This window comes from Onychomys torridus, chromosome 5 (assembly GCF_903995425.1).
Source record: "Onychomys torridus chromosome 5, mOncTor1.1, whole genome shotgun sequence".
Lineage (NCBI taxonomy): Eukaryota > Metazoa > Chordata > Mammalia > Rodentia > Cricetidae > Onychomys > Onychomys torridus.
Genome location: NC_050447.1, coordinates 72,455,619 through 72,599,797, shown reverse-complemented (window position 1 = coordinate 72,599,797; position 144,179 = coordinate 72,455,619).

The following is a 144,179-nucleotide window of genomic DNA, read 5'->3' as shown; positions in this document are numbered from 1 at the left end:
CTGTGCAGTAAAACCTAAAGTCTCCATGGAAGTTCAGCAGCAAGTTCCCTGCTACACTTAGAGATGAGAAAATGTTACAACCTGCTGAGCTTGCATCTGAGCAGGGAATCACTTCAATTGTATACAAGGCTTGGATTTGTTGCTCCTCAATTGCCCATCCACGGTCTGATTGGATGTTCCATGACATACTTATGTATAGTTTCTACATATTTTTTACTTGGGCACTCAGATATTGATGGCAAGGGTACTCCCCTTCTTGATCAGTCATAAGCTCTTTTGTTCATATAAATATAGTACACAATTGTTAGTGGGATCAATGAATGTCTATTTTTGGTTTTTATGGAACTTATGATCAAAGCACATCAGATAAGAGGAACCTATATATTACTTAATAACATACAACTTTATAGATATGCAGAACTAGATGTAACACATATACTTGTATACATATATAGAACTTCATCCATAATGTAGAACTTTCTAAGTTCTAAAATTAATGAGTTGTGAGAGACTTAAGATATGTGAGTTTTTGTGTAGATCGGTTATTCCTGTTCATCTGGTTTTACTGAACACTGATATTGATGTATTTTCATCTCTGACAGAAAAAAAGTGGGTGATATGACTTATTCTGCTTAAATTATGTTTAAATAGAAGACTTTCCTAAAGTGTGTTTCTGCTGCTGGCAGAACATTAAGATATGCCTTGCTCTCTGGAGTGATCTCATCTTGAAACTGAGCGGGCAAAATGACTTCTTTAAAACACACCAAATACCAAATGGCAGTGCCATTGGCCAGTCATTTGGAGATGTGCGTGGCCTGTAACTCATCTATATCTGTTCTCACTACAAAGAAGCTTTCGCACCGGGCAGTGGTAGCACACACCTTTAATCAAAGCACTCAGGAGGCAGAGGCAGGCAGATCTTTGTGAGTTCGAGGCCAGTCTGGTCTACTGAGCAGGATCCAGGAAAGGCGCAAAGCTACACAGAGAAACCCTGTTTCAAAAACCAAAAAAAAAATGATGGGGAAACCCACAGAGACAGCTGACCGGTACTAGTTGGAGCTCACTGACTCTGGACTGACAGCCTGAGAACCTGCATGGGACTGAACTAGACCCACTGAATGTGGGTGACAGTTGTGTGGCTTGATCTGTTTGTGGGGTCCCTGGCAGCAGGACCAGGACTTATCCCAGATGCATGAACTGACTTTTTAGAGCCCATTCCCTGTGGTGGGATACCTTGCTCAGCCTTGATACAATGGGGAGGGGCTAGGCTCTCCTTCAACTTAGTATGCCAGACTTCGTTGACTACCATGGGAGACCTTACCCACTTTGAGGAGTGGATGGGGGTAGAGTGGGAGGGAGGTGAGGAGGCGGGAGAAGGGGAGGGAGGGGGAACTGGGGTTGGTATGTAAAATGAAAAAAATTTTAATAAATAATTATATTTAATTAAAAAAATCAAAAAAGAAGCTTTCATACTTATCTGTACACTAATTGAACATGCTTTTTTAAAGACAATTTTTTAATAGCCAAGGAAAAAGCCTCATGAAATTAAATATATTAAGTATTGCTATTTATTCCACTGACTTTAGAGTTGAAAATCTATCTAGTATTATAGTAATTATTTTGTGACACTTACAGGTTAGCTACAAGACATTTGAGCTGATTTTCTCTTGGTAGATTTCTAAGCATTTGCATTAGAAATTTGTTTCCTTATTTCACACATACACACACACACACACACATATACACACACACATACACACACACATACACACACATACATACATACACACACACATACACACATACATACACACATACATACACACACACATACACACACATACACATGCACACACATACACACACAGACACACACATACATACATACACACACATACACACACAGACACACACATACATACATACACACACACTCACACATACACACACATACACACACATCCATACACACACGGGCACACACACAGAGACACACACATACATACACACGCGCACACACACACACACGCACACACACACATACATACACACATGCACACACACATGCACACACACACACACACACGCACACACACACACTTTTAGAAGCCTTAATGTATGAAATTTCCAAGTTGATGCCAGAATATAAAGGTTATAGGCTTATCCTGACTTTAATGTCCTAATAACACGGGTGTCTACCCATAAGAATTTGCTGTTTTAAAGTTGTGTGTAACAAATTAACAGTTACCGTGCTTTGGAACTGGTTTAATTAAATTTCTCAGTCAAAGGATAAAACATCAGACATAAATAAAAGGGGTCACATGCTCGATCCGTTCTATGCAAGTAAAAACAGAAGTTGTCTCCAAATTAGCATGTATTTTGTTTAGATAAATTGCAGTATTTTTTTAGTTTCTCAGAATTCAAAATATTAATGAAACAAAGTATTTGGAATTATTTGTAAATTTTCAAAGAAAAGAGGACTGAAAAGAGAATAATTCAAGCAGATATTATTAAAATTTGCTCTAAGGTTGTGATAATTAAAGTGTGATATTAATTCAATCACAGCCCAAGGATCTTCCTGTTAAACCCTAGTCTATTGACTCAGGCCTGTCCCTCTTCTCATTCCCACGTCTCCTGCTTTCGTGCCCCGATTCCCGACTCTCTCTAGTCTTTGTCCTCACCAACAAGTTATACTACATGCAGTCTGTCTTCTGTCATCCTTTCCTTCCCTTAAAGGCACAAATAAAATATTCCTTGTTTCTAATTTATAGGCTGAATCTAATTTTTTATGTATATTCCCCTTTTTATCTCAGTACAGGCTTTTAAGTCGTTGGTAGTGCGGATAGTTTTTTTTTTAATTTCACAAACTCTGTCTTTCTCCTATTTGCTAAACTTTAGTGGGAGAAGGTGAGCTTCATCGTATTCTGCCCAAGCTCCCTCTTACTGCTGGATCCTCCCCTAACACTTGATACTTGATGACTTACTAAAGCAGATTTCAGTTGTAAAAGGGAAGCTGGGGGTGGGGGCAGAGTCGGAGGCATGAGAATGCTGTGGGAGGATGGGATGTGGAGAGCTTGCTCTATTTATTACTGGAAATCTTCTTTTCTTGATCAATGTTCAGTCTACTTCCCAACCAGGTGTGAAATATGACCAGCTGAGTACTGTTGTAAATCCGTTCAAACCCCTGAAATGCTTTATCCTGCAGACAATTTGTATTTTATTTCCAAAGAAAAGCATGATTACTACATTAATTTCAGAGCTAAGGAGATATCACCTAACAATTACTTTTATTTTCTATTTTTAAAAAATTTTGCTTGTATTTACTTTAAGTAAACACACACACACACACACACACACACACACACACACACACAAATTCAGATGCCTACAGAGCCCAGAATAGACAGATTCCCCTAGAGCTGGAGTTACAGGCAGTTGTGTGTTACCTGGGGTAGGAGCTGGGAATTGCAGAGATCTTATTATGTAAGAACACTATGTGCTCTTAATCACAAATCTTTCTAGCCCTTATTTTATTTTATTATAGTTTTCATTTAATTTGAATTATTATTTAAAACTTTTATTGGGAGTCCATTTTTCCCTCCATTGTGGGTACCAGGAATGGAGCTCAGATTTTCGGGCTTTTCCAGCAAGTGTTTTTACTCATGATGTTGCCTCACTGTCAAGTCACACTTACTGATAAGGGGTGACTCTCCAGTAAGCACGTTCCCTTTGGTGCATTTAACACCAGGAAGAAGACAATCTATTCCTATTGTGTGATAAAGAAAATGAATTGTCAAGAAGGGAAGACAGTAAGCCGCTATGCTATTTTACCTGGAGTTGACCTGTAAAAGCAGAGATGACTTTTCCATGACAAGACTATAATTACAGACATTCTCATTTAGATCGTCTGATTTTACCACAGCCCAAATCTCCTTCACATCATCCTGGCAAGCAGTCATTTTGCCTATATGCAAAGTTTCCCACTGCCAGGGTGTGTTTTTATCTTCTGTGAAACCCTCCTCATCCATGAAGTGCCTGGAATCAGAGTTCTTAGTTGTATGGTATTCAAGTTCCACTTTCATAGATGCTGGAAGTCAAGGCCAACTCTCAATTTTCCTGAGATTATTCATCTAAATAATTACGTCTCTTTCATCTCCAGAAACCCATCCCCTAAAGCTGTTTTGTGAATGTGGCGAGGTCACAAAGGATGAAGGAAAGTTGCTGACAGTTTAGAGAGACCATGACACAGTGACTCCTAGAATCTCATAGCGATCACAGTTTCTCCTTGGAAAACCTCTGAAGGTTGTGGAGAGGAACACTGAGGGATACAGCTCTTCTGGTGTGGGATTCCTCAGAGCCCTGTCACTACGATTACAGACTCTCCTACTCTATCCTAGGTCCTAGGACTTATTACTATGGGCTTTGTATATACTCATCTGTCTTCTTCATCACTCCGATATGCAGTTGAGGGAGTTTCCTTTAACCCTTACGTTTTTCTCAATAGCATCTTATTTAGATACACTTCATCTATTCCTTTTTAAAAAAATTTTATTTTATTTATTTATTTATCTATCTATCTATCTATTTATTTATTTATTTATTTATTTATTTATTTATTTATTTTTGTCGGAGCTGAGGACCGAACACAGGGCCTTGTGCTTGATAGGCAAGCACTCTACCACTGAGCTAAATCCCTAGCTCCCATCTATTCCTTTTTAATACTCAGTGATTTTTATTTAGAGACTCACAATACATTAGTGAAATTAAATTTGCTGCAGTGAACTTCCTCTGTCTTAAGGTTTTTTTTTTTTTTTCAAGACAGGGTTTCTCTGTGCAGCTTTGTGCCTTTCCTGGAACTCGCTTTGGAGACCAGGCTGGCCTCGAACTCACAGAGATCCACCTGGTTCTGCCTCCTGAGTGCTGGGATTAAAGGTGTGCGCCACCACCACCTGGCTAAATATTTTAACATACATAAAACACATTAAACAAAAACTCAGGATGCTTGTATGAATAAAATTTAAGTATCAGACCTTTTAGAGAGATCACATTTGATCTATGACTTAATAATTTCTAAAGAAGTAGGCAGTTACTTGAGGTTTGATGTCACGTCTGATAACTCTTGTTCCCAAAGTTAGAGATAGTTCTGTGATACAGCAAAACATGTTATTAAAATCAGGAAGAATGTTCTAGTCTATTATGTGTAATAGTATTTGAACTACAGCTGGGGGGTTGATTTTACTGAGGCGATAAATGAAAAATTTGTTCTTGTAAACACTAGTGAAATGAATAGTTGACAGGAAAAAGAGGGAAAAAAATGGATGCATCTTGAGATGGGGATGGCTTAGAATGTAGGATGACAGTAGAGAGTTAACTAGGAGCAGGAATAAAGGATTTATAAGACTTGATATTAAGATATCAAATAGAACTGACTGGCAATGGAAAGTGCAAAGAAGAATGTGGCAGCAGCCATGTGTGTGGGGTGGGGACACTGATAGAAAGACAAGAACAAGGAGAGGGTATTGAAATGAGACAATTAATAGAATATAGAAGTGGGCCGGGCAGTGGTGGCGCATGCATTTAATCCCAGCACTCGGGAGGCAGAGGCAGGCAGATCTCTGTGAGTTCGAGGCCAGAGTGAGATCCAGGAAAGGCGCAAAGCTACACAGAGAAACCCTGTCTCAAAAGACCAAAGAAACAAAACAAAACAAAAAGAATATAGAAGTGGGAGAAATATTGTGTGGCGTGAAAGGGTGTGGCTTAAGATACAGGAAACACCCTTCAAATAAATACCTATTAAAAAACAAGGAATTGGGGACTGGGGAGATGGCTTGGTAAGTAAGATAGCTTGCTGCACAAAGATGAGGACTTGAGTTCTAATCTCAGCAACTATGTAAAGGGTAGATTTGGGTGCATGTGCTTGTAAGGCCAGGCTTCTGTGGGTAGAGACAGAAGGGCCACTGGGACCTGCTGGTTGTTAGCCTAGCTCCAGGTTCAGTGAGAGACCCTGCCTCAAAGGAATAAGATGGAGAATGACAGAGAAGGGTATCAGTGGGGGCCTCTATGTTTGCATAGGCACCTGCACACACAGTTAAACATGCACACATACTAATAAACTTATACACATATTTACACACACACACACACACACACACACACACACACACACATACATATATATACATAGAGAGATAGGAAAAGGAGAATGTCTTAGGTGAATGACAAAGTACAAAAGAGAAGTGAACAGTGTTCATTAATAAAGAGATACATAACAAGCAACATCATGTAGACTGATCAACCTATATTTAGGAATATGTATGTATGTACATACACATGTATGCATTTAAAAACAATTAATGAAAAAGAAGGCCATGAGTTTGAAAGAGAGCATATATGGGGGTGTTTGGTGGAGAAAAGGGGAGAGGGAAAATGATGTAATTATATTATAATCTCAAAAATAATATAAATTAAAAAGAAAATTTTGGAGAGAAATGCACAACATAAAGATGACTATAGAAAAGAAAAATTGGAACTACATCTAGAAGTGAAGAAAATACAGAAGCCCATCGATAATTGGTAAAGAATGACTACCTCTATCTAGAAATCATCTAAATGTGATTTTGAAAAATTCAGTTGCTTTGGAGCAAAAATTAAGGTCTTGGGGGAGGATCTGGAAGGACTTGGGGGAGGAGAGGAATATGTTCAAAATATATTTAAAGTTAAAAATAGTTTAAAAAAAATAAATGTATAATAAAATAAAAGTGGATAGCTCTATGGAAATAGCATTTTTTTTTTTAAAGAACAAAACTCAGGAAATTTCAAGTCAGCAGACAAATTTTCTAGAGACAGAAAATGGCAACACTATGGAAGAATGGTCTTCTTTCCAACCAGGCCTCTAAAGCCCAGCTGACTCTTCCTCACACCCACCACACATTCTCACAGGATCTCTGGTGGAGTTTATTGGCAGCTAGCTCATTGCCTGGGCCTTGGAAATCAACCAAAGAAGGTTTTGTTTAAGATTATCTAGACTGAGCAGAAGGATGAAGCTTGGTAGTAGGACACTTGGCTGGCTTCAATCTCTATTATCAGAGAAGGGGAAAAAAGAGACTATCTAGATATGAAAAGCCTTGTGTGGTTTTTAAAAATGTTTTAAATTGAAATAGAATTACATCACCCCTTTCTTCTTCCAGCCCCTCTCAGTTATCCTCCCTCAAGTGTAGACGAATTTCTAAACAAACACAGAGCCAAATACAGAGGTAATAGCCAAAGGGATCAAAGAGTCACGACTACCTTATCTTACCACCTTGCCACTGTTGCTTACCCAGAAAGAGAGTTTTTCCCTGTGTAACTTGTGTTTTTATTGCTTTCCTGTTCTGCCTTCTCATTGGCTCTAAGCTCAGTCACATGACTTCCTTGTCACTGCCTGTCTATACAGACCTCCAGGTCTCTATGGTTGGTACTGGGATTAAAGGCTCATGTCACCATGTTTGGCTGTGTCCTTGATCACACAGAGACTCTGTCTGCCATGTGATCGGATTAAGGGCATGAGCTACTACCGCCTGACTTCTGTTCCTGCCTCTCTATGAACTCTGATCTCCTGGCAAACTTTATTTATTAACATACAAATAAAATCACATTTCAGCACAATTAAAATATCACCACACTCAAGCCCCTCTTATACACCCCACTCTAAAGCTGAGTTTTTTTCTAATTATTATTGTTACACAATCCATTCACATATGTATATATGTGTGTTTGTGAAACTATATAAAACCATAACTTGTTGAGTTGTTTTTACTGTTTACATATATATGGTTTCAGGGTTGACAGCTTTGCACTGGACAACCAATATGAGGCCTCTTCCCTGAGAAAGGCTAATTCTCCTCCCAGCAGTCATTAGTTGCCTGTTGTTCTTTGTCTAGGATGGGGTTCCACAAAATTCTCCCCCTTCCACATTAACATGTCCATCAACATTGCCACTGCTCTGGTTTTGTTTATGCAGCCATTTCAAGGAGAGATAGTTTCACAGCAGACTTCTTGGTATTCTGACTCTTTTTTGTTTTGTTTTGTTTGAGACAGGATTTCTCTGGTATTCTGACTCTTATAATTTTTCTGTCTCCACTTCCATGATATCCCCTGAGCCATCCATGCAGGAGCTGTGATGTAGATGCATCTGCTGAGACTGGTCTTCCCAGTCTGCTAATCTCTGTACTGAGTCCAGTTTGTGATTTTCTATGGTGGTCTTCATTTGCTGCAAGGAGAAGCTTCTTTGATGATGGTTGCCAGCCACATTTACCAATAGTTTTGGGTTGTGATTTAGAATGTAGTTAGGAGTGATGATGGTCTAGCAAAGTGGTGGTAATAGATTCTTTTCAGAAAAATCTTTTCAAAGGTAAGCACTCACACCTACCATCTAAACCTATAACTTCATCTCTCAGCCATGTTTGTTTTATGATCCTTTTCTTGCTTTTAATAGCCCTGTCTTTACAGAAGAATTTTCTTGAAGCATCTTTTCCAATATGTGAATTTCTTCCCATATTCTGTGAACTCTAGATGCTCTCCAATCTCATCACCATGAGCAGTGGAGTAGTACTTCGTCCTCAGTTTTCCTTCTATTCTGTACATACAAGTGTACCACAGTCCAGGGAGTTCCGTTTTCTCACTATCTACCAGTGACATTTTAACTGTACAGAAATTAGGAAAATTAACATTCCACCAATAAAATCATAGAATGTTGGAGCCAAGAGGGAATTTTAGAGATCATCTAGTATAGCTCACAATGAGTCATTTGTTAACAGCTCCAAGGGACTCATTCACAACAGGGAGCATAAACAATTAGGGCCTCTTAAAACCATTTCATAGTAAGAAAAATTATAGGATTCCCCCAAGGAAGGAAATGAAGCTAAGTGCACTAATTTGGACAGCTGCTTGAGTAGCATCTCCTGCACATAGTGGTGCAAAGGCAGGCCTCTGCTGACTCAATAGAGGAGATGAGACTTCAAATCAAACATGAAAGTTTATTAAGTGTGCTATCATAATTAAGATATACCCAAGGTACAAGAAAGCCAAATATGTTTCAGAAATACAAGAAGCACTCACTGCAGCTAACCCTGACAGCCAAAGCTGTTTCTCTTCTGAATTTATGGCTTAATAGATTTGGTGTTCAAAAAATATTGAGAAACTACATCGCTGAATAGGCTTATTCTTAAAGACTGGAAAAAAAGCAAACAATTGATGTGAGGCATACAGAGTTCCGGGATAGGATGCTCCCTACTGAGGTTTGTTCAAGTCAAGTATGGTTATGTTCAACCACCATACTTTTCTTACACAAACTGGGCATTATTTTGGGATCTTCTGTTGTACTCCAGATCTGCATTGATGAGGTTAGAAGTGTAACAAGGCCTGTCTGAAAGGACCCCAAGCAGTGGAGATGGAAAAATCTTTGATTCAGAAGACTCACCTTACATTTCCTTCACTGGGAAAACTTTTTTAACCCGGATCACCAGACAGATCATGTCACTTTAAAATCCTTCTCCTTTCTCTCAGAACTCTCCAGTGCCAAGAGGACAAATGGCCCCTAAAACTACTGTTGCTCCTTCTATGGAACTTTCGGAAATACATGCTATAACTTGTTAGAATGGTAACAGGCACTGCAGGGATTCGATGGGGAAGAGACAGTTTAGTCAATTGTATTCTGTTTCCAGCATCTTCACACTGTTTTCTTTAATGTATAGTGACTTTCTGGAAGTTCAGTTAAGATCTGATTGAATATTGGCTTTTGGAGTATAACCAGCAGTCCATGACTGTGGAACCTGTGTATCTGAGCCACCAGTACCTGCTTCCTGAAGCTCTGTATAGATCACAGTTGTGGCGAGTCTGTGTGTAAAGGCCAGTGTTTGCTTCATTATATCTTCTGTTGTTGTCAGATCTGAGTACTCCTGTGTATATTATATCATTATGAGTTGATTTTCTTTTATTTCTTAATTATTTTACAGTTAGGACTCCTGTATTGATTTTTTCTCAGAACATATATATCCAAGCATACATTATTAGTGAATTGATTTCAGGACAGAGAAGGGGATATAAAAATATTTATTCTAGAAAGAAAGCACACAGTCTGATAGGAATGAGGTGGAAAGAACATGAGCTTTAGAGACGAGGACGAGATTCCAGATTCATCTGTGTCATTTGACACTTGTCAAACCATCTTTCAGTGTGTGTAAAATAGAAATAATAGCAACTGCCAATAGCCACTGTGATTTATGAAAGCTCTTGATACATAGCGGGTTTTTCACACTTATTACACCTTCATTCATTCATTTGGCAATTATTCATTGATGACCTTCTTTAAGCAAGCAGCAAACATTAATTGATTTAGAATCCAGTACACAAGTCAGTGAAGTGAAATAACAATCATAAAGTTTGGCTACTAGGAAGTTGCCTTCAGGTAGAGAGATATCCCATCACATCTATTGTTTTTAATCACTTTCTATGATAGCCGGTTAAAGGCATGTGACAGTCTGTCTGTCAGACCATAGGCTTCTGAAGCAAGTGCAGTCCTCAGGAATTGAATCTCATAGGGTCAGAAGGTACTATGCAAGCTACCAAGGGAGGAGGGTCAGCTGGTAGTCTTACCGAGCTGTAAAGCCTACACACCACAACAGTGACTGGACTGGAACAATACCCCTAGTGGTACAATAGTGGCACTTTCATCTTGGAGGTAACCAACAGCTGTCTAACTGGACTGAAGGGCTGCTCAGGAGGAGGGAACTCATGCCTGGTACTGTCAATCTAGCCAACTCTCCTTGGCTGGTGAGGTCACGAACCCTAAAGGAGAACCACTACTGCCAGTTTCTAAACTAATATAATTTCTAGCTGTATTCTCCATACTTATCTTTATACTCACAGATAAGTACATTTCTCACTCCTTATCAGAGAAGTTTCTTTTTATGCAACAGCAAGAGACTCTTACAGAGATCCACACCAGACCAAAATGCAAAGACGAAGGGACTGTGTGGTACCCAACCCCAAGTGATACATCTATAGAGCAATCCTTACAACCAAGGAGTAAAATCATGGAAGAAGGGGCAGAAAGACGGTATGGGCCAAGTGTTGTTCGAATCTCAGATGGTCTTTTAATAAACAACACCCAGGGTAAAGCTGAAAGATCAGAGAAGCAGAACAGCCAGCCACTAGTTCTTACCTCTACAAAGTCCTCAGCCTAAAGAGAGTGAGTTCATGTTTCCTCACATCTTATATACCTTTCTGTGTCCTGCCATATTATTTCCTGGGATTAAAGGATTGTGTGCTTCCCGAGCAAAGGCAGGAGATCTCAAGTGCTAGGACTAAAGGTGTGTGCCATTGCTGCCTGACCTTTATGTCTAATCTAGTAGCTGGCTCTGCCCTCTGATCCTCAGGCAACTTTATTAAGGTACACAATATATCAACACAGCCAGAGGCCCAAGATGCCTATTAGAAAGTGTCCTTTAGATGCAACATAGAAAATGCATCATGAAATCTCAACAATATGGATTCCTGGACAAGACCAGCAAAATTTTCCCCAGACCTACAAATTTTAGAGATGGCTCCAGTTTTATTTTCTTCTCATTAAGACTTTGTGGTGTGTGTGTGTGTGTGTGTGTGTGTGTGTGTGTGTGTGTGTGTGTGTGTGTCTGTGTGCATATCAGTGTATACATGCTCATTTTTATGATGATTCTTTCAGAATTTCTGAGATTGTAGGCATCCTAAAGTAAATATTTTACACACACACACACACACACACACACACACACACACACACATGTTTTATTTCCTTTTTTGCCATCAGTATAGAAATTTGTTCTCCATGAGGTTGTATGCAGGAGTCCACATTTCAGTAATGCTGCCACATTGCTTTCTTCTTTGTATATTGCTATAGAATGTCAATTTAAGCTATGTTACATTTGTTTATGCTGTGGAATATTTGTTTAATGATGCAAAGATGTGTTGCATCCTTTTATGATGCATTTGTTTAACTCTGGGAAACTGTGTTACTTTGTCTGTCTAAATTACCTGATTGGTCTAATAAAGAGGTGAATAGCCAATAGCTAGGTAAAGAGGGGTATATTGGTGAAATTATTAAGGCCACTCCACATAGTTAAAAGGGAGGTTTATTTTGTGGGGTAACTTACAAATGAAGGGATAGGTTGCAGGGTCTGGGAAAGGTATGGTGCAGTCCGGCAGTGTTCTCTGGAGAACTCTGCTCAGTCTACCTCCAGCATCCAGGGTCCTGGAACCAAGAGAAGCCTCTCCTCTCAATCCTAGTTCTTCAGCTTCCTCCCTCAGCCCTGCCTTGTAGGTGTGACCATTATCAAAACCTTAATGGGGGTTGGAACTTCCAGGCCAAGGCTGGGATGGCTACCCACTACAGTGGTAGGCAGGGCTGCTGTGGATGTTTGATTGATAAATAAAACACTGATTGGCCAGTAGCCAGGCAGGAAGTATAAGCAGGACAAAGAGAGAGAAGAAGTCTGGGAAGTGGAAGTCTGAGGCAGAGGATGCTGCCAGCTACCACCATGAGGAGCAGGATGTAAGCCATGATTCTATTAGATTTGTATTCTAATTAATGGAAATGGGTTAATTTAAGATATAAGAACAGCTAGCAAGAAGCCTGAGCCATTAGGCCAAACAGTTTAAATAATATATGTCTGTGTGTTTATTTTATAAGTGGGCTATGGGACTTCAAGGGCTTGGTGGGAGCTGGAGAGAAACTCTCAAGCTACACAGGGATGCTAGGTATAAAGAATAAATAGAAGGAGAAAAGGAGAAGAAAGTAGGATTGAGAAAAAGGAGGAGAAGAGGACACCAGGGGCCAGTCACCCAGCCACACCAACAGCTATGGAGTAAGACAGGAAGAAAGATATATAGTGTAAAGAAAGGTAAAAAGCCCAGAGGCATGTAGAAGAAGAGAAATGGGATAATTTAAGTTTAAAAGATGGCTAAAAATGTCAAGCTAGGGCTGGGTATTCATAAGTAAGAGTAAGTCTCCATGTTCTTATTTGGGAGCTGGGTGGCAGGTCCCCATGCTGGAAGCCATGGGAATATACAGCACCTAACAATTGATAGTTAAGATATTGACCCACCACATGAATAATTCTCTGATGGGGAGCCCCACTTGGCAAAGATCATGGGGTTATAAACTGAATGATTGGTTGCTTCTGCCTGTAATCTTTCTCATTTGCCACTATATTTCTTGACTAAAACCAGCTTTGGGTATTTTCCCCACTGCTTGTATGTTTATTTCATGAATGTATTCTACCTAATAGGCACACATGTAGCTGTGGATAGTCAGGAAGATGATTTCTGCTTAAGCTGTATAAATTTGATTAATAGAAATAATACTAGTATATTTTTCATAACTCAGACTGACATAGGAAAATGACAGTATTCTCAGCTACAAAGACAGATTTTTCAAATTCAAATTAGACTAGTTGCCCCTGCAAAATATGCACAAGGGCAAGTTCCCAGGTGTCTGTTGAACCAAAGTCAGGCTGATAACATTAAGACATTAACTCCCTGCAGCAACTGAGTTTCTGCACGTACTTCTATTCTCAAGGTTCAGCCAACTAACTGTTTATTGTTTTCACTGTCACTCTCTGAATTTCAATGTCACTCTCTTTCTAGGAACCCTGACCACTTAGAGCTACGTGCCTGTTTTACTCACTATACCTAGTCAGCGCGACCTCCCTAGCCTGAGAGAAACTGGGTGACTTATCATGTGTTATTGGAATGGGTCAGACCCTGAAAATGTAACTCATTTGTCCAGACTTTTGCTGTTGAAGGTGGTGTGGTGTGAGATCTATGTAGAGGAGATATATGTGTGTGTAGGTGAGAGATGTGGGTAAATAGAGATGTGTGGAGAGAAGGGGTGTAGCTGTTGAAGGAGGTCTGTGTGGAAAAAGCTATGTAGAGAGAGCTATGTAAAGAGCTGTGTAGATCTATGTAAAAAGAGTTATGTAAAGAGCTGTGTGGAGCTGTGTGTGGAAGGCATGTGTGTGCAGAGAGAGCTGTGCAGTGAGATTAGTAGCTATGTAGAAGAGAGAGCTATGCAGAGAGATGGAGCAGTGGCTGTGCAAAGATGTAAGAAGAGATGTGTAGAAAAAAGAAGTATGTAGAAGAGAGATGTGTAGAAGAGAGATATATGTAGAGAGAGATGTTTGAGCTATGTAAAAAAGAGACATAACTGTGTGTAGAGATGTGTGGCTGTGTAGATGTAGCTGAAGAGAGAGATGTAACTGTGTGAAATAAAAGATGTAATTGTCTGTAGAGATATGTGTGGCTGTGATATAGAGAGATGTATGTATGTAAAGAGAGATATGTAGCTGTATGCAAAGAGATGTAGCTGTGTGGAGAAGGAGAGATTCTCAGATTTTTTTAAGATGAAGTAAAAAACAGAGTTACTAAAGAAAGCACATGTTTCTTTATTACCCCTCAGATATAAAAAGTCTAGTCCTCAGTGCATTTGTGGATTTTTTTTTTTTTTTGCATACCCTGGGTGTGGTCTTAGAGTAGGCTCTTGCAGAGGCCACTGATACACCCCAAAGTTAAAAGTAAAAACAAAACAAAACAAAACAAAACTATGACTACAGTTTATTTTTCTGAATTCTCATGTGTATTAGTAACCCTATCTTGGATCTATTATGGCAATGTATGTTGGGCCTTAAAACAGCCTTAGAATTATTATATTTCTGTTTAATTTTCCTTGGGTGGAACATCATAACAGCTCTTTTAAGAGAGTCATGCATTTGTTTGAAATTTTCCTGTTTTAGAATGTTCTCCATTTTGCATGAAAGCTATGAAACAAAGATTCTCCTTAAACTTTTGCAGTGTTTATGATTTTACAGGCAGCTATAATGACAAACATAAAATTACAATTATGTAAGTAAATACATACATGCATCTATAGGTCTGGTTTGTGTGGGTCTTTATATATTTATTTTTCATACTTATCTTCTCTCTTTTAATACGTGTTCATAGTTTTAAGATGTTGTTTTACTGTATGATCTCATTTATACATGGGGTATTAAAAGACCAAACATATACAAATACAGTAGAGTGGTGCTTCTCAGAATCTGCATGAGTAAGGATGGTGAAGAAAGAGTAGACACTGGTAAAAGCTCAAAATGTTTCAGGTAAACAGTAGGCAAAAATTTTAGTGATCTCTTGCACAGATATTGATTAGGATTAATAGTAATGAAGTGTGTGTTTCAAAAAACTGCTCAAATAACAGAATTTAATTGTTCTCAACATATGCAAAAACAAGTATGTGAGATTATAACTGTGTTCATTGTCTTGATTTAATCTCTTCATAGTATAAATATATATGAAGACATTACTTTGTAACTATATGCAATTATTAGTCAATTAAAATTAAGTAAAAAGTATACATGATCACATGTATTTTGTATACTGTATATTATGCAATATTATTGGCAATATGTATCCTGAGGATGCAATCACTAGTACTTTGTAATTTTCTTTTTTAAATAAGTTGGTTTGTCTGTTCTAATAACTTTCTGTCAATTCATTAATTATATGAATGTAATCAGAAAACTAGACATGATTGTCAACTTAAAGGCCTTTTGTCTTTGAACTTATGTTGATTCTTAGCTAGTTAATGTCAAACATATTTAATCTTTCATATGAGTTCAATCGATACCTGACTGTTCTCTGCCTAATGTTATCAAACTTACCCTTTAAGATACTAAGTAATAATACAGCTCATGTGCTACTTCTATTATAACTGATATTCATTCATTTATTTGTTCAATAATTCAACAAAACCCATTGTGATGGCTAGTCTTGGTTGTCAACTTGACTACATCTGTAATTAACTAAAACTCAATGGCTGGACATGCCTATGAGGATTTTTTCTCAATTAAATCATTTACAGTGTGAAGACCAATTTGTAATCCAGATCTTTGAGGTGGGAAAATACATCTTTAATCTGGGATGAACCTTTATAAGGACATGGAAGAAGAAAACTTGCTTTCTCCTTGTCTGCTTGTTCTTGCCTCACTAGCAAGTCCATTCCTTCACTGACAGTAGAGCCTCTTCTTGGGGATTCTGGAGTATATTGAAGACCGCTGAGACATCCAGCCTTGTGAACTAAACAACTACTGGATTCTTGGACCTTCCATGGGTAGACAGCTATTGTTGGATCATAGCTTGTAAGACATTCTAATAAATCTCCTTTCTATATTTCTGTCTGTCTGTCTTCTATAAATTCTGTTCCCCCAGAAAACCATGACTAATACAACCATCTAGGGGCTATAAATTACATGAAGGGTATTCAAAGCTCTACACAGTTCTCAGCGTCTCAACATTGAAGAGAAACAGACTCCGTTCTCTGTTCCCATGGAGTAAAGATAGCAATTTAGTAATCACACTGCACCAGATTTCTTTGAACTCTGTTTTTTATTCATCTACTAACTCAAGAACACAAAAATTCCAAACTGTCCAAACTCAAGTCACATGGTTTTTCCATTTCCTAAACCAGGAACCAATGTTTAATTATGAAAGCTAAATCTGCCATTGTTAGTAATTCCTTTCCTTTTTTTTCTCTCAAATACATAATCACTTCTCTACCTCCTGTCTTAAATACTCTCAAATCAGTCTACTTCTTCATCTGTCCACTGTCACTGTCCTATCAGTTTCTTTCTTTATGTTCCTGGATTCCCTGTAGATTTCAAATAAATCTCAAACTACCTCTTTTCTCCATTTTGCAGACAGAGTGTTTCAAAAATATAGACTTAATCTTATCTAAATAAACCCTGATAGCATCAATCAAAAAAAAAAAAAAAAACACTTGAATCTCTATCCCCATCAATTAAAAAATACCTTTTCCAAGTACCTCTGCAGATTGCTCTGTCTGACTTAGCCACTGTCCTCCATCTAGTCTCAGTGTCTGATGTCTGCAAGAGGCCAGGGTTTTGTGCACTGCTGTCGATGCATGAGACATTTGTATTAGGATCTCCTCCTCAACACTGTTGTGTCCAAATGCCTTCCTTTTTGTATATTTGAGATCATTTGCTATTCTTTGGTGAAATGTTCTCTGATCTCTGTCTCTTCCATGTTAATCACTGGCCCTTTGTCTTGTAATTGAATACAGTGAGTTATGTCTTTTCTGTATCTGTGGTGTTAGATTTAAAAGTACGACTCATAGATCATCAGTCCTCCACATGGCAACCCCCCAAACAAAATGGTTTTGGTAGCCACTGTATTACAAGACTTGAACACTGTTCTCAGATACAGAAGCTGTCAACATATTTTTTTATTTTATTTAAATAACATTTTTTTTCATTTATTTTACATACCGACTGTAGTTTCATCTTCCTCCTCTCCTCCTCCTGTCCCCCTCTTCTGTCATCTACCCTCTCCCCATCCACTCCTCCTCCCTCTCCATTCAGAAAGAGGCAGGCTTCCCATGGGCTTGAACAAAACATGGCACATCAAGCTGAGGCAGGACTGAGTGAGGTAATCCAGCATGGGAAACAGGTTCCCAAAAGCCAGCTAAGCACCAGGGACGGGTCCTGATCTCAACATATTTTTTATTGAATGCAGAGAATATATACGACCAGTATATTAGGAAAAAGAAATAAGACTCATACAGAAGTTAGCTATAGCTGGCAACAGCAATGGGAACAAAATTGTGACTGAAATTACCAGCCACAGGAAGCATGGGTTGTTGCTGGTTATTGAGAGCGAATATGGAAAAGAGGAAAGACAACATAAACCTGAGTGGAACAATATCTTCCCACCACATGGTTTCAAATAATACTTTTAAAATCAGGTCAGGCAACTACGGGGGACGTCATTGAAGTTCTAATGTTGCTTTTTTATTTAGAACATTGAGCCAGCTGACTTTCAGAAACTAGTTTTAAAAGTTAATCCTGAATTGCATTTGGTATTACATTTTATGCATTGGTTCTCAGAGGATGAAGAGAAGACAAAATCCAGGAAAGAATATTTGACATTTTTTTTCCATGTGATATTGTTCAGGAAAAGTAGAGTCAACAGAGGAAAGAAGCTTAGAACAGGAGGCCCCGGGAGAAGAGCGAAAGAAATACCAGCAATAGGAAGGGTTGGAAGAAGAGGTGTAAGCCGATGACAATTTCATTGAAATTTTAAGTGCTTTGGAAGAAAGAATGGATTTCCTACTTTACATCAACCTCTAAGACCTTTCTCAATGAAAATTCTAAAAGAATGAAAGAAAGACATTTGTGAGAAGTGGTCTGAGATGCTGTTAAAAATTAAAATGGTACAGTTTACAAAATACTACATGACTATGTACACAAAGCAGTTTATTTGTGACTGTGGAGAACCCACAGTGTAGGTGTGTTTGCTAAATGTCACTGACATGGTGCAAAGGTGATCAATCACTCACCAAGAAATACCTGGACTATCTAGGTTAGGTTAGCAGGGGGAGCCTTAGGCAGCTGTGGTCTAGGTTTGAGGAGGTTACCCTCCCTTCTATACAGGAGACTTTGTGACAGTTTTGAAGCTAGGATGTTGAAAGTGGGAAGGCTTGAGCAATAGGATATGAAAGAATCCTTGCTTTACACTTCTCAGGAAGTGGGAAGAGAAGTCCTACAGAGATAGTTGGCTGCAGCTGGGAAAGAAGGCAAGAAAATCCCTAGTCAGGCAACTGGGCACTAAAGTCAATGTCTTCAATGCTCAAAACATTTGTTTAAGGGCTGGCCAGGGGGCCCAAGTCTCACAGCTACTCTACAGAGCACTAAAGGTTCCTATTTCCACCAGGACTCCTCTTGTCCCTCCTTTTCTCTATAGCCTCTTTACAAGCCTCTCACTCTTCTCAGCTGCTACAGTATCTACTCAGCAGGTGTTCATCCCAAAGCCCAGAACCTTCTCTCACCTTCCTCTCTGCCAACCCTCCAATACCAACACTTTCTGCAAGCTGCCTGTTTTCTAGTTCCCAGGCCTCCTTCCTCCCCACAACCCCACCTCTTTGTTCAATTCCGTGGATTCTGCTCTTGTGTTTGAGTCTTGGGCCAGGAAGCCACAGTATCTCTCCAGAAGACAGGAGAGGGTGGGAAGGCCAACCACTAGTGCACTACCTGGTTTATTCATCTCTTTATTCTCTAGGAAGATGTGTGTGTGTGTGTGTGTGTGTGGTGTGTGTGTGTGTGTGTGTGTGTGTGTGTGTGTCTCATCTCACAACATTTAGTCAGTCTTTTCAATATCACCTATTAAATGTTTGTTTGCTTGTTAGTTTACTTACTTGTTTATTTAATTGTCTGTTTATATGCATTCAGGAATGCACATACCATAGCATTCACATAGAGGTCAGAGGGCTACTCTTAGGACTTGGTTCTCTCCTGTCAACTTGTGGCATCTGGGTATCTAATTCAGGCCATCAGGTCTGAATGCAAGCTCCTCTACCCACTGAGCATCCTTTCAATGTTAGCTATACAATCAACTTAATTTCTGGGAATAAACTAATAAGCAAACTAGTTATATTTTCTTTCTTTGGAAAGTTTATAGGTCAGTGTGAGTGAGACAGACAAAGAACAGGGTGAAAAATGAGACCATGACAAGGTGTTACAAACGGAAGGAATGCATTAGAAATCTGTCTTTATTGCCATACCTTCCTCTGAGCCTAAAGGAAATTGGCCTTGTATTTGAGATCCAGATAGCAAAAAGACCTTGAGGCTGCCAAATTGACCTTTACACAGCCGTGGGCTCTGAAAAACTCTTCAAGATCATAAACTGATATGAAAACTGAGGAATATTGGGACTCCACTGAGGTTTCCTAAATGTTAAAAAAACACTTCATGAATAGGGTGTTGCTCATAAACAGGTACAGACCTGTTATTCTGTACATCTGTAGGCATCTATGCATACACATATACTTTACAATGCATTTATTAATAACATGTCCCTCTTATTTTGTCTTCTTGATACCATATTTTCAAGGAATCTAGAAAGTTTGGGAAATAAGTTAGACACTGGAACTTAAGACCCCTTATTAATTCTCAGCTAAGAAAATAATGAAAAAGAAGAGGAAAGAAAGTCAGAAAGCATGTAAATTCAGACTGAACTCCCACCAGCACTCAAATCCACTTGACTTTGCCACTCAGAGTCCATGGCTCTTGAAGAGCTCTCATGTAACTTTTGACACTGTTAAGTCTTGCTGAATTCTGAGCTTGGTCATGGCTTTCAGCAGCCAGCAACATTGTAGAGTGAGAACAACACCTTGCAGGTCAACAGTGTCAGGGGCATCAGCACCTTTTACTGAGTACAGCCTAACAGTTTCCCCCAAGGTCACAATGATGTGGAAGGCAAACTGATACATGGAACGCCCTGCATCACATCATCACTCCCACATGTTTGGTAAGCCCTTCCTCATAATGAAAAGGATGTTGGAAAGGTGGACCGGTCCCGTGGTATTAGAGTTGCAGTATGCTTTTCATAATTTCCTCACTGTGCCTTGCAATCAAATCAACCTGCTGCTCATTTTGAGACTACGGATGTAATGTTCTGGGAGACAGTGTTCTCAGTCCTGCTCCTGGTGGATGTGTCTCCAAAGATCACAAATAGCACAGCCTATGTTAACAGTTGCTTAGTGTCCTGCAGCTTCTCAGACGCTCTGCAGAGTTGGCAGGCGAGCTCTTGGGCATGGAAGCATAGGCTACATGTTAAATTGTATTAAAGCTCTAAGGTCATATGCTATGCAGGTTTCAGGTTTGTTTGTGTACCTTGGCTTTCTGAAAGTGAATGGAGTGGAGGGGGTTAGAATTCTATCAAATGCTGGCATGTGCAATCCTGCTAAGTGGACTAGTTACAAAAATAGACAGATATAACATATGAGCTCTGGAAAATCACAGCCCACATGGCCATGAGCATAAAGGAGGTGAGCCTGGCTGCTTTCCAGGGTTCTTGTGAACTTTAATTCACTTCTTTCTTTACTTGGTTGTTACCATTTGACGTCAGACTAATGATAATATGCACCAAACCCTAAATTTATTGAAATAGACGATAAATAGAGGAAGTCTACATATACATCACTCACATCTTTTTCTTTCTGTGAATCAACCATAGCTTGTTTTTTTTTTTTTTTTTTTTTTTTTTTTTTTTTTTTTTGTTTGTTTGTTTGTTTGTTTGTTTGTTTTTTTCCGCCCTCTTGCAGGATCTCACCACATGTTTCTTCGAACAGGGCTTTCAGGAACCATAGCTGTTAGGTCAAGTATTCGTTAATTCGTCAAAGTGACCTCCAGAGAAATTATAGAGCAGATTAAATTGGATTTTTTTCCTGTTGTTCTTAAAGCATACCAAAGATCCAAATGTTTCACTAATTAAGCCAATCACAAGAATTAATGGAAAATTCTCAACCCTTCTGAAGATTCTCATTTTTCCAAGAAGTTCCCAGAGTCACAGCTGCCATTAGCAACCTGTTTTCCCAATAGCTTACTCGATGATTACTAATCTTTTGACAAAACTCCAGTCTTTGAAAAACAAATATACTAAATGACACTATCCTCATTTTTAATTCTTCTTTCCCCCTCCTTCTTTTGAAAGAACCACCCCTCAAAGTTATAGTACTTCTCAAGAGACAGTTTGCAAATCATAGAATGGTTTTCAATTTTTCATGCTGCTGTTTATACTCAATTCAGTATTCAGACAGTATTCAGACTCACAGGACAATGTACTAATTTGATAAGTAAACAACAGCACAAGGTCTAATTGACACCAGTTCTTAGACTTAAGATTCGTGAAAACTCTGCTCTTTCCCCATCACTAGCATCTATTTCCCACACTGCCTAATAGTATATACTATTAGTATATACTGCCTAATAGTAGTACTAGTATAAAGATTCTATACATAACAATTATGATTAAGAGAGCCAAGTTCCACTCAATTTTCACTACATTCTAGGTGATCTCCTTTGTTACAGAGTGTTTGTTTAACTATGTAAATATGTGTTACATTTGTTTATGTTACATTTGTTTAACTGTGTGAAACTATATTGCATTTGTTTCATCTTGCTTGCCTGTGCCATCTGATTTGTCTAATATAAATCTGAACGGCCAATAGCTAGGCAGTAGAGGGACAGGAAGGTCTGGCAGACACAGAGGATAAGTAGGAGGATGAATCTAGGCTTGAGAGAGAAGAGAGAATGAGGGAGAGAGAGAGGGAGATGCCTGGGGCCAGCCAGCCAGGCAGCTGCCAGTCAGCCAGACACAGAGGAAGCAGCAAAGTAGGACATACAGAATGAAAGAAAGGTAAAAAGCCCCAAGACAAAATGCAGATGAAGAGATACAGGTTAAATTAAATTATAAGAGTTAGTGCGACATGTAAGATGAGGCAGAGCATTCATAACTAATAATAAGTCTTCGTGTCATGATTTGGGGGCTGGCAGTCCAAGAAAGCTTACTGCATTCCTAAGTCATTGACACACATGAGCCTTTAATTTGTATAACCACCACCAAAATCAGAACTTTTATTGTCTATATTCATGAAGAAGAGAGTCCAGACACTATGAGGCCAACAGATAGTATGAATGACAGCAAGGGGCAAAGCAATGTAACTTCCAACCATGCTACCTCAACTGTCATAAGAGCTAGCATATCAGGTTGGAAAGTATTGGCACATGTTTTATTTAATCTCAGCTCATGTGCCTAACATTTCCATCTTTGCTAGAGCTCCTGTACATTTTACTCCACAATAAAGTTTTCAAGTGGCCACGTTCTAAATAACTATAAATGTTTTCATTTCTCCAAAGACTCTTGTTTGGCATTACCCATAACTCAGACCTCATGCTTACATCTCTTGGTAGAGTTAATGCTCATGACTGACAGAGTGAAGGCTGTATTCACCACCATATTGTATAGATTTCCACCTGGGCTATCTCTACTTCCCCAAGCTTTCCACTTCAGTGAACAACTAGTATGACCACTTGTAATTGCTTTTTGAAAACATTCCTGGTCTTGTAATCTACAACTGTTAGAGCTGATGTTTATTAAAAACAAAACAAACAGACAAACAAAAATGAATACACGAAAACACAAACCTTAGTTCTAGATCCTCTCAGAAATGAGCTATACCCCAGAAACTCAAGGGCCTTCACTATTTCCTCTCAAGAATCTTCTTTCCCCTTCACTGTGAGGATTTCTCTGTCTACTTTCTTATCCAACAATAATACAAAGTACTAGGAGAGATCAAAAATATGAAGTGGGTCACAAGTCAATTCACACTATAATTCTGATGTTAAAAAAACACAGCTTCTGGGGACCTCTCCAGCACTCTGCCTATTCCTGTTCTCATGTGGTCTTTATTTATCATGGTCTGTTATTCCTTGTTTTCCCTTTCTGTTCTTGATCCAGCTGGGATCTCCTGATCCCCTAGGCTTTCTTTCCCTCAAACCTTGCCCTTCATTACTCCCACTGTCATCCACGTTGTTCATGTAGATCTCATCCATTTATCTGTCATTGGGCGATCCCTGTGTCTTTCCTAGGGTTCCATTTTCTAGGTAGCATCCCTAGAGTTGTATAGCAGTCTAGTATCCTACTATGAGTGAGTACATACCATGTTTGTCCTTCTGAGTCTGGGTTACCTCACTCAGGATGATTTTTTCTAGATCCATCCATTTGCCTGCAAACCTCATGATGTCATTGTTTTTCTCTGCTCAGTAGTACTCCATTGTATATATGTACCATATTTTCTTTATCCATTCTTAAGTTGAAGGGCATGTAGGTTGTTCCCAGGTTCTGGCTATTACAAACAAAGCTGATATGAACATAGCTGAGCAAATGCTCTTGTGGTATGATTGAGCATTCCTTGGGTATATGCCCAAGAGTGCTACAGCTGGGTCTTGGGGGAGATGGGTTCCCCATTTTCTAAGGAAGCGCCATATTGATTTCCAAAGTGGCTGTACAAGCTTGCATCCCCACCAGCAGTGGAGGAGAGTTCCCCTTGTTCCACATCCTCTCCAGCATAAGCTGTCTTCTGTGTTTTTGATCTTAGCCATTCTGACAGGTGTAAGGTGGTATCTCAGAGTCATTTTGATTTGCATTTCCCAGATAATTAGGGATGTTGAGCAATTCCTTAAATGTCTTTATGCCATTTGAACTTCCTCTGTTGAGAATTCTCTGTTTGGTTCTATAGCCCATTTCTTAATTGGACTGTTGGGCATTTTGATGTCTAATTTTTTGAGTTCTTTATATATTCTGGATATCAGCCCTCTGTTAGATGTGGGGTTGGTGAAGACCTTTTCCCATTCTGTAGGCTGTCGCTTTGTCTTGTTGACCGTGTCCTTTGCTTTACAAAAGCTTCTCAGTTTCAGCAGGTTCCATTGATTGATTGTTTCTCTCAGTGTCTGTTCTACAGAAATCCACAATGTATATCCTCTGTAGACTGCTGGCAATGGTCAAGAGAAAGCCTGATCTAACCTAGTCTGGTGATCAGATGGCCAAACACCCTAAAGGTCATGCTTGAACTCTCATCCAATAACTGATGGAAGTGGATGCAGAGATCCTCAGGCAGGCCCCAGGATGAGCTCCTGGAGTCCAATTGTTGAGAAAGAGGAGGGAGTGTAAGAGCATGAATTGTTGAGACCAAGATTGGAGAGGCACAGGGACAAATAGCCAAATGAATGGAAGCACATGAATTATGAACCAAAGGCTGTGGAGCCCCCAGCTGGATCAGGCCCTCTGGATAAGTGAGACAATTGAATAGCTTGAACTGTTTGGGGGGCATCCAGGCTGTGGGACCGGGACTGTCCTTAGTGCATGAGCTGGCTGTTTGGAACCTTGGGCTTACACAGGGATACTTTGTTCATCCTGGAAGGAGGGGACTGGACCTGTCTGTACTGAATCCACCAGGTTTAAATGAATCCCCAGGGGAGTCTTGGCCCTGGAGGAGAGGGGCTGGGGGAAGGTGGGGTCGTGGGCGGAAGGGGGAAGGACAGGGGAACCCATGGCTGATGTGTGAAATTAAAACACAAATATAATAATAAAAAAGCTTCCATATTTCTCGATAATTGAGCCATATTTCTTAACAAATACTTACCTGTTAGAGAGGAAACAACAACAGATGATAGTTTAGTCCACTGGTTTAAACCAAAATGTGGTGAAATAGTTTAGTGTATTTATTTAGGTTTATGGCTGATTCTTTGGACAGTTGTTCAGTGTTTCAGAAGACCCTGCTTCTTCTGATTTGTGTACAAGATGGGTTTGGGAAGGGACCACAGGTGTTTTGGAGTTGAGGAACAGTTGCGTGATGACTATCATGATCTAAGCATCACTATGGTTTGGTTTATTCCCTTCTGATTCCAGAACCTGCTATTATCTGATCTTGATATCTGTGGTTGATAAACTCGAACTAGGCCAAACTATGTCAAAGTTCATCTTAATGAGGGCATCAGTTTTCATCCTCATGAGATTTGAGGGCTCTTCTGAGTCACTGTCACACCTACTACATGCCTAATTCATGCTCACTACCCTTACTCTTCTGCTGGTCGTTTGCTGAGGGTAGTCTATTTACCTGCAAGGCTCTTAAATCTACCACTTCCACTCATCAAGCTGGTTTTCTAAAAATTAGAAAAAAAATGATAAACTAATACATCGAAAACAGAAGCTCTTATTGCTCTGTTTTATTTGTTTTGCTTATTATTAATCAAGAATATATTAAGAGAATGCTTTCATTTTACTGAAATATATAGGAAGACAGAAAATGGTGAAAAACCATACACAAACAATGGCTCTTTAAATCTTTGTGTTGGTAAAGTTGTAGATGTCAGAACAAAACAAGATATTATTGGTAGTTCTTGCCATGCTGTAGCCCTGGAGGTCTTTCTAACATGTTTAGTTGGAATACTTTATACCTGTGACAACATAGTTTGATATCACCTCAGCAGTTTAGAATGAAGTTTTGACATATCTCTATCATAAAGAATACATCATAAGCCTCCTCCCTCCATCCCTAAGTACTCCTTCTCCTAATCACATCTGAGTCAACCATGCTGAGTTGTATACTATTCCCTAAATCTCCTAAGCCCCTTTATGTCCTTGTGCTTCTGATATTATCCATTTATTTATTTTTAAACTTATCTTTCAGACAAATTATTGGAAGTCTTCCCTGAGTCTGGATGACTCCTCACTATCCCAGTTGACTCCAGTACTGACTTCTACTAAAGATCTTGCCTTGGCTGGGTGGTGGTGGCACACATTAATCCCAGCACTTGGGAGGCAGAGGCAAGTGGATCTCTGTGAGTTTGAGGCCAGCCTGGTCTACAGAGCAAGATCCAGGAAAAGCGCAAAGCTACACAGAGAAACCCTGTCTTGAACCCCCCCCCCCACCAAAAAAAAAAGATCATGCCTTGAAATCAAATGAAAATGGCAATGGTTTCCAACTTGAGTTTTCCAAAAGGTGGCTCCCAGTGATGAAGACAGCAGCACTGTTTGCTCAGCAATGCCCTCACTATCTATCCTACACTGTCACAGAAAAAAAATCATTCTCTAAACCATTATCTTCCCTTTAAAATAGACTCACTGGAGAGTTTCCAAGAGTGGGCTGATGATCATGAGAGGCAGTTACTGAAAACTGATAACCATGACCCAGACATGCCAATGTCTACTTATTTATTAAACTCTGTGACCTACTGTGGACAGTCAGTGGCCATTATGCAGCTCCTGTGTGTTTATATTTATTCTGTGCTACATATTGTTTATTTTCCACCCATAATAGGCTTTGATTAATTTTGTAAAGACAAGAAAATCTGATTCTGAAATGCAATTAATAATGAGATGTGAACCTACTAACTAACTCATCTCTACACAAACTCATAAGAGCTGTTAATCATGCTAATGATTAAGTACCGTATGTCAAACTTCAATATGAATCCACTTCAAACCACAATGTTACTAAGAAGTCACTCTGATGACTATTTCCAATTTACTTTTGTACTTACTGAAAGCGAAGACTGCCCCCCTCACAATATGTTATTTACAGGAATGCGCTTGTAAACAGGAGTCTGAAATCTGTTGATATTTTGAAGTCCCAAATGCAAAAATACCAAATATCAAATGGTGAAATATTTTATAAAATAGTGTTTAATAAGTTGTTAAAATTTAATGTACATTTTAATATATATTTAATCCTTAAACCAAACATCCTATGGTTAATTTTCTGTGTTGATAGAACATATTTCTCTTATGAGATTTAGAAGTAAAATGAATCACCCACAACTTGCATTAAATGGGAAAAAAGTCAAAATTTATCTGTACTTATTTTGAATATTATTAATGCTCTTCCCCTCCACATCTTCATGATTCATAGAATCATTTACTTTTGGCCTTCACCCAAAAATCACATTCTCAGCATAGCTCTTCCTGATCAACTAATATTAAAAAAAACAGAAATATTCTAACATCATTACAACTTCTCTTCTTTCTATGGTTTAGTTTTTTAGCATTCTTTCTTCTCTTGTGCTCAGTGGATCATACTTTTAGAGATTTTATTCATTATCACAACAAAAACAGATTGTCTGCTTAAATGCTATTAATTTAACATTATTTAAGATAGTGCCTAAACTTTAGTAGAGGTTCAATTAAACATTATTGAGAAAGAATAAGATAATATTATAATAAATATTTCAATTATCCTGACCTAGAAGGTGACATTTTATAATCAAATACATTCATGTATTCATACATCACATATATCATCATGAATTTGTCTTACCTTTAACAGTGTAATACTGTGAAATGAGGCATTATTTTCATAGTATATAAATCATAGAAAAGAGCTATATTTTTTATTGTACATTTAAAATTCCTTTCTCTGATTTTTTCTTTGTGAAGTTAGCATACAGCTCAAATGAGTAATTGAATGAGAAAATGAAAAAATTCAGAGGGAAGTTGACACAAGATGGTGTGACAATGAATTCTCAGGACATATAGATTCATTTGTTACAAATATATTCTGTACAAAGTAACTGGTAGAAAAAGAGATGACCTAGAAGACATAGAACTTCATTGAAGTGGTAAATTTATTAAATAGAACTTAAAATATACTTGTAGATTACTTGTTGCTACAGGTAGTGACCAGTCACCAGTCATTCCCTCAGTATTTTTCTCTATACTCATTCATTGTGACATGATAATCATTTTTTCATTTTTCTTTATTAAGAAATTTTCTGCTCACCCCACATGTAATCCACACCCCTCCTTCTTTCTCCCTCCTCCCCCCCCCAGCCCTCTTTCCCAAGCCACCCTGCATCCCCACATCCCCCAAATCAAGGTCTCCATGGGGAGTCAGCCGAGTCCAGCACACTGAGCCTAGGCAGATCCAAGCCCCTTCCCACTGCATCAAGGCTGTGCAAGGTGCATTGTGACATGATAATCTTAATGCTGGTTAGAGATGGAAAGATTTTCCCATTGTAAAGAGTGGAAGAAGAAATGAAATGGAAAATGAGAATTGAAACAGCTTCTCATATACTGGGGCATGTGCATAGGGGCATATACATAGGGGCATTGCATAGGGGCATGTACATAGGGGCATGTAAATAGGGGCATGTACATAGAGGCATGTGTATAGGGGCATGTACATAGGGGCATGTAAATAGGGGCTTGTGCACAGGCACATGTACATAGGGGTGTGTGTATAGGGGCATGTGTATAGGGACATATGCATAGGGGCATGTGCATAGGGGCGTGTGAATAGGAACATGTGTATAGGGGCATGTGCATAGGAGCATGTGAATAGGGGCGTATGCATAGGGGCATGTGCATAGGGGCATGTACATAGGGGTATGTGTATAGGGGCATGTACATAGGGGCATGTAAATAGGGGCATGTGCATAGGGGCGTGTGAATAGGGACATGTGTATAGGGGCATGTGCATAGGAGCATGTGAATAGGGGCGTATGCATAGGGGCATGTGCATAGGGGCATATGCATAGGGGTGTGCGCATAGGTGCATGTGAATCGGGGCATGTGCATAGGGGTATATGCATAGGGGCATGTGCATGGGGGCATGTGCATAGGGGCATGTACATAGGGGTATGTAAATAGGGGCATGTACATAGGGGCATGTAAATAGGGGCATGTGCATAGGGGCATATACATAGGGGCATGTACATAGGGGCATGTAAATAGGGGCGTGTACATAGGTGTATGTGTATAGGGGCATGTACATAGGGGCATGTAAATAGAGGCATGTGCATAGGGGCATGTACATAGGGGTATGTGTATAGGGGCATGTACATAGGGGCATGTAAATAGAGGCATGTACATAGGGGTATGTGTATAGGGGCATGTAAATAGGGGCATGTGCATAGGGGTGTGTGAATAGGGACATGTGTATAGGGGCATGTGCATAGGAGCATGTGAATAGGGGCGTATGCATAGGGGCATGTGCATAGGGGCATATGCATAGGGGTGTGTGCATAGGTGCATGTGAATCGGGGCATGTGCATAGGGGTATATGCATAGGGGCATGTGCATGGGGGCATGTGCATAGGGGCATGTACATAGGGGTATGTAAATAGGGGCATGTACATAGGGGCATGTAAATAGGGGCATGTGCATAGGGGCATATACATAGGGGCATGTACATAGGGGCATGTAAATAGGGGCGTGTACATAGGTGTATGTGTATAGGGGCATGTACATAGGGGCATGTAAATAGAGGCATGTGCATAGGGGCATGTACATAGGGGTATGTGTATAGGGGCCTGTGTATAGGGGCATGTGCATAGGGGCATGTGCATAGGGGCATGTACATAGGGGCATGTGCATAGGGGCATGTGCATAGGGGCATGTACATAGAGGCATGTGCATAGGGGCATATGCATAGGGACATGTGCATAGAGGCATGTGAATAGGGGGCATATGCATAGGGGCATGTGCATAGGGACATGTGCATAGTGGCATGTGCATAGGGGCATGTGCGTAGGGTCATGTGCATAGGGGCATGTGTTTAGGGACATGTGTATAGGGGCATGCACAGACATCTACAGATTCTGACATGAGGGGAGGTAAGTAATATTCCTCTTGAGCCACAGAAGTTGACATTGATGAGGATGATGCGAGACATTACTGTATCTTTGTTATCTGTTTTAAGCTGTCCAGAATATAATCCATATTGCTCTCAAAGAAGGGGAAAGGTTTTGACTCCCTTGACCCCACGAGGACACCTAAGCCAGAGGTTGCAATCAACTGCAACCTGGTCTCCATTGAAGAACTGAAAGAAGAAAGGATGAGAGTTGGGAGTCAATGACTGTTCCATCAGGAGATGACAGGCATATTAACATTGTTTCATACTCCTGCAGCCTCTTCTTTGTTCCAGAAAAACTATAGCTCAATTGAAAAATAAATGACAGACTATAGTCAATGACCAGATTGTGTATTTGCTGAACAAAACAAATCCATTGTTTCAAATTTTAAGAAGATTTCTCCCACAATCTGATCATTCTACTCTATCCACTCCCATCTGAAATTGTTGAAATTCTGAGGGTGTGTGTGAACCCTCTTTGTTGGTGGTGTTGTTGTTTACCCAAACCCCAGCTCTGGCTACCTCAGTATAAACAAATTGCATGCACTAAGTTTTCTTCTGACTTCTCCAGGAGCATTGTGAGAGGGTAATTAAAACAGTCTGTTTCTCCAGCACGTTCTGTCTGTTTTTTCTTTTCATTATTAGATGTGATGACACGTTTGCCTGTGTGGCTTCCCACAGATGGCAGAAATTTTGTGATCAAATGGTAAGAGTGAACCAGCTGTCGTCTCCGATCACAGCTTTCCACACTCTTCCCCCTGTGCAGGAATCTCACTTTAATAAAATGTTGGCGTCTTTGAAAGAATCATTTTGTGCTACCCAGAAGACTTTAGAATAAGCTGGAAAATCCTGAAAAGGCAACCAACATGTCACTTTCTAGCTAGTTTTATGCCTGCTCTGCTTTGACTTTGATACAAAAGAAAATTGCTTAAATAAGTCCAGCATGGAACAATGAATGATTAAGACATAATTTAACTCAGCAAATTTGTTCATAAGAGAGGTAGAAGAAATAAAGGATGAGAATTTAGGGCTTCCTTGAGCTTTGTGAAATGACAAGGCAATTCTATAAACTGTCGTTGGTGGTTTTTACATCGATTCTAAACATATTTCTATTGTTCTAATTCCTACACACTAAAGACAGATGTGTGTCTCTGTGTGTGTTCCCAAAGCAATTAACGAAAATAAGATTCCTAGAGGACAGACAACTCACTAACATGGCAAGCTTCATATTTATTTAAAAAAAAAAACTTAAAAATGAATTTTGACCTACAGAGCTAAAAGCAAGAACTTTTCCCATGACTCCTATGGAAGACACAAATGGCCAGAAAGAACCCTGTGCCATATCTGATGATGCTCTGACTTTTATTTTGGTCAAGACCTGATTTAGAGAGATGAGGTGCAGTAAGTAGTTCAGGTTGGAATATGTTGGGCTTGAAAAAAAATAGAAGACAAATTTTTTTCAAAAAGTAGCAAATAAGAAGCTATGAAATGCACACCATTACTCCTTAGGTAAATGTAAATCAAAACCACAGTGAGATGTCACTCATGCCATTAGGATACATATGATAAAAGTGCAGATAATAATAAATGCTGGCAAGAAACCACAACTCTATAAACCACTGATTGGAAAATAAAATAATGTATCCACTTTGGGAAACATCATAACAATTTCTCAAAAGGTTAAAAATACTTGGTGATCTAGCTGTTCCAGTGCATACCAACTGGAAATGAAGACATATGCCCAATTTTAACAATTTGTACATAAACAGAATTCCTGGTAGCACCACTCATCATAACCCAAATATGAAGACAATTTAAGTGTTAAACTACTGAAGAGTGGGTGAATGAAATACATGCTTTGGTTGTTCTTCAGGTTCAATGGAATCTGGCCATAGTTATAAAAAGTAATACATTAAGAGAGATGAAGAGGTGGCTCAATGGTTAAGAGCACCCATATGGTGGCTCATAGCTATTCATAACTCCACATTCAGGGGATTCTGTGCCTTCTTTTGGCCTTTGAAGGCAACAAGAACACACATGGTGCACATACAATCATTCAGGCAAAACACATAAATAAAATCAATGAATCTTTTAAAATTACATTTATAATAGTAATAATAAATTTACATTGTTGTAAGCCACTAGATTCGTGGTAATTCATAGTTTCTGGGGGAAGCCAGTAAAACACTCCCATTAGCTCCCAAGAGTTTGTAATAGTTAAGCTTGACTGAAGAAGAGCTATGTGTGCAAGAAGTCTTCCTTCCCTATTGTACATATGCACATGCATACAGACACTTCTGTGGATTTCCAGGCTGATTCAAGAATTCCTTCAAGCCACCATTTATTTTAAATATGGGATACTTTTCTAAGTTAGGAGGACTTTATAGATAGTGTTTATCTTGACAGAAACTGAAATTTTTTTGATGCTTTCCGTGGTGATATATTGTGTCCCCCAATATATTGTGCACCCTAAGAAAGCTTATCTGAGGATCAGAGGAAAAAGCCAGCCACTGTAGTAAACATAGAAGTCAGGCAATGGTAGCACATACCTTTAATCTTAGTATTTAGGATGCAGAGATCCATCCAGATCTCTGTGAGTTCAAGGCTACATTGGGAACAGAGCCAGGCATGATGGCACATGCCTTAAATTCCAACACTAGCTAACCATGGAGGTCTGGAGGTCTGTACAGACAGACAGGAAGTGACAGAGCTGGGCAGAGAGAGGAAGGGTGGGGACAGAAAGGCAGATAGGTGTCAGAATACAGGACGTAGGTCTCTTTGGAAGCTGAGGAGTTGGTGAGGAGAGGTTGGCTGTGTCTTGTCCTATTCCCTGATCTCTTGGCTTTTACCCTAATATCTGGCTCAGGGTTTTTATTAATAAAACATTTTGCAATTCATCTTACAGCTTTCAAGATGTGTAAGTAAACATTTCTCCAAGCCTTCACAATGCCCCCACCAGTTGCATTGGTTTGCCCTTTGAATTTTAAGTCTAAAAGCTTTGCCTAATGATATCTGTGTGATACAAACTTCTTGTGACTGTCACATGGTGGGGCTCATGAGGAAGAAGGGAAAAGTTTCTATAGGTGGATAGATGAGGGACACATGAGAATCATCAAAGAGATTCTTTAGTCCAGAAGCAAAATATCAGTCTTGTCAGTCTCATATTTTCAGAAATAGAAGAAGACAAGAGTGAAAGGGGAATGCATGAAAACAGACTGGATGGGAATTTCTTTGGAAAAAAATACATAGGAGACCTTGAAAGAATTTATCAATGGTTATAGATAACTAACAGAGCCCTGACAATAAGAAGCAAGGGGAAGATTATGAGATGCAAAAATTCTTTGTACTGAGTCTAAAGAATATCTTTCAGGGTCCCCTATTAAAAACAACAAAATAATCCTTTTTTTATCTGCCCTACTCAGGACATTTTCTCAACAAAACCTGCTTAAAATATCAAGCAAAATTAGATGGTGCTTAGCAAAACTTTCACTAATAGGAAGTTACTTGTGAGTGGGATATAGTTAATTGAAAAGAGGTCAATATAATTGCTTCACTAAAATACCTCTTCTTGATATCATGAAATAATAGTGGTTTTCACAATTTTACCTAAAGGAAATTTTATAGGAGAGACAGTGAATCTTACGAGTTTTTACTTTACTTGCTCAGGATATGACTTAGCTCTTTCCTTTCACTACAGTCAGACACTTCCTTATGAGTATCTAGAAGAATACAGTCCCCCTCCAATGAAAGTTAACAGAACCTTCACATCACCAATCACATTGAAAGCCCATTCAAATCAGCCATCACACACAAAGCCCAACATCAAAATCTTAGGTACCACACTTTGTATTGTATTTTTCCATTCACTTTGCTAGGCCATAAAAACCAAGGAAAATTACTTGCAGGGATGTAGAAAATAATGTTTATAAAAGCATACAAGATTATTTGCAATAGGTTTAGATTTTTTAAGATGATATGCTTTTTTGCTTTGAGATACTGTCTCCCTGTATTGTCTGGGCTGGTCTCTGTGTCCTGGATTTTAGACATCCTCCTACTTCAACTTCCCAAATGGAGGGATGTTATAGACATATATTACCTTGCTTGGAATAAAAAAAAAAAAAACCTTATTTTTAAAGTAGAAATCATCACATTCTTTTCTAATTTTAAATTTTGCAATTTCCTATGTGTAGGATTTTTGTTTGCCTTACCAATGGCAAACATGATTTGTGCTGAGTGATTATGACGTCCTCATGACTTTTTTTCTTGGCTAGTGCACTGATATTCTATTATTTTTCTCCTTTTTCAAGTTTTGTTCATATCTACTCAAGCATTCTCTTTTTTGATCATTTTAAAAATCACAAAAGATACTAATATTCTAGTTATACACATTTCTTTTTTTTCTTCCCTTCTAGCAGCATGGTGTAACTGAAAAGCAAATTTGGGGCTTTGTATAGATTATCCATGGGGAGAAGTTATGTCACAGTTACATAATGAACATGAAAACAGTCCTTCCTAATAAAGGTGGGTTGGTGAGGTTTTTGTCACCATGGATGCAGATAGAACAAGAGAACATGATGGAATGAAATTGTTTCCAAATGAGCAGTTGGCTTAAAACTTTGACTATATATATATATTTGTTTTTACAATTTCATCATGTATCCCAGAATGGTTGTATACTGTGATCACAAGCATCCAGTAAGATAAACAAATGTTTTCTTCCTAAATCAGTAGCTTTTTCCTAACATTCCTTTCAAATGTGTGGAGGGATGGGAGCATGGAGAAATACTGCTTAACCAAAGCCCTCCATATACTGTAGATAAGATTTATAGGACAGTCCCATGAAATCATGATACTCCTTAGGGACAGCCCCATAATAGTCCAGTTTTTCCTTTGTTCATGTTTATGTTACTACTTTTTATTTCTTACTCTATGTGGAGATAGTGATAATCTCCAATATAAACTCTCAGGGCAATGAAAACTGTACACAGCAGTTCATTAGAAACCAAACATCCTTTTAATTAGAAACTTTATTCTCTCTCAGAAAGGTCTGGAAAGATCACATTGATAACTACCATCATTTCCATTTCTTGAATGTTTTCTAGGTACCAGGCTCTCTGCTAAGTGTTCCTTACACATTGGCTGCCTTCCACACTATTCCATCAGCAAGCTCATGACAAAGGAATGATTACTGTCTATTTTTACAGAATGAGACCCAGAGGCTCTGAGAGTTAAGTAATTTACTCAAGGTTGTACGACTATGTTGGAACTGTGTCTTTAACCAAAATTGGATGGTTTTAACTATCTAGTAACAGAGGCCCAGTTTCTGACTTTACCACTGAGGTATAACACTCCCTTGAATGATTTTAACCTTTATTGTCATCCACTGTAAAATGATGAGACTGGATGGGTAGGGGGATGACTAAACAGTAATGCATAGACTGTGGATATGGTTGATTTTTATTTTTGTGATTTCACATGCAACATATTACATTTTTTTGAAGTTGCTACAAAATGTTAAAATCAAGAGTTTTTACAAAATTTTGGATTCCTGGCTATTCATTTAAAATTCAGAATCTATGCCATTCCATGCCTGTATCCTTTCATGGTGAGAAATGATAGCAGCCAACTGTCTCCTTTAAAGGCATTAGGGTATTCCCAGTTCGTCATAATTCCTTCTTAGAAGTCTCCCTTAGGAAAGCTGTTTAACTGATTCCTGTACATTTGATTTTTGACTTCAAGATTAGCAAATTTTTAATGAGCATTTGGTTTTCTTTCCAATGATTCCATATTCACACACAATACACTCTTAAGTTGTTTTTTAAATTAACTTTCCTATTCCTTTGCTGTACAATAATGCTCTTGTATACTGTAAAGATTTTTCACTTGAATTGGTTTAACAAAACGCTGATTTAGCCAGGCAGGAAATGTAGGTGGGGCAACCAGACTAAGAATGCCAGGAAGAGGAAGGACAGAGTAAGGAGTCACCAGCCAGATGTAGATGAAGGAAGATGAGAATGTCATACTGAGAAAAGGTACCAAGCCACGTGGCTACATATAGATAAGAATTATGGGTTAATTTAAGCATAAGAGCTAGTTAGTAATAAGCCTGAGCTAAAGCCAATCATTTATAAGCAATTTTAAGCCTCCAAGTCAATCATTTGGGAAGCAGCTGCCAGGTATTTGGGAGTTACTGGAGGGACAGAGAAACCTCTGTCTATAATTCCCTAAATTCAAACTCTAATATAGAATGAATGGACGTATCTTTGGAAGTTTATGCAATAGCTCTAGACATAAAATCTATCCTATATTCCACTGAAGAAATGCAAGAGTGACTGTGTGCCAGTTTCTACCATGTGTTATTAGGAGTGCCCAGAGTTACACTCTATTTTCACAGTTGCTTAAGTAAAAGTGGAGAGGTTGCAGGAGACATTAGATCACCAACAGGGGTTTTCTTGTAAGAGCAGATCTTTATAATTCTACATAGGCAAGATATAGAATCGCTTACAAATTCTGAAGGATAGCACTAGTTGTTTTCCAAATGATGCTTTAGTTGTGGTTTTCTTGTTGGTCATTGCGATGGCTTGAATAAGAATGGTTCTCATCGGCTCAGACACCTGAATATTTGGTTCTCAGTTGGTGGACTGCTTAGGAAGGATTAGGAGGTGTGGCCTTGTTGGAGAAGATATGCTGCTGGAGGTGGACTTTGAGGTTTAAAAAGCCCACACTGGGTCTAGTCTCACTTTTTTTCTGTCTCCAATTTGAGGATTAGGATGTAAGTTCTCAGCTACTGCTCCAGTGCTATGTCTGCCTGATTATTTTTATGCTTTCTGCCATGATGATCATGGACTCATCCTCTGAAGCATTAAGCAACCAAATGCTTTCTTTTATACATTTCCTTGGTCATGGTGGCTCTTCACAGCAATAGAACATTGACTAAAGCAGCAATAAGGTTGACTGATATTGAATGTACTCATGGTAAATGTAATAGAATTTGTTGCTTTAAAAAATATTTTCTAATTCTGTTATTTTGCTTCTGGCTTCTATCTGAGTATGATGCTTTCTAGGGAGCCAAACCCATTACTATAATCATTCTTCACATATATATGTACATATATATGTGTGTGTGTATGTATATGCACATATGTGCATGTGTGAAATATTTTTATGTAATATAATTTTGTGTCCTAACAGGATATAAACAAAATTAAACACAAGAAAAAATTGAACAAGGCCAGAGAATGTGACACAGCGGTCTTGTTTCCATCATATACAGAAACAAACAGCTTGTTTTAATAATCAAATATGTTTCCTAAGGGTCTTGTTAAATTGTTGAATGTAAATTGCAATTGGAATTGACTATTAAAGATCTTGGTAGAGTAGGTTAAACATCTGTTCAATTTATTACAATTTTATTTGTACTTCAGCTGTAACTGGGGCAATTAAGCCAATCAGAGCAAGCAAATCAAATCTAATTTACACTCTAATGGACTAAAAATGAATGAATAAACACTGTACTACTGGATTCAAATGATTAAACCTGTCTCTAAGGATTTTTTTCTATATTAGTATACAAAATCACATAGTATTTATACTATAATTAACCATTTAAGATTCATGGAAACAAATAGAATGACTCTTTTTCTAAATATGTTTTTAAATAAAATTGCTAACTAAAATGTAATAATATAATAAATTAGAATTCTTAACTGAGATAAGATTGCTCATAAAGTTGTTCATTTAATCCAAGTTTATGCTTCATATGAATGTAGGCATTCAAATGGAACATTCAGACAAAATTTTTTAAACAAAAATTCCCAGAGGTTTTTTTTTTTCTGTCTTAGCTGTGGGCTGCAATAAGGAAGATTAATAATTTATTTAATACTGTGAGTTAAAACTTTATTGATCTTTGCAGTGCTCATACAATTTAGGAACAACAAGTTGACAATGTAGAAATGTAATGCCAAGCACAGTCCTTAGGTATAACAAGCTAACATCCATCTTATTAGGATCCTGATGTCACTAAAACTGCCAAGAAGTTATGAATAGGAGCACAAATCCCACAGTACAGGTAAAGCATTACAAAATGAACATCACTTTAAATGCAGAGCCAGACAAGATGTACATCAATGTCCTGGGAGACAGTGTTTCAGCTCAGCAAATATCAAACAAAATATCATTAACTGACATGAAGTAGCTTGAACATTGATTGGATCATTTTTATGGAATAACATAGCAGATGAAGCATTAATGTTCTTGTATACCACCTATTTGGAGAGCTAGAAATTGACTCATTAGAGGTGAAACTGCAGAACAACTATCAGCATTTTCTCTAATTTCAGAAGACATATTTCTTGATGCATTCCAACTGGTCCTTCAGTGAACATTTTTTTTTTTTTCATAATTTAACTGGGGACCAGAGGGCTTGGAAGAGGTCAACTAGTTCATTCTTTTGTTTTCAATATGTGGTGAAAGTAACCCCAACAAGGTCTGTTTCCTCAAAGAGAGACTCTACCAATGGCCTTTAGCCATGTTTCTTAGAACACATTGCATTTAGTAGATGGTAGTTAAAACCCACCAAACAAGGAAAGTCACTATCAGCTTTGAAATTCACTGCTGTGTCACACACCTGCCCCTTTGTCTTTCTGATGTACCTTTTCTTGCAATGCTCATCATGCTCCTCTGTCACTCAACTATTACTGCCTTCTTTCCATGATCTGTGAAGGAAGCAACAGCTCCTTATCTAGAAGCTCCTGCAAACAGAGTATACATTGCATCTTAGGACTTCAGTGAAGATAATTGATTGTGTCCTAGTAAATTCCTCCAGCATCATGCTTTTCTACCTCTTTTCCTCCCTTATTTCTCTACCTTCACTTTCTCTCTTCCTTCCTCCTTCCTTTCTTCCCTTCTTTGTCTTTCTCAAATAATTTTGAGATGGAACCAAGTGTTACCTAGACCTCAAGAATGTAATTGTAAGCAATGAGAGCCTATCCTCTCATCTGTAGATAGTGCACATTTGTTGGGGGGGAGGGTAAACACAATCAATATTTACACAATGAAGGTGAGAAATGAAACTTTGATAATCTGAAGTTATGGTCAAGATGGGAAGAAAATAGAACACATTGGAGGATTGTCTACTTAGGAAAGGCTCTTCGATGACTATCCATTGGACTGAGATTTAAGGACTGAATTGGAGTTAAATGAAGGAAGACAAGAAGAAAGAGATGGGTCTGTACAGCTGGTCAGATCTACAGAAGGCTGAAGGGTAAACTGAAGAATTGCAGAAAGGGCAATATTCATGGGGTTTTTGAAAGGAATTTTTTTTTAATGTTAATGATACACAGAAGTGAAATTCATTCCCCTCTGCAGAGGTATGTTACTTAGGATTTCTATGGCTATGATAAAACAGCATGATCAAAAGTAACTTGAAGAGGAAAGGGTTTATTTTATCTTACATTGCCAGTTAGTAGTCCATCACTGAGGAAAGTCAAGGCAGGAACTCAAGCAGGGCAGGAACCTGGAGATAGGAACTGATGAAGAGGCCAGAGAGGAATGCTACTTCCTGGCTTGTTCTTCCTGGCTTATGCAGCCTGATTTCTTACAGCACTCAGGATCACCAGCCCAGGGTGTCACTGCCTGTGGTAAGCTGGTCCATCCCATCATCATCCATCAATCATCAATCAATATACCACAGCCTTGCCCACAGGCCTGTCAGCTGAAGCTCCCTCTTCCAAAATGGCTCTACCTAGTTTCAAGTTGACATAACACTAGCCAGCACAAGCAGAGAGACCTGCTGAGGCAGAACAAGAGTGTCTGCAGGGTGGCCAGTTTGGCAAAAGGCTGTAGAATCCAGTAGCAAAAAGATGCTGCGTCTATTAGGAGAGTGTGGTGATGAGAGAAGGGGAGGAGAAACTGGGCTGGGGACACGGGCCTGTGATCCTAGCACTTGGGAGGCAGAGGCAAAAGTCATGAGTGAGAGGCCAGCCTGGGTTTCACAGCACCTTGGGATACATAATGACATATTGAGGCACTATCAAAAGAAAACAAAAAGAAGGAAGTAGATGGATTTAAAAACGTATGTATTGGTCTTGGATATGCTTTGTTTGAGACTCATTCTATCCTCCTTCTATCTGACACTTGTATGTAACCTTATCCTTGACTAACAATAAATTTCTCAAGCTTTATCTTTTTTTTCCCCCAGTGGAACACAACTTGGGGAAAATAGCCTAAAAGAATATTTCAATTATGATGCTTCCTTCCACTTGAATGGTCCATTTTCTCCTCCAGGTGCTGGTGGAGTGGTTCTGGTGCTGTGACATGTGGAGGGATGAGAAGTTAAAGAACACATTTGGAACACACCCCAGACATCTTTATCCTTATTGAGTCCTGATGAAGTCTGGCTATTATAAATCCTGATTGAGTGCCATGATGTTTTCCAAGCAAACAGGACCACTTTGTAAAAAGCAGAAGCAGCCTGTCACCATGTGCAAGAGGAGGAGGTGTCAATGGAGAGGAGCCACCAGCATTTTCAGAAAGCTACATGATGTAACCGCCCCTCTACACTGCCTCATTTGTGCTGGAAAATTTTAAATAGAGAAAAATAATCCTGTGCCATTAGCATAGCAACAAGTATGTTCTTTGCATAATAAACTTGGTTCCGTGGTGGCTTTGCTCTCCATTTTGCCTGCCCTTCTGAATCACCTTTCGTTGCCAATGCTATTGCCGTCCTAATGGAAAGACAGCCTTTGAAAGAACCCTGCTGATTTCTTGGCTGCCTGTTGGCAACAGAGGAGAATAGGAGGACGGGATATATATTTGTAAAGTTCCATTATTTATCTTACTTAGGGACAGCATTTTATCCTTTCAAGCTCATCTCCTAGCCACTGTAATTAGGCTTTCCAGAAACATCTTGCTGCTGTCTTGACATCACAATAGCATTTTGATAAGCTTGGACTGTAGCCAGCTCTGAAGTCTGGCAAGACATTGCTGCATAGCAAAGAATTCTCTGTACTTGGTGGAAACCATTAGTTCCCAGGAGGGGAAGAGAAATGTTTTTATAACAATATTTAAAGAAGCTATTCAAGAGCAGGCTTGCAGTATCAAAACTTTTGTCTCCGATCCTAGCAACAGGTTTTCTCATATTGAATCATTTGCTTATAGGTCATAAATGAGGACAGAATGCTCTTACTAATGAGCAGAAAAAAGAGAAGCAGCTGAAAAGGGGTGGGGGGCGACAAAGAGATGCTCAGACAGTAGTAGTGCGAGGAAAAGAAGGTGAGAAGGGAGAGGTGCTTTGAAGTGAAAGCTTCTTCTTCAAGTTTCAGGTTTCAGTGTGGCTCTTGTTTTGAACAGGATGGTACAAATGGTCTCACTGACACTGTGACAAGTAGAAACCCATCCTCACTCACAGCTGAGCATCAGATTTGGTCAGACTTAACACCTCCATCAAGTACTGGGGATATATTCTATACTGAGGGCATCATGGATTCAACACCACTGGAACATTGGCTTCATGCCTTCAGGAGTCTTTAGCCGGAGCAAAACAGGTCAATAGATTTTACATGGTGATGGAGAAATTCTGTCCTCTGCCACCAAAGCATCAGAAGGACAGCTAGTGCAACTAGAATTCTAAATTTTAATTAGTTAAGTTCCATTTGGCTCATGGTTATCATTTGACAGTGCCTAGAAGAGTAGGCTTTCCTATAGTTAGTCATGTAATATTATACCCCAAGTGATAAACTACAACCCCCCTACACTAAGCAAGAGACATATTTCTTACTAACACAACTCTGTTCAATGAACTTCAGATCTACAAGCTTCAGAAACAACATCTGAGTGGGAAACCATGGTGTCTCAAGTCCTTGGGCTAAAATAATGACCTGTGCTATTAATGACTTTACTCCATTGCTTTTTTTTTTACAGTCAATGCAAATATTTCTGTCATTAATATATGAATCAAAATAATACTCTTTTCATAGCATTCAGGACTGCCCCTGGCAGAGCCTCCAGTTCAAAGATGCTTATTAAAAAGACTTAATAGAACAGCTCTGGAAGGGGATCTTCAAATATCCTTGATACATGGCCACGTTTGCTACAAAACATACATTTCAACACTTGTAAGAGAGGAACGATACTTTTCCCTTCCAGCTACAGTAGCTTGATTGCCTTTAATGACACTTTTGCTTGGAAGTGAGACCCTTCAACTGAGCAATAAAATTATGCTTTTCAGAACATTTTTAACTGGCCTTGTTGACCCATTGAGGCATTCACAAACAGGAAAGTGGCTATTCTTGAGGTCAGCCCCTGGCACTGGTTTATATCAATGAGATTTCCATGGAGGCAAATGGGGGATGCAGCATTTGGCCCAAAGATTTCACCACAGCTGCTACATCAGAGATGCCAACATGAGGCTGAGCCACTAATTGGAAGTGGAATAAACTAAAGAAATCTTGGTTCAAATGGCAGCTATATTTTTCAAAGAGAAGATTTCAGTTGAAATGCCAAAGGAGACAGTTAGCCAAAACATTTGTCTATGGATATTTCTCTTCTCAATTTTTCTCAGATCTACAGCTGGGTGCTAAGTGAGGCATGTCTTGAGAACACATGCCATGGATAAACCAAGATGCTTGTTTTCATCAATAGCAGATCCAATTGAACTCACAACAAATAGTTCAATTACCATGATTACTAATAGGCTGATTAATTTGAGAGACAAGAAATGGAAAAGGGTGTGAGAGAACTGAGCTCTTGGGAAGTGGTGCTAGATCAGGAGACAGGCTAGGCACTGCCATGATTTCTCAGTGTAGGCAGCACCAGAATGAGGAAGTAAGACACAAACAAATATATAAAATGTATCTGGAGCTGAGGATATGTCCCAGTGGATAAATCACTTGCCTTACATCTCTGGGTACCAGAGTTTGGATGTCCAAATCCACGTACACAGCTGATGGACATGGCAGCTTCCCTATAATGCCAGTGGGTTGGAAATGGAGATAGGCGAAATCCCCTGGGCAAACTGGCTTTCTAGAATAGTCTAGTCTGAGAGATGTGGTTTCACTTGAGAGACTGCACATCAATGCATAAGGGTGAAGAGCAATTGAGGAAGACAATCAACTTCAACCTCCTGTTTCCAGATCCATGCCCACGTGCCACACATACAAACACGCGCGCGCACACACACACACACACACACACACACACACTCATATCTCACACATACATGCACACACACATGTACATATTCTGTAAAACTATTATCTACTTAATATTTTGTGCAGGATATATTTGTGAGAGTCATACTCAGGATTCACTGGCCAAGTTCAATATTCTTCTTAGAATTTTGTGTCAGAAAACTGCATGGCTCTCCCAGTGAGCTGATAATTCTTTACACCTGTCAACAGAAGCTATAGATCTCATTTTATCGTCCCTCTGCCCTGGGTTTCTAAAACCTTAAAACTGAACTCACTACTCACTTTCATTACTGTCCTTGGCTTCTGTTCTCCCCAGTACCCACCTGGTTGGGAAAAGGCTCCAAAGACATTAGAAACCAGTGGGAATTGTAGTTTTCTCCTTTCTGAAAGATGTACTTGTCTGTGAAATGGGGTAATAATTCTTATTTCCTAAGAGTTTGTTTGCAGTACTGGTCCACAGTAAATGCTCAAAACTTCCAGTTATTAAATATGGAAGTATCCTTTCACTTTGAAACATTGCAAACCATTTTAAAGAATTTCTGACAATGAGATAATCAATATAATTTGCAGGTAGCTATTGCAAGAGCTCAATAAGAATAGCACATTTACTCTGCCTTTTGTTTACAGTCCCAACTAAGAGTAAAATATGCATCAGCAAAATGTTCAAATCTCAAAAATATGTCAGTGAATTTTGAATAATGTAAATAATTTTGAATGTGAGCCTAGCTCCTTCTAAAATATACACTATTTCCATTACCCAAGCCATCTATCTTCCTTGAAGGTCTTCCAACTTAGTCCCTACCTTACTGGAGATGGCCCTTTTGGATCATCTCACTGCTGGTTCCTTTTGGCTGCTGTATTTTCACAAATGCGTTATATGTTCTTTTTTGTCTAGATCCTCCTGTTCCCAGATTTCTGACATTCACTCATGTTCATGAGAGTATACGTGGCTTGGTTCTCCTAATTTTAAGGTGTTCTATCATATGAAGGTATTACACACTTCATCCATTCACCCCTCAAGTGTAGCAGTATTTTTTTGTCAGGACTACCAGCTCACAAATAATGACACAGACACTTATTATTAACTATGAATGCTCAGCCTTAGCTTAGGCTTGTTCTTAACTAGTTCTTAAAACTTAAATTAACTCATATTTTTAAATCTACATTCTGGCGCATGGTTGTTACCTCATCTCTGTATTGCCCATCCTGCTTCCTCTTGTCTGGCTGGTGACTCTGCCTTTTTTCCCCAGAGTTCTCTCTCTGCCCAGAAAGTCCTGCCAATATTCTCCTGCCTAGCTATTAGCCATTCAGCTTTTTATGACACCAATCACAGCAATACATCTTCACACAGTATACAACTATCCCACAACATTTTCCCCTTTTGTCTAGTTAAAAAGGAAAGGTTTTAACTCTAACATAGTAAAACTAAATATAATAAGAACAATTATCAAGTAGGAATTGCATTCACAATGTTTAGTTCATATGTATTTGGTATATTCAGAGAAAATATTCTACTATCTATTTTGTCTTGATGAATCTAAAGTTTTATACCTAAACCATTTTCTATCATAACTTGTATTACCATCCTAAAAAATATCTTTTTAGACCTAAAAACATTTTAGAAAGACAACTTAAGCTCTCATGTTTCTCAACCTTATAAACTTTATATCTCTTATGTAAGTTTCAATTCTGAATTTGGTACCAGGGGAAACTGTAACTATAATTATCTAGTCTTCAACTCCATCAAAGACCTGAGAGGGATATAATATTACCTGAGTAAACAGGAAGTGCAGAGCAAACAACTTCCAAAACTATAGAAAAGACAGAGACATCTGGCTGCCTGAACAGTCACCCAAGGTTCCTCTGCAATGTTGGAGCATCCATATTTGGCCTAAAGGCATAGAATATCAGACAGACTTTTCTGTGAAGCAGAAATTTTGAAGGAATGTCCTACCTTGTCTTGGCAAAGTTTGGCAGTTGCTTTCTTTTGTGCTCTACTTGCCCAATTTGGACACCATACTGTCAGCAGTCAAGGCAAGGGCAGGTTCTTGTCCCAATGTTAGATTTGCCAAATTGAATGCAAACTTAATATGGAGGTTCTTTGATACCTATCATCTTTTCTTGAAGTAAATTGGTGCTTCCAGGAGCAGACGTGTCTCACTATCATGAAAAGCCTTAGGTTATTAAAACATTTTCAATGCCATATTTTGAATGTCTCTGAAGTATTTGAATACAACCCATCTATCTAAAATATATCTCTTTTTAACCTTGAAAACATACCTAACATGACTACTTGTTTGATTATTATAGATAACTAACTACTAACCTATATTTCTTAATTATACATTACATTTTTAAATGAGCTACATATGTACAATACCTTAAGAAGAGTGTATATATATGAAAATTAATACCAATGTAAAATATTTGAGATTAATAGTTGCTTTTTTGTTTAAAGAAGATTCAATAATCTACTCTTTTATCCTAGCACTCTTGTATCTCCCTCTTTTCTTTTCAGAAAGAGATCCTTGAATCCCACATCCCCATCTCCCTTGCTTAGTTTCCTCCCTTACCATGATCAGTAATTTACAGCCAACCCCCTAATGGGGGGACAAATATCCAAAACCTACTGAATGACCAAAAACGACTCACCCCAACTCTTGAAATGTGGGCATGATGTTCTTCAACCTGCTTCTTATTGTCTGGGGGTATCTTTAGGGGACCCTGAGAAAGTTAGGATAATGGTCAAGTCCTGGGAGACGTAGCTGTATTATTTTTTCATCTAGTCTCTGTGTGATGGGAAAGTGTAGAACTTGTCTGAAGTCCTGGCTGGAGTAGAATGGGAGGTTAAATTATCTTAGCTAGCAGCTTTGGAATTGTTCTGAACATAGAATTTCAACAGAGGTATTCAGAGAGGCTGGATCACCAAGGTTACTTGTTTTTATTGATATCTGGTCCTTCTTTTCTGAAAACATGCAAACTTTTAAATGTAACATATATACCCACAGTAACACAATTATGGAATGTGCAGTGTGCACAAGTCAGCTAAAGGTTAATTTTGTTCTTTGTTTGAACAGGTAAAAGGCATCTATCAACTTTATAAGTCCATTTGGATTGTATAAACACACTGTAATATAAACCTCTATCCAGGCCATATGAAAGGATATGTAATAATAAGTCATGAGGATGCTGGAGCCAACAAGATGTGTCATGTCTCATCCAGTCTCAGAGCTGCCCCCATGTCAAGGGATCAGTATATACATCACCTGTTCTGCAGTCTTTCCTGTCTTCTTCCCTCATGCCTGTAGCCACAATTCTCTGGATGTCTCCCCTGGTCAAATCTGATTTCTATTAACTTTGAAGGAATCCGTAGCTTTTTGTTTCCTGTGGAAATAAAAGCACAGCCTCTTCCCCAATGCAACACATTGCCTGATTTTCATTCTGAACCCAAAACATTCCTAAAGTGTATAGGTTGGTTTCATTCAGCAGTCCCTTCCACAATCCAGCTGCAGTTCTCAACAGCTAGGGTTCATTCTTCATCATTTAAAAAATTCAGAGTTAACAAAGCACCATACAGGATCTAGGCACACTGTGTATTTTCCATCCTTATGTGGCTTATTCTTTTTATATTAGTTTACTCTTTTTTAAATACTTTAACATTTTTAAACTTTTTTTCTATGACTGTCTATACTCATTTTCTTTTATTTCTTCAGCACCTAAGCATCTTTTAAAGAATACTGTGCCTTTATAGAGTTTTTTTTTTTTTTCCTATCTGAACCTGCAAGAAGGTCAGTATTATAGATCTCAGGGTTTGTAGCTGAGTTGGTGTTTACCTTTCTCTCCTGGCAATATGGAGAGTACCCCTCAGTACCAGGAATACTAGTCAGTATGTGTGAAGGCTCTAGGTAGACACCAGCACAACTTTTCTATGTTCAATGGGATATGTAAGTGTTGGCTTTGGCAACAGGGCCTTATCATAAGATTCTGGAGAGCAAATAATAGCTTTGGGATATCCTGAGCTGTTTGGAGGCATCTATGGGGCATCTTTGGCCAATAACTCAATTAGATGTAACACATTTCTAGGACTGGAGGATTTTAGTGGTGAGAAATGTCTTGTTGGGGGATTTGCCTTTCCTGCTGTTTGATGATCTCATTTAGATTTCTTTCATATATATATATATATATATATATATATATATATATATATATATATAGGTTTTAAGAAGCTTCTATTGTAATAGGTTTCCTTATGACTCCTCAAAGAGTTTTTAGTGTTAGCTGTACCTCCCTTTATTCCCTTTTCTTACCTCCCTCTTTTCTCTCCCCATTCATTTAATCTTTCCATTCCAACCCTCCTTCAATCTCTTTATAATTATATATTTCCACTTCCTTGAGAGATCCTTCCCTCCTCCCTAGTCCCTTACTCTATATATAACCTCTGTGATTATATGAATGGTAGGATGCCTATCAAAAGCTTAAAAGCTAATATTCACATATAAGAAAATACATATATTTATCTTTTGAGATCTACATTATCTGACTCAGGATAATTTTTTCTAACTCTACCCATTTACCTGTGAATTTAATGATTTCAATTTTTAGCAACTGAGTAATATTCTATTATGTAGATGTACTACATTTTTCATTATCTATTCATCCATTGACAGACATCTAGGCTATTTCAACTTTCTGGCTATTATGAATAGAGCAGCAGTAAATATGCATGAGCAAGTGTCTCTGTAATAGGATCCTTTGGACATACGGGCATGATTTTCTAAAGATTTATTTTAACTTATATACGTAAGTGTGTGGGTATGGGCCTATGTATGGTCAAGAACATGTGAGTGCTAGTGCCTAATGGAGACCTGATGTAAGTTGTTGGATTCCCTGGAGCTGGAGCTATAGGTGGTTGTGAGCCACCCAGTGTAGGTGCTGGGAACTAAACTTGGGTCCGCTGAAAGAGTGGTACTGACTCTGAACCACTGAACTACTTCTCTAGCCATTGCGCATAATTTTCATTTATGAATTGTCTCAGTTGGCCAGGGGATGATATATTGTGTTACCTACCCAGACTCCCACATTATTGATTTCTTACTTTATTTAAGTAACTACATTTGTCACAATGTCAGATCAGTATTGGCTCATTCTTAAATTAACCAACACTTTTAGTTTCCTCATTTCTCCTTAATGCACATTTTTTAAAATTAAAATTAAAATTTTATTTTTTAATTTTATAATTAATTTAATTTTATATACCAGCCACAGATTCCCCTGTCCTCCCAACCCCCCAGACCCTCCCCCTATTCCCACCTCCTCCAAGGCAAGGTCTCCCCTGGGGATTCAGCTTAGCCTGGTAGATTCAGTTGAGGCAGGTCTAGTCCCCTCCTCCCTACACTAAGGCTGAGCAAAATGTCTCAGCATAGGCCCTAGGTTCCAGAAAGTCAGCTCATACACTAAGGACAGGTTCTGTTCCCACTGCCTGGGGGCCTCCTAAATAGTTCAAACTAATCAACTGTCTCACTTATCCAGAGGGCCTGATCCAGTTCCATGGGGATTCCTCAGCTATTGGTTTATAGTTCATGTGTTTCCACTAGTTGGGATATTTGTCCCTGTGCTTTTTCCAATCATGTTCTCAAACATCTCTTGCTCATATAATCCCTCCTCTCTTTCACCAATTGGACTCCTGGAGCTCCACCTGGGGCTTGGCCATGGATCTCTGCATCTGTTTCCCTCAGTCACTGGATGAGAGTTCTATTATGACAGTTAGGGTCTTCTGCCATCAGATCACCAGAGTAGGTCAGCTTGGGCTTTCTCTCAACCATTGCCAATAGTCTATTGTGGAGGTATCTTTTTGGATTTCTGGGAACCTCTCTAGCACTCTGCTTCTTTCTATTCCCATGAGGGTCTTAATTTATCATAGTATCGCATACCTTGTTCTCCCACTCTGTTCCTGATCCAGCTGGGACTTCTCACTCCCCTAAGCTCTCTTTCCCCCAACCCTTGCCCTCCATTACCGCCACCCCGCCATGTCCAGGTTTCTCATGTAGATTTCATCCATTTATCTGTCTTTGGGTGATCCCTGTGTCTTTCTTAGGGTCCTCTTTACTAGGTGGCCTCCCTGGAGTTGTGAGCTGCAGTCTGGTTATCCTTTGCTTTACATCTAGTATCCACTTATGAGTGAGTACATACCATGTTTGTCTTTCTGAGTCTGGGTTACCTCACTCAGGATGATGCAATCCCCATCAAAATCCCAACACAATTCTTCACAGACCTGGAAAGAATAATACTCAACTTCATATGGAAAAACAAAAAACCCAGGATAGCCAAAAGAATCCTGTACAATAAAACAACTTCTGGAGGCATCCCGATCCCTGACTTCAAGCTCTACTATAGAGCTACAGTAATAAAAACAGCTAGGTTCTGGCATAAAAACCAACATGTGAACCAATGGAATAGAAATGAAGACCCTTATATTAATCCGTACACCTATAAACATATAATTTTCGACAATGAAGCCAAAACTGTACAATGGATAAAAGAAAGCATCTTCAACTAATGATGCTGGCATAACTGTATGTCAACATGTAAAAGGCTGCAAATAGATCATATCTGTCACTGTGCACCAATCTTAAGTCCTAGTGGATCAGACCTCAACATAAATCCAGTTACTCTGAACCTGACAGAAGAGAAAGTAGGAAGTAGTCTTGAACACATTGGCACTGGATATCACTTCCAAAATATAATACCAGTAGCACAGACACTGAGAGAAACAATTAATAAATAGGACCTGTTGAAACTGAGAAGCTTTTGTAGGTCAAAGGGCAGAGTCAACAAGACAAAACGACAGCCTACAGAATGGGAAAAGATCTTCACCAACCCCACATCTGACAGGGGGCTGATATCCAGAATATATAAAGAACTCAAAAAATTAGACATCAAAATAACCAACAGTTCAATTAAAAAATGGGCTATAGCCTGGCAGGGTGGTGGCGCACGCCTTTAATCCCAGCATTCAGGAGGCAGAGGCAGGTGGATCTTTGTGAGTTTGAGGCCAGGCTGGTCTGCAGAGTGAGATCCAGGAAAAGCACAAAGCTACACAGAGAAACCCTGTCTTGAAAAACCAAAAAAAAAAAAAAAAAAAAAAAAAAAAAAAAAGCTGTAGAGCTAAACACAGAATTCTCAACAGAAGAAGCTCAAATGGCTGAAAGACATTTAAGGAATTGCTCATCATCCTTAATCATCAGGGAAATGCAAATCAAAATGACTCTGAGATACCATTTTACAACCATCAGAATGGCTAAGATCAAAAGATCAAAAACACTGAAGACAGCTTATGCTGGAGAGGATGTGGAACAAGGGGGACACTCCTACATTGTTGGTAGAATGCAAACTTGTACAGCCACTTTGGAAATCAATATGGTGCTTTCTTAGAAAATTGGGAATCAATCTCCCTCAAGACCCAGTTATACCACTCTTGGGCATATATCCAAGGAATGCTCAATCATACCACAAGCACACATGCTCAACTATGTTTATAGTAGCATTATTTGTAATAGCTGGAACCTGGAAACAACCTAGATGCTCTTCAACTGAAGAATGGATAAATAAAATGTGGTACATATACACAATGGAGTACTACTCAGCAGAGAAAAACAATGACATTATGAGGTTTGCAGGCAAATGGATGGAACTTAATGTACATTTTTGTTCCAAGATTTCTCCTCAGATAACCACACTATCTTTTTTATAATCAAAATAACTCCTACCAGATCCTGCTCACCTTCTTCCACATCCAACTTAATGTTCTTCACTTCTCAGAAAGCAATACCAAAAACTGAGAAACAATATTGAAAATCAAAATTAACTAAAAAATAAAACAATAAGATAACAAAAATCAAACAAGAATAAACAAAACAAAAAATTCTCAAAACAAGCAAACAAGCAAAAAAACAAAAACAAAAAACAATCATGCCTGTTTTGTATTGGCCAACTACTCCTGTGGATGGTGACACTTCATTGGAGAAAACTGGCTTTTCTTTCCTTGAAAAACATTACATTTTTTAACTCATATTTTCTTAGATTGCTCTTGGATATGGCAATTTATCTGACTCTCCTTGTTTTTGATGATCTTGAAATTTGTCAAAAGCATGGAACTTTTGTAGAATGTTTTGTAGTTGAGTTTTTTTTCCAATATTTTTTTTCGTAGTCATGAATCGCTGAAAATGAAATCTAGACTCCTAGACTAGCAATGTAGCAAGATCCTTTGGAAATAAAGGATTACAGAAAAGAAAGCATCATGTTAGAATCATTTTTGAATTCAAGATTGTATGTCAGAAGTTCTGGGATTCTAACCCAGGGACTCATGATGCTGGGACACCTCCACTGTTCAGTTTATTTAGGACATTTTGCTTATTTCTGAGTCTAAAGTTTTTACGCAGACAAATACCATCTGTAAACAAAGATAGTTTTCTCTTTTCTTTCTGAGTCTGCATATGTTCAATTCTCTTTCTCATTTGATTGCCCAGACAAGACTTTCAATAAAGGGCAGAGTAGGAATAATGAGAGGGAAATCCTGTCAGGAGTTATAATATTAGCAGTGATGCATCTGGACTTCTCACCATATTATTTTAACTAGGCAAAGATGTGTTACATTTGTTTCACCTTGCTTGCCTAAGGCACCACCTGATTGGTCTAATAAAAAGCTAAATGTTTAATAGCTAGGCAGAGAAAGGACAGGTGGGGCTAGTAGGTAGAGAGAAGAAATAGAAGGAAAAATCTAGGCTCAAGATGAAGAACAAGAGAAGGAGGAGGAGGAAAGAACAAGGGAGACACTCAGGCCCAGAACCAGGCAGCCACGAGACAGACAGACACAAGAAGCAGTGAATGTAAGATATATAGAAGTAAGAAAGGGAATAAACCCTGAGGCAAAAGGTAGATAAAAAAGAAACAGGTTAATTTAAGTTAAAAGAGCTAGCCAGAAATGAGCCTAAGCTAGACTGAACATTCAAAACTAATAATAAGTCTCTGTAACATGATTTAGGAGCTGATTGGTGGCCCAAAAGAAAAAGACTAGTACAGAGAGGTTTCTTTATCTGATATTATGTAGATCTACTTGTTTTATGTGCTCACTTGTATTAGTGAACCTCTGCATTGATTTTTTTTTCTTTGCTTATTTCAATACTTGGAATTGAACCTAGGGCTTTGTACATGCAAGGCAATTGCTCTATTAATGAGTTGATACTCCTGGGGTCAAGAGAACTTCTCTTAAAAATGCTTTTCCTAGAGTTTAAAATAACCTGCTAGCCTAAATTCACCTTTAAATCATGTTATTATGCCTTGACTACAATGCAGGTGTCCTATAGTGCAATATTCCTAATTTCTCCTTAATATTAATAGAATGTATTTGTCCTTCATCCCATTATCAATGGATTATAATAGCTCAATATATTGTTATAATTATTATCTGAGATAGATTTCACATCAATTAATGAAATGGAAGATTGTGTTTTACCTTTTTTGATGTATACATTTGTATTTTTGACATATCATTTTCCTCCACTATGAACAAAAATCCCCATTTCTTCCATGGTATGCCTGCTTGTGAATTCTTCCAGTTTCTCAACATCTGAAAAACAAACCTTAATCTACCTTCAATTTTAAAGTAAAATTTGGCTAGACTTTGAGCTTAGTGTCATTTTATTTTCCTTGCACAGAGATTAAATAGTGTTTGCTGTAAATCTTCTCCTGAGTGAGGGTAAGGTATATTGTTCTTCTGGCTACTTCCAAGATGTTAGTCTTCAGTGTCCTGCAATTTTAAAAAATGTGCCTAGTATTTGGGTCTCTTTAATTTGTGGATTATGTTAAATATTAAATTTGGGAAATTCTTGGGTTATCCCATACTTCTTGAGTCATTTGCCTATTTCCTTATTTTTTCTTTTATCCTGTTTCTTTGTAGCTTTTGAAGTTTCTACTGACCTGTCTTTGAAGTCAAGAGATTTTGCAACCTGTTAAAACTTTAGAGTTCCTACTAAATTCATTCTTCATCTGAATGTGATGGGTTTTGTGTTGGTTTTTCTCTTAGTTCTTTCTGTGAATTTTCATTTCTATCACCTGCTTGTTTTCCCCCCTTATGCCTGCTTTTCAAATTAGAGTCATTAGCATGTCAAATGTAGTTATTTCTCTTTCTGTGTGATAATCCCCAAATATATGTCATGTCTGAGTTATTCAATGCCTGCTTTTTCTGTTCATGATTTTTTCTTGCTTTTAAGAATGTCTTTTCTTTGCAGTTAAAGTTGGATATGTACTGTGGGATAGGAACTGTGGTGAGTAGGTTCCTAGTATGATATTTATGTTCATGTGGCTTCAAGTTGGCTTTCTTTTAAGCTTTCTATAGCAGTGTTACCAGATGCTGTAAATTCCTCTCTCTTCTGAACATTGAGCATCTCTAGCTGATTCTTAGGAGAATCAGTCTGCAATTAGTAGCTCTTGCATTTGCAATGCATTAGCACTACACTTGAACTTGGTGGTGTTGGTAAACATGGGGTTCAAGGGTTATTTCCATTAAATCTTACTATTACAATAAACCAACAGCTTTGATTATGTCTTCACAAATGGTTCTTTTGCACAGTTACATAGCAAAATGAACAGAGACATCTGAGAATGAGGTGTCAGCAAGGGTAGTTTCTTGTAAAGCCTATTGACTTGCCTTACAGGTGGCTCTTTCCTTCTTCTGTATTTCTGGAGTTGTCTTTTTTTCTTTGCTTTTTGAGGGGCCCCCCACCCAGCTCCTAAATAATAATACCACATGGAGACTTATCCTTTCTTATGAATGCCTGGCCTTAATTTGGCTTAATTCTAGCCAGCTTTTCTTAACTTAAATTATCCTGTCTACTTCTTGCCTCTGGACTTTTACCTTTCTCTATTTCTGTATATCTTTTTTTTTTTCTTTCTTATTCCATGTTTGGCTGGGTGGCTGGGTGGCTGGGTGGCTGGGTGGCTGGCCCCTGAATTCTCCTCTCCTTCATCTTCTCTTCCCATATTTCTCCTCCTATTTATTTTCTTTGCCTTCCATCTCTGCCTATCCTTTCTCCTGCCTAGCTATTGGCCAGACAGCTCTTTATTAGACCAATTAGGTGTTTTAGACAGTCTAAGTAACACAGCTTCACAGAGTTAAACAAATGCAACATAAAAGAATGCAACACATCTTTGCATCATTAAACAAATATTCCACAACATAAACAAAGGTAATCTATCTTCAACTAATATTCAACATCTTTCTTTTGTGTAAGTCTGTGTCATAGTCTCTTTTCTTAAGAACTTCAGTCATTTTGAGTTAGAGCTCAACCTAATGAGCTCATTTTAAATTAATCACTTTTTAAAATTCTATGTCACAAAATAAAAGTCATATTCTGAGGCTTGGAGCTAGGAGATTGAGGTACAGAGCTTAGTAGGACATGATCCAACCTATAGGTGACATACTGCTCTTTCTGTTCTATGGTGAATCAGAAGTGACAGAGAGGACGTATATGAACAAAATGCCTTTAACAAGGTTTTAGTACATTTCTTTCATAATGAAGAAAGCATTGAGTGTGGAAAACGGAGGGCCTTCATTTGGTGAACCAATAAAGGCTGGTAGGGTTTTTGAGTGATGACAATGGAAATGTGTAGCAGGAATTTTAAAGAGTCTAATTAATAAAATCAAACCAGAGGCCAGTTATTGGGGTGAATGCTGGAAGGTCAGAGAGACAGAACAAGCCACAGCTACCTCACCTCGCCAGTTCCTCAGCTGGTCTTGTTTCCTCAGACTGGATGCCTCTGAGTCCTCATCCAGAATGGATCTCAGCTGAACTGTGCTGCTCCAAAGCCTAAAAGCTTAACCAGCCAAATGCTTCTAGTTTCTGGTCTTCACGCCTTATATATCTTTCTACTTTCTGCCGTCACTCCCTGGGATTAAAGGCTGGATTTCTGGGATTAAAGGCGTGTGCTACCACTGCCTATCCTCATGTTTAATATTCTGGCCATCCTGTTCTCTGACCCCAGATAAGTTTATTTCAGGGAACACACAATATTTTGGGGAATACAATACCACCACAGAAATGTGGATCCCCCTAAGTTTTCCTCCCCCAGAGTTTCTTGTCCTGGGTTTACTTAGCTTCTGAAAGGTTGTCATCACCACTGTGTAAGTCTTCCTGCCCACTCAGCTCTAATGACTCCTGCTTCCACTGGACAGATCTCAGATCTCTAGATCCACAGTCTATCCAGAATTCAAAGTATCCATGTGTTCTGCAAATGAAATTCTCTCTCTGATGGGTTAAAAAATATGTTGTGATTTTTGGGTTGTCCAAATTTTTCTTCTTGCCAGAAAGGAGTTGCATTGATTCATTTTATGTTTCAATGAGGCAACGAGCTGCACAAATATGTGTTATTCTATGTTACTGTCAAGGGAATTTTAGTTGAGAATAAGATTTAAATAATCAGATCAGATAAGCAGATGGTCCCTGGTAAGGGGGTGAACATCATGCCATTAGTTTTTTGCTTTGATAGCATGAAAATGCCAACCTTTCCCTGAATGTGAGTTCCCCCACTTCTCTGCTTTCTTGGTCTCACTTCCTTTGCTGTGATAAAATTCCTGCAAAGCAACTTAAGGGAGAATGGTTTTTCACTCACAGTTTGATGGTAGAACAGTTCATCTTTGCAGGGAAATCAAGTTGGCAGGAACTTGAAGTTGTTAGTCACCTCCATTTACAGTCAAGAGCAGAGTGCAATAGTGACCACATGCAAGCACTCAGCTTATTTTCTTCATTTTATTCAATCCTGGGCTCTGACTATAAAATAGTGCTGCTCAGAATCAGAGCAGATATTACTACCTCAATTAATCCATTTAAGAAAATTACACTGGCACACTCATAGGCCAACACAATTTAGACAATTTCTCATTTCACTCTGAAGTGATTCTAAATTCTGTAAAGTTGACAATTAAAGCTGTAATATCTGCCAGTACACCAAACCTTTCTGACATACTACCCTGTTGGATATAAGCTTGAAGTTACATTTTCAGTTGTCCTCGGTCCCCAGCTTGCCAAGTCACACAGCAAATTTTGGGATTTCTTAGCATAAGCTGATTATTAATAATACATATCAATCAGTCACTCTCATCTGAATTGCTCTCTCCTTCCATACATACAAGCATACACACACACTATAGGAATGCATACACACAGGTGGTGCTACTTCTCTGGAGGACCTTGAATACAGGGTAAATGTGTGTGTGTGTTTGTGTGTGTGTGTGTGTGTGTGTGTGTGTGTGTGTGTGTGTACACATACATAGACACACATATTAGAGGTGACAGAGGGAATCTTGGCTATATTTGTAAACTATCCTATTTATGTAGAATAAAAAGTAACAGGGTAAGAGAGGGCTTGGCAGTTACAAGTACTGGCTCACTGGCTACTTTTTAGAGGACCTGAGTTCTATTCCTAGAACCCATATGGCAGTAACAATTATCTGTAACTCCAGTTCCAGGGATCCCTCTTCCTCCTCTGGCTTCCATGGGCATTGCATGTATGTGGTACACAAACATGCATGCAGGCCAAAAAATTAAAATAAATAGGTAAATCTCAAAAAAAATTAAAATACAGATGTCCTACAACCCCTGCAAATAGATATCATGCTTTCTCTGTTATGTGAGGAATTCCAAATGTTTCTTTATTTTTATTCCCCTTCTGTTTTAATTCTCATTTGTGGATTCAAACTGTGAGTTTAGCACTGTAGTATTATATTTCTGGACTATGAATCTTCTTGTCAAATTTCAGTGACATTTTACTTTTACTCACAATGATTTGAATTTGACACTTACATTTTACACGTTCTATCATTCACCTTCTGTTCTTTTATACAATGACTTACTGGGTATATTTGGATTGATGTCTCAGACAGCTGAAATATATCTGTCTTCATATTTAGGAAGAATCCATGATAAAAACTTAGTTCTTAAGTTCTTGAATGACTAAGAATATCTATGCTGCCTTCACATGCAATTACCAATTGATATGCCCATATGCACTTAGTCTCTCCTAAGGACTCTGTGAACTTTGCTATTTGGTACACAGAAGAACTTAAGGCTCCAGAAGATTTGTCTTCCTTTGTAGGTAGTATCTGGATAGTGTAGCAGGCTTTATTGGACTGTCAGCCCCCAAATCATGACATAGAGACTTATCATTAGTTATGAATGCTCTGCCTCATCTTATACTTGTCCCACTAGCTCTTATAACTTAATTTAACCTGTTTCTCTTCATCTACATTTTGTCTTGGGGCTCTTTACCTTTCTTTCATTCTATATGTCCTACTTTGCTGCTTCCTCTGTGTCTGGCTGACTGGCAGCTGCCTGGCTGGCTGGCCCCAGGCATCTCCCTCTTTTTCTCCCTCATTCTCTCTTCTCTTTCAAGCCTAGATTCATCCTTCTACTTATTCTCTCTGCCCACTAGCCCAGTCTATCTCCCTAGTGTGTGGTGATATTTTGTTTGTGCTCTAACAAATAAAGCTTGCCTGGAGATCAGAGTATGGAGCTAGCCATTAGAGGTCAGGCCTTGGTGGCACACACCTTTAATCCCAGCACTTGGGATCTCATGCCTTTAATCCTAGCACTTGGGTGGAGGAAACAAGAAGTGATATGTCTGGGTGGAGGGATGAAGTGATAAGGTGGGGTGGGGACAAGAAGAGCCCTTTCAGTCTGAAGATTCCTAGAGGCAAGAAATCTTTCTAGTGGTTGGCTGCTCTGCTTCTCTGATCCTTCAGCTTTCACCCTGATATCTGATTTCTGGGCTTTTATTATTAAGACCAATTAGAACTCATGCTATACTAATGCCTAGTTATTGGCTATTCAGCTTTTTATTAGACCAATCAGATGTCTTAGACAGGCAAGGTGAAACAAATGCAACAATCTTTACATAGTTAAACAAATCCAGCATAAACAAATGTAACACACTTTTGCACAGTTAAAGTAATATTCTCCAACATAAATAAATATAATACATCTTTACATAGTTAAAGTAATATTCCACAACAGGATAGGTCTAATATCTTTATCCTTAAATTCAAAAATTGCATCTATTTATGTCTACATGTTGATATTCTTCCACTGATTTTTCTTGTAATGCCAGAACCCTTTATTTTTATTATTTTATTTTTATGTGTGTAGGTGTTTTGACTGCATCTATGCTGTGCATCACAATAAAGAAATACATAATAATGATACATCATATATAATATGATGAATAAATATTTGTGTATGCATGTATACAAGCTCAAAAGTATTTGTTATTATTTTGCTCCCTTTAACTTTAAATATATATGGACTTGACTCTACATATGTCTCTGAATCTTTTTATTTGGTCTTACTGTGTTTTTGAGACTTGTACATAGCCATAGCCACACAAGTGTGAATGTTTCACTGTTTTGCACCAAAATGTGGAGGTTTTTGTAGCAGCCATTATTATCTTCAATAATAGAACCATTCAGGAGTTAGCCAGAGTGCAGGTTATATATGTCCTAGGAACTATAACCATTTAATGGCTTGGAACAATTCTGTGAGGTAGGTACCGCTTACTACTCAATGTTGCAATGGGAGAGTCAAGTTTTAAATAACTTGTTTAAGGTACAGAAAATTTAAGGGTAATGTAACTATGCCTGCAATCACATTATTGTGAGTGGTAGAAACCAGATGATCTTGTGTGGTGCCTATGCCTCTCACACTATGAACACATTTGGTAAAAGCCTCACAGCTTCTTGAATGAGTTCAGTCATTTTATTTTTTCAGAGAAGTTTGTTTTGTCTAAGCTTTCAAATAGGTCTTATTGCATGATCTTCATATCTTTATCACCAGAGGTATAGGCATTCATGTTTATTTTCATAGTTCAATTATGTGCTGTGGCTTTTCTTTACTTTGAACATAGGAAGTTAGCTGTAGTGAATATTTTAACATTCCTATACTAGAATTTGATTGTTCATGTCTGTTCTGGGTCATTTTATATTTATTATTGTTTCTTTTTATAGACCATGTTCCCCTGCTTCTTTCCATGTCTGATCATCTTAAATTAGATGCCAAAAGTGGAGAATTTGATCTTGTTGATGCTGATATTTTTGCAATTTGTATAATTTGGTGCATAATCTTTTTTGACATTGATTTGGGACCCAGTGAAGCCACTTGGAAACCTGAGTCTTTCTTTAAGGGCTTGTGAGAGTAGATCACAGCAGCCCACGAGGTCCAGCCCTAATCTCTCACCACTGAGGCTGGTCCCCTTTGAGTATCATTCAATGCTTCATCAGCTATGGGGGTTTCTGTTCTTAATGGCAACAACTCGCACTAAACCAACCTCATCTTTTCCAAGTTCTGGCTACTGTTTCTTCTAATCCTTGTGAATGTTTAAGATTGTCACAACTTCAGGAGTGTCCTTTCCTGTGCAGAAAATAGTCAAGGGGTGACCTGAACAGAGTTCCTTCCTCATGTGGCTCTTCCCTACCCTTTAATCTGTCCTGCAAGCTTGAGCTGCCTCAGCTTTCTTGGACTTTCTTCTATCATGTATCATGTCTGATGGATTGCACTGGGATTGCTGTGCCTTTGTAGTTCCATCTAGAAATTTTGAAGTCAGAGCTGGAACGATCAAAGGGGTTCCTGCCTTTGTTTCTCATTGCACAGGCATCTGTCCTTAGCTGACTACTATCTAGCACTTTCAAAATTATTCGATTTAAAAACAATTGTCATTTTATGTTGGAAATAGAACTGATTCTTACTGTTTGATCTTAGATTGAACTAGGAACTGTCCTTGAGCTAAAAAAAATAGATTATGTTCTTATTTTTGAGATTTGACAGTGCTTTATGTATTCTGGATGTAGTTCTTCAATCAGAAATGCAGAAATATTTTCTCTGATGTTAGACTATCTTTTCATGATTTTAACCCTTAGAAGAAATTCTAAATTTTAATAAAGTCTGAATTACTCACTCTTATATTATAGACAGCTTTATGTATCTGTCTAAAAATCCTTTGCCATGCTCAAAGGCATAAATATTTTCTCTGAATTTTTCTTGGACAAGTATTAACTTTATGTTTTATAATTGGCCAACTTAAAGTTAGTTATCATATAATACATGGCTCCTTGCTATGTTTTAAACACTGATTTTTTTCCACTGTCATTTGTTCAAAAGACTAATCTTTCTCCATCCAATCACTTTTTCACTTTTGCCAAAAATCAGTTGGCTGTATTGGTTGGTCCATTTCTGGCTTTGATATCCCAGTGCCCTTGCCTTGGGTCTCTCTTGTCCTGACATCACGAAGCCTCAGTAGTCAATCTGTGATGATTTATGCAGCAGTACAGACTATTTTCTTTAGTAAGTCTTAAATCAGGTAATAGGATCGCTTACTTTATATTTCCAAACCTTTTGACATTTCTACTTTCCTTTCCTTTAAATATAGACTTGGGAATCCTACATCTGTGCAATAGTTACTGGTTTTCAGAGGGATTGCATTAAAGCTATAGATCTATTAAGAGATTTCACCCCTTAACAACATCAAGACTCCATTTAATAAAAAAGCCATAATTCTTCACTTAGGTCTTTGACTTCTCTTGCCCTTTATATTTATTATTGTTTCATATATATATATATATATATATATATATATATATATATGCATATATTTTATAATATTTGTACCTGAGATTTTTGTTAACATTCATATGGGACTTTAAAAAATTTCTGATGCCATTTTTTTCCCTTCACTGTGTATGATGTTACAACTGATTTGTAAAATACTTACATTTTACCCCAGAACTTATAGAATCACTTATGAGTTCTAGGACCTTTTTTTTGTAGGCTGAGATGTTTTACATAGAAAACCATGTCATTGGCCAGGCAGTGGTGGTGCACACCTTTAATCCCAGCACTTGGGAGGCAGAGCCAGGCAGATCTCTGTGAGTTTGAGGCCAGCCTGGTCTACCAAGTGAGTTCCAGGAAAGGCACAAAGCTACAAAGACAAACCCTGTTTTGAAAAACCAAAGGGGGAAAAAAACCAAAAACATGTCATCTGTGAATGAAGACATTTTTATTCCTTCCCTTCTGAGGATCATGATCACGTTCTTCTGCAATGGTTAGTACTTTCAGTATAGTGCTAGACAGGCATGAGAACAGAGAACACACAAGTTATTTTCGTGTTATGAGAACATACAGACTTTTACTAATAAGAGTGATAATATTTCTCTTCCTCTTCCTCCCCTTTCTTCTCCTCCCTCTCTTTCTCATTCTCTTTGTCTCCTCCTCCATTCCCTCCTTTAAACACTTTCATCAGGTTAAGTAATTTCTATTCTTATGTTGTGGCTGATTTATTATTATTGTTGTTGTTGTTGTTATTATTAAAATGATGTTAGTTTTAATTTTGTCAAATGTTCCTCTCGCATTCTTTGAGATAATTATGCATTTTTCTTTAATGTGGGAACATGGTGGAGATACTGATTTTCAAATATCAGGGCCATTTTAATTTTGTTCCTCCCGGAGCTTTCTCGATGCTCTGGGAAGTACAAGTATGAAGATAGACCCTTCGAAGCACAGCAGTAGCTTCCACCTCTTGGATCTCTATCACAGACAGATTACTTGTTTCTTAATGAATGTAAATGGTTTTTTCTTTTTTTTGGTCTGGATCAACATTTTTTTTTTTTCCTGAAAGTAAAAGCCTTTTATGGTGACCATCAGTATTGGGACCTTAAGTTCAGGTTTCTGGCCTGCAAGAGTCTTACGCCACATCACCATTATTGCACCTTCTTTTCGTTTGTCTGTTTGCTTTTTGACATTTGCTCTCAAGTACTGGAAACCTGTTTTTCCAGGTCCTTGTCACTCCCGTTTAATCACCCAGGCTGCCAAGGCCATTGATTGCTCTCCGCTCTCCACAAACTGTTAGGAGGTGATTGTTTTTTTAATGTTTGAGGGTTTTATCCCTTGAATCATTAGTATTGCAACAAGGAAATTTAAATCTGTCCTAGACTTTTGCTATTTTGTTGGTTTTCATTTGAATGACTTTTCAGAAGATTGAAACGAACAAACTGTCAGACCCGGTTGTTCTGGCTTATGGATTTTTACAGCCTTGTTTAAATTTTGGGTCGTTTTCCTCGAACTGCAACTCTTTAGAATAGAAAAATTGTAAATATACTTATTCTTCAGCAGTTCCATCCATGTTCAGTTTATTTTAGTAATTTCTACCTCCTTGCCCCCTCCTACTTCCTTCCCTCCTGCTGAAACTCCCCCTCCTGAGAAGTCCCTCTCAGACTTCGATGTGTTCTTGTGTCTGTGACCCAGTGAATTTGATCAGAGCAGCTTACATGTGCATGGGTGGGAAATCATTTACTGGAGCATGTGCTACTGTCCAGTGGGGTACTCCACTGATGAGACTACCTAAGGACCTCCATCTTTAGGCTGATCAATTCACTAATAGTCTATTTATCATTACAAGGCTTAGACTTTTCTCTTTATTTTAACAGTCTCTACCCTGTATCTTCTGTGGATTCCAGTCAGCCACTTATGCTGAGAGTATGGTTTCTCTTCCTGGTAAGGCATTCCTTGGCATGAGAAGTCCAATGTGCCCCTAGAGCTGCTGTAGTTTGTCAAATGTCTCATATGACAAATACTATCTTCAGCCTTCCTTTGGAACCCAGGACTTTTGAATCCACCAACAGCCAAAGGTGTGTAGATAAAAAGCTGAAATTCTCGGGGGGGGGGGCACTCAAAGGGACCCCTTTTGCTTCTAGACCAATTTTCTTTTGTTAAATATATTTTTAACTTTTTTTGAGAATTTTATACCTGTGCACAACATATCTTGATCATATACTACCACTCCCAGCTCCTTCTCCTCTAGCTCTTTCTGGACCTGAACTTACTCCCAACTTCATGTCCTTTTTTTTTTTTTTTTTTATCTTTTATAAAATGACCTACTGAGTCATTTAGTTCTTCCCATGTTCACATGAAATGTGGAGCCATCCCCTGGAACATGTTAATCTACCAAGAGCTCCCCTTGAAGAAAACTTACTTCCCCCCCTTAGCAGTCAGCAAGCTACTTCAGTAGCTCCTAGGGCTGGGGCCTCATGAACCCCTCCCCATCTGTGTTAACATTGAATGGTTTGGTCTTGTACAGGTCTTGTGCAAACAATCACACCTGCTGTGAGATAATGAACACAACAGTCATGTCATGTCCTTTTTACAGCAGCTCTCCTGGACTTTTAGTTCTTACAATATTTTTCCCTGCTTTTCCATGTTGGTACCTAAACCTTGGGAAAATGGGGTATGATAGAGCTGTCCCCTTTAGAGTTGAGCACTCCAAGAAAACCAGTGTTTTTTGTTTGTTGGGAATATAGGAGTATGAACTCCAAAAGAGGAATATATCTGATTTTTGCTATATTCCCAACTCTTACAATGTCACCAAGCACAAGGAATGTGAGATGAAAGAGCAGCAAATGTCCTTGATGTTGGATGGAATAATTCGTTTCCACTTCCTCCGCAGCATCTGTTGACTGTTTCTAACCTATATGTGCTTTACCAGCCAGTGTTTCTATTCCATGTGCAGGCCACTGAAGATTTGATCAACTAACTTTCCTGTGTAAGTTCTTGGATTTTCATTACACTTTTGTCAACTGTTAGTAGTTGAAGTTGGAGTATATGTTGCAAGATAAGTCCACCAGAGTCCCCCGAATAGACACACTTTAAAGTTTTATTGAAATTCTTTATTGCTCGTCAGTGCCCCAAGACTCATAGCTCTTTGCCTTTTGTGCATAAATCACACCCTGTTGGCACACTTCAGTTAGCACGAAGTGGAACTACAGAGGCAAAAATGTAAAGTCAGCACATGCATGGACTTTTTTCTTGAGAACTTTCCTGAAACTATGGACTAGGTCTTTGATCCCCTTTTGGTGGGAGTTTGGGCCTCTTTGCTGGGCTTTAAGGTCAGAGGTCAGTTCCATTTGCCCACCATAAAATGACCCCACTGTCAGAAGTGAAAACACTATTGTTTCTTTGATGCAATTTTTTCTGTTTGTTCTTTCTCTCAACTGAAAGATTGTTCTTGTGCAACACATTGAAATCCACCTACTTCATCCATCTTGATGCACTTGATGCACATATATGCATCATTTTGCCATGGCTATCATTTTTTCTCTGGTTGTTGAAAAGAATAGTATCACTTTTCATCTACTTCACAATGCCACTTCAGTATCATTCAGTCTTCTGGGTCTTGCTTTTCTCTGATTGTGTTTATCTGTTGTTTGTTTGTTCGTTTGTTTTCTTTAGACAGGGTCTCATTATGTAGACCTGGATGGGTCCCTCAACCTCTACAGTGCTAGGATTACAGGCACTGCCACATTCAACTTCCAAGCTTTTAAACACACAGCAATGGTGTTTATATTTCCTGATGTCTTTGCTCATTTTGTATTGTTCCTTATTCAGAATATTTATACAGTTACCATGTAATTATTTTACTGACTAATTAATAATGCATTTTTCTCCTGTGTTGAAGTGAATACTTACAGTTAAAATGCACAATAACCATATTAGGTAAACACTAGTATCACCCATTTGAAATAGAAAAGTCATATCAACATGGTTTTAATAATGTATTGCTGATTGCAGCAACTGCTAGACAGCAGAGCTATGATTTAAACTAGTTGAAGTTCAGATCCTTAACCACTACTCTGCATTGTTTGGGAATAGGGTTCCCTCAGGTTTTCATGGGGAAGGGGGAAAGAAAATGACTAAATCACCATCTTCTTTCCTGAAATGACCATCACATAGAAGATATCAATGTTAGTGAAGACAGCCATATAGATTTGTTGTTCATGCTCCTCTCTTTGAATATCTACACCTTTCCACATAGCCTGCCCCATCCCAGCAATCATTTTAACCACAGTTTATATAGTGAACCCAGTGGACTTTACTTTCAGATACAGAGACTGTTGTTCTAATACTCCAGACCCAGTTCAGCAGGAGGAGCAGAGGGGCCTGGGGCTCATGATGCTGCTATGTTCTGAATGTCCCAACAGTAACTATGGGAAAGTGAGCAAGACCACCATGCAGTCTCAACCAAGAGTCCTCTCTCTTTAAATGTTTTTTTTTTTTCTTTTCTATTTTCAACATAGTTGCTACTAGTCTTCCTGCTCAACTCTTTCAGGCCTCTAAGCTCCGAGTAGGAGCAATTATTGCCAATGAGAATTGAAACTTCATCACTCTCAGTTCTTAATAGGAATGTGTACTCTGGTGCCTGGTATATTTTCCTCAGGTCTGACATGACCAAGTGTGCTGGCTAGTTTTATGTCAACTTCAGATAAACTACAGTCATCAGACAGTGTGTGTGTGGGCCATCCCACCCCCACTTTTCCCCAGGGTACTCTTGAGCAGGAACAGCAGGAAATATTAGGTAGAAATTTATAGGGGGAGAGAAACAGAGAATACAGGATAGCCTCGAGAGGACCTAAACCATCAGGTCCCAACTGACTCTGACAAAGGGCTTTTAAAGGAATGCTAAGGGGTAGTGCTGTGGATATAGCTCTGTGTAAATAAAATTCTGATTGGCCAGTGGCCAGGCAGGAAGTATAGGCGGGACAAGAGAGAAGAGAAAGGTGGGAAGCTGAAGGCGGAGGAGGGACTGCACTACAGGGTAGAGCAAAAGACCTCACCTCCCACCAGCACAGCCAAGTGCAGCCCATCTCAGATACCTGGTACTCAGGGTTGTGGTCCAATCATCCTTTTATGCAGACCTGCTCGGTAAAGCCACTAGGAAACCAAAATGGGCTCCAACAAGACAGAAGGAAGTCTCAGTTGAGAAAATAAAGATTGGGCTGTAGACAAGCCTGTCGGGCATTTTCTTAATTAATGACTGATGTGGGAAGGCCCAGCTCATTATGGATAGGATACTCCTGGACTGGTGGTCCTGGGTTTTTAAGGCAGCAGAATGAGCAAGCCATAAAGAGCAAGCCAGTAATTAAGTACTCCTCCATGGCCTCTGCATCAGCTCCTGCCTCCAGATTCCTGCCCAGTTTGAGTTCCTGCCTTGGCTTCCCTCCATGCACCATGATTCAGGGTATGTACCCTTTCTTCCCTAAGTATCTTTTGGTCATGGTATTTCATCCAAGCAGTAGAAATCCTAAGACACTGAGAAAAAGACCTGCATTTTCTCACTTACAGTTTCTTCCATCTGACTAACCTAAGGACTTCTAGCTTTGCACAGAAGCAGGATGTGACCAGATGGCCCCAGGCCCCCATACTGCTCTATTTGCAGAAGTTTCTTGAAGTTTCTTTGCAGATCTAGAGTATCTAGTACCCAGCAGATAAAATCGTTTTGTCTTCTTTTTAAACATTCCATTTTAAGATGAATTGAGAAAAGTCGTGTCTAGGATATATAGACACATTTATTCAAAATTGCTGTTTTACCCAGAATTCTAAGTATCAAATCACAAGCCACCAAATGGAGAAAACCATAACTCTTATAATTTTCCTGATACAATGTTCTCAAGTGCCAGGACATTGTTGCATTTAAGTAGTGAGAATGGATTTGGAGCTTTGGCAGGACTGATCATGGAAAGCCCATCAATTTAACAGTTGACATTATTAGAGGAATTTGAAGGGGCAAATATGGGGATGTGGGTTTTCACAGAAACACATGAGGGAAGAACTAGCTTGAATTATCTACAAGCCATCTTCAGTGACATCACCACTCTGAGATGAGCAGTTCTGTTGAGAATGACGACTGCTCATCTTTCTACCCAGAGAATCATTTGACAGAAACATCAAGAAGCAGATGTAATGCTTTAAATGACACTCTGCTTTTTGAACTCTGAGTGCTTCCAAACATCAACATTATTCCCAGCGAACCCCACAGCCAAATTAGTGATCATCCTGACATTATTATATGATGTGAAGACCTAGAGAATGCTGAACACCTGGCTTGTACCAGAGGCGCCTTGAGAGCCAAGACGCATGAAAATTGGAATTCTTGCTTCCTCTGCTGTCCTCCATAGCGTCTCTTGCCTCTTTGCTAAATATCAAAGATATTTATGCTTAAACAAATGTCTTCCTCTTAAGCATCCTCTCCTTCTGGCAGATAAGTCATCCTACTGAATTGGAGGCACTTTCCATGGCAACAGACTGTGATGTCAGAAGCACCGTGCCAAACCATTAGATCTTGTAGGTGCCACAGTAGGAAATACGCTGCTCTGAGCATGATGGCAAGCCAGAGCTGCTGTAAGCCAGACGGAACCTCAGCAGTCTATGTGTCTAATGCTTTCTCTGGAAGGCCCATGGCTGGAGAAGGTGGGAAGCAAATGAAGCTGGGTGAGGGGGAAAGAGGATTGTTTTCAAGACACGATTTTAAAGGGGAGATGTGTTGATGAAGGAGATTTGAAGAGGGCCACAGCCAGATGGCTGGCGTCCCGCCACAATCCATGGCTCTGATGCTTCGCAGGTGTTTTCTAAGGTGTTGATGGGGAGAGCTCCAGAGACGTGCTGCTGTCTCATTAAAAGACACAAAGACTCAGACCTGGGAATGAACAGAGTCTTGTGAAGCTGAAGTGTGGGGACTTTGGCAGTTTTACTACCTTCAAGGAAAGAGCACCTTGACGGCACCCACTGAGACTCAGGCTTTGAGGATGCTCCAAGGGGGTGTTAGATTTGCAGCAAAACCCTTCAAGAGGAGTCAATAGATGTTGACCTCTATCATTGCTGATGTGAACAATGGGCCTGGGAGGATTTTAAGACCAACTTTAAAAAAAATCGTAGCCAATGTTTTGCAGGACTTTATCAAATATCCAAGAGTTTGAAACCAATACCTGTGAAAAATCATAGATGAAGTTTTAAAATACACAGTGCAGTAATACAGTATAGATAAATTTGGACCACATATGGCTTCTTATGTAAAGGAAAATTTCTTCTCCTTTTAGTAACACATTGTCTGCTGCCTGTGATCAGCACCTCCTGCCATATGTTCCTTAAACAAGCTGCTGCAATTCAAGAAGCACCCTGGTAATTAAGATCAAATGAGCCAGATGAAGAAAATGAGCTGGCTGAACCACATGCAGGCAAACCCAGTCTTTTCATTTTGAAACCAAGGCCGACAGACAGACAGACAGACCCAGAAGAAAGAGAAATCTCAACTCTTTGCCCATAGACAAATTGAAGGGTTTAGATGCAGTCACCTATCTTTGGGTTATTGCTAACATTCATGCATTTGTTTTCAGTTGTTCTAATTCAATTGACTGGTTTATTGAAGTACATGTTGTTGGAGGTTGGGGCACTCCTATGGCACACAGTTTATTTTTTCAGGACAAAATATAACATGACTTGAAACACATCCCAAACCATTAAGCCCAGAGCATTTTGAAGATCCTTTAGCCTCCAACACTCATGCTGTAATAGGGAAGTTGAGGTTCAGAGAGTGGATAACTGTCCTCTGGCTGCTGAATTAGAGTAAGAATTTAGATTAGAGCCCGAGGCATGGTACGTAGGCCTGTGTGTAATCCCAGCTACTTAAAAAGCAAAGGAATGAAGATTGCAAGCCCAAGGCCCAGCCTGAGGGACATAATGAATCCTAGTCTCACAATATAAAATATAGATGCTGGATAAATGACTCAGTGATGGAGAGTGCAACTCCTCTTGCAGAGAATCCAAGTTTTCTTCCTAATACTCATTTCAGACAGCTCACAAATACCTGTAAGTCCAGCTCCAGGGGGATCCAATGCCATCTCCTGGCCTTGGCAGACACCTAAACACACTCACATGCACACACATGCTTACACATAGTTAACAATAAAAGTGCACGCATGGTGTGTGTTAAAGTGTTTGCCAGGAATTTGCAAAGCCATAGGTTCAGTCCCTAGTACCAACAAAACAAAAACAAAGCCAAAAAAATAAAAACCTGGAAGACATCTTAACAGGTGGAAATTCCCACCCTCACCTGGAAAGACCCTTCAAATACTATTTCCACTGACATGATGGTCACGGTTGGTGTAAGGCAGGGAGCATGAGGCATGGAATTCCATCCTCCAGTTTAGATAGTCTACATTCTACAGAAGTTGTTTAGAGATCCTTGAGTTTCCATGGTGATGGTTCAGAGAAAGTCAGTTGTGCATGAAGGCTTCAAGACAAAGCTAGCTGAAGAACCAGGTGGAGGAACCAAACTACAGAGGCTCAGACAGTAAGTGCCATGGCAGCCTAACTCTTTGGCTTGGAGACAATTATGGGGAAAAACACCTTCTCCGAGATTGGATTCTTTGTATGGAGCTCCTGGGTCCCCAGCTTCATCCATTAACTGTTGATTAACTGAAAGGGTCCTTTAACCAGCCTGGTCATTAAATATTAAAGGAAGATCATAATTGCAAGGGTGTGAGTGGGAGGAAGTTCATACACGCTTATTTACCTAGCAGGTGGGAAAGCCTCTGTTAAGATGAACTTGCCCTGCTTTTCTAAGGGAGCCATGAATTCTATATCAAAATAATTGGGTCAAGTGTATAAGATGAATTGCTAAATGATCTTATGAATAAAAAACCTAGAGCCAGATATTGGGGTGATAGCTGTGCGATTAGAGGAATAGAACAAGCCATAGCCAACCTCACCTTACCAACTCCTCAGCCTCCAGAGAGAGCTACATCCTGTATACTCACGCCTATATACCTTTCTGTGCCCTGCCATCTTACTTACTCTCTCTGCCCAGCTACAATACTTTCTCTCTGTCTGTACAGACTTCCAGACCTCTATGGTTAACTAGCACTGGGATTCAAGGCATATGCCACCATGCTTGGCTCTGTTTCCAGTGTGGCCTTGCACTTGCAGAGATCCATCCAGATGCTAGGGTTAAAGGCATATGCTAACACTGCCTGACCTCTGTGTTTAATATAGTGGCTGGCTTTTTCTCTCTAATGCCCAGATAAGCTTTGTTGGGGTGCATAATAAAGTATCACCACACAAATGTTATGGTTTGTTGGGTAAATCCACTTACCACCAGGCCTGATAACCTGAACTTGATCTCCAAGCCCCTATGATTAAAGGAGAGAGTTGATTCTTCAGTTATCCTCTGACCTGACACACATACTGTGGAACACCTGTGTGCACACTCATACACACATAAGAAATGATAAATAAATAAAATGCAATATTTTTCTTGCAAAAAATAAAAATTGTAGAGCTAGGTATACACTTGTAATTCCAGAACTTGGGCAATGTGAAGAATCAGTAGTTCATGGCCAGGGTCAGATACATAGCTAGTTTAAGGCCATTTTACTCTACCTGAGACATCATCTCAACAAAACCAAAAGAAAAAAACTTTGAAAACATGCATGACAGAAATGAGTGATATTGTAAGTTATGAGTGGTTTGTACAATAAACATATATTGACCTTAAAAAAACATGCTATATTGCTTTCAAATAATGAATATAACAGAAATGCGCCAAAAGTGAAATGAGGAATGAGGCATGAATATGTAAATCACAGGAGAATGAGACTACAACATGAAGAGACCATAACTAAAGAAATGTAAATTCAAACACTGAGGTCCAACATTTTGCCTAACATTTTTGCAAACCTTGAAAATGAGGAAATATTTTAAATATTTATAAAGATAGTCTTTTGTGTTCTTTTGGAGAAATTGTAGACATTTAGAATCTAAGTTTAGAAAACAATGTTATTAGGAATATGTACTGAAAGTTTTACCTTCCTTTACAACTTTTAACTTATTGTTCCACTTCTGTGAATCAATTCTAAATAAGCAATAACAATAAGAGCTATAAAAATATTTGCTTAAGAGGATATGTGTCATCTTAATATTTATATTAATAAGTAGTTTGAAACAACTTAAATACTCAAACATGCAAAAACAATTGAATATTACAAAGGGTTCTTAAAAAAAACCCTGAAAATTCTATTACTGTAATACTCAGCAATTCTACTTCTGGATATATAATCAGAGGCATCAAAATTCATACATATAAGAGACATTCATAGCTGGGCAGTGGTAATGCATGCCTTTTATCCCAGCACTTGGGAGGCAAATGCAGGCAGATCTCTGGATTTGAGGTCAGCCTGGTCAAAAAAATAACATGAGTTTCAGGACAGCCAGGGCTACACAGAGAAACCCTGTCTTGAAAAACAAACAGAGAAAGAGAGAGGGGCATCTGTATTTATTTCAGCACTATTTAAAATAACCAAGATGTGGAAGTAACCTAAGCATTTGTTAAAATTAGTATATAAGGAAAAATTACATATGTAGGCAATGAAATACTATGTATATTCTTAACAGAATTTTTGTCTTTGTAACAGTAAGGGTTAATGTAGAAGAAATGATGAGAAGTAAAAGTATACAGATACTATTGCATGATCTCACTTTGTGTCAAATATAAATATGTCAACCTTATAGGAATAGAGTGAAAGAAAAGGTACTAGGCAGAGCAATATTATGCATTTTCCATCTTTTATGCAACAAAACACTTGTTTTATTTTTGTTTCATTTTGTTGGTGGTACCAGGAAATTGAACCCAGGTTCTCATGGATGTTAGACAAGTACTCCAAGCCATGCTGCAAGTTTCTAAAATGCCATAGCATTTATAGTTTAAAATGTGGTTGTAAATAAAATCTGATTATATGAAATGCTCTGCACTGTTAAACTAGAGTACCTCAGAACATTGAAAGTACAAAATTAGTTATTGATACAGCATAGTCACAAAGTTAATTATAAGATAGAAATAAAATTGAAAACCATATATGATGTGTGTGTGTGGTGTGGTACATATGTGCATGTGTGTCTGCAGGTGTGTGTACTCATGTACAAAAATGTGGAGGCTAGAATATACCATGTGTCCTACTGTACCATATTCCACATTCCTTTTGAAAACAAGGTCTCTCCCAGAACCTAAAGCATTCCTTTAAGGCCATACTGGTTGACAGGCAAGCTGACTCTGTCCTCAGTGCTGGTATTCCAGGAACACATGGCCATGCCTGTCTTTGATGTGGGCATGGGAAATGTGAATCCAAGTCTCTTTCCTTTCACAGCCAGCAACTCATACCCACTGAGTGATATTTCTGGCCTCTTATTAAGTTCTCTATTAATAAGTTCTTACTAAAAAATCACATAAGTTGGCAAGCTAATGCTGACTGTGCTCTTTCTCTTGACACAAAGAAACAGAATAACATTAAACAACTGCAGCTTCATCCTATAAAATAAAAATTATTAGGAAAAACAAAAAGGGAAATGGGAAAATAACGTAATTATTAATTAAAATACACAAAAATTATTTTTTGTAGAATGAAAATATATCCTGTTCAATAAAGGGAATAGGGTGCATGTAGGGGTCAGAAGGTAGGACATGGCACTCAAGTTAGTAGATTTACAAACTGAAAAAGCTGCAGTGACTCATGGATTTGATTTAGAGGCAGACAAGATTGGGGCATGAAGTTTTGATACTAAAGCAGAGATACATTATGTGTTATGATAAAATATCCAGGAAAAGCAACTTAAGGGGGAAGGGAGTCATACTAGGTTCCAGTTCAAAAGGGTTCCAGTCCATCATGACTGTAAAAGAATAGTGCTGGGAGCATGGGCCTGGTTATGCACACTGTATCAGCACCCAAAGGTGGACCTGAACAATAACGTCTCAAGACTCACTCCAGTGACTTAACTTTCCCCAGGAAGTCTTCACCTCCTAAGGCTTCCAAAACCTTCCCAACAGTGTCACCAACTAGAGACTAAGTGTCCTAACATGTGAGCCTTTGAGTCATTTCTCATTCAACCCAAAACAAAGATGTTGACTTATACCTACCAAAACAATAAGCTGGATACAATATCATTTTGTGGGTCAGAAACTAAAAAAGAAAGAAAAAACCTAAATTAGAAAAATATGGATCTTGGTGTTATAAGTATAAATGAGGAAGAAAGCTCCCCGAAAGTAGTAGAGCCCACACATTGTATATATAGCATCTTGGTTTGAATTTCTAGTGACATCCTAGTTTAAGAATTCCAACTTAGAACACTAGTGGTCAACCAGCAGAGATGAAAGTGAACTCACTCTTCTGGGACATATCTATAGAAATTGCCCCAGAGAACCTGGTACTCCCTATGACAAAGCCAATTTAAAACCAGAGAACCTGGTACTCCCTATGACAAAGCCAATTTAAAACAAATGGGGAAAAGTAACTATTCAAAAATTTGACATAGGACAAAGACTAGAAAGATGGCGTAGACATATCTGATAGGAACAGCAAAAGTCAAAAAGCTAGCACAGCTACCTGACAAAGATCCAGCAAAGCTGAGCCATATGATGGCCGCCGTGCCACCTTTGGTTTTCATCTCCATCTGTTGCATGCTTAAGGGAGCTTTTAATATTTGTACAATTTGGAGATATTGGATTGATGGAAATTTTCTTATGAATCATTCATGCCTTCTCTTAGGAAGACTGCTTCTAAGCTTCCCCAAGAAAGTCCTGAACATACTACCCTCCTGCTTTTAGGGAGATATCATTATCTACTTGAAGGTCTTCCTTATGCTGGAGGTTGTGTCTCTTTATGAGGCTGTGAGACATTTTTTGGAACTTCTGTCCCTGTACTAACTTAGGAACAAGATATCCAAAACAAAGTAAACTTAAAAAGATCAACAAGATTCAGTGAGCTAGAGGAGTTGATCACAGATCAATTGCAAGCCTTCTCCCACTATACACTCAGACAATTATATGGCATATAGAACAACAGAGTTAGACTAGCTGAAGTTACCTCTGCCATATACCAAGACTTATACTGATGAAAAAATAATGGAATGGAAAGATTATAAAAGAATGAGATGTCAGGACCTCCCTTTCTTAGAAAAGTTAGCACATGCAGAGTCACTGCAATGACATATGACCAAAGAACAACAGAATGCCAGGATTAGACTTATAAGCAAATTCTAAATAGATATAAAATATAAAAAGTGTATTATGCCATAATTTAAATAATAATAGCAGCAGCTTGGGCCTGAGACTTTTCTTGGGCACTCTGACCATTAAGAGTTAATAATACACTGCTTGGAACATGGCCTATGCCTAGGCTGGCTTAAGGATTTTGTTTTGGTCTAGCATCCTTGAAACAACCAAAGCTACCAGCCTGAGAACAGGCTGTCATGCCTCTAGATTCTTAAAAATTTGGTTATGGGTTAATGAGTAAAAATGATAACTCTGTTCATCAATGATGTCAAAACTTGAGGGAAAATGATCGGAAATGATAAATCTGTTCTGTCATAATTTACAATGATGACTAAAAGATGAACAAGAAAAAGTAAAACATGTGTCCAAACACAAAAATGATATGATCTATGTGTTGGAACAACATGAATCTCTCCCTGCTTACTAAATTTTGTATAGATAAAAAAAAAAATCACTCTGGCTGCTACTGTGTCAGGTTGCAAGATTCTCACTGCCATGGCCTGCCTTACCTCTGTTCCCACCAATACCTTACATCCTCTGCTGGAACCTGTCCACCACCAGGGAGGGCTCCTGGCAGAAAGAGATTCAAATAAGAGCACTAAGCCATTTGAAATGTTAAATCATGAGAGCATACTTAGGCAAAAAAAAGATATTTAAATAAAGAATGCACAGAATGATAGACATTAAACAGAGGCAGTAAAGAAGAGTCCTCAAAATATAAGTTGATATAGCTCTAGAGAGATTTTGAGAAGTGGAACACAATTTTAAGGATATTATACATAATGTCTTGAAAACTGATATAGTGTCAGGGAGAATAGAGCAAGAAGTTCTAGCATATCTTATAGTAGGCCCTCAATGACAGGACAGAGCTTGGAAGGTAACTGTTGAGAATTTGTAGAGTGACATTAAACATTACATTGAAAATTTTGATAAATCAAACTAATTCCACAAATGCATATTAAAGTGATGTCCTGGTTCAGCATTTGTCTGTTTTTACCATTGTGCCTATTTAGATTCATCCATTTATTTTTATTGTTATTTTTTATTTTCTAAAATTAAATTAAATAGACTTACTTCCCTCCTCCCTCTAGCCCTTCTCATTCCCCCATCTCAAGTTGATATCCTCATTTTCTTTGCTATTATTATGTATATATACATAAATGTGTAGCTATAAATATATATAACATATAATATATCATATTATAATGGTATATAATATAAATATATTATGTAACTATAGCCAGCAATTTTCTCTTTTGTTGTCTGTGTATATGGTTCCAGGAGTGTCCACTCTGCATTGAACAACCAATAAGAGGGCTCATTCCTTGGGGAGGCTAAATTTTTTCAAGCAATATTTATGACAACCAAACCAACCAACCAGTAAAATCACAGTATTATTAATAAAGTCTTGACAATCTAAGGCAATTCAATACCAAGCATATTCTTCATCATTATAAAATAATGCATGGAAATTAAGAACAGAAAGATATATAAGGCACCTCATATTTTAATTTTAAATAATTTTTAAAATAACTCAAAGTTCAAGAATAAGCTCACAAAGAATAAATCATTGAGAATCAAATAGTAGCAAATATATTAGATATTAGAGCATACACAATAGTTCTTACAGCAATATATTTATGAAACTTATATTGGAACACAAGACAGGGATAATAGACACTTTAAGTGTTTCTCTTGAGATTTTATTGAAATAATATAGAAGACCAAAGGAAAGTTAAAAAGAAGAAATATAAGACAACAAGGAAATCACACCTGGTACTAAAAACTTTCCTGAATTCATGGACCCTAGAAAATAATTGACAACAATCACTTTGCTACAACAACATAATTTCTTACTACACTCTAAATCTTACCCTTATACCCACAGGTTAGTGTGGCTACCACCCTGCATCTCTTTACAACAAATGGACCATCAGAGAAAACCATAACAGGACAGAACCTAGATCAAGAAATAGTGGGGAGCCCAGCCCCAAAAGGTACATCTGCAATCATGTCTACAAATAAATTTTCATGAATGTCTCAGGAAGCATCAAGGAAGAGGGGGCAGAAAGACGAAGAGCCAGAATACCAGGAAGTCTGCTGTAAATCAGTCTGTCCTGGAAATATCAGCATAAACAAGACTAGAACAATGCCAATATCAATGGACATGTTAATGTAGAAACAGAAGAGTTTCTCAGGGTCCTAAAGAAAGAAATACAGGTAACTTATGACAGATAGAAGAAAGAGGATTAGCCTCCCCAACAGTTGAGCCCTCTTATTGGTTGTCCAATGCACAGCAGTCCCTCCTGAAATCATATTCTCAAAGACAACAAAAAAGAGACTTGCTGGATGTAGTTACATGATATGTTTATATTTTACATATATTATATACAATTATAATATGATATATGTTATATATTTATGTCTATACACACACACACACACACACACACATATATATATATATATATATATATATATATATATATATATATATGTAACAATAGCAAGGAAAAAGAGGATATCAACTTGAGATGGGGGAATGAGAGGAGCTGGAGGGAGAAGGGAGAGTGATGTAACTATTTCATTTAATTTTAGAAAAGACAAAATAACTATAATTAAGGAATAAATGGATGGATCTAAATAGGCACAATGATAAAACAGACAATGGAGAACTGGGTGATAAGTCAAGAGAATACATTAAGAATAAAGACTAGAAGGAGGATGGAACATGATACACTGTATGCACATGTAGAGTACATAGAGAAAGCAGCATATTTATAGAAGAGAAAAGAATGGGAAGAATATTTGACGATATGATAACTGAGATTTTCCTCAACCTGATAGGAACATCAAGCTACAGAATCAAATAGCTAATTATCAGCCATGTGATATTTTATACATATAAATTAGTAGTTTAGGAAAAGATATATTCAGTTTGAAGAAAATCATTTCATTACTTCAACCTAATTATAATATCTTTAGTAAATTATAAGTAAACAGGGTTCCCTTATATTGATTATATGTTATCTATAATAAAAACTCACAGAAACATCATTTTATCAGAAAACAACTGTCATTAAAATACAGTCATCTGGTAGTATCTTAAGGGAGAAGAGAAGGAGAGAATGTTTTATCATTTGTGAACACAATGCTTCTCCAAATAGAAAATGGAGAAAAGTGTTTACAGTTCTAAAAACTAATATTTAAATGTAAACCAAGTGTAATATAATATTCTAAAATTGTTAATTCAAGGGCAACAAACAGAAAACATAATAATGATACAAAATGATCTAATTTCTAATAGCAGTGGATATTAGAAGTCCCTCAGGAATAATATAACAATGTGTGCACATGACCTTTATGGTGAGATTAAAAACTTGGCCAGAGAAGATTTAATTAAAGTGATTGATACAGTCATGTTCACCTACAAGAGGCCTAAATACAATAAAGATGATTACCATGTACAAGTTAATCCCTGAGTTAAATGAAATTCTAAAGATATAGTTGTGTTTCCTGTGCCCACTGTAATAAATCAGCTCAGTTTGAGTGATGAACAATCGAAATGTGTTCTTTTAGTTTTGGAGACCAGAAACCTCAAATCCATCACTGGTCTAGAATTATGTTTTTGTTTGACCACAGTCCTTAGAGTTTAGGACAAAACCATTCCTTGCTAGCTAGGGTAGTATAAATGTTTGGCTTACGGTTGTACCATTCCAACTGAACTGCATTCATCCCATTCATATATGTACTTAAGTTTTCCCCTTCCTCCTTTCATCTGGGTTATCTCTTCATCTCAAGACCCTTAACACAACCACACCTCCAAACACCTTTTATCTTTTTCAGTAAAGAACATTGCAGATTCCAGGGGGTTAGAAAGCCATTGTATTCAGGAGGAACATTCAAGGCCTTTAAAAATTTAGACTTTAATTTCCAGGGCTCCATTATCATTACACATGAAAAATACTCCTATGTAACATCTTCAGAATTCCCAATTCACATATCATCAACCATTCATTACTTTAAAACCCCAAATCTCATTATTTAAATCAACTAAGATACTAGGTAAGATCATCCAAAATCCAAAGTTAGTCTAAATTAGTGGACCCATGAAACTAGGTAAGTTTTATGCTTTTAAATGCAAAGGTGTGGCATATGCAGTATAATGCTAGTAACATTTTGGGTTCAAATAGTTGTTCAGTATCCCAAACAATTTTAATATCTATCAATAAACCTTTCATTAGGTGTCTAGGCCTGAAAGTAACTTGATGTAGCTCAATGCTCTGCTCTTTAGGGCTCTAGCCATAGCCTATGTCACTGTGGTTCCAACTTCAGTGTTTAGACCCAAATTCTTCCCTCAAATTCACTCTTCTTTGAAGTTAATATATATTTATGACTCTGTGTTATTATCAGCCTGTGCCCATCCTATGGAATTTTGGAAGTCTTAAGCTGCCTTCCATTTTACCCTGTCTATTTCTTTCATCTTAAGCTGATAGTGTTTCTTGTGATACAACATTCTGAAAATTTATGTGGGTCTCTTACATCTGTTGTGAGGATCTAGGCAATAAGACAAGATCCCTCCTGGTTAATGTCTTCTCCAATCTTAGCCTTTTCTGAGCTATTTGAAATAGTTGATGAGTTACATGCCCAATCACTTTACCACTATCCAAAGGTTGTCTAGAACACTTTTCGTCTTCTTTGTAGAGTATGTTCCCTAACAATAAATTTCAGGGTTATCCAGGTTTGGCCACACAAGTGACCAGGCCACTAAAGCTGTGTTTCAAATGGATCCAGCTCCATCCACAGCTGGCAATAGAACTGTTGTCATCAGAACCTTGTGGTGTTGATCTTGCCAGCATGCAAAATGCAAGAGTGAGAGGGTCAGTGGGACTTCCACCAGTATATTAGAAGCAAGGCAATGAGGCCAAGTCATGTGCATATAAAAGGGCCAGATAGCCTGAACATAACTTCTTAGTGAAATGTGCACAAGGGTGTGAAAGTGAAACCCAAGTTGCTGTCTCAGGGTGTTGAAGATGCTAGGAACATGAAACAGACTGAGGATAGCTACAAACATTGAAAGGAGGCACCAAAAGGCATTCATGTGTACTGCCCAAGCCCGTTGTAGCTTAGGCAATGCCATTATGTGTCACAAATGTGACAGACTTTGATGTTTCTCCTGCTTTGTTTCTTTTCTAACTTCCCATTCTTCCCATTTGAAGTGAGAATGGATGTTCTGTGCAGTTGTATATGGGAAGTTTGGAACATTAGTTTTTATAATGCAAGGACTGTCAGTTCACAGTTTGTCTTAAGTCTCAGAAGAGACTTTAAGAGTTTGGGCTTTGTGGTGACTGTTAAGATGATGATCCCAAAGGAAGACTGAATGAATTTTGCATTATGGGATTCCATGAGCATGTAGGGTCACATGGATATGACCTGAGTCTGATGTTCTTCATTTTGTCTGTAGCTGGTAACACTGTTTTAGGTGGTTGGAGAGCTGCTGGATATGAGATCTAGCTTGTGGAAAAGGGTAGCTGGGAAAGGTATTGGAAGACCATATTAACCTTCAATTCTGATCTTCCTTTCTGCTTTCTAGATAATCATGGTATGAATAGCATCAACCTCTGGCTCCTACTGCTATGGATGGAGTTGGTCCTCCTACCACACCTTCCCTGTGATATCCTATATTCATTGAAACTATGAGCCGAAATACACCCCTCTTCCTGTAAGCTGCTTTTGTCAAGTAATTCTGCTATAGCAATGAGAAAATACACAGTATTTGTAACAAGTTACAACAGCTTTGGCAATTGAGAACAGAAGAAATATTCTTTCACAGTGCTAGAGTCCAGAAGCCAAATATCAGTATCCCTCAGATAAAATCATGATGCTGGCCATGCTCCTTCTGAAGCTATAGAAAATAGTCTATTCTTTGCTCCCATGTTTTGACATATGTTACTCTTAATTTCTGCTTGTTTTCACATCACATGTGTATGTGCATGCACATGTGTATTCAAATATACTCCCCTTTCTCCTATAATACATATATAATTTCATTAAGGGCTCTTCCAGATAATCTGGGTACATATTCCCATCTCGCAGTCCTTATTCTAACACATCTGCAAAGACTCTTTTTTTTTTCCTTAATAAAGGACTATTTATAATTTCTAAGAAGTATGATGTGGATCTATGGAGTGTCATTTTGTATCCATCTCCCAACAATGTTTTTTTTGAAATTCATCAATGGTTCCTAAAATCATGTGAAAGTACAAAGTGTAAGGTATTGCTGAAACAATTTTGAAGGACAACAATGAGAGACAGTCATACGGAGATACCAAAACTTCTAGAGAACATTAAAGAAATGAGACATTTTGTTATGAGCAGAACAGAAAGATAAACTATCTTGGCTGAACACATAGTTCCCAAAATGGTCCACAAAGATAAGGGAATTAGGTAAGCCATAGAGTTAACATTCCATATCAAAGTGCAACACATGGATTATTCAATATGTGGTATTTGGACAATTAACTCTCCAGATGGTAGAAAGGAAGACGAAATTCCTACCCAATGTGACATACAATAACTTCCATATGGATTAAAGATCTTGATGTTAAATAGCAACTCTTTAATCTTTACATGAAAATATCTTTTACCTTGATAAAAGACACAATTCTTTAATTAAGGAATGAAATCACATGCCAAAGAAGAAATCAAGTGTATGACTATATTAAATTATTAACTTCTCTTATCAGTACAAAAAGATGCCCATAACAAATTTTATAAACCACACGCATATGAGGGAGTTTAGAATTTACAAATTATATAGGTACCAGATAATAATCAAGAACAATAGAAGATATATTTTTGCAGATATTTAAGAAATGCCAAAAATTGAATAAGACAACAGACAGAGTAAATGCCATGAATCCTAAAACAAAGAAAAGTTGTTCTCTCATCCAGTCACATCTATTATTATGGAAAAAAGAAGCTTTGATGATACACGTATAAGTGAAAATGGTTTTCAATTAAAAACTATTTCACCAGCAAGCATGCATTGTATAGTGATGAGCCCATATAATAAAGACATTTTCATACAAGTGTATCATACGCTTTGACCCATATTCTCTCCCTTCTGTCTAGTCCTTTCTTTCCCTAAGCCAGTCTCAATTCTTTTTTGTCATTCATATAAATGATTTGTACATTCCTGTATAATATCTATGATCTACAAATGACAGAAACATAATTCTCTCAATATGTCAGTGAGTTGTTTACCATTGACTAGAAACTCCAAAGATCTTCCTATCTATGAGTTGGAAGTTCTATTGCTGGATTATGTCATTGAGCAATACTGTACAAAATAATAACTTATAGCACCAAGGAGATGGCTATGTGTAAGGCTCTTGTTAGGCAAGAATGAGGAACTGATTTACAATCTCTAATACCAAGTAAAAACCAGATCAGCACATATCTGCAACCACAGCACCATGCAGAGACAGACAGATCTGGGGTTTGATTGTCAGCAGTCTAGCTGAAAAACTAGTTCCATGTTCAGTAAGGGACAGTGTCTCAGAAAGCAAAGAGGAAAGTGATAGAGGAAAAAAGGAAGGACAGAAGGAAGGAAGGAAGGAAGGAAGGAAGGAAGGAAGGAAGGGAGGGAGGAAGGGAGGAAGGGAAGAAGGAAGGAGGGAAAGAAGGAAGGGAGGGAGGAAGGGAGGAAGGGAGGAAGGAAGGAAGGGAGGGAGGAAGGAGGGAGGGAGGAAGGAGGGAGGGAGAGGGAAGGAAGGAAGGAGGGAGGGAGGGAGGAAAGGTAACTTGATAAGTTGGGTATTTGTGAAGATGCCCTCTTTTTATAAAATCAAATGAAACAAAAGTTTACAAAAGGTAAGGAACTACGTATTTTAGATTTTAAATGTGTCTCTTTCCAGCTCAATAAAAATGAGACTCCCTTCCTTTAGTATATCCATGATTAGAAATGTAAATATATTTATTTGCAAAAAGCAAGAATGTCTCAACAAGGAGAATTTTGGTATAGTCCTGACCTTCACATCTGTTCTGCTCACACATGTCACAAAGCTGTTTATAAAGACTCGGGTTTCTGTTCTTGGTTTTTTGGGTTTTTGTTGTTGGTTTTTTTTTTTTTTTTTTTTTTTTTTTTTTTTTTGAGACAAGGTTCATGTAGACCAAGCTTTCCTTGAATGGCTAATCCTTCGTCCACCTCCCCAGTACTGGAATTACAAGCTGTCTCATGATGTCTAGTTTATGTGCTGCTAGAGATGAAACTTGAGGCTCTGTGTACTAGGAAAGCACTCTATCTCATGGTAGAATAGATTTGTGTTTTTAGGGACAGGAGCAATGAGATTTGTTTTCGAGTACAGAGAGTTGATGTCAGCTGCTGTGTCTCACATCAGTCAGAAATGTAGATGTAACCTTCTTGTTAAATAAGAAACACACAGCCAATTGCAGAGTTAATAGCCAAGCAGTCAGAACAATAGCTGAGAGCTGAAAACCTTACCCTTCGCTGCTGCTGCTGTCTTTCCTATCCGCAAGAGAGCTACTTCCTGTGTCCTGTCTTTTTTAAAGACTTTCTGTTCTGCCTTCTCATTGGTTGTAAAGCCAACCACATGACCTCCTCGTCACTGCCTGTCTGTACAGACCTCCAGGTTTTCTATGGTTGGTATTGAGATTAAAGGCGTGTGTCGCCATGCTGGCTGTATCCTTGAACACACAGAGATCCTGCCTAGCTTTGCCTCCCAAGTGTGGGGTTAAAAGCGTGCACCACCACTGCCCAGCTTCTGCTATGGCTTGCTCTGACCCCAAAGAAACTTTATAAATATACAAATAAAATCACATTTCAGTACAAATAAAATATCACCATATTTACCCTTTTCTATTTTAATAAAAAGGAAAAAAGTTGTAACTAATATAAGAAAAACTATATATAAAAATACAATAACTATATACCATATATACAAGCAATAAATGTCTCATCAATTTGTATTTGACAAATTCAGAGAAAATAATTCCATTATCTATCCTATTTTGGTAAGTCCAAAATGTACCTGATTCACTTTCTATCCTAACTTATATTTCTAACCAAACTGTCTTATAATGTCTTTCAAATTTATACACTTACACCTCTTAGTGAGATTCTTTTCTGAAATTCTTAACAAGGAAAAGTATAACTATAACTAACTGATCTTCAACTCCCTCAGAGACCCAAGAAGGAAATAATAACTAATAAAAAATAAAAAACAGCAAGTGCATGCAAGCAGCTTCCAAAAAAAAAAACAAAAAACAAAAAACAAAACAAACAAACAAACAAAAAACGTGAGTTGACAGAAACAGCCAGCTGCCTGGACAGTCATCTGAGGTTTCTCCACAGTGTTGAGGCACTAGAAAGTATACAAGGTTAACAGTTTGACCTCACATTTGGTGAGAGCAGTCCGTGTACCAGAAACACCTGAATTCCACTAGTGTCATGTCATGATTCAGGATTTTAAATTCTGGAAATTGTTGATGGTTTTTTTTTTTTTAATTCAGCTGTCCATTCTTCTTGGCTGTGTGTGTGTGGGGGGGGGGCTTCATCTTGGCATCCTGTTCTTCTCCTTCTCCACATCCCTCTATTAAATGCCAGTCTACTATTGAGAGGAGTGAGCTTAGTTATTCTTCAAGAATAACTGTTTCATCTGCTGTTCCACTGCACCTCAGAAGCCATCAGCCCACTGCCTATTCAGCTGCCTTCAAAGAAAAGGGCACAGTACCTTTTCCAGATTGCAAAGGCCACTTCAGGGATGGTGCCATATTGTCCTAGCCTCAGAAGATGCCTTTTATTAAAGCCATAGCCACACTTGTTTTGGCAAGAATCAGTAGTCCCCACCATCCAATCATAGTTCACTTTTCAAAGTTCTCCTATCTTAGTTTCCAACATGGACCTGCCTCTTGCAAAGAAACCAAGCAGTTCATGGTCGTTTTCATTTGACTTGCTAAATATCTTCTCCTGTCACACTAAACTGCTATCTATTTTCTTCGTTTCAAAGCACTTTCTTATTTTCAATTGTTCTCCAAGTCTCTGTTTTGTTCATATCAAATTAATTCAGATAAGACTGTGAAGTCTTCAAGAGAGGTCTTTATTCGTCTTGGTTATTCAAAGGCAGTTTAACTATACTCCCAGGACTACTTTGTAAGGGGGAAACAAACACTAGTGTCACATTCTGCCTGTGAGATTCACAATGTTCTTCTACAATGTCCACAAGGAAGTGTCCAATGCGCCTTTGTTATTGACACAGGAGCACATACACTTGTTCACCCCGAGTCCAGGCAGAATTGTAGCAAAAACGAACACTCCTATTTGTCCCTTCATAATGACACACCATTCATTATGTTACATTCCAGTGTGTGGCAGTAGAAAAAAATACATACGTCAGTTGGAAATCTCATGTTACTCTCTCCTAGATCATAGAACAGCTTCAATATATCAAGATCATGAAATCATGAGTGGAATTTCAGCCTCTATCAATGTGGAGAGGATTATGCATCTGCACTGAGTAGAAGTTCTTATCCAGAAATGGAGTGACTTACTTTGGGCCAAACTTCTACCCAACTATTTATAAGTCATGTGAATTTTTATCAGTGATCCTGATAGGCATCAGTTGCTTCAGGAGCTATGAAGACCTGCAGGGCTCCAGTCTATACTCCTCTCATAAACCGTGAGGGTCAGCAACGTGTGTTGTTCCACAAAGAGTCTTTCTGCTTGAGCAACAGTGTGCTCTGCCGCATCTGTTTATCCATCCTCTCACAGCCTCAGCTGGTAACCTCCACTCTTACATGGTCATCAGCTCCTTTCTGCCTTCATATATGTGGATGGTAGGACCTGATATGTCCAGTTGTCTGTCACTAGAGGGGCATGAGTACAAAGTTGTGTTACAAGAAGGACTGTCACAAGCTGGTAAGAAATCACAAGACAGGATCTAGCATTTTTTGCTAATACAGAAATAGTCAGCGGCAGGTGATTTAACTTGCCAAACCCCTCCAGCCTTGTCAAATGCCAGGGGTGGTGACGCCGTCATCTAAGCAAGGGGCTGAAGCACAGAATAGGTCTGAGTAATACTGCACTACAGGAAGGGGCTTTTGTGGCCTATGCAAGTCTTCCAATCTGCACTGACAGCCACCCATGTAGGTCTTCAGCTATTCAGAGAAAAGAAAACCTCCCAAGCTATTTCCAGGCACACAGGTCCTTTTCTTTCAGATTACTCAGAGATCACAAAGAGCCTTGACAATGAAAACTGAGTTTGGATGAATCAGTGCCCCCCACCACTGTGAATGCTGAAGGAAATGATGCACAATATTAGGCAGTCCCCCGCACAATAGGTCTATAATTAATATTTGTTTTTGTAAATGCTGCTGAGCAATAACCTGACATTGACAGTTAGTTCCTTCAGCTTAAAGAGAAGACCTGCAGTGAGATGTGAGGTGATGGATAACTCAGTCCCCTTCCCTCCAAAGGTCTTGCTGTAGTTTGAAATCCTGTGGCTCTCTGAAGGCAAGATAAGGTTAGAGTGTAAAGTAACTAAAGCAGGTCAGGAAGTGTTTGGAGGCTGTGGACATTATTGCTCAGATGCACTCTTATCCACAGAATCACATTCATATTTTAACTTCATAGTATGCTGGAAGGATGGGGAGGTATTTGGGTGGTGCAAATGTGAGCTATGGGCTCAAATATGAACAAAGAGCAGAATAATGTAAAGCAATTACTGAATTTAAAATGCAAAGCATCACTTAGGTAGAAGCAGAGGAGGTCAATTATGTTTAGAGAGCAGAGCATATGCCAATAAAAGAAAACATAGAAAAAAAACAATAAAGAAAAATCAATGAGACCAAAAGATGGCTCTTTGAGACATCAATAACATTGGTAAAATGATGCAATAGATGTATGTAAGTCTTTGAAAATGAATTGAAGGTCCTTGTGTCAATTTATCTTTTCCAATTACCCAAGCAACTCTATTACTCATCTCATTAATTAACTTTTAATTAGAAATAAAAAAACAAAAAAGCCAAGCACAGTGCATTGCCTCTAATCTCAGTCTTGAGGAGGCTGAGGGAGAAGAAATATGAGCTGGAGGTCAGCCTGTACTCTACGTGGAGTTCTGGACCAGCCTGGATTATTTAGTGAGATCCTATTTCATAGACACACTCCTCCAAAACTAGAGAAAAAAGAAAATTTGAAACATAAAATAACAGCTATCAATATTGTATGTCTGAACTATTCGGTTAGTTGGAATGTGAGAAGTGGGACAGGTAAGCTGGAGGAAGGCAAGGTTTGGGAAGAGCTTCAGAGGATTCCTCACAGCAGTCTTGTTAAAGGAAGGTCTGAAGCAATCAGAGAATTTACTTTCTATAGTTGTAAATAAGGGAGATGATATAGTGATGGAGAAATAAGGCTTCTGCTTGAGACAGGCAAAAGATGCTGCATGTGCATACAGTAATCACACACTCACCTACATAATATAATGGATGGCTGCTTCCATGTGTCAACCTGACTGCCCCTGCACCTAAGGTTTTGGAACATCATGGAAGAGGGGGCAGAAAAAAATTAAGAACCAGAGAACCAGGAAGTCTGCTGCAAGATTATATTTCTCTTAGAAATGACAGGGAAGTTACACCCATGATACCTCAACAATAAGGCTGCCTAAATATCGACTGTACATTGACAGCATCAAAAAACATGATAATTTGGGAGAGAAATCTGAAAGAGCCTTGTCCCTAAGCAGAGAACTACAGACAAGTAATGATGCCTAAGAAAGGGAGAATTTCTCTCTCCCAGCGATGGTACCCCAAACCTTGAAATTGCATACACACACACACACACACACACACACACACACACACACCCCAAAAATGTACTGAACATGTTTTAATTACGTTTTCATGCATATACATGTAGCAATAATAAAGACAAGTATGCCATTTATTTGAGGGGGGATATGACAGGGGCAAAAAAGGAGGAGAAGGAAAATGGAACATGACATATTTCAATTAAGATGAATATTTTTTCCAGACAGGGTTTCTCTGTGTAACAGTTCTAGCTGTCCTGGAATTCACTTTGTAGATCAAGCTGGCCTCAAACGCACAGAGATCTGCCTGCCTCTGCCTCCAGAGTGCTGGGAGTAAAAGTGTGTGCTACCACCACCCAGCTAAAATTAAAAACTTATAAAAAAGAATTGGTAAAGAAGACATAGCAACTACACTATATTTAATTGCTATCTGTATGTCAGAGAGCGGGAAATGAAATTAACTAAATTTTGGGAGCCTGCTATGACAGTGAAATCTTTAGGATTTCTCTTCTAAGGTGATGGACATTGTTGAATCCAAGCTCATCTACAACCATGAAAGAGATACTGCACCCATTTAGAACACTAAATTTCCGAGAGGTCATACTCCTCATTTAGTTGTAATGATACTGTCATTTACTGAAAGACACAAAAATCAGGGCCCAGACAAAAGAAAGCTCTGCAACAGGTCCAGTCTGCTTTATCACCTGCCGAGCTGCTCTGACACTTGGGTCATGTGATCCAGCAGGCCTGTTGATGCTTGCATCAGTGGCAATAGGTTTGGCATTTGGACATTTTGGCATGCTCCTGTAGGTGAATCATAGCACAGGCCCTTGGGATTTTGAATTTATCTGTAGAAAATTATTCTCCTTTGGAGACACAACTCTTGAATTGTCTCTGGGTCTCAGGAGAAACCAAATACTTGACAATAGGCCACCAAGTACTCATGGCACCCAATGTACTCATCATGAGCTAGGCTCATAAAGTTGGGCAAACTTCATACTCGATCACCAAACTGGAATGAGATATAAATAATGGACCAAGCAGGACACGAATCACAAGCAAATTACACACAGACGTGTTTCATGTGTCCATGGTCTTCATACCTGCCCCAGGCTTTCTCCTGGGTTGCACAAATGGCTCCTGACCAATTGACAGAGAAATCAAGAAAGGATTCTTATTTGTGTACCGTCTAGAAGTGGAAAAGTGCAGAATGATCCCCTTCTGGGACATTCCTGAAGGACAACAGGAATTAGAACCTCAGGCAGTATACCTAGGTGTATACCTTGCATAGAAAGAGAAATGACTTAATATGCCTTTATATACCAATCTATTGAATGAAGCAATGGTTTGAATGGTTGTAGACTTAGAAGAAATGTGGTTAAGAAACTGATAGCAAAGAAAAATGGGGAAGAAATATGTAGAGAGCTAGAGAGGATGTGGAGTAAGAGGAATACTCCTCCACTGTTGGTGGGAGTGTAAATTTTTACAGACACTTTGGAAATCAGTATGGAGGTTTCTCAGAAAATTGGGAATCAATCTACCTCAAGACCCAATGATACCACCCTTGAACATATACCTAAGGAATGCTCAATCATGCCACAAGGACACTTGCTCAACTATGTTCATAGCATTATTTGTAATAGCCAGAACCTGGAAACAACCTAGATGTCCCTCAACCAAAGAATGGATTAAGAAAATGTGATACATTTACACAATGGAGTACTACTCAGCATTAAAAAACAATGACTTCATAAAATTTGCAGGCAAATAGATGGAACTAAAAAATACAATCCTGAGTGAGGTAGCCCAGCTCAGAAGGACAAACATGGTATGTACTCACTCATAAGTGGATAATAGATGTAAAGCAAAGGATAACCAGACTACAGCCTACAGCTCCAATAAAAGCTAGGTAACAAAGAGGACCCCAAGAGAGACACATGGATCACCCTGGGAAGGGGAAATAGATGAGATCTCTTGCATAAACTGGGGGTGAGGGGTGGGCAATGGAGGGTAGGAGCTGGGGGATGAGAGCATGAAGGAACAGAATGGTTGAGCTGGAACAGGGCAGAGTGGGAGAGCATTGAGGGAGATATCTTGATAGAGGGAGACATCATGAGGATAGGGAGAAATCTGGTGCAAGGGAAGTTTCCAGGAATACACAAGGATGACCCACCTTAGTCTATTAGCAATAGTGGAGGGGGTGCTAGAGCTGGCTTACCCCAGTGATCAGATTGGTGAATACCATAGAGCCTTCATCTAGTAACTGATGGAAATAGATGAAGAGAGTCACAGCCAAGTACCACACTGAGCTCCAGGAGTCCAGTCAAAGCAAGGAAAGAGGGATTCTGTGAGCAAGGGGCATTAAGATCACAATGGGGAAACTTACAGATACAACCAAATCAAGCCAGTGGGAACTCATGAACTTTGGACCAACAGCTGTGGAGCCTGCATGGGACTGGAATGGGCCCTCTGTATGGTTGACACAGTTGTGTAGCTTGGTCTGTTTGAGGGCCCCTGACAGCAGGAATAGGATTTATTCCTGGTGCATGAACTGGCTTTTTGGAGCCCATTGCCTATAGTGGGAAACCTTGTACAGTGCTGATGCATGGGAAGGGGCTTGGACCTCCCTCAGCTGAATGTGCTAGGCTTTGCTGACTCCTCACGGGAGGCCATCCCTTTTAGAAGAAGGAGATGGGGGTGGGCTTGGGGGGAAGGGAGGAGGGATGAGAGGGAATCCGTGGCCAGTATGTGGAATGAAAAGAAAATTTCCTAATAAAAAACCAATACTCTTAAAAAAAGAAATATCTAGAGAGCTCTCTGAATTTATGGATCAAAGTACAAAGCTGTTTATTTCCTTTATGGAAAAGATGCATTAAAATGACCAAGTAGAGGAACAATCCATTTGACAGACACATGCCAGCTTCTTCACTCAGCCACCTTTCAGAGATTCATAAACAAAACAGTCTTGGTAGTTAGTTATATGTGGGACCACATGGACTGCCTCTCATCAGAACAGATATGGCTGTGAAGGCCACTGATGGGTACCCAATCTGTGGGCAGCAGAGACTAGCACTGAGTACCTGCCATGTCACCATTCCCCATAGTGATTTTTCAGCTACCAGGGGACTGGCTAATCCACTAGACCATTAGTTCTCAACCTGTGGGTCACAGCCCCTTTGGGGGCATCAAACAGCCCTTCACAGGGGTCACATCTCAGATATCCTGCATATCAGAAATTTACACTACAATTCATAACAATAGCAAAATCACAGTTATGAGCTAGTGATTAAATAATTTTATGACTGGGGTTCACCACAACCCAAGAAATTGTAGGAAAGGGTCAGTCACAGCATTAGGAAAGTTGAGAGCTACTGTCCAAGACTATTTCTTAATTTCTGATCTGGAAAAGGACAAGCTTTGTCCTTTTAGAAATAGACATTTACTCTGCAAAAGCTACTATCAGTGAGCTGCTTTGATGCCTTATTTATTATTACATGATTACAGAGAGTATTGCTTCCGGTCAAGGAGTCTGCCTCAGAATAGACGTATAGCAAGATTCATTCCTATGGAATTCACTGGTGACACCGTATTCCCCCTGCTATTGAAAAGCTGGTTTGATAGGTGAGTTGGATAGCAATTTTGAAGCCTTAGTTTCTTTAACAGCAGTGGCATTGCAGGGCTGGGGCAAGGTCTCTCAAAGGTGTTTATGACCTGAATTATCTATCTTATAGCCATGATTCATAGATCCTGGAATCAAGGAATCGAAATGAGAATTGAGCCATTTAGTATTACCCCTAGCAAAAATGTGTGTTTCCTGTTCCCAGGACTCTCTGCTCTGATAAACCAAAAGTACTAGACCCCAAGTGAAGAGTGTTTCTGTCAGAAGACATGCCCACATTTTGTGGAGCAGGAATTTCACATTGTCACCAGGTACTCAGCCTTTCGTGCCTTGGAGACAACAGGGTAAGAAGGAAATTGCTTTGGGGGTGATTGATCTGGACCAGAACAAGGAAATTGCACTAGGTACCACAGTGGAGGTTAAGAACATGTCTGAAGTACATAAGAGCCCTAGGGCATCCCTCATTGCTACCATCCCTTCCTGATCCTTAAGAAATATGAAAAACTGCAAAGACCAATCTGTGTCGTCTCACCAAGGGTTCAAACACCTCAGTATTTAGGTCACTGTGGGCTACTCCACCAGGCAAAGAACAGCATCAAGCTGCTGTGTTAGCTGAACCTGGAAGTTCAAAATTGTGTTTTCCCACAAACCAAAAGTAATTCAATATATTTCAATGTATAAAAGAGGAGAGGAAAAGGCTGCTGAAACAGCAAAGTGTGTGTGTGTGTGTGTGGTGTGTGTGTGTGTGTGTGTGTGTGTGTGTGTGTGTGTGTGTGTGTTGGGGAAGAGGGATTGTCTATGACAAAGGGAGCAAAAGGAGAGGAGATTCACTTCCACAAGGCCAAGCCACTCTCCCTGGCAAGAAGCCCGAGAGAAAGCTCTAGGAGGAAAGCAGACAGGAGGTGGTTAAGAGACAGTGGCAGGGTGAAGGGGGACTCAAGGAGCAGTGAGTGGAACTACCACATGTTCTATGCATACCAGATTTAAAAATGTCCCAGCAAAGGGAATGGGAGTGCTCGAGAAAGGCTGGTTGAACTCTATGGCATGCTTTACTGCACGGAAGGGTTCAAAGAGAACAGATAAATGTTCATAAACATTTACTGATATGGCATCATTTTACTACTTGCTAATTAATTCACTAAGATTGACGAGGATTAAATTGGGATAGTGAGCTACTGGATGGAAAATTTTATTTCCTGATCCTACGCACTCACACTCAATAGGAGCCAAAACCCTGGTTGTCAATGGTTACACCACTGTGATTCAGAAGAAAGCTGTTCCACATTAGTAAATTAGATTAAAAACACATTGTTACTTTCAACATTAGCAAAAGCCACATGGTATTTTGCAACAGAGCAGGGGATTTGTGAGCATAAAATCTTTCCCTGCTAGGCCAGGTGGTCCAGATGACAACTCTCATACCCCAGGGCTGCAAGAGTCATCTTTGCTTTAAAGGGTTGATTAAATCTGAAGAAATAAAGTGAAGGCATTGTGGAATATGAAAATAGGTAAAGCAGAGACATGATAAAGTATTGACTTCAGTCTGCTTGAAGCTTAAAGACACTTGTGAAATTGAAACTGAAGTTGACCACCAACCTCCATATGCACCCTCATACACAGCACCTATACATACATGTACACCCCCAAGAGAGAAAAGAATCATCATAACTTCCTTCAGACTCTTGGCAGGCATCAGCATCAGGAAAGAAGCCAAGACCAGTTCTCTTGTAAACTTGGAATAGATGATGTGTCAGAAGGAGAAATAGATCAGTAATGAACAGAAAGAAATCAATGGCTTGTGTGGTAAGTGAATAGAACTGAAGACACCAGCAGGTACTTGTAATTATACATTTTATATATACATATAAAATTATATGAGAGAGATGATAGATAGATAGATAGATAGATAGATAGATAGAAATATAGATAATTTGTATTTACATGGATTGAAATGTATGTGTTTCCTGGCTTGGTTGGTTGAGGACTTACTTTTAATGCATATACCTGATAGTTCTCTCATGCCATTCCCCAGTAAAAGGAAGCCAAGCCTCCTTGCAGAAATGACTGATTCTAGGATTTTTTTTTTTTTTTTTTTTTTTTGGTGGGGGAGATGTGTAAGATGAGCTTGGAGCATCTGTTAGAAGTAGATACTGCCAAGTGTAAAAAAACATAAAGTGAAATAGGAGAAAGAAGCAAGCAAGCAAAGAAGCAAAGTAAAAAGAAACACTCTACAATGCTGGAGGTATGGTGACATAGTAACTAATAAATGCTTCCTGGAGTTGCAGAGTTGGGGAGGTGGCTTTTTGGGCAAAGCACATGCTGAGAAAGTGTGAGAACTAGACCACCAACCACCAACACCAGTGAACATGCTGTGAAGTCATGAAATCTGCTGTGATTCCAATACTCCAGAGACAGATGTGGGATATTCCTGAAGCAAGATGGCTAAGTAGGATAACAAAACTGGCAAACTCTGTGTTTTAGTGAAAGATTCTGTCTCAATATATAACATAGAGAGCAATCAAGAAAGACAGAAGTCAATCTCCACACTCATGTATGCACACCCATACAGACACCCTTCACATGCACACTAGCTCTGCATCCTACATCTAATGCTGTGATAATTGGAGCTAAATACATCAGTATTATGGGATTACAACCCAAGTGTAAAATTATTATCTGACTCCCAATTGATATTAATATTTAAGTAAATAAGTGAGTGAAGAGACAAATATGTTATGCAGAATAATTCTTAGCAATGGATGTAGATACATGTCCTCAAGAAAAATAGCATAGCTACTGAGTCTTTGCTTACAGGCTTGTTGTCCTGGTGTTTCTGCTAAGACTGTAGTGTGTGTGTGTGCTGATAAAGAAACATAACAAGTATCACCTTATTCAGCACACTCCTTTGGGTCACTATGGAAAGGACCTGACCAACTTAGTCTATGTAAGTTGAGGTTCCAGTCTATTGAGAGATGTTTGAAGCTTTTCATGTCTTGAATAATGTTTTATGTACATAAGCTTGGCTTCAGTCCTTTACTATTTACTCACCTTAGAAGTTGATTCACTAAACTGGTGATGACAACTTATAATTCAAAAAAGTCCATATGAATTCATGGCAGATACCAAGGAGGAAACAACAGACTCCATTAACCACATTTATGGGCAAGTCTCTTGTCTGAAAAGACTTTTTCTCATCTAAGAGTGAATAAATAGGAGAAAAAAATCATCATAGACTTTTCGTAACACAACGAAAAAAATGTATCTGTATCAGATGGTTAAAATTTTCAAGATGATTAACCATAAGAAAACAAATCTGTACCAAAACAACACAGAGAAACTGTCTCAAAAAAAAAAAAGAAAAAGAAAAAGAAAAAAGAATACAAATCTGAATAACATGCATGCATAGTACACCTACACAGGTGTCAGAAGCCTGGGAAAGTACTGAATAGCACCCAACACAGAACCAGTCATAGACTAGAAGACCTGACATTCCTTTCTCCCCTCCCCTCCCCTCCTCACACCTTTCCTTTCCATCCCTCCCCTCCCCTCCTCTCCCCTCCCCTCCCTTTCTCTCCCTTCCTCTCCTCTCCTCACACCTTTCCTTTCCATCCCTCCCCTCCCCTCCCTCCCTCTTTACTTGCACCCCTTCACTATCCTTCCTCATCTATTTACTCTCCTCCCCCCTCTTCTCTCCTCTCCCTTCCTTTTAATTTTCTCTCCTCTCTTTTTTCCTTTCTTCCCCCTTCCCCTTTCCATCCCATTCTCTCATTTGAAACAATCAAGGAAAAGAAGCAGAAAGACAAAGTAATACAGAAAAATTAGCAGTTCCCAAAGGCCTGTAGCACCCACTCACACAAAACAGTGTATGGATCATGGGGGCATCATGTGTGATGGGATCAATTCAGTAACAAATTAAAAGGATGGTATGCTGTGATCAAGTGGAATCATTGTTGTGGAAAACAAGGATGATCCAAATATAAAACTTCATCAGTGTGGTATGCCAAATTAACAGAATGTAGGAGGAAAACTATATAATCATTCCAATTAATGATGAAAAAGCTGTTAAATGTTATACATGTTTTTATAACTGAATACTCAATACATTAGAGGTAAAAAGAAAAGTTCTCAAAATTGTAATATATTGGTTACATATGAAAATAATTGGTTCTATAAGAAAACTCCAAAGCTTTCCATTCCTATTCCCTAGTGGAAAAACTAAAGATTTTTCCATTGAATTCATGAACTACGCAAGGCTGTCAGCTTCATTATGTCTGTCTATAAAAGTACTGAAATTTATAACCAAAACAGTGAGAGGAGAAATAAAAGACATCTACACTGGAAAGGAAGAAGCAGAGTTACTTTCTTTTATAGGTGACATGATCTTGTATGTAGAAGACCCCTAAATATTTCACAGAATATCAGAAACAATATATTTACAAAGTAGCAGATTTCAAAACCAACACACAAGCCAATCTTTATTTCCATATTAACAGCAAAGAAACTAAATAGAAAACAATTTCAAATACAATAGCATAAACAAAATGAAATATTCAGAAATTAACTTGGCTAAGGAGGCAGAAAAATTGTACACTGAAAACTATAAAAAAAATTGCTAAATAAAGTTAAAGCTACAAATGAATAAGAAGAAATACAAATTCTAATCCAAGTTCAGGAACCCAGTCAGGGAAAGAAAGTCAAGCCATGCTCAATATGATATGAACTCTCAAGGATTCAAGTAGTCAAGGTGATCTGGAAAGAAAAGAACAGAGTCAGTGGATGTACATTTTCTGATATCAAAATTTACCAAAAAGCTATAGTAATTGTAACAGCATGCCATTAACATAAGAAGAGATTTTTAGACTGATGGACCTGTCTTAGAGAGCCTTTATACAGTATGGAGAAAGATATGATTTGGACCTAGGAATTGTGAAAGGCAAATCTGTAAGATGTATTGTATATCCTTACTGGGTCTTATGTGTTGTCTTCTTGGTTAATTGTACTAAATGAGGAAAAAGAAATTATGAGACACAAGCATAGAGAGAATGAGAAAGATGGAGGACAACCAGTCTGTGCTCAGCCTGTGTTCGTGTAACAGTATCTTTCCTGCCCAGACAGGAGAGTCTAGGGCTGGAGAGAGGCTTCACCTGTCAAGAGCATTTGCTGCTCTTCCAGAGACCAGAGTTCTAGTTCCAGCACCCATGACAGGTAGCTCACAACTACCTCTAACTCTAGCTTCAGGGCCAATATCCTCTTCTGCCCACCACAGGCACCAGAATACATGTGTACAAACACACACATGTAAACAAAACTGCAACATATTTTGAAAGAAGAGAAAGAGTAATCTCTGTGTTGAAGATGTCAAAACTAAGCAAATGAGCAGGAAACAGTAATTCTAAAATGTTTCTTCCATATGACAGGAATCCCAGGCAGACATTACACTTATTTCTTCACACAGAAAGGCAGACTCAACAGCCAGGCAGATGGCCTATGGGCACATTCTGCATGCTTTTTTTGTCTCTCGTTCATCTTTCATACAGGTGGGAGGGGTTGAAGCTGCTCTATCTGCTGTGCCCTAATCATTAGTGATCCAGACATGTATAAAAATAACAGAACATCAATACTGTTCCAAAATATAGGATGAGGGAAACATCTGTGTGTCTCATACTGGACGTTGTGAGAGTTCATGATGGAGATTCCTACAAGGAGATATAGGTGAAGTCTTGTTAGTTTCAGAATTATTATTTTTATTATATAACTTTTAATGTTTTTATACCTCTTGGAGGTTAAATTAAGCCATTGGTGGATCTTGCCTGACAGGTAATTTCCTTTTTCTGTCTCAATTCTGAGTAGGCTTAAAAATACATTTATTGTTGAGGTTAGATAGATTATCTTTTCCTTATTAAAATAATTAATTTTCTAATAATTCTGTAATCTAATTGTACAATAAAAATTGAATAAGGTTATAGTTACTAACCATGATAATTAATGTCTACCTTCACAATGCCTTTGATTTGGATGCTGTCTATAGAATACATTTTTTTCCATTTTAGACAAGCCCTTAATGAAGTTGAGTGTGCTTATATGCCTAGCAACTGTTAAAATATAGAAACTTTATGAAAATTAAGATGAAAATTTATGAAAGAAATGAATTCATTGTTTATTAAAATTAATACAGCCTTTTATCATCATCTATAAACATCCTCAGCAATAATGTATGGACAATACTTTCTCTAACTTGTTGACTATAGACTCCTAAGTAAATGACAAAGAAACCCTGTTTATCAAAGATATTTGTCAGATTTATTTAAAAATGATACAGTTTGGCAGTTATATCAATATGGATGAAATATGATGATGGTGATGATGATGATGATGATGATGAAGATACAAAGAGATGATGATGAACATAGATATATAAGAAGATAGCTAGACAAACAGACAGGCAGGCAAGCAGGCAGACAGACAGACAAATAGAAATAAATAGAAGGGTGTTTCTCAGCACATCAGTGGGAAGTAAAAGATACACACATGGGAAGTTGTCCTGATGAATTTTGACTGTTGACTTGAATGGGTTGGAAGAACCCTAGGAGAGTATTAAATTGTACATGGGTGATATCTGTGAGAGTCTAGAGATTATGATTGGATCATGAGAGCTCTGAAATAATGAATTCTCTGATGCATTCATTATTCTCTGATGAATTTATAATATGATGGAAATGTTAAGGTGATGAAAGTAGCAGGTATGACATTGTTGGAGGAAGACCATTAGAACATATCTAGGGAGGTTATATCTTATTCTTGTCTTTTCATATATCCCTCTCTCCACTTTCTAAACTGCATGAAGTTAGCAGCCTCTTTCATTATAAAATATAAAATGACACAATGCTCTGCCTCACAACACACTCAGAATCAGGTAAACAATCTGCTGTTTCCAAAGGAGAACCATTTGCATGTATAATCAAACTCATGATCTGGATAGGTTGGTTTACAGCAAGCAGTAAAATAAAATATTGATTTAAGATTTTATCTTCCTGGAGTCAATTGCCGAATCACTTTATTCAAGTGGCCCCAGGATTTAGTCCTCAAAGAAAGATATTCTCTTGTTCTTAACACCCAAGCATATCCCCTTTAATGGCTCCTTGACTGGAGAGATGACAAGTATGTGTTAATGTTCTACTTCTAATCCTCATTCGGATTGCTACTGCTGCATTTTCTCCCACAGAAGAGGAGAGCTAAGAATACATTGGAACACAGAGAATGCCAGTTGTCTGCTTCTCCCAGCTGTCAAACTGCTGTTTTGTTAACAAGAAGTTTAGTGGGACATTCATTCTATACAGCACCATATCACAGCCAGCACGGAACATGGAAATACCTAGGCAGATGTTTAGCCTCATAGGGAAGAACTTCACAGGATGCCAGCTCCAGTGAAACAAGAGCTCAATCACTCTGTTCTAATGATCCTAGAGGAAACAGGAAAATGGATGGAGGAGCCAGAGGGAATGGTGGGGGTTAGACCTCCTATGGCTTGAAAGATAGCATCAAACTGAGCTTTCTCTGTTCAAGATTTAGCAATGCAGGGATCCTTATTAAGTAAAAGTAAAGTTATAATTCAAAGTATGATATCCTAGGAGCAAAAGGACACACTAGTCCTGCTACTAACATGAAAACTACCAAGCAGGCGGACCATTCTTGTTGAAAATTATACTGGACTATAGAGAAATGGCGTGGAGTGAGCACCAAAGTTAGCTACAAGAAGAAGAAAACTGGGTGGAGAATGCTCATAAGAAACCATTAAAGAACACACAGGGAAAGAGCTGGGAATTAGGAAAACTTTAAGCCACTTCAAGGCACAGGTTTGTTTCATTTCTGTTGGCAGTACTTTTATAAGCCATGGCTCCTCACCTTGACCTCTACCCCACCCCCAACCTGTTCCATTCCAGAGTCATCCTTCCTTCCCCACTAGAAGTAGAGTGTCTCACCTGCTATTTCTAAAACTACTATTAATAGAACCCCCAAAGCACTCCTGTCTGCTGAACAAGTCACCGAAAATAGCAACACATTGCAATCTGCTATGGAAACTTGTCAATTAAAATAATGGATTTTTTAGTTGCAAATCGTTATCACAGTTTGACTTTAAAGTGAATAGATGAATTATGATGGGGGTAAAGGAAGGGTGAAGGCAAAGAAAAACTTGTCAAATTATCCCCAAATTGGCTTGGTTTTCAAAAAGGATTAGGAATATAGGAAAAGGAATGTAGGCTACTGTCTAAAGGAATGTAGAATGTGGCACTAGACTAGGCATTGACTCTTAGGACAGAGCAAGAGACTCATGGATATTAAAATGTCTTTTTAATGCATATTAATTCTATTCAATGGAAATAAACACTAAATTCTGCATTTATATTTAAAACGTTACTTGGAGGCCAGCGAGGTGGTTCAGCAGGTAACGGCATTTGTCATTAAGCTTGACAACCTAAGATTGATCCTGGGGATCCACACACTGAAAGGTCAGAACTGACTCCTGTAAGTTGTTGCCCTCTGACCTCTCTATATGCACACTATGACACATGTGCACCTGTCCCCAAATTAAACGAAAATGCAAAGTGTTAAAATAATCTTAAAATATCACATGTAAGTTAATGTCTAAAGAATCAAAATGCAGAGATACTAAAATTTCTTAACACTTTGTTTTATTGTTGTTAATACAAATGTTCAACATCTCATTAAAGTACAAAAATGTTTTCATATGTTTTACATAGGTATAGATGTGATGGTCATTTATAAGATAATCATTTCTTGCCAAAATAGCCAGATCCCAGATTAAGTAACAGAGTAGTAAAGGGATTTAGAAACTTCTGGCTTTCTCTCCTGCAGTGTCACTGATCCCAAAGTGATCCCCATTTTTGTACTCTATTATCACTGGTTATATTATAGCTCACTTTCTTGCTTCATATACACAGAATAACATCAGGCTTCATCTTCTTTGCCTGGCTTCCAGAAGTCTCTCAGGCTTTTACTGCCAGATTAGGACTGCTCAGGCACTCAGCCTCATAATGTGAGGAACAACAACCAGACTCTCAGCCTCTACAGTGCTGAAACAATCGTTGTCAACCACCCAATGCACACCCTGAAAGTCCGCCTAGTAAATTCCCTTTGTATTTTTATGGGAATGAGTGAATAAATGGCCATTTAAAAGGATTTTATGAGCACATGGAAAAATGTTTTAAACATTCTATTCTCATTATGGAAATAAAAGCATTTTTAATTAAGGCCCCTCAGTCTGATAAGAACTAGATTTTGTTTGGTAGTTAAAGACTCTTCCTCTTACTGAAACTTTGTTAAGACACAGTTGGACAACTCTTCAGGTGACCTGACCAAGAGCCTGGAAAGCTGACATCTCAAGTCTAAGAGAGTAAGGGGATGGAGGTGGGGGTCTTCAGTATCCTTTTTACTCTATACTTTAATTTTTTGCTATTTTTCAATAGTTTCATATTTCAACTGCACTTGCACAATTATCTAACATCACCTTTTAATGAGGGAAGCTAGAGTTTTGATCCTTTTGGTCACCTCTTCTGATTCTTAGGATTGCCCTGTTGAGAGTATTGAAACATTGCTCCACACATCCCTCCCTCACCTGCCATTCTGTGACTGGAAGTCTTCAAGGACCCATTTCCTGAGATCCTTTCTTTCCAAGCATCTACGTTCTACACAAATTGCTCTCCACCAAATGCTTGTGTTTTTCCACAACACCAAGTCCCATGGCCTTCTTTCTCCTGACATGGGATGCCCAGTATTCCAATGCATTAGCCACCTTCCTCATAACACCGTGTGAGTTGACTCTGGGCTCTGGAAACTGCTTTCTCCTAGGAGTTTCTAAAAGTCAATTGGCCTTTCTTTTCTTTGTCACTGTCCACAGGGGCTGACCTCTGACCCAGCAGCACACCACCCTGTCTCCTCCACAGTGATGCTAGTTGCTTTCACTGCCCTTTCTAATTTGAATCGTGACTAATGTAAAGGTAGATGCTGGTGTTTGCAGCTACAGGAATAGCAAATGCAGAGGTGTTGGAAATGCTGTCATTGGAGTCTGCAGAAGTCTCTGTCAGCATTTTTCAAAAGGAAACAGCAGGGGCTTTTTATAATGTAACTTTAATTACAATGGCCAAGCACCCTGGCTTGGTCTGAGGAGCTGCTTGTGATACACCTGCCATGAATAATCTGAAATGCCTCAAGATGAGTCTCGCAAGTGGTGCCACCCTCCAGGTGCCAGCCAACAATTCTTCTTTGCCTTTTCTTGCCTGCTCTCTCTCTCTCCCTTGTATACTGTTGGTCCAGCTCCTTGAATGCAGAGCAAGTAATGAAAATGAACACCCACAACCCAAGATATCAGATGACCAAAAATGTGTAGTAAGACCGCCATACCTGTGACACACCTAAATACTTCCACTTTTCAAGCTGTGATCCAGAAGTCCCAATTGATGAAATAAAATGAAATGGTCATTGCTTGTCTTCTAACAGGAGGTTTCTATTTGGAACCTGACCTTCAAAGCCTAGTCAGATAATGAATCACAAAATACAGCCTGCAGATGGTAACACAAAGACTTGCCTGGGTTCGTTGTCTGTTTTGTGTGGTGGAAGGAAGTCAAAAGGACAATAGAACAAACCTGGAGATCAGTTTATAATTGGGTTTACCCAGAGATTAATTCAAGTGTGAAGAAGTATTTAAATTAGATAACAAAAGCAAGCAAGTCTTACTTTTTGATGTTTTCTATCGTTTTTGAAGGTAATTTAAAATGTCTAACCATCAGATAGTATAAAATAATAATAATAATCACCAGACAGGACTTCCATATTTTCTATAGTTTTAATATAACTCCATGGAATGTGGTTAAGCAAAAAGTTAAACTGGAGAACCCTTAAACTTTCAGGATATGTTGTTTCAGGAAAAAAAAAGCACAATCAAGAAAATAACATTATACTGTGGATATTTGGATAATATAAGATAGTCATAAAACATTTCTAAAGTACACCGAGTGTGCATGGGTGCACACATGAGTGCGCACATGCATGCATGCGTGTGTGTGTGTGTGTGTATGTGTGTGTGTGTGTGTGTGTGTGTGTGTGTGTGTATGTGTGTTTGAAGCAGAGTCTTATTTAGCCCAGGCTGGCCTTGAATTCCTCCTGATCATCCTGCCTTAGAGTCCTAGGCCTGAACCACTCACAATGCCTGGCAGGAAGAATAATTCTTGTCTGTTTTAAACAGTTTTCCACCAAACTTAACATTTGAGGGTCTCAATCCCTCCCCCACTGTTGCCCCCCTCAATCTGAGAAGGGAATATGAGACTGACAGATTTCATTGGTAACTGAATGCATCTGTCTCAGCACATGATGTGGGAGTTATTGAACCAGGGCTGGCTATTGTAAGGCTCACCCCTAAACAGAAACAAACCTGCTAGAGATTGAGCATCACTAACCCCCAATCTTAAATACAACCATGTTCTCAAAACCAGTTTTGTTTTTCATATGAACAAATATCACAAGAGGAAAACTCTATGCCTGAGCTAAATCTTTCATTTCTGTACTACTTATTAAAACACAGACACACTGACAATATCAAGTAAAGTTGCCTCCAGGCTATGCACTTATATATATCATAAATGAATTTCCTGTTTAGACTTTGATCTGCCCCTCCAAGAGATCTTGCTATGTACATGAAAAACTTCCAACACATGGGACAGTTTGGATTTCAAACTTTTTAGGTAAGGGACAATCATTTGTTAATATCAATTATCTGGCAATCACAAGAAATATAATACAAAGGATTATTACAGCTTTGTTTTTCTCCTTATCAGTCCTGCTAACTCGTGCATGGCAGGGAAGCAAGAAGACATTAGAATCAGTAGCAGATGAATGATGGATGAGTCATAAATCGGACTGAGTGTTGGTTTATTTAATTAGTTTATAGAGTTCTCTGGAAAGAGCTAGGCATTGTGCAAAATTAATATATACAAGAATATTTATTCATCCAATTAGGAAAACATAAATTAGTCACATCATCTATGCTGTAAAAGTCATAACTGCCAAAAGAAATTAAACAAGTGGAACGCTAATAAAAATAAATGTTTTGCAGTGCATTCTGGGTATCCTGTGCACAAGGTTAGCAAGCCAGTAGACAGAGCATGTGTAAAGCAGAGAAGGGAAAGAGGTGAATTAATTAAAGTCATGTGTCAAGCATTCATGAACCTTTGGTGGAACACACACACACACATACACTCACACACACACACACACACACACACACACACACACACATACACACGGTGTGGGGGTGGCTGAAACACTCTTGGCATGTGTTGGCAATTTAATTCTGTGGTCAGTTCATTAAACTCTCATGAATGTCTGACTATTGGTACACATGTGTGCAAAGGCAGCGGCCAACTGACAGTTGGTACTGTCTGTTCAATCCATTGATCATTTTCTTATTGGATGATTAATTTAGTTGTTTAATTTCTTGAGTTCTGATTTTCCTCACATTCTGTAGACTATTTTCTTCATGTAGGTGATTGGTTCCTTTGACACTCAGAAGCATTTTAATTTCATTCAATTTCTTTGTGAATTCTTGCAATTATTTCCTATGCAATGGAGATTTTGTTTTGTTTTGTTTTCTTGTTTTTTAAATCATTGCCTGTGGCTACATGTTGAAATGTTTGCTTAAGTTTACATATAGCAGTTTTAGAGGATCAGGTCTCATATCAAAGTCTTTGATTCACTTTGAACTGAGTTGTGTGCAAGGTGAGAGATATGGATCTAGTTTCATTCATTTGCATGTGTATGTCCATATTTCCCAACACTGTTAAAGAGGCTGGCTTTTCATTAGCTTATGTTTTTGACACTTTTGTCAAGAGTTAGTTGGATGAGACTTCTCTCTGGGTGGCTGCTTTGAAGCCACACATGCTTCCTCCTTTAGGTAACCATTTACCCATGCTTTGTAAGCCAGATCTCATGGGTTCCTTGTCTTTGTTACTGTTCTGTTGCTGGAAAGAGACATCAGGACCAAGTCGACTTTTATAAAAGAAAGCATTTCATTATGGGTTAGTCTGGAATCAAGGCTGGAAGCAGACAGACAGGGTGCTGAAGCTGTACCTGAGACCCTTCCATCCTGATTTGCAGGCAGGATGAAAGAAAGACACTGGGGGTGGTGTGGGCTATTAAAGCTTCAAAGCCTACCCAAAGTTACATACCTCCTCCAACAAGGTCACATCTCCTAACCCTTCCCAAATAATCTCACTTCCTAGTGACTAAACAATCAAATGTATGAGCCTACATACAGCCCCTAGGGGGCTGTTCTCATTCAAACCACTACATTTACCAAGTTAGACTTGGGCAGAATTGTACTTTGGTTTGTCATTGATGTTCTGTAAATAAGGGATAGATAGATGCTTATGTCCCTCCAGAAAAAGAATCCCCATAACAGTGTTTGTGAAGGTGGTAATGAACTTGTTAAAGGATATTTTCTTGAGAAATTTAGAGACATGAGTTCAAATTTCTTTTTCTATTTTTCAAAGCCATCTGATCTTGGGAAAAGATTACTTAATCTCTTTTAGTCTAAAAGCATTCATGCATGAGCTAACAATATCAAACTTAAACCCAACAGTTGTTATAAAGGTAAAATGATGTGTGTCTGTCACATTGTATAAACATTGTATGTTATAGAGTTATTTGAAAGTCAGTGAATCAAGTTCTCTGAAAATTGTATTTGAACCATGTAGAGTTTTTTTTTTTTTCTTGAACATTTTAAAAGTACTTTTGATGAAAATATAATGGTTATATTTATTTATAATTTTCAGTGTGATGTCCTATGACATTTATAGGATGTCTGTAAGTTGGTTAAGCATACCAGCTGTTGGTTTCTTTTACCAACTGTAAAGTAATTTGACAGTACTCTATTTTATGATGGGACTCATTGAACGCTGATATCTGTGAGCTTGTTTCACGAAGCAGAGCACTGAGAATGAGGGGTGGTGAGGACAGCAAAACAGAACAGTAGAGCTGAGATTTCAACCCCCTCCACATACTTGCAGATATATAACACTTCTTAGCGATTCCAAGACTCTCTCAAAGTCTAACCTCTCAATCTACGTAATTCTTCCTGAGCAACTACATTCTTCACAAATCTCATCTGATTACATGAGTTTTTCTCCCTGGATCTGTTGACTATTATAAAGAATCACAATATGAGGCTATTTAAAATTAAATGAATTTAAATGAAATATTATTAAGGATTGGTCTGGTAAGTTGGCTTGAGGATAGAAATGCTTCCCATGGAAGCCTGAGCACTTGAGCTTTGACTCACAGTGGGAGGAAATAATCAGGTCCTGAAAGTGTTCATCTGACTTCTACATGTGCATAGTGCTGGGATTCACAGACATAACACACACACACACACACACACACACACACACACACACACACTAAAATAGTTTCGTAGTTTTCTTAGTCCCATTACAAATTGCTGCCTGTGCCTCATGGCCATCAAGAAACAACATAAACAACAGAACATTTCCACAATGGCAGAAGGCCCATTGGACAGACCTGCTCTGGAAGGTTTTTAATTGCAGAGACTGTATCCTAGGAACCATTGTGGGCTTTGTTTTGTTTCTTTTCTGTTGCCATTCAAAATCACAACAGACCCTTTTATTGATGCATCCTGCACTTAACCAGTTGATGGCTGCAAACTGAGGAAAAGTGTCCAATCCTGTTGGCTTTGCTCTTTGTATGCCCTGTGCTTGGGTGAGTAAATGAAATGTCGTTTTCCTACCCTACAAAGAAGGTTGGCATCAATCATCTTGGGACACAAAATAGTGTCTCAAATCAGAATGCCTAAAAATAAGCTAAAATATAGACCAAATGAAAGTATATCAAAATTACATTTGCCTGTCAGTAAACCCCTGTAACCACTTACTACTAGTAGATAAACTCTGGAATTCACAATTATTCGGTGAATCCTATACTCCACACTTTTCTTATATAAAAAGAAGAAAGAGGGTTTCATTAATAAGCATTTATTTCAGTTTTAAAGAAACTGGTCAGTAGGGAAAGGCACTCTTAATAAAAACTGCAGTTCCTAGGGACAGTTGGGAAAGGATCATCACACCTTTTATTTACTGTTTTTGATCCCATATCTCCTTAACTGTAGCTTGAATTTTAAGTTCCTTCCCCAACTCCCCATCATGTGTGTCTATATGTGTGTGATATGTACACAGTCCTGTGGTTAGTGTGGATATATGTATGTATGTATGTACATATGTATAGTGGTCAGAAGTCAACATGAGTGTCTTCTACAATTGCTCTCCAGCTTTTTTTTTCTTTCTTTTTCTTTCTTTCTTTCTTTTTTTTTTTTTTTTTTTTTTTGAGATAGGTCTCTCACTGAATTGGAAGCTCTCTGACTCGATGAGACTGAATAGCCAGCTAGCTGTAGGTATCTACCCACCCACTTATCCCCAGGACTGAGGTTACAAGTGCACACCATTCTGCTTTCTATGTGGATGCTAGGTATTCTAACTCAAGTCCTCGTGTTTGAATTGTAGACACTCTATCAACTTGGCCATTTTTCCTGGCCCCTGTTGATGTGGAGTTGAAAAAGTCAGATCACCATGGGATTATACTTGTCACTTTCTGAATAATACTTGTAAAACCCCAAAACAATTGGAAATGAAGCAACATGCTTTTAAATGACACAAGCTTCCAAAAGGAAAAAAATGTTTAAAATGAAGCAAAAATGAAAACATCAAATTTTGTAGGAAAGTAGTATGATTAATGTATTTTCTGATGTTGAACTAGTTTTGCAAAGCTATGGTAAAGTACCACTTGATTATTATTATTTATTATTATTATTATTATTATTATTATTATTATTATTATTATTCCAGCACTGGGGTAATCCATCCTTTAAACATTCATTCATGTTATAAACTCACAAAAAATAGGAACAGAGAAGAATCTCTGGAACATGATAATGAATATTGAGGAAGAAACAATATGATTCTTAAGAAATTAGGAAATTCTTCAAAATTTAATTCTGAGAATACAATTGATTCTTTTCACATTGTGTTAGATAACCTAGCCAATGTAGAAAAGCAAGAAATGGGAAAAAATACTGATTTGGAAGGAGGGAGGAAGGGTAAGTGGATTTGTAGGTGGTACAGTTGTCTGGTAGGAAATGCTGAGCCAACAACAAAAGCCCCCGAGACTAAGCAAATGCACCAAGATGGCTGGATATGAGATTAACATAGCCAATACAATGCCTTTCCCCATAAACAATCAACAGAATTTGAAATAATAATACTTATTTGATTGTGCAAAGTATAAAATATTTATCCATAAATCTTAAAAGTATAAATAAAGAAGACAGCAGAATGCTACTAACAGATACAAAAATTATCTACATATGTGGAGAGATATAACATGGTTATGGATAATAGGGCTCAATAATGCTATCAGTTTCTCCCAAGTTGATCTATAGATCAATGCAATTCCATGCATGCTACAAGCTCACATAATTTTGCAGAAAACTACAAATAACTTTGGGAAGGGGTTTGTTTTACCTTCCGGGTTATAATTTATCATTAAAGAAAACCAAAGTAGGAACTCAGGGATGCAGCTACTTGCAGTAGAAACCAACAGAGAAATACTGATTACTGGCTTGCTCTTAGACTCATGTTCTTTCTTATAGAGCACAGGCCTGTCTCTCCAGGAATAGTCATGTCCATAGTGGGCTAGGCTTTCCTGCATAATCAGCAATCAAGAAAATGCCCCCACAGACACACCCACAAGAGAAAATGATTGGGAACTTCTTCAACTGAGGTCCCTTCTTCCCAGGTGTGCCAAGTTGAAAACCAAGATTACCCATTACAATAATTTATATAAAAAAGGCAAAAGATATAGCATAGACAGCAGAACACAGCATAATAAAGGACTTACACCATCAAAATTCAAGACTTTCTGTAATGCTACAGTGGTCATGATAAAATCATATTTGACAAAAAACAAACAAGCAGATCAAAATGACAGAGAGTTGATAGATTTATATATATATATATATATATATATATATATATATGTCAAATAACTGTTCACAAAGGAAAAAGGCAATTCAGTGGAGAAAGACTATACTTCCAAAAAATAGCTGGAACATCTGTGCTATGGGATGTCTTTCTATATGCTGTGAATATGTGCTGCTCTGATTGGTTGATAAATAAAGCTGTTTGGCCAATGGTGAAGCAGAATAAGGTTAGGTGGTATATTCAAACTGGGGAGAAAGGAGAGGAGAGGAGAGTGGGGGAGACGCTGAGAGCCGCCACCAGGAGAAGCAAGATGTGAAAGTACTGGTATGTCATGAAGCCATGTAGCAATGAATAGATTAATAGAACTTGGCTGAGTTAAGGTGTAAGAGCTAGCTAGTGAGAAGCCTGAGCCATTAGGCCATCTAGTTCATAATTACTATAAGCCTCTGTGTGTGTTTACTTGGATCTGCAGGACCTCCACCATCTTGGGAAGCTGATAGGCAGGAGTCAACATCAAAGTCATTGCACAGCTTAACAGTTTAAAATCTCTCCTGGTCAGAGAAGGATTTTAGGTTCACAATAGGAATAAAAACTCTAAACACTTTACAGTGTGGGTAAAAATGTACATAGGCTTGGAGGAAATAGAAAAGGGAATATAATTCAGTTTATGTAAAGAAATAGTTTTAAAAAATAAAGTCTTTAAAAAGTCAGTAAGAGCACTATAAAAGTTAAGTCATGTAAAGGTGAAAATTACACAAAAAAATCTGGATACTGCATATTATCATATTGTCTTTGGAATTTTTAACTACAGAGAGACATTTGATTATAAAGGCTACTCAGTTAAACCAATATATATATATATATATATATATATATATATATATATATATATATATATAAATAATATATTAATAATATATATATTAAAGGTATCTTGACCTCAAAATTTATGTCTAAGGAGATGTTGCTTTGGAAAAGAGGTTCTGCTTTTGTTTCCAAAGAAGATGAGAACCTGGATTGCTTCCAGGTTAATATGGTTTGATTAACCAAGACCCCCTGAAAGGTCCATACACCCTCACAGACTACTATAGCCAAGATTTAACTATCATTCTTAATTTTCTCAGTATCCCCATAAGATTGCCAGTGACCCCAACTAGCAGGAAATAGTATGAGAAACTATTCCCAAACTCCCAAAATACTGTTTATAAATGTTTATTTTTATTTAAAGGGGGTTAATTATAAATGTAATCTCTTTCTAAAGAAGAAAAGGAGATATCACAGTTATGATAGGATGAAAGGGTAGATTGTTGAATTTACTTTTAAAGAGCAACAACTTGTTTAAAATGTTTTACATTGCTATGAATTTTGGTTTATTGATGCAAATTTGAAGTTGATTTTGCTATACTGTATATATTTCTACTCCTGTTTGGGATATTATGTTTCTGCAGCTCATTTGAAATTGTAGCATATAGTTGAAAAATACAGATTAATAATAATAATCTATGATAATCAAACTTGTAGTCATGTTGGTTAAGTTTTCTAGTTATATTTTACATAGATATATTTCAATTAGGTAGGTAATCTTCAAACACTTCAAACACCTACAGAACATGGCATTTAAAGTGTTTTAAAAACTTAGACTTTTCTGGACAGTGAGACACGTCTGCTCCTTGCAGCACTGATTTACTTCAGAGAGGAGGATGGGCATCAAAAGACACTCCATATGGAATTTATCTTCTTCTTGGCAAAACTGGCCATTTGGGCAAGAAACTGTTCTTGTCTGGACTGCTTAATATGTTGTATAGAATGAACATGCAGCGTCCATAGAAACATGACCACTAAACTTTGCCTAAACAAGGCAAGACTACTTCAGGTTCCTGCCTCACAGAGGAGACTACCAGACATTCTGCAGGACACAGAGAAAAGTGATTGATAAACTTTGCCAATAGGTAAGAAAACCCTTCAAATTTCCTGCTTCACTAAAAAAGTCTGCCAAAGACTCTAGACCTGCAGGCTGTAAATGGATACCCCAACGGTGCTGAGAAGCTTTGGATGACTGTCCAGGCAGCCCGATGTTTCTGTCATTTCTAGAACTTTGGAAGTTGCTTATAATGCACTTACTATTTACTTAGGCATTATTATGTTCCTTCTCAGGTCTTTGATGTAGTTGAAGACTAGATAGTTATAATTTTCCTTGTTTATAATAAAAGATAAATTAGATATGAAACTTAAGACTCACAAATATAAGATAGATGATAGAACATTTTCTTTAATTTTGCCAAATACAAATAGACTAGATGCTGTAACTGTAATTCTTGTTATATATAATTTTACTATGTTAAAGTTAAACTCTTCCTTTTTGATTAGACAGAAAAGGGGAAGTGCTGTGGGATGTCTTTCTGTATGTTGTGAATATGTGTTGCTTTCATTGTTTTGGCTATCCTGAGTTTTTTGTTTTTCCATATGAAGTTGAATGTGGTTCTTTTGAGGTCTGTGAAGAATTGTGTTGGGGTTTTGATGGGGATTGCATTGAATCTGTAGATTTCTTTTGGTAAGATTGCCATTTTTACTATGTTGATTCTACCTATCCAAGATCATGGAAGATCTTTCCATTTTCTGATATCTTCCTTAATTTCTTTTTTTCAAAGACCTAAAGTTCTTGTTATATGGGTTTTTCACGTGTTTTGTTAGAGTTACCCCAAGATATTTTATGTTATTTGTGGCTATTATAAAGGGTGATGTTTCTTTGATTTCTTTTTCAGCCCATTTATCATTTGTATATAGGAGGGCTGCTATTTTTTTTTTTTTTTTAGTTAATCTTGACTCCTGCCATATTACTGAAGGTGTTTATTGCTTTAGGAATTCCATGGTTAATAAAGGGATCTCCTGAAACTAAGAAGCTTCTGTAAGGCAAAGGACACGGTCAATAAGACAAAATGGCAGCCTACAGAATGGGAAAAGATCCTTGCTAACCCCACCTCTGACAGAGGGCTGCTCTCCAAAATACATAAAGAATTCAAGAAACTACACATCAAAATAGCAAATAACCCAATTAAAAAATGGGGTATAAATCGAAACAGAGAATTCTCAACCAAAGAATCTCAATGGCTGAAAGATATTTAAGGAATTGCTCAACATCCTTAGCCACCTGAGAAATGCAAATCAAAGTGACTCTGAGATACCATTTTATACATGTCAGAATGGCTAAAATCAGCTTGGTATCCCAAGGAAGGCCTTACCTCCATAAGGAGTGGATGGGGAGTCGGGTAGGAGGGAGGGAGGGGGAGGAGGAGAAGGGGAGGGAGAGGGAACTGTGGTTGGTATGTAAAATGAAAAATAATTAAATAAATAAAAAAGGCTATAATATGAAAAAAACTTGTAGGATTGGACAATGTAACCAGTAAACCCTAATTTATATTATGGATATCACTTGCTGAAATAATTCATATATACTTTTGATTCAATCATTCTGAAGCAAAGTACAGGTAATAGCAGGGAGACTGTGATGCAGAGAGCAGCATTAGATAAGCTTTCAAGTGCAGACAAATTTCTTAAATGGTCTTATTAAATAAAACACATGGAGCCAGATATAGAAGTGAAAGCCTGAGATCAGGGAAATAGGGAAAGCCACCAGCCAACCTACCTCACCAACTCTGCTGCTTCTAAATGCCAGTTACTTCCTGTTTACCCACACCTTTATTGCCTTGCTGTTCTGCCCTCTCATTGGCTCTCTTAGTCCAGCTACCTCACTTCCTCTTCCTACACAGCTCTGTCACTTTCTGTCTGTCTGTCAGGTCTCTATGGTTGGTACTGGGATTAAAGGCCTGTCACCATGCTTGGCTCTGTTCCCTAGTGTGGCCTTGAACACACAGAGACCCTGCCTGCTAAGTGATAGGATTAAGGGTATGTGCTGCCTGACTTCTTGTTTACTTAAAATGGCTGGCCTTTTCCTCCTAATCTCCAGGAAACTGTATTTATTTATATACAAATAAAATATCACCACATTTCAGCACAAATACAATATTACCACATACAAAAGTCCTCCTTTCAAGGGTCTCGAACAGCTACAAGAGTTCCATATTAGTCTTTTTAAATTACTAGTCCAATGACTGAGGAGCAAACTGAGTTGTTTTCCTGATGCGACTTTGGAACCAAAGCTCTGATGATCACATTTGAGGAGCTGAATATCGATGTGCCCAAATATCCTAGTCATTGGAAAGATCTGACAGCAGCTTCACAAGATGTCTGACTTCCACGAGAAGTTGGGACTGGGACTCCAGCTCAGACATTGTTTCCCGTGTCATTCTATCATAAGTCCATCTGCTGTAGGAGTAAAGGCTAACATATTTTGAAGATGTCATCGTTGTATTTACTGAAACTTTGGAATTTAAATACAACTACTATCATTTCATATCTGATAGTATCACTGAAAAAAGTTGGAATTTTAAAAAAATGTATTATTAATCTCCAAGAAATGTTACCATGCCAGTAAAGATGCACTGAAGTGCCTGTGCACCCCAAATTCAACCTGTTCACTTCCCAAAATAGTAAAAATATTCACACACAGCTGTCAGCATAAACAAAACTATGCCCAGTGCATCATGTAATGAGGATTTGTAAAAACTCAAACAGAAGCCTAGCTGAGTTGGTCCCCACACAGGTTAGAAAGTTATCCATTCTGTGTGAATCAGCAGAATCCAGCCAGTCTGAACAACATGAATTGAAAAACGTGTGGTGATGAGATGGCAGTTGGAACCAACAGTTCTAGAAAGTCACCAGGTGCATTTAGTTAAGTTGTGAAATAATGTGCTATTAACTAACTTTGCCTGACAGCATTTTACTATCTGTAAATCTCATTTCATCATGTTGCATACCTTAAATATCTACAAGAAAATGCATTCTTAAATAGAAAAAAAAATGCAGTATTAGCACATTATTAAGGATGACAAACTTATAAACGTTGTGAAGGAAAGCTAGACAGGAAGAAATGTTCTCAGCCTACGGTTGTGAGATCACCAGACTCCATACCTGGAAACTCACTGAAAGTGGGTTTTTAGATCCATTGGTTGTTACATGTCTTTATGCTTCCCCAAAGTCTGTTGAAGTGTATGGGGTTTCTGCATTGTGATAGGTAGCACATAGCTGGGTACTAATGAACATTTGAAAGACAGATGCCGCCAACCAGTACCCTCTTTTATACACTGCTGTCATTTCTCATAAGACTGGAGGACATTGGGAGGTGATGATTTAAAGGCCATTCATCAACAGTCAGAAAAATGCCTTCACTCACATCCCCTTCACTAGGCAGAGGTAGTCGCTAGCCAAGTTACCGGCGTTTTATGTTAAAAATTATTATTAATTGTGATAACCAAGTAAAATGATAGATGGAATGTAAGTAGTTATTAAATAACCACAAGATTTCCTGGAAATTAATTAATCAATTGACTATAAAACCAAAGCCTTCTAGTCTCTCTTGCTTTACACACATTGCCGTTATAAATGACCTCAGAAATTGAGTTAGAAAGGTCCATTGCTGTGGAAAAAAGAGTTGAGAAACTCAGGTTCCTAGAATAAAAGCCTGGTTTGGCTCACAGTTTCAGAAGATTTGCTCTGTGATTATTCGGGCCACCATTTTAACATCATGGAGGAGGGCACATGGTGTAGCACCTGATAACATGTCTCAGTTGTGACAAACAGGAGTCCTATGAGATTACAGCTGGTCTTGCTCCATCCACCCTTATTGGTCAGCCACACTCAGAGAGGACTGTTGGTTGAGAAGGTCTATTTAGTTTGAGCAAACAGTTCCATGAAGAAGAGAACACAGACAAGTATGTAACCCCTACAATTACAACAACTTCCACATTCCCAAGCCCCTAGATAAACTCCATGCAGACTGTGAGGCTGCTCTTCCCCGCATACCTTAATAAATGCAATTTCATCTGTTGAGGTCAGACTCTGGTCCCTTTCCTGACTTTGGTTTCTACATTCTTCATTCTAATTCTAACAGCTGGGATACAAGAGAGAGGGGAAGAGATATATCTCAGGTCCTAATATTCTTTTGAAGGACACAACCCTAGTGACCTCACTGCCTCCCCGCTTCCCCAGGTCTCCACAATTCCTACAGTGCCAGCCACTTGGGACCAATCTTTAAACACAAGAGCAACTGCGGACCTTTAGCACCAAACCACAACAGAGTTGAAGCATTCTGTCCTTGCAGTGCTCAGTATCTAAATATTTGTAGAGTAAGAGGACTAGTTATTATGACAATTTTTGTCTAATAACCTCACTCTTCCCATTCAAGGCTTAGGAAACAGTGCCCTTTTCAACAGTTTCCAAAAAGTGCAAGTTTAAGGCTTGAAAACTATTAAATTTTGGCACCCCTTATTATGAAAAATAATACAAAATTACTATTGTAAAATTATGAACAAAAGTAACTCTATGCAAAAATAAACACTTGAATATAGAAATTGTTTTAAATTTGAAAAATGCCAAAAAATAGTACAAATGCCACAAAGTTCAGTACAATAGATTGTTTTTAATAACTTTCATAAAATTTTCCTAATTATTTCCTCCATGTTTTATCTGTATATATTTTGGTGATTTCTGCACTTAGTAATTATATGTCCATTTCCCAGAAACATTATACTATCTAAATTATATACTACAAAACTATAATAATCAAAACAGTGTGTTTTGGTTGTGAAAACAGACATATAGATTAAAGAAACAAAAAAGATAGCCTGGAAGTAAACTCACGGATCTTGAGTCAAATGTTTTTTGACAAAAGTTCTAAAAACAGGGCTCCTGTGATAGTATTAATTGTCAAGTTGACAGTGACCTGGAACAACCAGCCTCTTACTGTGGCTTTGGGGGATTATTTTGATCACATCCATTGAGATGGAGAGACCTCTTTGTGGATGGCAGCCTTCCCTGACAGGCTTGTGCATCCATGTAGTTGGAATCTTAACAGGTCTTATTAATAAAATCAAACCCGAGGCCAGTTACTGGGGTGAACGCTGGAAGATCAGAGAAGCAGAACAAGCCACAGCTACCTCACCTCGCCAGTTCCTCAGTTGGTCTTGTTTCCTCAGACTGCAAGCTTCTGAGTCCTCATCCAAATGGATCTCAGCTGAACTGTGCTGCTCCAAAGCCTGAAAGCTTAAGCAGCCAAATGCTTAACCAGCTAAATGCTTCTAGTTTCTGGTCTTCACGCCTTATATAATCTTTCTCATTCTGCCCCCACTCCCTGGGATTAAAGGCGTGTGTCACCATGCCTAGCTGTTTCCAATGTGGCCTTGAACTCACAGAGATCCGCCTGGCTCTGCCTCCCAGTGCTAGGATTAAAGGTGTGTGCTACCACTGCCTATCCTCATGTTTAATATTGTGGCCATCTTATTCTCTGACCCCAGATAAGTTTATTTTGGGGAACACACAATATTTTGGGGGAACACAATACCACACATCCATCTCTCTGTTGGCTGATTGTAGATAAGGCATGACCAGTCACTTCAAGCTTTGGCTGCCTTGCCTTCCTCACCATGATGGATGGTACACTGAACTGTGAGGCTGAGTAAACCCTTTCTCCTTTAAGTTGCTTTTCGGGAGTATTTTATCACAGCAACGGGAAATGGGACTAAGAAGCTACTAAGGCACCTATGATGGAGTGTAGGCAGACCTCTCTGTCATTGCCACTGGGGAAATGAGGTATGAACACACTGAATGGACCCACACACACACACACACACACCTCTTATCATTTGAAAGACTGCTTAAAATGGATTAGAGATTTAATGTGAGATCTTAGACTATGAAACAACCTGAAATGTTGAGGGGGTCTGTCAGGAAATTAGAACGGTCAAAGACATTTTGCACAGGAGTCCCAAAGCAAAAATAGATCAATGGAATTGCATTAGATTAAATAATTTCTGCATAACAATTAAAGCACAGGGATATTGAGACAATGTAGGGAAAGAAGAAATTTGCCAACTATACTTCTGATGTAGATATAGAGCTGATGTCCAGAATAACAAAGAAGTGAAGAAACTCAGTCACAAAGAGGCCAGCAACTTGTTATTAAAATGGGAACCTATGGACAAAATTGTAGGGGAAAAAATAATCAATCTTTTATGTAGCAGGATTGATTGACAGTTTTTCTTACTATTGATGGCATTCAAAACTTTCTGATAATTTTATAGCTCATTATCCATGACATCTGGCTGAACTATTCATAACCATAAAGTTGGGAAATCTGCTATAAGGTGTCTTTCTTTTTTAATTTTTTTAAATTACATGCATGTGTGTATCTCTGTGTAGTTATGTGCCCCTGTGGGTACAGGTGACCTTGGAGCACCCAAAGAAGCTATCAGGTCCTTTGGAGATGGAATTACAGGCAGTTGTGAAGCTAAACCCTGTCCTCTGCAAGAGCAGTAAAGGCACTTAACCAGTGAGCCATCTCTCCAGCCTTGGAGTTTCTGTCTTTAACACTTGAGAATTTCCACAGACACTTTGTTTCCCCCCTGCACTGGTCACAGACTTTCGACACCCAGGATTATTGTGCAGATTTATAATGTCCTATACAAGATTGCATGCTGTCATGGGAAGAACTCCTACCAAACATTTGCATGAGTACAGAAGATGCAACATTCAGAAGCTAAGGCAGGTTGATTGCCCAAAATCAAGGTTAGCCTGGGCTGCATGGAAACTTCTAGGCTACCCTGAGCTAGAGAGTCAGATCCTCTTTCTCCCTCCATACATATATATAGTCACACACACACACACACACACACACAATGGCATAAAAACTAGCCTTTATACTACATAAATTTGCACCATTACAGAATTATTCTTTCCAGTCTAGCACCAAATTATTTAACATTATAAAAGGCTTAACATTTTCTACTTTGTTACTAAAATGTAAAATTATATTCTAATGAACAACCATCTTTTAGTAGTAGTTTTTTGTCACTAAATATTAAAGTACAACTAATATTTCAGTATATAACAACAGTAGCTGTTATTATTCTAGGACTTAAAAACATAAATGCATTCTCATGTACATGTGTGCATAATAAGTAAAATATATATACTATTTATCTAAGGAGGTGTTGTACATCTTACTTTATAAATAAATTATAACAGGATAACATATTTGCTTACCATAGGTTGAGGCACAAGGAAAAGGTGTTTCGTGTTTTTATTAATCTGTGCTGGTGTAGAAAGTAAGTCATATCAGATATTTTTAATTGTAAAGTTCTGTCATCACTTCATGATGTGCAAATTCCAACTGGAAAATGAACTCAGCTCTTTTCTGAAAGTTGGATTGGGCTGATTGTTCATAAATAAAGAACTACATTGGTTTATTGGATTGTATACTAACTATTTTTCCACAAGTAGAAAGTACTGTCTGCAGCTCCAAGATCTTAATCAAAAACTAACTTGAGCATATGATTAAATAAAACCACTTAATTTAAAATATTACTATAGCTAACACATGCTGAAGTAATCAATGTTTTGATTTTCCATTTCTTTCTGAATCTATCTGGTTATGCAAAGTACCTCTAGCAGGCATAATTAGCAGACGTTTGATAAATCTTAAAAAAGTCTTGAAGTACACTTTCTGAAAGTCGAAAGAGTCTATTGACAAATCGGGTCATTTCTAATTCTTTCCTTTCCAAACATTTGAAGGAGGACCTAATCAAGCTGTCAGCTCATACATCATTAAAAATAACTTTGATGGATTAAGTAAGATTCATGTAGTACTGCCACATTATAAAAATAAATAATATACATCCATGAATACACAGACTACTCGAAATAAAAACAGCTTTGCTCTTTGCATATTATATCCCTATCCATTAACCCTTGCTCTGATTCAATTACTTTCCAATTTTGCAATATACTTTATTTTATTAAATTACATTAATATATTATTAATAATAATCTTAATTTTAAACAGAGCCTTTTGGTCAGAGGGAATTTAACAAAAGCATTATCATGCTCTTGCCACAAATATTTTGTAAAAGTGATAAAAGAATAAGAATGCCCGTCTAAAATGGTTTGCTAAAGACCTGAGTGGCCAATAGCAAGGCAGGAGAAAGGACAGGTGGGACTGGCAGGCAGAAAGAACATATAGGAGGAATTTGAGAGGAGGTAAAAAGAAGTAGCACAAGAGAAAGGAGGAGGACATCAGAGGCCAGCCACCCAGCTGCACAACCAGCACTGGGGTAAGAAAGAAAGGTATAGAGAAAGGTAAAAGCCCAAAGGCAAAAGACAGACAGGTTAAGTTAAGAAAAGCTGGCGAGAAACAAGTCAAGCTAAAGCTGAGCATTCATAATTAAGAAAAAGCCTCTATGTGTGATTTATTTGAGAGCTGGGTGGCAGGCCCCCAAAAGAGCAGAAACAAACAGCAACAGAAGAAAGTTTCAGTTGAGGATTGCCCAGATTGGCAATGGGCATATCTGTGGGGGATTGTCTTGCTATAAATCAGTTTAGGAGGACCAGGTACACTATGGGTAGCACCATTCCCTAAAAAGATGGCCTTAGGCTATGTCAGAAAGCTAGACAAGGATGAGCTAACATGTGAGTCAACAAGAAGCATTCCCTCCATGGTCCTGGCTTCAAGTTCTTGTTTGAGCTCCTGTCCTGACTTCCCTCAATGATGGACTGTGACCATGAAGTATAAGCTGAAATAAACCCATTCCTCCCTTAAGTTGCTTTTGGTCGTAGTGTTTTATCACAGTAACAGGAAAGGAATTTTATACACAGTGATCAGCAACTCTCCATATCCAATCATCCTATCCCCCGATCACCTCCACTTTTACCTCTTCGAGAAACCTATTTTAAGCTCTTCAGATACTTGGAATCATATAGTTACATGTCATTCTGTGACTGGCTCATCTCACTCGGGACAGGGTCAGCATGATTCATCAATGGTGTGGCACATGATAGAATTCCCTGTTTCTTTAAAACTGAATAATATTTCATTTTATGCACAAGCTACATTTTCTTTATCAATTTGCATGTATACCATACCTTCTATGAATTGTTCTATAATAGACAAGGAGGTGTGCTTATTTTTCTTTATATCCTGATATCAAACATTTTAAATAACTATCTGAAGGGAAATGATGAAGTCACATACTACCTTTATTTTTAGTTCTTTGAGGGGCTCCATTACTGAATTACCCAGCACTATCTTACACTCCTTCCCATTAACAGAAGAGTTTCAATTATTCTACCACCTGACCAATGTTCATTACCATCCATGTTTACTTTGTTTTGCTTTTAATAACATATATGAGGTGGTGTCTCCCTGTGGTGTTTTTTCAAATCATTAATTCTTGATGGTTGCTGTCTTTTCACTTAACTGTTGTTCATTCCTATATATGTAATAGAAAGAATGCCATATTAATTTTAATTTTAAATGTTAATATGATAACATGTATGAATTTCCACAATTAGTAAATTTTTATGTCCATTTACAGATATACCAAAAGAACATTGATGTTCACAATAAGTTTAGAATATGAAAAAGAAGTACCTAAAGACTACTTGCTATGAAGCTAGAAAGAGCTTTGTAACAGCTACAATTTGCTCTCTAAGGCAATTTTATTATTTTCAAAGAAATATATACCTTAAAATAAAGTAGAGTTCGAGGCCAGCCTGGGCTACCAAGTGAGTTCCAGGAAAGGCGCATAGCTACAGAGAGAAACCCTGTCTCGAAAAACCAAAAAAAAAAAAAAAAAAGTAATAATAATAGACTGTAATAGGAAGTAACTTCACTCTATCTCTGCAGACAGTGAAATATACTATACCAGCTGCTTGGAGAAAAGAAGTATCTTAATACAAGACAGCGATGCCAGCTTCATTCCATGGTATGTATGGAAGCTTTCACACTGTAAGGATGTAAGACTGTGCAATGGGAAGGAGGAAGCACACATGACTGGGATCCTTATTTTAGTATGCGATGTCTTGTCTTCCATTCTCAATTTATGTTCCTCTAAAGTAGAAGTCAAAACCCCTTTAGCTGTTTGAGGGGAGGGGATCTTTAACTCTGTATTTGTAAATGTCACACAGATAGCTGCCATCCTACATTAGCAAACACACACACACACAGCATGCTCTAAATAGACACACAAACACTTCTCTTTTGCTTAAATCAGTATCTGGAGTGCTAAAATGTTATTGTGACAATGTAATTAGTGCTAACAGCTGAAGCATTTCATTTATTTCCTGTACAATCTTTTGATTTTCCTGAAGTTAAAATTACTTTAATGCATGTAGTATAAAATGAAAGAGACCTCAAATTTAGTTAGTTTTTGGAGCTTAAAGGACTGTGCCCATGAGCTCTTAGTGTAGATAAAGTGTGCAAAGGTTAAGCACGCAGCTGAATAAAATTGTAGAGAATGTAATGCATCCTCTACATAAGTGAAAGTATAGGCCAGCACTGTGCCAAGCTCCCCTGAATTCCTATCCAGACATTCTAGCCTCAAAAGAAATCACTCTACCGACTTCTGCCACCACCTGCTACACTCAGGACTTTTGAACTTAATGTAAGAGGATCATAAAACCCTCACACTACTATGTGTCTCTGTCATGTTTCAATATTTTATTCATGTGATTGCATGTAACACTAGACTTTCATTTATGTGTACTGCTTTGTTGTGTAAATATATTATTTAGCTAATCTATCATTAATGGATATGTGAGCTGTTTCTAGTTTGAGAGACTTATAAAGAAGGCTATCCTGATATATGCACTTTTTGTTGGATATACTTAAAAACAGGAATGTATTTGTGTGTGTGTACACACACACACACACACACACACACACACACATAGCATAAGATTTCCCAAAAAGTGCTTCCATAATAGTGTACAAGATTCTGGTTGCTCCACAGCTTTTTTGCTTTTTTTTTTTTTTAAATATATGCACAAGTGTATATAAACATGAGTGTTCATGCCTGTTGATTGGTCTTACTCTACTTATCTCTCCTCTTTTGAGACAGGGTCTCAATGAACATGGAGCTCCCTAATTCAACATAGATAGCCACTGAGTTCCAGGGATCTGCCTGTCTCCACTTTGCCAGAGCTGTGATTAGAGGTGTCTACTTCCATGCCTGGCTTTTCATATAGGTCCAAAGGATAAAACTTGAGTCCTTCTTGCATGGAAATCATATTATTGCTTGAACCACCTCTTCAATCTCTCCATCCAATTTTTACCAGTTGGCAGTCTCTTTTGAAATGCAGTCTTCTATGGTGGTATTGTGTTCCCCAAAATATTGTGCACCATAATAAACTTATCTGGGGTCAGAGAACAGAACAGCCACTAGATACTGAGACTAGAAAATGATGGCACTCACGCCTTTAATCCTAGCATTCCAGAGGCAGAAATCCCCCTGGATCTCTGTGAGTTCATGGCCACAGTGGAAACAGCCAGGCATGGTGACAAAACAGAAAGATATATAAGGCGTGAAGACCAGAAACTAGAAGCTTTTAGCTAGTTAAGCTTTTAGGCTTTGAGCAATACAGTTCAGCTGAGATCCATTTGGATGAGGAATCAGAGGCTTCCAGTCTGAGGAAACAGGATCAGCTGAGGAACTGGCGAGGTGAGGTGGCTGTGGCTTGTTCTGCTTCTCTGATCTTCCAGCATTCACCCCAGTAACTGGCCTCAGGTTTGATTTTATTAATAAGACCTTTTAAGATTCCTGCTACAACCTTCTGAGCTGCATAGTAATGTTTCCTTCTGATTTGACTAGCATCTCTTTGATAACACTTAAACTTAGTGTCTTTTATGTGTTTATTAGTGTTTTGTGTGTTAATACACGTGAAGTATATATATGAAGTTCATTTTAAGACTTCTATTCATTTATTAAGTATATGAATTTTTTTGTGTATTCTGCCAAAGAGTTCTTTTTCTAGATTCAATCATTGCAAATATCAGATGACATGTATTTCAGGCTTTTAATAATGCGTTTCAAAGAAGAAAATTTCTTTTTTGTTGTTTGTTTTTTGTTATTATTAGGAATTAAGCCTATAACCTCAAGCATGATATTCAAGTGCTTTTCCTCCAACCTATATCCTAGCCCTCTAGTTCTTAAGGTTAATAAAATAAAATTTGTCGCACTTCTTCTTTATGGTAAATATTCTTGGGTATCTTCTTTTAGACATCCTCCCTTAGCCCAGGCCCATCATGGTGTTTTGATAAGCTTTTAATAATTTTCTCTTTTACATATAAAATTTCAAGTGAAAAGTTATTTTGGGAGAGATTATAATGTAATTTCCTCACATCTGCCCAGACGATCCAATTCCATTTGCTGGAATTACTCATTTATTTTTACATTGTAGTATTCCTTTACTACATGCAGCCAGGTAGGTCATAGGTCATTTCTTTACTGTCTGTCTTGATCCATTGATCTATTTTCTTTGAACTAATATCATAGTCATGGAAACAACTGTTCCTGTTTTACAAAACAGAGGAGAACATTTCTTTCTTCTTAAGTTTAATTTTTTATCTATGATTTTAAATTCATACACACACATACAAATATATACATACACATATGCTTGTCAGTAATCATGTATATTCATTTGGTATTTTACTGTGATTGCATTGCATGAAAAAACAAACACTTTAAGAGGAATGAGTCTCATAACATATAACTGGTGATCTATGAACATGGCCTACTTTTCCATATATTTTGAAGTCTAGAAGAGACAGAGTCTGGTAGGACATATTCTCTGGAGCTTTACACACTAGTACTTGCTTGGAGCTGTGTGAAAAGCCAAATGCCAAGTGGTGAATACGGAATCCAGACTCCATCTACAGCCACTTAGTCAGAATATCAGAGTGAACTCATGAGTCTACACTAGCCCCACCATTCCTACAAGCCATCTACATACCCACAAACTAACCTGCAGACACCTTGTTCCAAACCATTTCAAGTAATAGTTTTTCATCTGTATCTCAAAGGTGGCCATTTTGGCATTTCCTTTCTTTCTAATGCACTACAATTTGGACTATTTTCACTAACCCATTTTACAGGTCTATATAAATATCTTCTCGTCTATATCTAATATGGCATTACAACACACCACTAAATCTGATTTTTGGTTTATTCAGTATACTTTTAGCTTCTAGAATTTCTATGCTACTGTTTTTTAAAATAAATTACAAGCCGCTTTTTAAAATTTATTTTGTGTTTTCTTAATGATAGTAATTGTATTTGTTTTGTAAAATGCTTCATTTCTTAGACTTGTGGGTTTATGTACATTTTCCAGTTTTTTTCCCTCTATCTTAAAAGTACTTGTTTCTGTCTTCAATATAACTAGTTATTTTATTTCTTTATGTTACAAGGTGAACCCAAATAGGCTCCATCCTGGAGTAACAGTGTATCTCATAGTAGGCTTTCTAGTCACAGACTGTAGATGAATAATAAAACAAGTACACATAGTGTTTTGCATTATTTTCTCCAACTGCTTCCTTTGTAATAGATTTGTAAGTAATTACAGTTAAGTGGTAGCTCATAAATAGCTAATTTAGATTTATTCTGAAATCACCTAACTAAAGAACAGAAAACTGTGTGTATGTGAGATGTGTGGTGTGTGTGTGTGTGTGTGGGGGGGTTGTGGTGTGTGTGTGTGAGTGTGTGTGTATGTGTGGTGTCTGTATGGTGTATCCATGCATGTGAGGACCAGAACTAAAAATTGGGTGTCTCCTACAATTGTTCCCGTCTTATTTTCTGAGTTGAGGTCTCTCATTGAGCCTGGAGCTAGGCTGACAGCCAATAAGCAACAGGAATATGTCCATCCCCACCCCTTCCCCATCACTGGGCTTACAGAAGCAGCTGCTGAACCAGACTCATCTGTAAGTGCTGAGGATCCCATCCCACTTCCTCATGCTTACAGAACAGGCACTACCAATACAGCCATCTCTTCAGCCCAGAAAATGCTTTTTGAAAGAAAATATTTTTCCTGTTTTTCTGCTCAGCATACAAAACTCCCTCCTCATAATGCAGCAGGATGATCCAGATCAAAAATATAACCAATTCTTTCTCCTCCTCTTAATCTGTTTTATACATGCATACATATCTTTCATGTCAATGGGTTTCTAATACAGAGACATAACCGATTATCAATCATTCTAATGGTTACTTTTACTTAACATAGATTATAGTCAACTCAATACTAGATAATAGAAACTCAAATATCTCATCCCACACTAAGTATTTAGCCAGGAATAATAGCTGTAGAATCAGCTACCACTTCTAGGGTTAGAAGAGAAAAAAGACCTCCAACGACTAAAAATGCATAAATAAGAAAGAAAGCCAAAACTACTATATTTAGGCCTTGGGAATTGTGTCACCTGGGTAGTACTACTGTCTTTGTAAGCACAGTGATGCTGGTTCTGAAAACTATAAATTTTGCACATTAGAACCAGCATTTTCATTTATTAAATGCAATTTCTTTATTAAAAAGTTTCCACAGTTCTTCATCTGTGTAAATTTGCAAAATTGTTTTGAAAGTAGACTATATGTGTATGAGTCTGCAAAGAGTACCATCTTAAGGTATGCAGAATGCATTACAAGTCCCCTGCAGAAATGGTGTGCCAGTGGACGAGAAGAACAAATGGGAAGGAGAAATCTTTTGCCAGCTTCAGTCTTCTCTTCTCCCCTTTGGTCACCCCTCGGCAGAAGGCATCTAGAATAGTAACATCCTGTTTTCCCCACTTTGGAATGCACATTTATTTGACATTTAAGCATATTTGAAATTGGCATGAAAAAAGATGGCATGTCATAGTGCAAGGGGTAATGTTTTCTTCTCCCAATGCCATACAGAATCACATGCTTCTAATAACATTTGCTTGCTTTTATGAAATGCAGTGTTTTTTAAAAGCATAAATGATTTCCATAAGCAAGCATTCTGACCCCAGTAATGATTGTTTTTCTCTTCTAAGTTCTCATCTACCATCTGTTAAATAGTTTTACAGTTTTGAAGGGGTCTAGTGTTAATTTTTATGATTTTTAGTTTCTGCACTATTTCCTCTTTTAAAAGTTACACTTACTTTTAGCTGATACATATGGACAAAAAAAATCATGCATATTAGTGGGGCACAATTTATCTAGTTTATTCCACTCTCCCACTTCTAGGATTAACTTCTTATTATTCTCTGTTGGTCTTTCTCTGAGTTAACATTATCAACATATGCGTTTCACACACCACACAGTGTTGGTGACCACACTCATAGATACATCCTTTTAGTTTCCTGGGATGGGAGCCAATTGGTTACGAAAACCATCCTAAGAGCAAGGACTTAAAGTCTCAACTCATTGTTAATAGTGTTTTTTGGTCTTCCCAGTATGATTGTTCAGCATGAAAATTTGTGAATATTCAAAGTATCTCTGATACCAAGATGAAGAATCCATGGCTTGAGGGGCTCTTGCCTGAGAAAGTTGAAGTGGAGTTCAGAATAAACTTTATGTCTGTTTTAAAGGACACTACAGACATTCAATAGCAAAGGCTGTATATGACAAGTAGTACTCTGAATGACCAGCAAGAAAAGAAATTATTCTGGTGACCTGTGGAACCCCTTCTGACTTAATGCCAGCAGAGAGTAGAGAATTAAAATATGTCCCCAATCTCCTGAAGCCCTAGGAAAGGTTCAACTGGGGAAAAAAAGCAAAGTAGATAATAATTCCTCTTTTCCCATCAAATATATTCCTGATATTTGCTTGTGAACAAATGCATATGAACAAATGCAACAGAAATATATGAATTTTGTTTGTGGAGTGTTATATGGTCTATAATGTTATTTCTTCACCTCATCTTTTGTTTGATTTTGAGCATTTAAGTTTTTCAAGAGAACTGCAAGCATGTAACCTATTATGGAAGATATCAATCACATCCTGCACTCTGGTTTTGTGTTTGAGTTGATATATCCAAACATACATGCAAAAACTAATGTATTGTCATATCAGAGCACTATTAGAGGCAAGCAACTTCACAAAACAAAATAATGAACCTTTTGTAATTTATTGTTGTGTTTAGTTAGCTGCTTTTGTTAACAAACTTCCCCAAACCTAAGATTTTTGTATCAAAATCTCCTCACCCAGCCACAAAATATCATTTTGCATATTTTATATTCCCTACATTAATGAAGGTAACAACTTCATCATAATTATGCCAATATATAGCATAGGCTGTCATGTTACCAACCTCCTAGAGATAATATCACTTTCAACTCAGCATTGTATGACAGTCTCTTCAACTCCCACTATCTTAACTTATACCAGGTTTGTTTATTAGAATTTTTTTATTCACAACCTAAAAAACCTCTCCCTCAAACTTAGTAGCATGTCATTATCATTTATTTAATCATTCTGACTATGTGAGTCAGTTAGGTTTTGATTGCTCAAGTCTACACTTGACTGGACTTGGCTCAAGATTCAATACAAAGGTTGTACAGAAGCCAGTTCCTCTGTCCACATACTTTGAGAATCTTCCCCTGCACTATGCCGGTTACTACCCCATTACCAAAGAAAACTCAAGGGGCAAAGGTATAGTCTGCCCATGGTGGAGAAAGGGGGGTGTGCACTCCCCCAGCAACTGTCAACCCACCCTAGAGGTCAACTATAGAGTAAGTGGAGAAATTCATTCAGATCAATCTTCCATGTGGTTTAACTGTTAGGATTTGTCATTGAATAAATGCTAGTTCCCTCTCTGTTAATAGTTTGGAGATATTCTTTGAACAACATTATCCAAGCAAGAGTCTTTGTCTGTGACCTGGACAGTAACATGGAGAACAGCCTACCAACCATACAAAGGGCCAAGTACACCCTTATAAAATCTATATATTATAGCCCTAGGCTCCAATGTGACTTTACTTGGGTATGGGGCCTTCAGGAATGCAGTTAATGAGACCATAAGTGTAGCATGAATCTTAAAGGTACTTGTTAATAAAAACAAACCCAAAGACAGTTATTTGAGTGAATGCTGGAAGATCAGAGACACAGAACAAGCCACGGCTATCTCACCTTGCTAGTTCCTCAGGTGATCCTGTTTCCTCAGGCTGGAAGCTTCTGAGTCCTCCTCCATATGAATCTCAGCTGAACGGTGTTGCTCCAAAGCCTGAATGCTTAACCAACCAAATGCTTAACTAACTACATGCTTTACTCCTCTAGTTCCTGGTCCTCATGCCTTATATACCTTTCTCTTTCTGCCCCCACTCCCTGGGATTAAAGGTTGGGTTTCTGGGATTAAAGGTATGGGTCACCATGCTTAGCTGTTTCTAAAGTGGCCTTGAACTCAGAGATCCAGCTAGCTCTGCCTCCCAAGTGCTGGGATTAAAGGTGTGCGCCACCACCACCACCCAACTTCTGATACGCCTTACTCTTCCCATTTTCTAGCTACCATTTTTGGCTTTGTTCTAGTGGCTGTCTATTCTCTGACCCCAGATATGTTTATTTCGGGGAACACACAATATTTCAGGGAACACAATACCCACCACATATAAGTGTAACATTATAAATTGATAGAATTTGGCCCTTATAAGATGAGGAGGAGACACCAGTGGATTCCTTTCTTCCCATGTGAGCATGGACTAAAGGCCATGTGAAGACACAGCATGAAGATGGGTACATATGTCAAGAAGACTACTCACAAAAACCTGTATTTGAGGGTATCTTGAACATTGACTTCTCATTATTAGTCCTACAAGAAAATAAATGTCAGTTGTCAAACTTTCCAAGCCATAGCATTTTGCTATGAAAATTAAGCAAAGAATGTCAAAGAAAGTAAGTGAGTAGATGGTATGTGTGGCTCAAGAAAAACAGACATGGAGATCCACAAATTGAGGACAGATCACTATATATGCCAAACCTAGAGAATGATGTAGCCTACTATAATAATATCCTGTAGCACAAATCTTAAAAAGTCTTATTAATTAAAAAAACAAACAAACAAACAAACAAACTCAGGAGCCACATATTGGGTTGAATGCTGGAAGATCAGAGAAGCAGAACAAGCCACATCCAATCTCACCTTGCCAAGTTCTCAGCTGATCTTGTTTCCTCAAACTAGAAGCCTCTGAATACTCATCCAAATGGATCTCAGCTGAACTGCTGCTAAAAGCTAAAAGTTTAAAAAGGCTCTAGTTCCTGGTCCTCACACCTTATATACTTTTCTGCTTCCTGCCATCACTTCCTGGGATTAAAGGTGTGTGTCACAATGCCTGGCTATTTCCAGTGTGGCTTTGAACTCACAGAGATCCAGACTGATCTCTGCCTCTGGAATGCTAGGATGAAAGGAGTGTGCCACCATTTTCTGACCTCTATGTCTGTCTAGTGGCTGTTCTGTTCTCTGACCCCAGATAAGTTTATTAGGGTGAACAATATATTGGGGGACACAATATTACCACAATATCCATCTGTGAATAAATGAGGAATAAGAAAGCAAGGTGTGGGGAAGCTTCAGTAAGTGGGAGAGTGCATGCTTTGTTGGACTTTCATACAACAGTGTCATAGCCGGAAGTGATATTCTGCAGTCTATGATTGCAGCAAGGCAGCTTTCACCCAGGGCCTAGACTCTCTACCATTGGCTGTCAGAACTCTCTTTAGGGCTGGAGAGATGGCTCTGTCATTGAAGGATAAGCTCACAAGCAAAAGACAAAACAACCACTCCAAATAACAACAACAAAACCCCAAGAACTCCTTATAATATAATCAATAGATTCTAAGGGTCCCTTTTCTTCATCCCTTTCTGATCGATTCTGAAACAATGGTTTTGACTGGGTTTCTGGACTGCAAATGGAGATAGGGAATCAAAGGCATGAAAAAGATGGTTAGAAATCAGTGTTGTATAGAAAAATGGCAAAATCTATTTAGTATATAAAAAAGAAAGCTTACTATATATAGTCAGGGATCTTAACTAAGATTATTTAAAAATGGTATTCAATAGCCAGGCCCCCATCTCCATGGAGATAAGAAGGCTACCAAAGCCTCAATGTGACAAGTACTAATCTGAAAAGACTAGCTAGGAAAGAAAGGATTCTGTTAACAAACTGAAACCCCTTGTCTTAGTTAGGTTTTTCATTGTTGTGACGAGGCACCATGATCAAGGCAACTCTTATGAAGAAAACATTGAATTGGGGTGGCTGGTTTACAGTTTCAGAGGTTCAGTCCATTATCATCATGACAGGGTCTGGGGAGCATGGTAGTGGGCAGGCAGATGTGATGCTGGAGCTGAGAGTGCTATATCTTGCAGGGAACAGGAAGTATACTGACAGACACGCTAAGGGAAACTTGAGCAAAAGAGACCTCAAAGCTCTCCCCCACAGCGACACACTTCTTCCAACAAGGCCACACGTCCTAGGAATGCCACTCCCTTTGGGGACATTTTCTTTCAAAGCACCACACCCCTCCTGATCTTCCTGATTTCATGCCAGCAAAAAATAGAGACTCGAATGTCTCTAGTCAACAGAAACCCCAGTAAGAGTGGCACAGTGGGATTCAACTAGTAAAAGAGAAAAAATAGAACGCCCCCCCCCCATCAAATGCAGTAGAAGAACCTTACAGATGCACAGGAATACATGCAATATAAATATGCAAGTCATGGCTGGCCTGTGTCAACTGAATTTTCTTATGGAACAAATTCTCAGAGGTCATCTCAGGTGATGTCACTAAATCAAAGCTGAGGCTCTCCTTTGCCAAACCCCTTTCATGACCTTGGGGAGGACACACTCAAAAATATAAGGAAGATGGAGACTGCTGAGATGGTCCAGTGGATAAAGCTGCCTGCTGCCAAAGCTGAGACAGGGATTAAACCCAGGGCTCAAGTGGCTGAAGAAGAGAACTGACTTCCACAGTTCTCTGGTTCTCTGATCTCTACCAGTGTGCCACCGTGTGTGTGTGTGTGTGTGTGTGTGTGTGTGTGTGTGTGTGTGTGTCTGTCTGTGTGTCTGTCTGTCTGTCTGCATGCACACACATCAGATAAATACCTTTTACCTTTAACAAATTAAAAAAAATCCATATAAGGCAGCTTTAAAAAAAAAAAAGAAAGAAAGAAAGAGAGGAAAGCTTGGCCAAAAGCCATTAAGAGAGCCCTCCATCACTCTGGGCAAGCTCTGCAGAAATAATCATGTCCTTGTTTTTCTTCTTAACCACAGATGTTCTGGTGCTCCTATCAATGAGCTCTGACTGCTTCTCTGACATCTCTCTGGTTCATTTCCCTTTGCTATTCTCATGCATCCCCTATCCAAGAACACTGAAGGGAAAAAAAAAAATATTTCCTAAAGCAATTACAAAAGGTATAAACTTCTCTATGTATTGAAATATTTCACTGTGTTCACTTCTCCCATGGTACCCGGACTTGATTACATAAGACTTGATAACTTTGAATTTTCCCTTCAGGCCCCAGAAAAAAAAAGTCATTTTGATTCTAGGCATCACTTGGAAACAGTCCCAAACGTATTTCTGCATTGTGATAAATAATGTCAACCAATTCCCCAATCACCAAAACATGTAATACTTGAGACTTCTTGGCTCTTGGCTCACATTGTAAAAAAAAAAAAAAAAAGAAAAAAAAACAGAGAGAGAGAGAGAGAGAGAGAGAGAGAGAGAGAGAGAGAGAGAGAGAGAGATTGAAAGAAAGAAAGAAAGAAAGAAAGAAAGAAAGAAAGAAAGAAAGAAAGAAAGAAAAGAAAGGAGAAAGAGAAAGAAAGGAAATGAGTCTTCCTCCAGGTTCTCATGTGGGGTAGGTTTTCTTAGGAACACTAATCCACACAACTCAGTCCACAGCGCCAAATGGATGTACTTCTGTCTCTGGCAAGTCCAGGGGCTTTCCAGTGACAGCAGAGAGACCACCTGGGGACTGTGTTCCATGGGAAGCTCAATGATTTTGAGCAAGAAGTGGTACAAATGAAGGGGGAAAGAGAAAGGGCCAGGACCACAAAGGAACTGACCCACAGAAGGCACAGTGACAATGGGACACTCTCTTTCCATATGCATTAATCAGGAAGTGGCTGAATGGAGCCCCATCCCATGAAATCTATTCTCTGAAGCATGTGTCTACCTCCCATTAGCATTGTATGAATGAGCCTTTTGTGATAATAATGAAGCTCGGAGAGAGAGACCTTTGCTACCTAATCCATGGGAGTATATTCTTCTCAGGATGCACGCATAACTCCTATCAGAGCTAATGGCTGTTGTAAACTGACATCAAAAAGCCGTCTATCCCATTTGTCTGGAAAAGTAAAGGTCTGCCTTTGCAAACCTCATTATCATTCAAGCTGATCTTTCTCTTCACCTTCTCTCTCAAAGGCTATGTCTCTCCCTGGAGGTACTTATGAGAAGGGGGAGCCTTGAAAATCACACAGATTCGGATGCAGCTTTACTCTATGGTTCTCAGTCTGTTTCTCTTGGATACCAATGAAAAGGCTTTCAGATCCCAAAAAGACATCATTCTTTCCACAAAATGGGTTCACGTTTACTCAAAGAACATATGTTCTGAGAATGTGATTCAGCAAAGGTTAGCCTGAAACCAGAAAAGTTTATGAATTCTTTAATTCAGCGAATAAAATCAGACCAGTTATTCAGAACTCTGTGAATTTTTAAACCCTTTTATGTTTTTTTCTTACATAGAATTTTACAAAGTATACTAAGAAAATGGAAATAAGAAAAAAGAGATGAAAGTGATTTTTTTAACAAATAGAAACTGCTTTTTAATGACTATTATTTTTATTTATTTTTGCATTTCAAATTTTTCGTAAGGCATCCAGTCTAATATTATGAAATGTCATCTTTCACTATTGAATGTGCCTTATTGTCTGTCCTTTGCGATACAGCAAGCCTCTTCCTGAGCACAGATGTAGGATATTGGATTGTACACTACCTACCTCTAATATCTTAATGCAATGTTCAGTAAACTACGTGCAGTTAAATGACTGTATTGTATAAACTGAATAGAATTTCCAGAATCTTCTTCCTCCTGTGTCCCTTGGTGAGACAGAACAAAAGGTTATTTCATCTGGAACTGGGAAGGGGGTGGGATGGAGTGTAGTCCTTGCTTTGCCAGTTGATGTGCCAGAAGGCACCCCGGAGGATGATGCAGAGAGTTCTCATTTTTCTCCATGCACACCCAGCAACTTCAAATCCCCATCACATCTAGAGGCCACAGTTGCCATGGACTCCTCCTCAACTCCATACTGGAGACCATACTTGCCTGTCTGCCCAGATTTCTGCCACACACCTGCTTATCACCCTGTACCTGCTCTTGATGATTATGTGGCTTCTGCTGCTCAGCTTCTCCACAGCTCTGTGAACAAACTGTGTTATTATTCTTATAATAAAGCATTTATCTTAGGTTAAGGGGGTTAGCCTTTCTGATTTAGTAGTGCTGGTTAGTATGACTAGGTCTAATGGTGGAGTGTTGGTTATTAACTTGACATGGTCTAGAGCAGCATTTCTCAAACTGTGGGTCATGATCTCTTTGGGAGTCAAATGATCCTTTCACAGGGGGTCGCATATCAGATATCCTATATATCAGATATTTACATTATGATCTGTAACAATAGTAAAATTACAGTTATGGAGTAACAATGAAATAGTTTTATGGTTTGGGGTCACCAGCACATGAGAAACTGTATTAAAAGGCTCAGTATCAGGAAGGTTGAGAACCACTAATCTGGTGTCACCCAGGGGACAAGCCTCTGGGTATGCCTCTAAAGGATTATTTTGATTTGATCTTTGAAGAGGGAAGACTAATTAAAAAGGAGGCTGCATCATCCTTGAGCTTGGGTCCTAGACTACATTAAAGAGTAGAAAGCTAGGGGAGCAGCAGCCTTCAACTCTGCTTCCTGACTGCGGAAGTGACCAGCTGCCCTGAGCTCCTACCTTAATGACTCTACCCCAGAACCAGGATCCAAAATAAGCCCTTCTTCTCTGAAGTTACCATGGTTATTACACTCTATCACAGCAAAAGACAAGTCACTAACACAATAGTGTAAGGCTCAAGACTTCTGCTTTTCATTTGGAAAACGAATACATCCTAAGATTCTTAACTACATCCTAAGTCTTAAATAAAATCAAGACACAAATGTTCCTGGAAAAGAAAAATACTGCTTTATTCATTTGAAACTGAGGGTTAGCTTTACAAAACAAAGACACACCAAGTATATTCAGAGCACAAGACCTGAAGAGGGGCAGTATTCTAACTGAAAGAAAAAAAATGTTTTCTATTTATTTTACTCTAATCTGTAGAAAATCATTAAGATGAACAAAGCAAGACTTCCATCTTAAAGTTGCCTTTTTAAATTATTCAGTTTATAGTAAGTAATTCAAGGTGATAGTCTGTCACTTAAGTAGATTTCTTATTTTTTGTTGGTTTGCCTGATAATTCAAATTGCTGAATTTATCATTGAATTTTTATTCCATTTTGTGAAAGGAGAACAATACAGAATAATTCTAGCCCTTTGCAAAATTAGTTCACTCTAAAGCTATATTTTTCTTTCTGTTCCCAAATCTCTTTTTAAATATAAAAGGAGATAAATTCTACTTTTGAGCATTCTAGACCATGAGCTTATCTAAGTTCTTAAGCTCTGTATTTAGGCTGTTTAGACAGATTTGGTTGTACTTCACATGGTTAAAGAACATTGTTCTAATTCTCAGATTTTTTTTTATCTCCAGTCATGAGTTTGGTTTTAAATACATCATTTTAAAACTTGTTAGCATGAATTTGGCAAAAATGGTTAGTGTTGTCAACTTGACAGATACTAGAATCATCCAGGAGTCAGGGCTTTGGACATCCTCACAGGGGACAACCATGATTGTGTTGATTGACCTGTGAAGGCCCGCCATTGTGGACATGGATCCCACCCGTTGCTGGCTGGGATCTTGACTGTGTAAATGGAGGAGAGCTGAGCTGCAGGAGGCAATCATCACTCTCTGCCTCCTGACTGTGAAAACCATCTGCCTTAAGCTCCCTCTGCCTTCACGTCTCTGCCACAATGGACTAGATCCTTGAACTCTGAGCCTGAACAAAACCTTTCTCCTTCAAGTTGCTTTTGTCAGAGTACTTTATCACAGCAACAGAAGAGAAATTAAGACAGAAATTTTTAAATTTATTGTTTTGAATTGTGGCACTGGGGATTGAACCAGGGCCTTTACACATGCTTACTTTACCACTGAACTACATCCCCAGTAATGTTTTATAGCCTCAACTCACCATCATACTGTTCTTGTATCATAAAATATTCTACATTTTAAGCCAAACATTAGCAGACTTCCATTTACATCATTTCACCTGTAAGAAGATAGATGTGACCCATGCACCATCTGCAAGTCACAGAGTAGCATTCTCTTCCCTGTGTGGCTTTTCGGTTCCTAAAGATCTAAACAAAGTGTAAGGTAATGATTTTAAGTCAGGAAATACATGCAATCCATTAGAAATGTTATCTGACTCAGCCCCCGCCCCCAAATTTAAGCCAAACAACTTTTATCCTCAGCTGTAGTGTACATGATGCTTAGGAAACAGAATAAGATAGTGGCTGGGAGAACACACTGCAGGTTCAAGCTGGAGAAGTGTCCAAATGGATTGGTAACACGAGGAAGAAGGAAGGTAGTTGATAGGAGCAAGTATGACATCCTAGGGACAGGAAAGCCAAGAGTCTAAAGGAAATATTTTCTGATGGTGATGGGGAAAAAGGTGGAAAACTTGGACAAATCTTAACTAGCCCATGAGGCTCTGGAGTAGTAAGTTTGCTCTGAGCCCTATGTTCATTTTTCATATCTTCCTGTTGACGTTATTGATGTGAGAGGGGTGGATACATTTAATATGGTCAAGGATGGGCTAGCAGAGCACTACTAAGATGAAGACAAATGTACTTTTGATCATCCCTTCAAGTCCACTCACCGGCATTGGTTTAGATGACACTGATTTTTAGAGATTATTTTTTCCAACATTTGCTTTCTTCCTTTTTCTTGTCCCCAATCTTTTGAAAGGATTCAGCACATTTTTTTTCAATCATACATATGATATATATCACGCACATATGGTACTATATCGTACATAGTGTGTCCTATGTATAATGACTCGTGTAATGTGCCATATGAAGTTTCGATTATATACTATGAACAATGAATTATGCAGCATGTGCCAAGAATGACTGTTGTGTGACCTTTTCCAATGGAGACATGAACTAATGTCTGTTCATGCCAGACTGGGCTCTCATGTCAGGCCAAAGAAACGATTCCACACGTACCCAGATGAGTGAACTGGTGAGTTTAGTGGGGTGACTGACAGAAGCATGGGGGACTAAAAGGTATGACAAGAGAGCCCACCCACGTGTGGGCGGCCACTGAAGAAAGCTGCATCCCCCTCAGGAACTGAGGTCAGTTTTGGTAGAAGAGATTCCTATTTTCCACACTTGTGGGTTTTGTTTTTCATTTTCTTAGGAAGTGGGGCCTGTAAATTTAGTTTACTTTCTGAGTCTTAGGAAAGCCTCTCCTCCCTCTAGGGGGTGTGTCTAAATTTGGAAATAGTATGACAATGATTTTGAGCTAAGTATCATAGTTCTTGATTTTTGTCTTGTAAGTCTTCTAGCCCCCAAGTGCACACTATGATATTGAATGTTTTCTATTCTTTGCCTGGGAGAAATTACTGGGACTACAGTAGAACAGGCCTCGCAGATTGGCCAGTCCTCACCATGAGTTATCTGAAATGCAGTACCCTGGATGGTACGGAATTCTAGGTCATTACCTCAAGCTAAGCTGTCCCTATTCTACTTAATAATTCTATTTAACTATATTTTGGAAAACAGACTTAATTCTCCAAATAAATAGGGGCAAATGGTTGACAGAGAGACATTGAAGGCCTTGTCACAGAGTGAAAACCTGAGCTCCCAGATGTCCCGTGTAGTGTAGCATGGTGCCACAAGGTACTGACACACATATGGCATCCACAGTACAAAGAATGGAAAACACAGAGAAATAGTGCCAGGAAGTGCAGTAGGAAAAGAACTAGAAAGGGGTCGAAACAGCCAAGCAAATGGAAAAACTAAATGCATCCTTTCTTGTCAGAAAGGCAGGGTTTACACTGAAGACCAGCTCCTCGCTCACTAATTTCTCAGCTTTGACAACCAGATGGGGTAATTGTGACCAAAAGCAGAAAAGTACATCCCTGAGTGTCACGAGCCACTTTTTGCCTGAATTATATGCATGTGTCTTGTGAGAGAAAGAGCAAGCCAGAGGGATGAGTGAGTTATTCCCTGGGGACTTCTTGGCTAGCCAGAGAAAGACAGTGGTAACGTGATGGAAAGAATGCAGAACAGTACAGTGGTGTGTGCGTGATGAAAATGTACACAGAAATAGTTTCAAACAGCCTCATTTGAGGAAGCCTTGGGAAACCCTTTGTCGGTTTGTTTGTGTTTTTAATAGAATGCTGGTTAGGAAGGAAAGCACACATGTGTGTTAACTGTAAATGGAGATGCCAAACATAAGAAAAACAGGGTTTCTTAATAAGGTCTGGCCTGGAGTAAATCCTGCACCCACCAGCTGGAAGTGTGCCTCCACAATAGCCTGCAACACAGCAAACAATCACTACCCAGAACTTCTCCGAGCTCCATGTGAGATAAAGGTGAGCCAAGGTGCAGTGTTACCATCTATTATTAATGCCAGGTCTGTGCTCAAGCTAGAGTTTTCAGGAAAAGTCTCACAGGCAAAAGGAAAATGTTTGCAAACATCAGAGATGAGCGAGGAAATATCATTATCTATGATCTAAATACCAAAGTCTGTGCATTTTTGATTTTGGCAAAATGGACGATCCCCTTCCTCCCTACCCCCATAAGGCGCCAAAGACTCGCAAATATCAGCTGGTAGTGAAGAAATGGAAGAGTATTGTTGGACAGTGGAGGGATGAAATTGGAAGACCTGTAATGATCTGCAAACTCCATTGGAATCCAGCAGCTGTATTTGGGTTACACAGATACACTTAACAAAACAACAGTAGCGTGGTGCATACATACAAAATTATGCATTTATTTTTTGTTGAGATTTTCTTTGTGCATAACATTTTCACTGACTTTTTTTTTTTTTGGAGCCCGTGAGAAGAATCAAATTATGCTTATTAAAAATATGTGTGTTTCTGGAGGGATATACATTCCTATAACCTTCATTATGATGCTCTTAATTAACCAATATGCTTCATAATAAAGTATCTAGCTGTCACTAAAATCAACACTTTTCAGTTATTAATAGATTAAGGAAAGAATGTTAATTTCTTCAAGCTCCATTTCATTTGGTCTCATTACTTCAGGAGCCAGATGGTTACAGGGCTGGACCTGTCAACAGTTACTGTGAGGAAGAATACATTGAGAAACACCAAACCCAAGTACAAATAACAGGCGAAAAATGAATAAGGCGGTAGCCAGGCACCATGTGCAGGGCAGGGCAGAAAGTTATTGTGACAATAAATAAAATTATGAATTAGATGCATTCTAATTGAGGGTTTGAACAAATGCCCAACTTTTTATTCCCTTTCCCCACCAAGTTTTTTTTTTTTCTTCCCCAAATAACCACCAAGCAGAGGGCTCCAGCTGTGTGCCCAACCACTCGCCATTTTTCAAACGCCTGACTATTTCTCTTATCTCCTGGGCTGCCAGAATTTGACAGTTCTCCTACACTGTTGGTTGATTGATGATGTCAACTTAGAGGAGACAGTACCACCAGCAGCCAATTTTTTCAAGATGTTTTCTTCTTTGATTTTTAAAAATTCCTCTCTGAGTAGTTCAGAAAGCAGCCTCTCTGAAGGGCACCTCCAGCCTGGTGCTTCCGAACTTCGTTTCACCCTGTTTGCAGACCACAAATGGGTGAGGTGGTTGTTCCTCACATCCTGCATGCTGGGTGAAGCGAATCCCCAAGTTTCCCACCAACCTCAGAGTGCATGGCATTCAGTAATTCTGTCATTGCCTAAGACATGTTCAGAGCAAACACACAGATGCTGGCATCTTAGAACACAGTTTTGGTGAATTTCTGTGCTTCAACTATGCCAGTTTCTGTTACCTGCCAAATAGGGTCGCTGTGTTCTCCTTGTGAAGAAATTTGTTCAAGTGAGAAGTGTTACACAACCTACATTCCTATGCCATAATTGCTGCTCCTGGACACCATTCTGTCTCCACTCATTCTTAATTACAGACATGTAAACACCTGCCCCCCACCACCCAAGTAGACAGGAAGCGATTTGCAAGTTGCTTCTCCCCTCCCCTGCCCTCCACCCCACAACCCCATTTTAGAGGGTGAGGCTCAAATAGCACAGACTTGCTGGATATTCACACTGACAAGTCTCATAATGGAAGACTAAGCACCTTTAGGACTTGAAGAAATCTTAGTGTTTTCTGTCCAAACCTTGCGTCTTACAGATTAGAGAATCAAGTAATCACAAGAACTTACTTGATTCCATGTCCTAGATAACACCTAACCTGTTCCAGATCTGCAATGGGAAGGCTCAATAAAATTCAAGCTGCCCTTTGACTGTGGATAGGAAATTAATCGCAGCACCATCAATCTATAAATCAGGAGGTTCATTGGGTCATCCAATCATGTCCTCACATACTGTAGAGCTGTAGAGAGACTAAGCACTGCAGTAGACAATGGGGACACCTGCAGAGCAAACACACCTCTATCCAGAAATTTCTCTCAGCAATATTTTCAACTTTTCCAGGAAATGAACTTTTACTTAAATAACCAAACAAAATGGGAAGCATGCTTAAGATTTACTTAGCATTCATTATGACTAAAAGAGTGTTACTTTTAGATTATGTCTTCTCCATTTGGGAGAAAAAATTCTTACACATTATTCTTTTATCTGGACTGCTAACATGTACCTTAAAAGGGAAAGAATGCAGTTAAAGTCTAAGGAAAATTCTGGAAGATCCAAAGAGAACTATTACTTGTGCTTCTTAATGCCTCTGCAAGCATTGTCGATCTATTCTGTGTTTAGTTAGCCCAGGTTAGCCGAGGCTAAGAGCCTCTACCTTTTAAGTTAACATGCTGATGCCTTACATGACTAGAGAGTGTTGTTTAGGTTTGTATCCTAGTTCTCAAATTCCTCAGCACTAGTTTTCTAAGGAATACAAAGCAGTTAGTTGTAAATTAATGACAGTAGCTGGTATCTATTCCCAATCCCCAGGAAGCTGAGGCAGAAGGATCTTGTGTACCCTGGAGTTCTAGGTAAGTCTGGGCGACAAATAAAAGATCGGGTCTCCAACAAACAATCAATTAATAATTGGTTAAGAATGCTAGTTCTGGGGCACATTCCTGTTGGTATGGATACTGAAGACACGAAGACTATTTCATGCCTAAATTGTTAGTGGTAAAGTTTTGTTGTTGTTGTTTTATTTGTTTTCCTCCAAGAGCAACAGAAGGAACAGTTCATGAGAAATACATTTCTCCTCTCAAAATTCAAAGTGGTAATAGATCCATTGAGTACTTGGAAAAGCAATGTGTATTCTTCCCACTAGAATTACCTACTTACCTACTTAATAGAAGAATGTTCATTTTAAACTTGTCTCTTAATTCCAGACACTAATAGTAACCAAAATGTCCACCATCGTGGCCATAGCCAGTCTTTTTGTTGTTCTTTCACTGGCTGGTTATGGTTACACAGGGTCCCTAAGTACTTGTCACTGGCATGGATAGAAAACGCCACTGACAATCACACTTGTCTGGATAAACAAAGAAGGCACGTAGGTCAGGCCCAGGAAATATTTATTTGTCACAGGGACTTTGTAGTCTCCTGGGAAAGGTTCAATCTTACACAGAGAGAGAGAAACTGGCATATTAAATTTGCTTCAGTAAACTATCCCAGCATCGGACAGCTGGCTTAATCTTAAATTTGAGCTATTGTTTGCCACTTGTGTTCTCCCAGCCAACTGACCTTGAAACCTAGAAAAAGGGAGCTAGGAGAGTAAACCAAATGAGCTATTTTCTTACAAGGTCCCCTGAGTCATTGGAGATGCAGAGGATCCTGCATTATAATGAGAAGCAGACAGTCTGCCACTGGGCAATGCTCGCCCACCATGGGCTGCAACACATCATCCCACCAACAGCTTCAGTGGCCGTCAAGCTTTTACTTTGGGAGCAGTATCAATCCCCCATAGCTTCAACGAGCAGCCAGAGGCAATCCCATCTCAGCCAGGTGGTGTTAGATACTTGGAACCATGGATGGCACGGCCTCAGATTCTCCTTGATACGAACCTGCAGCTGGAGCAGGGATGGGGACTTGGTTCAAGAATCTCCACAGAGCTCTGAGCAGAGGATGAGGAGAACGGGAGTGCCTGCAGCTCCTTGAAATGATAAGCAGGGCAGATTCTCAGAAGGCTCCTCCAACTAACCCTGGGAAGTGGAGACTCAAAGAAGGAAAGCCACTGCAGCCTTTCATGGTTGGAAATAAGGCCAGCGACAACACGGCCTCGTTTTGCCCTCAGGATGATGAAACTTGGGAGTTAAAGACAGCACAGTAGGCAGTCGGGGAGTTCTTTGACAAAAATTTTCAAAGAAGAACCCTGACTTTCGTGTTTAGTCTGTCTCACACTGTCAGACACTGAACTGACAGGCCTAGGTTTTCATCTACCGTGCAGGGACTGTAGAGACTTCACCCGGGTCGTTTTTAATGCCGTATTTTAAAAGTCCTTTATGCACTAGCTGTACATCTTCAACAGGCTGAGGACTTAAAGTTCCCACAGTCAGACCAGATTTTGATTTTACTTCTCCCCATAGATGTCCACCTTCCCTTTCCTTAGCTTTTATTTAATAAAACTTGAAATTATAAGTTCTTTCTCTGGCTCCCATTCCCATGGAGATATAAAATTTCACCCAACCTCTTGATAGTGTTACAGTCTAAGAAGGTCTTTCTCAAAAAACACAGCCATCACAGAAGATGGTGACTGTCTTAGTTACTGTTACATTGTGGTGACAGGTATCCTATCCCACAAAAGGAACTTAAGGGACATAAGGTTTATCCTGGCTCATGATTGGAGGAACTGCAGGGTTAGAGTCCATCATGGTGTATAGGCATGGAAGGGGCTAATTACACAGTACTGACCAGGAAGCAGAAAGAGACAGGCCTGAGGCCTGGCTATAGGCCTCAAGGTCTAATCCTGCTTGCCCATTTCTCGAGCTTCCTGAAGACTCCATGACATCCTCTAGACCATGTCAGCAGCTGGGGATGTAGCCCTGAGGACATCATTTCCTATTCATATCATAACAGTGACCTCTCCCTGGCTTTGCGGAAGGGCAAAAACCAAGCTTCTGTGACCTTAGGCACCAATCAGCAGACAAGGGTGACCCAGTGCAATTGACCACCTTCATCTTTGCTACATTCCCCTTAGCTCATGTCAGTGTTTAACTCTGCCTCCTTTTGTTTCGGCACAACATGGTTCAATCTCCCCGCCCCCCACTATGGTAGCCTTACACGACCTTCTCCTTGCCTGTTTAATCCTATCCGCTTACTTTTCTGCCATAACACCTGTGGACTGACCATTTCCTCATGCTTTGACTAACCCTGGCTGAACATGTCACTTCTAGCTGAGTGTTTCCTGCCATGCTCTTTTGGCTCTGCTATGGAAAGACTTTTTCCTGGTTTCTGAGGTCTGACATAGCTCAGTCTTTATGATGGGACTTGTTCCTTGTCTATTTGCCTTATCAAAAGCTGTCTGACCTGTACGCTGTCTTGGTGGGTAGCTGGGATTCCGTGGTGTCTGATGCTTGTGTGGACTAAAACAGTATAGTGTGCTAAGGCCCGGGAACAGCCTCTTATCCTTGCACATTCCCAGCTGGGTCACTTCTCCCCAAACTCCCCTAGTCTGAACCATTTCAGATCTCAGTTCTTATCTACCTGGCTTATCTCATCATTGTCTAATTAAATTACCCTTGTTACCATCTGAGGTCTTCTGATCATCTGGGCTAGCCTTAAAGACTGGTTATCATTTACCAACATTCCTTTAAAATGTTATGGGAAAAGAAACGTGGCTGTGCTCATTCCAAGACGAGAAACTGATACTCAGAGGTTATGAAACACATCTGTAGGCACAGGGCAAAGGCTCAGTCCCCTTGGTGACTTTCCCTTGTTTATTTGTGCACTGAAACAGAGTCTTGCTACACAGCCCAGACTGGCCATACTTGGGACTCTCTTGCCACAACCTACCTAGCATTAAGTTCCAGGCATAAAAACTCAAAAACCGCTCATGGTGATTAGACTCGCCCTGCTTTGTAGTCGTTCCCTCTTCCATTTGTCTAATTCTGACTTTCTTCTGGTTGCTAGTGGTGCTAAGGAAACAGCAGCCTAAGCGTTCCCGGGCCAGTGTGAAATTTAATTCAGCAATTCAGTCGAACAAGCGTTTAGCTGAAGTTTACCAGAACTGAGGCATTTCTGTAAGTCACACCTAAATACGTGGGAAACCATTAAAAGGAGGTTTTGGTGAGTCTGTAAATATTTATGAGTTTCTTACTGTTACTTTTTCCATGGCTCTTTTGTTTCTGCTTGAGGTAGTTCTCCTTAGCATCTGCTTCTCTCTCCCTACCACATGAAGTCTCCCACACAGTTTACTCATGACACATTGTCTTTATGTCAAATATTCTCCTTTCCCACTGAGCTGTTTTCTAGGGTGCTCCTGTCACATCCATCATATTTGAAATCCTAAAAATGAGATCTGACATACCCACATTTTTTTGAATTTATATAAATAAATCTGAGCCGTGTGATAGGGAGCCGAATCTAGTACCTACAGAGGTTGTTAATTTTGAAGAAGGGAAGGTTTCTGCTCTTTTCCATGGTAGGTCAGGAAGCATGAATAAGTCTACTGTGGAGTGGCATGCTTATCTCAAATTATAGATCAAAGGCTCCTGTCACAGTTGCCTGGGAACATCTCGCTCACCAACCCACCTTCGAGCTTCAGTGGCCAGGCTACCAGTAGATTGGAATGGCTTTCCCACTGCTGCTCTAACAAATTGCTACAGGCCTGATGTTTTAACACAGCACACTTATTTTCACATGGTTCTAGATGTCAGAGCCCAATATCATGTTATTGTTTTGTTTGGGTTTTGGCTAAACTCAAAATGTCAGTAGGTCTCCTGTGTTTCTCCTGGGATCTCTGATGGAAAAATTAATTTTCTTCTTGTCTTCAGCTTCTAGAAGCTACTTTTGTTTTTTGGTTCATGGCTGCTTCCTGCATCTTTAAAGCCTAGGGTGTAGCATTTCCTCACCACCTTTAACTTATTTTTCATGTCTTATTTCTCCTCTGTCTTGTCCTTCTGATGACCCTTCTGATCATACAGGGCTCACCCAAGTAATTCAGAATGATCCCTAAGTGAAATCATGTCTATAAAGTTCCCCTTTACCATATATATATATAGGATATGGACACAATGAGGAGATATTGTCAACCTGCCACAAATGATCTCTTTTCCCATGTTGATAGCAGAAAATGGTTGGAAATATTGCTCAGTCACCCTCCCTTTCTTCCTTCTTCTCTCCCTTTATGTCTTGCTTTCCACATGAGATTCAGTGGAGTGATGGACTGTGAACTTCATTCAGGTCCTAAACTGGGGTCCTTGACAGAAAGTCTGTCCTCTGTCTCTGTCCTGAAATACAAATGTGATGGTTGCATCTTTAGTCACCAAGATGTGATTCAATTCTCAAGTCCTCTTTGAAGGACATTGTGGTCTAAAATCAAGGCAGAGCAAAAGTCACTTGGAAGATTTTCTAAAGTTTACACAGAATTATTTGAATAGTTTTGAAATTGTTTGCTGTGGAACATATCATTTCAGGCATCCCAAGAAACATAGTTCTCTCATGGTAAGAAAAAAAAAAAAATCTACCACACCCAGAAAGAACAGAGAAAGTTATTACAGGACCTAAGTTCCCATGTTTCTTTATATCAAATACTGGATGATTTCAACTAAATTCAGAATTATTTTTGACAACTGAGTACATTCTTTCCTAAATTTTAGCATATTTTAGAGGCTATCAGCAGTTTTCAAAAGTGATGCAACATCTGCAACTGAATGCATTTAGAACATCACTTCCTCCATCCCCCATGCCAGCAGAAACCAAGTAATAATGTCAATGCACCTGGCACCACTGTGGGTCACTTGGAACTTCTGAAGAGCAAAGAGCTTTTTCCATTCATCCTAAAAAGAAGATGAAAAATTGGATACTCAAAAGGACTTTGCCTATATGCATTTTAAAATCCTCCATGTCAAAAGAAACCTCTCTCCTTTAATATAAACAGCGGACAAAATTAAATGCAAAAGAGTCTGTTAATGTGAGACTGAGATTCTCAGAGGAGCATCAATTTTCCCACATTCCACACATTCTGAATATTAAGGCTTTGCATTTAAGAGACTAGCCAGTTCTGAAAAACACACTGTTTGAAGCATAATGTGTCCAAATGAAAAGACGGATGGGAAATCTCACTGTTCTGCTACATATGAC